This window comes from Coregonus clupeaformis, chromosome 21 (genome assembly GCF_020615455.1).
Source record: "Coregonus clupeaformis isolate EN_2021a chromosome 21, ASM2061545v1, whole genome shotgun sequence".
In the NCBI taxonomy this organism is placed as follows: domain Eukaryota; kingdom Metazoa; phylum Chordata; class Actinopteri; order Salmoniformes; family Salmonidae; genus Coregonus; species Coregonus clupeaformis.
In genome coordinates this window covers 16,185,890-16,324,052 of record NC_059212.1, presented here as the reverse complement: position 1 = coordinate 16,324,052, position 138,163 = coordinate 16,185,890, and the positions used below count along the sequence as shown (strand labels likewise).

At 43.7% G+C, this 138,163-nt stretch overlaps 6 protein-coding genes across 15 annotated transcripts; 3 read left to right on the top strand and 3 right to left on the bottom strand.

Annotated features, from left to right (window-relative positions):
• Positions 1–6,687: 6,687 nt before the first annotated feature.
• Positions 6,688–10,959, bottom strand: LOC121534626. Of its 2 annotated transcripts, none has more exons than XM_041841201.1 (6): positions 10,902–10,959; positions 10,410–10,693; positions 7,909–10,164; positions 7,153–7,260; positions 6,956–7,069; positions 6,688–6,783 (listed from the first exon to the last, which is right to left on the bottom strand). In XM_041841201.1, the coding sequence occupies exons 2-6, from the start codon at positions 10,684–10,686 to the stop codon at positions 6,755–6,757; spliced, it is 2,784 nt and encodes a 927-aa protein (XP_041697135.1). In that variant the 5' UTR covers positions 10,687–10,693; positions 10,902–10,959; the 3' UTR covers positions 6,688–6,754. The 2 variants fall into 2 exon arrangements, with proteins under 2 accessions (XP_041697135.1, XP_041697136.1); XM_041841202.1 differs by having other exon boundaries at positions 10,410–10,688; positions 10,902–10,940.
• Positions 10,960–16,461: 5,502 nt separating this feature from the next.
• Positions 16,462–20,043, bottom strand: buc (bucky ball). The gene is made up of 7 exons (XM_041841199.1): positions 19,975–20,043; positions 19,700–19,756; positions 19,466–19,624; positions 17,670–19,361; positions 17,431–17,541; positions 17,195–17,296; positions 16,462–17,104 (listed from the first exon to the last, which is right to left on the bottom strand). The coding sequence occupies exons 2-7, from the start codon at positions 19,704–19,706 to the stop codon at positions 17,073–17,075; spliced, it is 2,103 nt and encodes a 700-aa protein (XP_041697133.1). The 5' UTR covers positions 19,707–19,756; positions 19,975–20,043; the 3' UTR covers positions 16,462–17,072.
• A 235-nt stretch (positions 20,044–20,278) lies between these two features.
• LOC121535239 (E3 ubiquitin-protein ligase RNF31) lies at positions 20,279–32,334 on the top strand. 5 transcript variants are annotated; one of them, XM_041842108.2, is made up of 23 exons: positions 20,279–20,576; positions 20,911–21,112; positions 21,340–21,486; positions 21,717–21,872; positions 21,959–22,015; positions 22,191–22,359; positions 22,538–22,595; positions 22,730–22,869; positions 24,600–24,769; positions 24,937–25,170; positions 25,575–25,910; positions 26,196–26,381; positions 26,707–26,913; positions 27,040–27,213; positions 27,445–27,543; positions 29,153–29,242; positions 29,371–29,485; positions 30,109–30,221; positions 30,486–30,596; positions 30,785–30,833; positions 30,920–31,016; positions 31,153–31,318; positions 31,405–32,334. In XM_041842108.2, exons 2-23 carry the CDS (start codon positions 20,912–20,914, stop codon positions 31,453–31,455), a joined length of 3,126 nt encoding a protein of 1,041 aa, XP_041698042.2. In that variant the 5' UTR covers positions 20,279–20,576; position 20,911; the 3' UTR covers positions 31,456–32,334. The 5 variants fall into 5 exon arrangements, with proteins under 5 accessions (XP_041698042.2, XP_041698041.2, XP_041698039.2 ...); XM_041842107.2 differs by having other exon boundaries at positions 22,727–22,869; XM_041842105.2 differs by having other exon boundaries at positions 22,436–22,595.
• An 11,119-nt stretch (positions 32,335–43,453) lies between these two features.
• Positions 43,454–123,538, top strand: LOC121535238 (XK-related protein 4). Its single transcript, XM_041842103.2, has 3 exons — positions 43,454–44,257; positions 110,713–110,912; positions 116,831–123,538. The coding sequence occupies exons 1-3, from the start codon at positions 43,572–43,574 to the stop codon at positions 117,787–117,789; spliced, it is 1,845 nt and encodes a 614-aa protein (XP_041698037.1). The 5' UTR covers positions 43,454–43,571; the 3' UTR covers positions 117,790–123,538.
• Positions 123,539–126,789: 3,251 nt separating this feature from the next.
• LOC121535235 (transmembrane protein 68) lies at positions 126,790–130,076 on the bottom strand. Of its 3 annotated transcripts, none has more exons than XM_041842097.1 (7): positions 129,989–130,076; positions 128,832–129,230; positions 128,543–128,710; positions 128,176–128,369; positions 127,879–127,939; positions 127,644–127,783; positions 126,790–127,518 (listed from the first exon to the last, which is right to left on the bottom strand). In XM_041842097.1, exons 2-7 carry the CDS (start codon positions 129,154–129,156, stop codon positions 127,414–127,416), a joined length of 993 nt encoding a protein of 330 aa, XP_041698031.1. In that variant the 5' UTR covers positions 129,157–129,230; positions 129,989–130,076; the 3' UTR covers positions 126,790–127,413. The 3 variants fall into 3 exon arrangements, with proteins under 3 accessions (XP_041698031.1, XP_041698032.1, XP_041698030.1); XM_041842098.2 differs by lacking the exon at positions 129,989–130,076 and adding an exon at positions 129,802–129,978; XM_041842096.2 differs by lacking the exon at positions 129,989–130,076 and having other exon boundaries at positions 128,832–129,795.
• A 316-nt stretch (positions 130,077–130,392) lies between these two features.
• On the top strand, positions 130,393–137,956 carry LOC121535237 (trimethylguanosine synthase-like). 3 transcript variants are annotated; one of them, XM_041842100.1, is made up of 9 exons: positions 130,393–130,481; positions 130,634–130,752; positions 130,881–130,971; positions 131,648–131,734; positions 131,952–132,121; positions 133,585–133,883; positions 134,023–134,170; positions 137,212–137,355; positions 137,591–137,956. In XM_041842100.1, the coding sequence occupies exons 6-9, from the start codon at positions 133,860–133,862 to the stop codon at positions 137,890–137,892; spliced, it is 618 nt and encodes a 205-aa protein (XP_041698034.1). In that variant the 5' UTR covers positions 130,393–130,481; positions 130,634–130,752; positions 130,881–130,971; positions 131,648–131,734; positions 131,952–132,121; positions 133,585–133,859; the 3' UTR covers positions 137,893–137,956. The 3 variants fall into 3 exon arrangements, with proteins under 3 accessions (XP_041698034.1, XP_041698033.1, XP_041698036.1); XM_041842099.1 differs by having other exon boundaries at positions 130,859–130,971; XM_041842102.1 differs by lacking the exon at positions 131,648–131,734 and having other exon boundaries at positions 130,859–130,971.
• The last annotated feature ends 207 nt before the right edge of the window (positions 137,957–138,163 follow it).

Here is a 138,163-nt window from a genome sequence, read left to right as displayed (position 1 = left end):
AGTTCACCATCATATATTTAAATAATCAATTTATCACAATCCAATGTATCTATAGACATATCCCACTATTGCCATTTGTTTAATCTAGCAAAACCTTATTCAATGACTACCACGTACTCTCCTCTCCATACATTAAACATTTTAGCAGATGCTCTTTTTCCAAACGACTCTCCATTCGTGAGCTCATACCTTTCTATACTTATACTACCCCCCCTTGGGAATCGAACACCCAACCCTGGCGTTGCAAGCACCGTGCTCTACCAACTGAGCTACAGCGGACCACAGATGAGCGTATAGTGCCCTTTTCTGATAATGTTATAATTGTAGCCTATTGCATTACTTTTGTTTAAAACATAAGTTTGTTTATTCAACAAATCCACAACCCACTATAACTTGATGCTATTCCCTCAGCATAAAAGCCAAAGCTCCTTGCATCCCCTAGTTCACGTAATGAAAATACATTATCATTCTACAATTCACCAACTATTCGCATACACCACTGGTGACGCAAACCATAGAATAAAATAATAACAATTAGAATTTTGTCAAATAGATGTTTTCCATCCAACTATTCAAACTTTCTTTAAATAACTATTTCAGCTCGATACAGTCAAACAAGTATGACTCTCTTTTTACCGGAAACTAATTCATGCCATTAGTAAAATCTATTCACATCTCAACAATAACTAATAATATATGTATATTCATAATACTAAAATACCTTACTTTCATTCCTGTCTACCTAAACAATTCAAATTATGGCCAAATCTCTTATCCAAATTGCCAGTCCGCTATTCAAATGAAACTGTCCTTTCTGATTTAGACTATAGACACTCCTCCTTTCCCGTTGAATAAGTGAGTCCTTCAGTCTGAAAAGACGCAGGCTACTAGATCTTCCAATCTTATCCTGACTGTTCCTTCAATCTAAACAACCCCCAACTATAGTTAAACTATACGTAGAAAACCTAGACTCTGTTCAGCGATGCAGAACCCATGCTTTATCGAAATGACAAGTTAATCCTCTTTTATTCCAATGATAATAGTCAGTAGTTTTAGTATCTGGCACATACTACACTTTTTCAGAAAATAGTTCTGAAGGACACAGTTCTCACACGCTCAACGTAATCAATTTAGCAGTCAACAAGTCAAACCCCACATTCATTGATTTGGAAACAGATTTAACAACCAACCAATTTAATTATATATCTGCTTCTGAAATAATATATAGTTTATTATTATGCTGAATTCTACCACATGTCCTATGTACTCTCTCCCATTTCCACATCCACCTACGTGTTTGAACAAGTCAACACCTATAATTTTATTATTTTACGTAGTCAATTTATCATAATACTGCATTACCTCTAAAGTTTCTAAATATATCGTCCAAACATACTCTAACAGATGTATCAAAATACAATGCATAGACGTCATATGACCACACCAATAAACGTGACCTGTTCCTCCAACAGGATTTATTCTACCCCTCCTGGTAACGTGAATTTTCTACACTCAGTTGGTCAATGAATATCCACGCACCATTTATTCTTCTCTTTCCTAAGTGAGATTGGGCACCCCCTTTCTCCATCAGACAGAAGCTTCAAACAACCTCAAATAGATTTCCTTTCCTTACAGAAAGGCTATCTACTTGCAGGATTTAATATTATATTCTCACTCACACAGATGAGCAGCCACTTGTGCCCAAATGAATCAGACAGTTGAATGACTCACAGCCGCACAAGCAACCCATTCACCATACGAGATGAGCAGACCTACTCTATATATAACACTTTATCAAAATTTGGAAGCCCTTGTAGCTATTTAACCCGTTCACCTACTCAGGATGACCTAACTTTTTTACCTGATAGACCCTACATAATATTGACATCATCACAACACAGGATGATTCACTACTTACCCGTACAGACCTCTAACAAAGAATTTATCATCAGAGCGGTATCCGTAAGTAATCTTGTCTGTTCAGGCCAATGGAATGCTAATTTATAGCCCCCAAAGCGGTATCCACAAGATTTCTATTTATACTACACTTTCCTAAGTGACCTGTCAATTCTGCCCTAATTTTTTCTGTTACACTTCCTCAACACAGAAAAAGAAGCGGTATTACCCAGGATTTCTGCCTACCTATGCAGTCCTCAAGACGATTAACGTCTAAAGCGGTATCTGCAGGACTTAACATGTTATTGTCTGATCGCTCAACCAGCCGTACAACCACCCGTGTCGAAATGACCCAGACATAGCAATCAGCAAGATGAATCAACTGAATCAAATGAATCAAATGAATCAAATCAATTGAACAGACGGTTCAGACAAACAACAGCGACATGTATTCTTAAATTCAAAAGCTCCTAGTGTCTAACTTTCTGGTTCTTAAATTTGGAGAGACCTACTTGGTATTTCTTTAGATGTTGCCGAGCCCGGATCGGACCACACAAACGTTATACTATTTTAGTAAGAACTTCTTACCTTTTAAAAGCGGCCGCTTTTTGTTTGTATGGTCCGTCCAAGCCGTTTCACAACTGCAAATACATACCGTCACTGATCCCTATCAAGTCCCTTCGTGGTCGCCAATTATGTTGTAGAAACATTTGACTAGATAATTAACTCAAAAATATCTCTCAAGACATCAGAGCCTGTGAATTTAAGAATTTAGACTTTATTAAAAAAACAAAGCCGAGCCTTTTTCCAAAGAGACAAAGACTGTCCCTTTTTCGCCAAGAGCTCAATTTTATAGCCACATGTACAAACATTCCTAACTTTTTTTTAGTTCGTACCACCCTCTCATTCGATCATTCTATTGGCTGCGTGCCTAGGCCCCTTCTCAAAAGCCCCTTCTTAAAAAAACTAATGTAAATGCAAACCAGATGTCTAGAACCCCATGGCCTCAGTTTAAAAACCCCTGTAAAATAACACATCATATACTTAATGTATATATTCATTATTTAAACATATATCTGGATTATAAAATATCAAACATGTTCATTCTGTTTCACCATTATCATTTCATAATACATTATAAAACATTTATCATTCATCACCCTTTCCAGCACTGAGATTATGTGCATGTGGCCATGTGTCAGGTCATAAGGTCATAAGCATAAAGAAATGCAAACACTAGCTCCATTGTTACTTCTATCTCCACAGCCATCACGTCATTGACACTCCCTAAACCAGCTGCAGGAGTTTTCATGAAAAACACATAATTATCTCTGCTCTGAATTCAACTGGCTCTCAATCCATAAACACTCCAAGGCATATAGATTTTCAATTTTACAACATATCCATGCTTATTACTAATATTATTATTTTACCTTTGACCTTTCCCTACACTTGCCTTCATGATACATAAAATAACACCACATGAGGGGAACGGCACCTCCGTACCTTCAGGCTCTGATCAGTCCCTACACCCAAACAAGGGCATTGCGTTCATCCACCTCTGGCCTGCTGGCCCCTCTACCTCTGCGGAAGCACAGTTCCCGCTCAGCCCAGTCAAAACTGTTCGCTGCTCTGGCACCCCAATGGTGGAACAAGCTCCCTCACTACGCCAGGACAGCGGAGTCACTCACCACCTTCCGGAGACACTTGAAACCCCACCTCTTTAAGGAATACCTGGGTTAGGATAAAGTAATCCTTCTACCCCCCCCTTACCCCAACCCCCCAAAAAATTAATACAAATAAATAATACATATTGTAAAGTGGTTATCCCACTGGCTATAAGGTGAATGCACCAATTTGTAAGTCGCTCTGGATAAGAGCGTCTGCTAAACGACGTAAATGTAAATGTTGTTCCCTCAGTATGAACATGCAGATTAGGGAACCATTGCACATCCAGAGGGAGACAGATGTTTCATGCTCTTGGTCTCACCTCTTTTTTAGTTGTGTCACAGTACTTCCACGTCTGGGCTCCATCTACCCTATTAGAGAGAAGACATTTGTCAAGTCAGTGTGTGATTCCGTAATCCTCATTAAAATCACTCCTACTGAAAAAGGAATAAGACTACTTGGTCATGTCCTGCCCACTGAACTCTGTCCAAAACACTGGTGTCAGAAACAGACAAACACATCAGTAGCATTAAGGCTGCCCAATTCTGATATTTTCTTCACCAATTAGCCTTTTGACCAATCACATCAGCTCTGAAAAAGATCTGATGTGAAAAGATCTGATGCAATTAGACCAATTAGTAGAAAACAATAAGAATTGGGCTGCCTGTCTAAATGCAGCTAAAATGTGTGTGTGGCTGTTTAGACAGACAGCCCAATTCTGATATTTTTCCACTAATTGGTCTTTAGACTGATCACATCAGATATTCTTCAGAGCCGATTGGTCAAAAGACTTAGTGAAAAAAAAAAGAATTGGGCTGCCTGTCTAATTTGTGTGCAATTTAAGATAAAGTACAAGAAGCCTGTTTAGTCATTGACAAACAAAAAAAGAAAAATCGAGCTAATGCTCAAACCTGTATTTGATCTGACTGCAAGATCTTTATCACTCAACCTATGGTAAAGTTCCTGAATTACATTGCCTTGACAAGAGATTTGCAGCAATCTTAGTCCAGGTTGAATTTGAGTTAAAGAAGCAGTCGTGAGTTAGACTACAGACTGTTTGCCGGTCAACAAAAAAAAGCCCATGAAGTGTTTAAGTTCTTGCAAGTACTGACATACCAACCAAACCAGTTCAGAAGCTTCTCTAGGACACATAAGCATAGTCAAATTATCCCTCTAAATAGCAGCAATAGAGATAGTTGTGTAACCTGCCTACCACACCACAGTTACTGCAGTAGCCTATCCCAAGTGCTACATTTTGCAAAAATAAAATTTACTTTAATTAGAGCTTTCTAGGACAAAGTCCTTGGCCTTTTCACACAGGATGCTTGCCACTAGATAGGTCTTGATATAAAAGTGGACACTGGCTCAGAAACACCTGGATGGAGCTGTAATGTGAAAGCAAAATATTACATGATGGCACACATTACTAGTACCATATAGCCTTATTCATGATGTTGCAAGTTGAAGTCATGTGTTAAGTTAAGGCTATGTAAACAAGGAATGCCATGAAAAGGTATGTCTTTTTTTCCGTTGATAAAAGCAGTGCAATTCCTGTATTGAACCTTGGCATTCGAGCATGCAGTCAATCTGCTTTGAACTTGGTATTTTATTAGGATCCCCATTAGCTGTTGCAAAAGCAGCAGCTACTCTCAGCAGCTATGTCTCCCGAGTGGCGCAGTGGTCTGTGCCACTAGAGATCCTGGTTCGAATCCAGGCTCTGTCGTAGCCGGCCGTGACCGGGAGACCCATGGGGCGGCGCACCATTGGCCCAGGGTAGGGGAGGGAATGGCCGGCAGTAGTAGAGTAGAGTAGTAGAGCATGGTGTTTGCAACGCCAGGGTTGTGGGTTTGATTCCCACGGGGGGCCAGTATGGAAAAAACAAATGTTGAATAACAATGTATGCACTCACTAACTGTAAGTCGCTCTGGATAAGAGCATCTGCTAAAAATGTAAATGTACTCTTCCTGGGGTCCACACATAATACAGAACATTAATAGACAACAGCTCAAGGTCAGAACAACATACCTTTTTTTTTTTATGCACACGTAGCCTACATATCAATACATACAAACTATCTAGGTCAAATAGGGGAGAGGCGTTGTGCCATGAGGTGTTGATTTATCTTGAACTGAGGCAAGAATACAAGAGCCAACTTTAGCAGTTAGACAGCCTACTGAACAAGGTTTGGAATTTCACACTACCATTCAGCAACTGAAATTCACACTGCCTACCATTCAGCAACTAAAGAACCGACATCCATACCATCTTACCGGACTTTGTGAAGCCAGTATGAGCCAGTCCTAAGGAAACATCTGTTCCTTTTTTTGTCGCGAGATTCTTGTAGCCTGCTTGTTTTTCTCAAGTTACCCACACACCCTCTATCAGTCAAAACATTGAGGGGGTTCGATTAATCTCGCCCGTGTAGGCATGTTATCCACCGGCTGAAAGTTGATTGCATTCGATTTGCAACCGGGCTGACTCCGGGGCGTGAGCTAGGTGCTCCGCTCTTTTCGACGGCTAAATCAGCTCAAAACAAGTAACGTAATTAAGCACGTGTAATAGTTAGGATTCTGTGTTTTCACATGTAAAAGTAATTGCTTTTGATAAAAACGCTTTCTGCCTTCCAAATAAAAAGTAGTTTGAAAATTCAAACATGTATTTTATGTAAAAGATGCATATTTCTAGACCATACTGCCTTGTTGACATGTCCGAGCAGCACAGACTCAGACTTGAGCAGTGCACTCCTCCCTCCACGCTTTCGCCCGATGGTTCAACCCTAGCCAACGTAAAATAACTAATTGTTCGGTATGAAGTTGGCAGCGCCTACCACATGTTGATAAGGCTACCTCACAGCCCGATCAAAAAGCATATTGGTACTTTTTTGATTAGACTGAATTCATCCTTCACTTGGGACTACTAGACAATGAATCTGCTGTATCTTTCGCAATTGATAGTAAATCATTCTTGCTTTTTAAGTGGTGTGTGTATAGAATTCAGCTGTCATCATTAGCAAACTACCGCACTTATAAGCCCCATTTCCATCCACATTTTCAACTTTTCATTTAAAATGCCTCCACTTCAAAAGACCAAAATACAAGCAGTTATTTTAAAAAAAGTTTTATTTTGTTTGAGGTAGGCCTATAAATAGGGTTATTAAAATGTCTTAGTCACTTGGTGACAGTCTGGTCAGTCAGTACCTTGGGTTTTTTCCATTTGCTCCTGTAGAGAAAAATAGCATTATTTCAAAGTTGTTGACAATTTTCATTATCAATTAACCATTTTAATATCTTCTATATAGGATCTGCTTTGTCTTTTCAAAAATGATATTCGATCTCCAGCATAAGTCTTCATCTTGGAATATTCATGAAGGTGGTTAAATAGTTCTACTTGCCTCTTGTTTTTCCAGATCTGCCATAATACCCATTACAGGGTTCTTGGTAGCCATTCCTCTGGGTGTTCCGCTGTCCAAAGGAGTTTGATGGGTTAGTCTGTGCCTGTGTTCCATCTGTAGACGAAACCAATAACACCATCATGTATTCAGCATTGAAAACACCAACACAGTGGAAAATAATGATATGTCGAACATACCCGGTGGTCCATTTTGCCATGGTCTCCGTTTCTTTGAGTTATTGTTTGGGCCATATCCATTTTCACCAGATTCATGACTAGGCCTGGCCTTGTTTGCTCTCCTGGAATCTGCAGGAGAAAGGTAAAATGTACATTAGTGTCATTTTCCAGCATTGTTTCAAATGTGCAAGAATACACAGTGGTGTAAAGTACTTAAGTAAAAATACTTTGAAGTACTACTTGTCGTTTTTTTTCTGTACTTTACTATTTACATTTGACAACTTTTACTTTTTACTCCATTAATTTTCCCTGACATCCAAAAGTACTAGTTACATTTTGAATGCTTAGCAGGACAGGCAAATGGTCCAATTCATACACTTATCAAGAGAACATCCCTGATAATCCCTAGTGCCTCTGATCTGGTGGACTCATTAAACACAAATGCGTCATTTGTAAATGATGTCTGCGTGTTGTAGTGTTCCCCTGGCTAACTGCAAATAATAATAAAAACAATAAAATTGTGCTGTCTGGTTTGCATAATATAAGAAATTATTTACACTTAATTTTGATACTTAAGTATATTTAAAACCAAATACTTTTACTCAAGTAGTATTTTACTGGGTGACTTTCACTTGAGTCATTTTCTAGTAAGGTATCTTTACTTTTACTCAAGTATGACAATTGGGTACTTTTTCCCACCACTGAGAATACATCAAAATCCTACAGTAATTCAGACAAAGTTCAGACATTTTCAAAAAGCAGGCTTTGCCCTCTTACCAATCTGTCGTTTCTGATTCTGTGAAATGTGACACTGCTGCTCCTGAGGCTTGAGGAGATCAGGGGCCACATTTCCCTCATTCAGTCTGCCTGTGGGGCTCTTCCTGAAACTCCCTACGTTTAGCTTTGGCTCCTGACAGGAGCAGTTCCTCTCCTGTAGCTTTGAACACTTCAGACCACACACCTTGAAGTGTCTGTTTGAGGAAGGAGCCGTTAGCATCCTAACATCTGTGATCAGCTGCTCACAGCCCTGTCGACTGGGTACAGCAGGCTCCTTCTCTTCAGTCTCCATTTCCTGGTTGCAGGGACCTGGACAACTGTAAACAGACTCTTTGTCTCCTGCCATACATTTGGAGGCATATGTTTCAGGGTCATCTGGAGAGCAGGGAGGGCTCTGGGCCCTGTGCTCTGTAATTTCCTGAGCCTTCAGATTTGGGCTACATTGAGCCTTGGGTTTCAGTGACCCTTGAGTGCTATTCAATGATCCTTCAAGACTTGGGATCATTGCACTTTTGCTTGAGAGCAGAATAGGTGAACCATCCACATTGGCTATTTCCACAGGCTCCATGTGTAGGTTGCGTCGAAGTTTGCTCTCCCTTTTGCTGCTGGGCAGAGATTCGGAGTTCATGTTTGGCCCCTTTGATGGGGTGAATTTATCCATTGGCGTGCGGATAACGTGCTTATTCTCTTCAGATCCTAGCGGGAGCTTGCTATAGTAGTACACATTTCCCATGTCGGCCAGCCAACAGGAAGAGGGAACATAAGGGGGAAGAGAGTCTACCGATGACAGGGACAACCTTTGACTTCTCCTCCTCTCGGTTATAGCCAACACCTGGGTGGCTGTGAGGCCTTGACTGACATTCACATCAGATTCTTTCTCAGTCTCCTCTTCAGGATCCAGAACCTCATTTTGTATTAGCCACTCTCTGGAGGGGACATACGGCGCCAAAGACTGCACTGACCAAACAGACTCATTAGCCTTTCTCTGTATTTGGCTATAATGGAATGACTCCTGGCATGGAGTAGCATTCTCGTCAGACATTTTCTCAGCCTCTTTCAAGTTTTCTAAAGTCAGCGAAAACCTCCGACTTCTCCTCCTCTCTGTTATAGCCATGACCTGACTGGCTCGGAGGCCTTGACTGACGTTAGCAGGATCAGATTTTTTCTCTACCAGCAATTCTTTGGAGGGGATATACGGGGCCAAAGACTGCACTGACCATACTGACTCATTCAACTTTTCCGGTACCTGCCTATAATGAAATGACATCTGGCTTTGATCATCTGACACTTTCTCAGACGACTCCTGTGCCACATCTTCTGGCTCCATCAGTTCATTCTGTATCAGCCACTCTGTAGAAGGGACATATGGTGCCATTGACTCCATTGACCGCACAGACTCATTCACCTTTGACTCAGTCATCAAGTCATGAAAGATAAAAGGTAGCTTCAGTATTTTGTAGTGACCATTCTCTAAGTTCGGAAAGCCTTCACAGCTTCCTGTCATGACCACGTTGTAGCCCTCTGTGGTATTCTCATGTGTCATTTCTTGGGTGAGAGTCTGACCACATTTGGGTGCCCCCTCCATTTTGGAAGATGGCGACCCTCCACCCATCAACACATCTGGGAAGGAGGAGGACACACGCCTCTCAGCCATGATAACCTCATCCTCCTGGTCAGAGGAGCTACACATCGGGACCATGCCATCGGCAGAGCAGACTGACCACACATGATGCACTAGGTGGCCTCCACCATGGACGGGCTTCCCCAGTTCCTCTATGGAGGTCCTACGTGAGTGGATGGTCTTCGTTCCTGCAGGTGGGTCTGTGCCAGTACCCTGGCCCCTCACCATCCCCTGGAATCCAGTTTTGGAGGCAATGGGGGAATTAGGTTCTTCCTCTGGGCATCTCTGTTTCTCTGCATTGGAGCTTGGCGAGGATGGGGTGGTGGAGTTGGTAGAGTCGGTGCCTCTTCCAGAGTCTGACCCAGCCAGAGGGGCAGCCGAGGGGGCACAGTCTTTCTCCGCTTCAGGTGGTGGTTCAGTCTGTACTTCGGAGTTGACAGTCTCTCTGGGTGTGGTGTTCTGGTAAAACGTTCTCGACCTATTGTTGTGGTTCTGGTAGACCATGGCAGCAGGAGGGAACTGGTATCGTCTGTACTCCGCAGGGTGCAGCTGGGCATGTGGAAGAAAATAACCCGGAGCCTCCATGTATGGGTGGGGAGGGAACGGTGGCATAACCATACCCGGCATACCGTAACCTAAAGACAGAATTAGAAGGGATGAGTATCATTGGATTGTATTGAATCAATTGTTTAAATAAAAATAGACAGCTGAAAAACATGGGGTTCCTCAAATTATGGAGGTGTACATTTGAGTTTGTACAATGTGGTAGATTAATCAGAACAAACATTTTGTTTACTTATCATAAATATTACTTTATACTCCCAGACTGAATATTTCATAACATTTATACTACGGAGTATGAAAAAGGATTAAAGCCTACCCATCCCTGGAAAGCCAGAGTATGGGTTGTAGGGCATTGGCCACTGGTAGTGGTAGAGGGGAGGAGGAGGGGGCTGCATAGGCTGCACGTAGAAGTAGGGTCGAGGCTGGTGCACACGATGGGGCGGATGTTCGGTCAGATGGGGCCCTGGTCCTTGGGGTCCATGCACTGGGTGCCGTGTATCAGGGTTGGGCTGAGGAACTGGCTGGCGTGGCCCAAGGGGCCTTGCTACCGCATGTTGACCATGCGGCCCATTTTCAAACGGCTTTGCTGCCATAACTAAACTAGGCAAAGAAAGAGATGGTAACTATAAGGAAATAGATTGAATCAATGACAAGTCTGACAATGTGATTGAGTGAATTCAGGTTATTAATTAATACCATTGAATAATAATAAGTGCATCTTACAAATGGTGACACTACACCTATTAACTCCAATTACCCTGAATAAGAAAATAACTCCAATACAGAGCACACAAATGTAAGAAATTACCTGATCACCACCAAAACAATAGATCAACTTGCATTGCCTAACAACACACTGATTGAAAGTGGAAGCTAGACACACCTGGCATTAAGTAGATGATTACGAGAGGTGTGGTTTCAGTTTGAAAAACAGTTCCTTATTTGGATTGTCTTACCAAAGCTACCGGTAATTTACCAAAGTTACTGGGATATTCTGTAATTTAGGTAATTAACAGGTAGCCTCCTGTAGCTCAGTTGGTAGAGCATGGCGCTTGCAACGCCAGGGTTGTGGGTTCGATTCCCACGGGGGGCCAGTATGAAAAATGTATGCACTCACTAACTGTAAGTCGCTCTGCATAAGAGCATCTACTAAAATGTAATTTATACTTGAATAACTTTTTACAAAATGTATTCATATAGTATATATATTTTTATATCTGTGTCCATATTGTCCTTGAGTTTCTAGTGGTTAACCAGGGGTATTCCACTCTTACCCTACGAGGTCCGGAGCCTGCTGGTTTTCTGTTCTACCTGATAGTTAATTGCATCCACCTGGTGTCCCAGGTCTAAATCAGTCCCTGATAAGAGGGGAGCAATGAAAAAATGCAGTGGAACTGGCTTCCAGGTCCAGAGTTGAGTTTGAGGGGGATTAGATCATATGGTTCAAGAGAAAATAGCCTAATTAATGAAACAAGCATATAATCAACAATGGCATTATTTTCAATTAACTATGCAACTCTTCTAATTATTGACTTTTTCCCACAACTCCCACCAGTTTGGGGCCAAAACATTTACAACGAACACATATTGACATAGTAAAATAAATAGAAGTGTGTAAAAACAATTCATGCTGAAACACCAGTCTCAAGGTCAACAGTGAAGAGGTGACTCCGGGATGCTGACCTTTTAGGCAGAGTAGCAAAGAAAAAGCCATATCTCAGAATGCCTATCTTAATCTTTCCTTTTTATTGGCCAGTCTGAGATATGGCTTTTTCTTTGCTACTCTGCCTAGAAGGTCAGCATCCCGGAGTCGCCTCTTCACTGTTGACCTTGAGACTGGTGTTTTGCGGTTACTATTTAATGAAGCTGTCAGTTAAGGACCTGTGAGGTGTCGGTTTCTCAAACTAGACACTAATGTATTTGTCCTCTTGCTCAGTTGTGCACCGGGGCTTTCCACTCCTCTTTCTATTCTGGTTAGAGCCAGTTTGCGCTGTTCTGTGAAGGGAGTAGTACACAGCATTGTACGAGACCTTCAGTTTCTTGGCAATTTCTCGCATGGAATAGCCTTAATTTCTCAGAACAAGAATAGACTGATGAGTTTCAGAAGAAAGTTCTTTGTTTCTGGACATTTTGAGCCTGTAATCGAACCCACAATTGCTGATGCTCCAGATACTCAACTAGTCTCAAGAAGGCCAGTTGTATTGCTTCTTTAATCAGCACAACAGTTTTCAGCTGTCCTAACATAATAAGGGTTTTCTAATGATCAATTAGCCTTTTAAAATGATAAACTTGGATTAGCAAACACAATGTGCCATTGGAACACAGGACTGATGGTTGCTGATAATGGGCCTCTGTACGCCTATGTAGATATTCCATAAAAAATCAGCCGTTTTCAGCTACAATAGCCATTTACAACATTAACAATGTCTACACTGTATTTCTGATCAATTTTATGTTCTTTTAATGGACAAAACATTTGCTTTTATTTAGAAAACAAGGACATTTCTAAGTGACCCCAAACTTTTGAACGGTAGTGTACATTTGGTAGTTTACTGGTAAACTTAAAAAGTTTCCAGTATACCCTCCCTTTGCAACCCTAGAGATCACACTACAAAAGGTGCACTTGTTTTGCAAGCTGGGATGTTTCAGTGGGGTCGAGTGTGCATATGACTCTGTCAGCTTTACTTCCATGCTGATTCAGTCATTTGTAGTGCATTGTGACAAAACAAGCTCACATGTTTTATAGGAGTGCCCAGTCTAAAATCAAACCCTATTTCACACATTGCTTATTAATCTAAATCTTACACAGCTATCCGATACCTGAAGTATTGCCCTCACAGTGCGCCCATCCAAACTAAATTGTGTCATGTATTTGAACAGTTCTTGCTCGTGTGCTAAAACATTTGATTAAAGCTGAGTCATTCAATAATAAGCCAGATTTTTATACTGTAGTTTTTAAACCCAACTTTCATTTGCTTTACAAAATACACTGAACAAAAATATAAACGCAACATGCAACAATTTCAAAGATTGTACTGAGTTACAGTTCATATAAGGAAATCAGTCAATTGAAATAAATTCATTTGGGCCTAATTTATGGGTTCCACATGACTGGGAATACAGATATGCATCTGTTGGTCATAGATACCTTTAAAGAAAAAGGTAGGGGCGTGGATCAGAAAACCAGTCAGTATCTGGTGTGACCATTATTTGCCTCATGCAGAGCGACACATCTCCTTCACATAAAGTTGATCAGGCTGTTGATTGTGGTCTGTGGAATGTTGTCCCACTCCTCTTCAATGGTTGTGCAAAGTTGCTGGATATTGACGGGAACTGGAACACGCTGTAGTACACATCGATGCAGAGTATCCCAGACATGCTCAATGGGTGACGTCTGGTGAGTATGCAGGCCATGGAAGAACTGGGACGTTTTCAGCTTCCAGGAATTGTCAAATCAAATCAAATCAAATTGTATTTGTCACATGCGCCAAATACAACATGTGTAAACCTTACAGTGAAATGCTTACTTACAAGCCCTTAACAACAATGTTTTTTAAAGTAACAAATAATTAAAGTGCAGCAGTAAAATAAAAATAGCGAGGCTATATACAGGGGGTACCGGTACCGAGTCAATGTGCGGGGGCACCGGTTAGTCGAGGTAATTGAGGTAATATGCACATGTAGGTAGAGTTATTAAAGTGACTATGCATAGATAGCAGCAGCGTAAAAAGGGCGGGGGAGCAATGCAAATAGTCTGGGTAGCCATTTGATTAGATGTTCAGGAGTCTTATGGCTTGGGGGTAGAAGCTGTTTAGAAGAATTGTGTACAGATCCTTGTGACATGGGGCCGTGCATTATCATGCTGAAATATGAGGTGATGACGGCGGATGCATGGCACGACAATGGGCCTCAGGATCTCGTCACTGTATCTCTGTGCATTCAAATTGCCATCGATAAAATGCAATTGTGTTTGTTGTCCATACCTTATGCCTGCCCATACACTCTAAAAAGTAAAGGTTCCTGGAGGATCCTTTAGGGGTTCTTCAAATTGAAACTGTGGGGGAACCCCTATAAATTCTTCGAATAACTCTTTAAAAGGTTTCTTCAAATAACCCCTTTTAATGGATCCTCAAATAACCTTTTGAATAACCTTTTGGGGTAAATTTTTTGAACTACCCCCCCCCCCTATTATTATTATTATTATTATTATTAATAATAATAATACACTTAACAATAACACAATATTTTAGTTGTCAGTCTTTATTATGATTTTAGTGGCAAAGCAGAATAAAAAAATCAAAATATGAGGAAAAGCTCCAAGCAGAGTCCCAAGTCCAATGAGTATATCCTCTGGCATGTTGATGTTAATGTGTTGATGTTCTCCATATCCATAGCCAGAATGATTTTGCAGTGCATGGTGATCGAACAGGTTTCCTGTTATATTCATCAGAGGTGTAGGGAGGGTGAAGTCTATGAATCCCAAAAATAGTAGTTATACAGACGATTAACAAAACATGCACACAACAGTATTCATACCTTGGTTTTTATGGTAAATGTGAATGAAAAAAACTGTTTTAATAATGGTTTTCATACACACACCTTGTCCATAATGTAGAGGCCTATGTGATATTAATTGAAGAGGTAAGGGAGGAGGATGGTACATCTGATCTGCATAACATACCAATACCAATTGACATACCTTTGTATGCCTCCTCGTCTGTATACCTACAGACACAAAGTGAGCAGTTCAGTAATCTGCACCCAATACAGTTAGCCTTCAACATATTCTTATAGCTTACAGTACATATTCTTACCTCTTTGTTGATTGTTATCCATTGAATTGTCCATTTTCTGTTTTAGAAAGATTTGCACAAATATGAAAAGATGGATAGTGTCATCAGAAAACAATATACATTTAGATCATATAAGGGACAAACCTTACATTAAATCGAGGAGATCTTTACATTTTTCAGTTAAGTGCCTACACCTGCTGTCCTTTCAAATTCAAATCCAAATGTTTCAGTTGGGCAGTTAGGTTCCTGCAAGAACCCCCACCAACTAAGGAGGTTCCTCGATGAACCCCACCTCCTATTGGGTTCTTGGAAGAACCTTTTGTGTGCAATTTTCAGTGCCAAGAATCCTAAGGTTCTTCAAAGAACTTTGAAGATCTTAGAATAACCCTTGTTGAACCCCTAATTTTTAGAGTGTACCATAACCCCACTGCCACCATGGGGCACTCTGTTCACAACATTGACATCAGCAAACCACTCACCCACACAACGCCATACACGCTGTCTGCCATCTGCCCGGTACAGTTGAAACCGGGATTCCACCATTAAGAGCACACTTCTCCAGCGTGCCAGTGGCCATCGTAGATGAGCATTTGCCCAATGAAGTCGGTCACGACGCCAAACTCCAGTCAGGTCAAGAACCTGATAAGGATGACGAGGACACAGTTGAGCTTCCCTGAGACGGTTTCTGGCAGTTTGCGCAGAAATTCTTTGGTAGTTTATTCAGCTGCCCGGGTGGCTGGTCTCAGACGATCCCGCAGGTAAAGAAGTCGGATCTGGAGGTCCTGGGCTGGCATGGTTAGACGTGATCTGCGGAAGTGAGGCCTCTTGGACATACTACCAAATTCTCGAAAACCACGTTGGAGGCTTATGTTCAACAAATTAACATTCAATTCTCTGGCAACAGCTCTGGAGGACACTCCCTCAAAACATCTTTGGCATTGTGTTATGTGACAGAACTGCATATTTTAGTGGGGTTTTGTCCCCAGCACAAGGTGCACCTGTGCAATGATCATGCCGTTTAATCAGGTTCTTTATATGTCACACCTGTCAGGTGGATGGATTATCTTGGCAAAGGAGCTTTTTGTGCACATGAAAAATGTCTGGGATCTTTTATTTCAGCTCATGTAACAGACCAACACTACGTTGCATTTATATTTTTGTTCAGTATAGTTGGGTCTACTGTCTCCATTATCCAATGATCAAGGTGAAACTTCAGGAGGTGTGAGGTTAGTGGTAGTCATCCAACATGTCACCCCTAAAATAGTCAGAATTGAAGGTCAGAATAAAGAACTCCTGTGGCGATCACATAAATCTGTGCTGGCTTCTAGATGACCTTGAACAAGTCATAGACATGCCAATGATAAAGGCTGTTCAAGTAGTACAGATGTGAAGTGTTCTGCTCTTCCATGAAGTCTATAATGCAAGGCTATCCATCAAGAATGACATTTTGGGCCTAACAAATGTCTATTACTGATCCAATTTGTAGAGCACTAACCACAGCTTTTATGAAACTGAGGCATCAAACTATTCTTCATGTTGATGAATGTTGCTCTTAATGTAATAAAAAAAAACAGGTTTTTAAAGTGCAATGCAAGGATTTTAATGACACAACAACACTGTGCAGACAAGTAGATGTCAGTTTGTCAACATTACACTGCGATGTTTAAAATATCTGCACAATAATAAAACCAGACACATTTAGACAAGCTCTTAGAGCCAACCAATTCTTTTTTACATCTCCTCTCCATGCCACTGCATTTCCACTGCTTGATACATCTTATTACCGGAGCTTCATCCTCAGTGAGCGACACTTTGACACTGAAAATAGTTTAAAAGCTGCAGAGTAGACTGAACCTACACCTCCCAGGTCCAGTCTGGTCTGCAGGTCAACATGGGGTTAGTGTCACAGTACAGTCCAGTGAGGCTGCAGCCCAGGCTGTGATTAGGATGAACACACAGCGTCCAACATGGCTACCATCATCGAGCACTGGAAATGCAGGCATCTACTGTGCAGCAAGTTGTTGAACTGCTGCCTTAGATTATTTTTTTAACACTTATACAAACATTACGAGTGTCTATTAATTTATTACAATGTGTTTTGTGTGCATTTCATAGTGCAAGTGAATTTATATATTAGGTAATACATTTAGAAGAAATATATTAGGGCGGTGCAATTCTTAAATAGGCTAATATCTTGTGCCTCTTCTCTTTGTGGTCCCTGAAAAAAAATTGAAAAAAGGTTAATGTGTGATAATTTTGAAATGTGACAAAAAAGTAGCAGCATCTATAATACTGCAAGAACCCTTACCTCTGCCCCTCTGGCAGCGAGAGAACTCTGATTCTTCGTAATCGTCATAGTCAGTCCTTCTGGGCCTCTGCTGAACAAACGGCCTTCTGCGTGGGGGTCTCACTGAAGGATACAGAGAGGGAGGGAAGCACGGGATGGGACGCCAATAATGGCCAGGTCAAACAGTGAATGACTAGTGAAAAGTAGAGAACTGATCAATGTGATGGGTAACTCAGAAGTTTGAAAAGGAAACTCACTTTGTTCTTGTGACCCATTGTACGGTCTCCAAGACTTTGGCTTATATTTGGCACCAGAACTCCCCCAACTATCTTGGTCTGATCCCACAGTGCCCTCTCTCCAAGGTTTCTCTGTGAAACATGACAATTTCACAATCACAAACTAACATTTGTAATGAATGACATCGGAGGATTAAAAGTAAAACACTATTTAGAAAGGGACATTTTCAGACTATGTCAAGAAATTGAAAGAATCTTACCATTATAAGGCCTACATGGGGCATTTCTTGGTCCTCCTTTCCCTTTATGCTTGTCAGCTTTGACAGTAGCTTTGTGGTCCTCACAGCAGTCAAAACTCCAGAGGTAACCGTGCTCCTGCTCTTCATGACAGATTACTTCATGGTGGTCCTCACAGCAGCCCCTCTTTGGTTTACTGTTAGGAAACTGGCGAGCAGAGGGCTGAGGCACTCTGTTAGGGTGATGTGGTTTCTTCACAGGCACCTGACAGGCGCTCAACAGCTCCCCTCCCTCCTCATTGTAGTCATCTTCCTCCGTTTCCTCCCGCTCCACATAATGGCATGGCCCTTGTGATTTGCCTGGCCTCGACTCTTCCGCCAGGCTCAGGCCACAGCTGAGACAGGTCTTAGAACAAGCTGCAAAACTTTCCTCTACTGGGTTGGATTGAGTTGGTACGTTTTCCTTACCAGAGAGATCAGGTGTGTCGCAGGCTGCCTCGGCTAGCTTGCCGCCTCCCATGTACACGTGACCACCAGAGATCAGGTCAACGTCTTCGACATCAGTGGAGAAGAGCTCGTCTCTGGAGGAGAGCTCGTCTATGGATGGGCTGAGGACACTCTGGCGCTCCTGGGCCACTTGTGGGTAGTAGCTATAGTAGTAGGCACTCCCAAGCGTGGACAGATTGCTTTGTGGTGGAGGCACCAGACTGGATGCAGCAGAGTCAACATACCACAGTGGATCGTCCAGCAGCATGCCTGTTACCTGATCACAGGGCAGCCTGAGGATTCTGTAAGGCAAGTCCTCTGCCTTGGAGGCTAGACTTTCTATAGGGTCCTTCAGCTCAGAGGCCAAGTGGGATGGAATCAGAACCTTGTCACAATCTTGTTCTGGAGCCAGACAGTCAAGTGAGTGGTGGTCATGTGAAGCCCCATTCAGTTCAAGGCTCTGTGTCAAGGCCCCAGAGTCATGTTTTACATCCTCTGGAGGATCAGGATGTTCTCTGGACTGTCCCTCTATCCCAGGTTCTTCAGTATTCAGGCAGAGCTTCTCAGAGTGGTATTGCTGCCTAGACTCCTCCAGACTCTCCTCCTCATGGACAGAAGAGCTGTCAATGGGCAGCACCCCAGAGCCCAGGGACCAGCAATCGTGCTTGGCCAGCTCCTCCAGGCAGCTGTGGCTGGACTCTGCATCATAGACCGCCGCTGTAATAGTAGAGTCACTGAATACGCTGCTGGCCAGAGGAGAGTCCCTCTGCCTCCCCTTACCCTGCTGGGGTTGTCTTTGTGTCAGAGGTCTCAACTCCAGTTCCCTACCCTGCCCACAGAAGTCTTCCACATTCCCAGAGGAAGATATGGTCATCCCACAGGAAGAGATGGTTGTCTCAGAGGTTAGGGACCCTAGGTCAGAGTTAGGGTTTAGCTCACTGTCTTCAGGTGGCTTCTCACTGGTTCTGAGCCTGTCCAGGCTGTCGATCAGCTTGTGGACCGCATCGCTCGGATCGGTTTGAACCTCAGAACAAGCGGTCTCTCGCCGAACGCAGGCCTGTTGCTGGTAGTGGTGGCGGAACTGGACGTCGTAGGTCGCAGAGGAGATGTGGGGGTTAAACACCCTACTGTAATCAACAGGCTGCATCGGAGCCTGTGGAACCACATATCCCGGATACTGCATACCGGTATATGGATATGGAGCCATATATGGACGTCCATAAGGAATAACTGGAAATTCAAAGACAATATTATAAGTTGTATAAGAATTATCATTTTAAATAAACAAATGATTTGATATTTTAAAGATTTTAGAAAAATTAGTGCCATTGTACCTGATGGGGGAAGACCATACTGGCCATATGGATTGATATTCCATTGATACATATTATAATAAGGTTGAGTTGGTGGTTGAACATAGAAAAATGGTCTTGTGTGATTAGTTGGATGGTGCGGTTGCCCAACTCCCATTGAGTGTGAAGGGTTATTCATATCTGAAACAAAGAGAAAATAAGTCAGTTGAGATGTTTCAGTTGATCAAAACCAGTAACCTATTAAATAACAATCACCTTCCATTGCTTGGTCAGAGCTGAAAGATACAGCACAGGATATTATACACCGCAATTCTAGTGCAAAGAGGAAACAAAAAGTTAACGTAAACCTACACACATCATTAGATTTCAAATCTGTGTTGAAACTGGTAGTGTGCTGCAGAGGCTATGCCTTCCATTCAAATAAGGCAACGATCTGACTGCATCCATGAACAACAATAAATAAGTATTATGCAATTACATTAGAGTTATACACATGAAAATGATGTGGGCAAAAATGTATAAGGACTTACATGTGACCGTGATGGTCAAAAGAAAACCGTGAGACCGTAGGCGTGCACGAAACGAGCGCAACACAAAACTCTCCCTTTCTTCACCCTCTCCATCAAATTTATCACCTACAGCGCGTGCAACACGCGCGCCCCACACCAATTAGTGTGTAATCAACTGAATATCTTTCAGGTGAGCTGACAGGCAAATTAGGCAATTAGTCATTTTCACCACAAGGTGACACCAAAACCTCACAAATCAATGTACTGCACTGCAGCTTTGCGACGTTTCCTCAGTCCAAGCCATATTGGCTCCCATGATCTCTGTTTGAGAATGAGGTTTTGACACACAATGGCGATGAATCGGGGTTCGTTTCTTTGCGCAAAGCAGAATACGGCATTTTTCTCACGCGGTTGTTTACGTTCATAGCTAGTACTGTAGCTAGATTTTACTACTTGTTTTAGAATTTAAATTGATATAAAAAATAAAAAAATACATGTTTTTATCGGACAAATCTGTATTGAGGTGCGTGACATGGTGTTTTGAAAACACCTGCTTTTGAATTAATTGCCATCTCATCGTGATTCAAAGGCTGTCGCTGCAGACAGTTGAACGAAAACACTGGGTAAGCAGATAGCTTATATGACAGTATTTCAACATAGGTAGAGATAATTTCCACTTCAACTTTTAGTTAACTAGTAATTGTGTTGTTGGAAATATAGAGTACTGCAGATGCAGTAAAAGTATCTGGTGGCTGTGTGTGTCCCTTGATATGACAGCCTTGTGATTGAACAGCCACACACTGTCAGGACTTACAGGTAACCTCTTATGAATGGATGTCAGCAAGGCAAGCATCTTGCCCCTGCTCATCAATGCCTGTGGTGTGGCAGTGCCCTCAATGATTTGCTATCTGATCTGTATGATGATGATGATGATGATGACTGATGTCTCTTTTCCAGGATGGCTAGTACCCTTTCAGACCAGCTAGAGGACATACGATGCCATGCGGAAGCCTGTCTGTATTCCACTGGCTCAGTGCTGGAGGTCCGTGCAGGAATATCAGCCATGGCCAACATACCCTTACCACCGTCAGTCAAATACTGCTACATTGCTGCTGAGACCATGATAATTGAAAACGGCGTCAATAACAACAGGCAAGAAGTGAGTTAGTTTGCGTGTGCTTGAAACAGTAAACAATGTCCATATCACAATCACATAATCACCTTCACTTAGTCTGCATCTTGGAATACAGAACTCCTTTTTCCTCTCTCTCTCTCTCTCTCTCTCTCTCTCTCTCTATGCATTGTGCTCATATTTCTGTTCACTGTCTATTCTTTTCTCAACCTTTCTGTATCAACCCTTTTTGTCTTTGTCCTCTCTCCTGCCAGACCATAGGTTCTCTGCAGAGATTGTCCACAGCACTGAACATTCTGGAGAAGTATGGCTGTAACCTCACCAGCTCCAGTAGGCCCAAGTACTGGCGCACTGTCAAGCACAACAACCCTGTCTTCAGAGCAACAGTAGATGCAATTCAGGTGAGGCTCTTCAATACAGGCAGGTGAGATTCTGGGTGATTATATGTAGTCTACTGTCTTGTCACTATAAAATTATTGGCATTATGTTGATATAGGCCTAGTTCAATATGAGTCTATAGCGTACTACCTTGTTGATCAAGTTAATTGTGGACACACCACAACACTAACGTTATGCCAACAGTATTGCATAAAACCCTCTATCTCCTTTCCTCTCCTCTGTTCTACCCCAGGGAGGAAGGGCAGTGCTCGGTCTCTATGGTTACTCCAATCAGCAGCCAGACGGCCTGAGTTTCCCTGATGAGGTCGTGGAGCCTGACATTGAGAAGGTCGCAGCGGTCACCTTGGAGGTCATGAGTCTACGCATGGAACTGGACATGCTCATCAAGGTCTGGACCAATGGCAGGTATTCTGAAATATTTCAGAGGTTTCTAAAATCAGTTGTACTACTGAGTCGTTGTTGATGTTTTCACAGGAGGCTCACCCCCACCCAGAGTTCTTTGAGAGAATTATCCCATCACTGAACCAAAAGGTATTTTTCCTTTCTCCCATAACCTGTCCTCTTCCTCTCTGCCTTCTCCATGTGTTTTTGTTGTTGTTCACCCTAATTGCCTTTCTCTACTTCAGGCAGTTTTTATATTTGTGTGGTTTTGTGCCTGGTAGTGCCCACCACCATCAGATGACGGAATTCTCAATTATGATTCCAGGATGACTTCGGACCCATTTCTGATGCGGTAGCTATTCCCTCCAGCCTGAGAGAGAGCCAGCCCCTATACATGTCTCTGGCCTCCCTGTCTCAGTCTTCCACTAGTGCCTTTCTTCCAGTACGGACCGCTAACGCCTCAACTTCCACCTCCATCTCTACCAGACACACAGGTTAGGTGTGTGTGTGTGTATTTCTTACATCTGAAACTTGCATTTCAACTTTCCTTGTTTCTCTTCCCCTTTGCAGACAACTGCACTATCTGTGCTATATTTCCAGTGGCTGCCCACTGTAACTCTTGTGTCCAATGGCTGTGTACGGAATGTGATAGACTGTACCACTTTTCTGCAGAACGAGCCAATCACCACAGGACTGTCGTGACATCCTCTAAAATGCGAAAGAACCACAGGTAAGACATGACAAAATAGAAACTGACAGTAAAGGGAGAGAATCTATACATTTTCAAAGGTGGTGATTATTGCTGAAATGCAACTCCCTGTGTGTTGGGCACTAGATTCACTTCCTCTCTCTCTCTCCCAGCAGCTCCCTCCCGTCATGGCACTGTACCTATTGCAACAGGGTCAACTCCAACCAGGACATACTGTGTGAAACGTGTGAGAGACCACGCCTGGCCTCCTCTGGTTCTGCTAAGGATGAGTTCCCACAGCCCTCCACCATCACTGGTCAGTATACACACACACCCAACCAACAATGTTTGTTTTAATAGTGGTGGTTTGCCTTTTTTGCAGTCCATCAGTCTCACTCCTCTGTATTTCTTTGTTTACTTGGTATACTTGTTTATTGTCTGAAAATGGAAAGACACTCTTGATATATATAAGCTGTTGTTGAGTTAATATTCACCTCTTCCATAGCCCTGTGTTGAGTGTATTTTCACTATGTACAGTACCAGTCAAAAGTTTTAGAACACCTACTCATTCAAGGGTTATTTTCTAAATTGTAGAATAATAGTGAATAATGGAATCATGTAGTAACCAAAAAAGTGTTAAACAAATCAAAATATATTTTATTGATTCTTCAAAGTAGCCACCCTTTGCCTTGATGACAGCTTTGCACACTCTTGGCATTCTCTCAACCAGCTTCATGAGGAATGCTTTTCCAACAGTCTTTAAGGAGTTCCCACATATGCTGAGCACTTGTTGGCTACTTTTCCTTCACTCTGTGGTCCAACTCATCCTAAACCATCTCAATTGGGTTAAGGTTGGGTGATTGTGGAGGCCAGGTCATCTGATGCAGCACTCCATCACTATCCTTCTTGGTCAAATAGCCCTTACACAGCCTGGAGGTGTGTTGGGTCTTTGTCCTGTTGAAAAACAAATGATAGTCCCACTAAGCGCAAACCAGATGGGATGGCGTATCGCTGCAGAATGCTGTGGTAGCCATGCTGGATAAGTGTGCCTTGAATTCTAAATAAATCACAGACAATGTCACCAGCAAAGCATCCCCACACCATCACACCTCCTCCTCCATGCTTTACGGTGGGAACTACACATGCGGAGATCATCCATTCACCTACTCTGCGTCTCACAAAGACACAGCGGTTTGGACTCATCAGACCAAAGGACACATTTCCACTGGTCTAATGTCCATTGCTCGTGTTTCTTGGCCCAAGCAAGTCTCCTCTTCTTATTGGTGTCCTTTAGTTGTGGTTTCTTTGCAGCAATTCGACCATGAAGGCCTGACTCACACAGTCCCCTCTGAACAATTGATGTTGAGATGTGTCTGTTACTTGAACTCTGTGACGCATTTATTTGGGCTGCTATCTGAGGTGCAGTTAACTCTAATGAACTTATGCTCTGCAGCAGAGGTAACTCTGGGTCTTACATTCCTGTGGCGGTCCTCATGAGAGCCAGTTTCATCATAGCGCTTAACGTTTTTTGCGACTGCACTTGAAGAAACTTTCAAAGTTTTAGAAATTTTCCGGATTGACTGACCTTCATGTCTTAAAGTAATGATGGACTGTCGTTTCTCTTTGCTTATTTGAGCTGTTCTTGCCATAATATGGACTTGGTCTTTTACCAAATAGGGCTATCTTCTGTATACCACCCCTACCTTGTCACAAACACAACTGACTGGCTCAAATTCCACAAATTAACTTTTAACAAGGCACACCTGTTAATTGAAATCCATTCCAGGTGACTATCTCCTGAAGCTGGTTGAGAGAATGCCAAGAGTGTGCAAAGCTGTCATCAAGGCAAAGGGTGGCTACTTTGAAGAATCTCAAATATCAAATATGTTTTGATTTGTTTAACACTTTTTTGGTTACCACATGATTCCATATGTGTTATTTCATAGTTTTGATTTCTTCACTATTATTATACAATGTAGAAAATAGTAAAAATAAAGAAAATGAGTAGGTGTGCCCAAACCTTTGACTGGTACTGTATGTCATCAGAGTGGCAGTGTAAAAGCTGTACAGTGGTGAATGCAGGCAGTAGTATCCTGTGTGAGGTGTGTGAGCGCCCCCGCCTGGCCACCAAGCCTCCTGCAACCCCCACACGCCCCCCTACACCCAACCGGCCTTCTGCTCCAGTACTGGGTATGCCAGGAGACCCAGACAGCCAGGTAAACTAAAGTCAATGCAGAAGCAGCACATTTGAGTTGAAATGAAAGTTTCAGATTGTGCCTTTATCACCATGTATTACAGTTGATGTTGTTCCTCTATTCCTCTGAGTCTCTAAGCTCATGCCAATGATCTCTTCTTTTCCTATCCTCTATTGTTTTTTTTGCAGTGGGTGTGTCAGTTCTGTACTTACGTCAATTACACTCCAGCGTCAGTGTGTGAGATGTGTGACCTCCCCCGCCCCGAGCCCGCCAAAATGCGAGTCAAGCTCCACCCTCCGTCCCAGGTCAGAAGGGTCCCTGTGCTGTCCGTCAAACCCAAAGACCCGCCCATGGAGGACCCTGATTTGAGGAGACAGAAACGGATTAGGGAGGAGGGCCTAAAGCTTATCCAGCTTATTAGAGTGAGTGAAGGATTTCTGTTTTATCTATAATATGGTGTGTAATCACATTACCCCACTACTTGTAATATTACAAGCTATTAGCAAATTTTTAGATTTTGATTCAGAAAAGTCTTTATTTGTACCATTGCTGGGCAATTTGGTTGCAGTACTATTAAAACAACAGTCTACAGATTTCAGAAAACAAACGATGTGTGAAAATAAGCTAGCATCCTCTTACTTATTCATACAGTGTGGTGAGTAGCAGCAGCTGAGGCCTAGTGAATATGTATGACAGATTGTTTTCTTTATTTCTCTCTCTTTTCCTGTCTCTGTTAACTCTTTCTCTATCTTCCCCTCTGTCTTTCCACCTCCCTCTTTCTCCCTGTCTCTCTCTCTCTCTCTCTCTCTCTCTCTCTCTCTGTCAGGATGGAGAGAAGAAAGGAGTGAGTCCAGAGGAGGTGTACACAGGCATGCGCGTCTCTGGATATGGAAACATCCTCCCCTGTGATTGGCTCAAAGCGGAGCTACCTCACCTGCTCGATCAGATCTGTGCCACGGCCACTTCGTCTCGAGCAGCACTCCTGAAGGCAGGACAGAACCAGAATGGTAGTGGTACTGCAGAGGATACAGGTGTGGAGGAGGAGCAGCCCAGAGGGGGGGGAGTGACCCTGTCCAGGGCTGAGGCCAAGCTGGCCTGGCTGTCTGCAGGGGGAGACACTGAGAGAGCAGCGAGACAGGCTCTCAGAGACAGACACGCTAAGGTGAGAGACAGGTCAGAAAGTCCATTGCCCACTAAGAACTGATCTAAGGTCAGTTGTACAGTCACTTTTGTCCCCTTTGGTGACAGCTATGTGCCGGTTTCCCAGACCTAGATTAAGTCTTGATAAAACACACTTTCAATTAAGATTCTCTATTATGATTCTCTATTATATTATTATTATATTTTGAGTCCCGAATTAGGCTTAATCTTGGTCTGGGAAATTGGTCCTATATGTAGGAGATTAGCCTTTGAACACTCAAAGAAGGGTTTGGTCTCTCATATGCAGGTAAAGGAGCTGTGTTCTCTGGGGTTCACTGACGAGGCGCGGTGTCAGGAGGTTCTGAGGCAGAGCGAGGGAGAGGTGCGGGGGGCTCTGTCTCTGCTGCAGCGACCCCTCATGGAGCCCTTCCACCAACGCATGTGGAGCGACCAACCCGAGCCACCTATCGACATCAACCACCCCGACAAACAGGTGGGACACTGGGGCTCTGAACTGTATTATGTGCTTTATTCTGCCCATACATTTAGCTGAACATAGAATAGCTATATTGATGATAATGTGCTTACAACTACCACCATTAGTAAGGTCCACAGATCACACATGTACTTCAATCATCTGACAATTGCTTGATGTCTCATGTACATTGATGTTTTGCAGGGATAAGCGTTACTTTTGTGTGTGGCATATCTCTCCTTTCCTCATTCCTCTGTATCAGTTTGTCCACTAAACTGGTCTGATCTCTCTCTCCTCTCACTCTAACCCCCCTCCACTCCCTCCCTCTTCCCCCTGGGGCCAGCATGTGTGCCGGAGGCTGCTGGCGGTCTATGACCTACCCAGCTGGGGCCGCTGTGAACTGGCCCTGTCCCTGCTCCAGGAGCGCACCGCCCCCTACTCCCTGGACGACGTGGTACAGGCCGTACGCGAGTCACATGACCGAGACTTCATCCGCCGGGTGCTAGCCAAAGAGTGCCCCATCTGCCTGTCAGACTTTCCCCACAGCAAGGTACTCTCAAGTCAAGTGTGTGTGCGTCTGTGTGCATGTCACAGCACAAGCTTATCTTTGATTTTGCCGTATCTAACCCCCAACTCTCCTACTCCTTTCTCTCTTCTCTCTCCTTCCCTGTTTCAGATGCAGTCTCTGACCTCCTGTCAGTGCTCGGTGTGCTGTGGCTGTTTCCAGCAGCACTTCACTATCGCAGTGAGAGACAAGCACATCAGAGACATGGTGTGTCCCGTCTGCTGGGAGCCTGACATCAACGACCCCGAACACCTCAACAGCTACTTCTCCACCCTGGACATCCAGGTAGTACATCACACAGAGAACAACCTCACACAAAATCTCCCTCAGATTCTCTCTTTGAAGAGAGAAGAAACGGAGAGAAAAGACACTATTCCAGAGGCTTCTCTCCCTTCAAAAAGCAGGTGTTGGTGGTGGTGTCAGAGTAGTCTCACGAGACCATAGATTGGTTTTCTCTGTGTGTGTGATATTGTGTATGATGGTAACACCTGTAATCATATTTTCCTGTGCGTGCAGCTGCGGGAGTGTCTGGAGCCGGAGGTGTATGAACTGTTTCATAAGAAATTGACTGAACAAGCCCTCATCAAGGACCCCAAGTTCCTCTGGTGTAGTCATGTGAGTTCTAATCACATAATATCCTTGAGCGGGTTTTGTAGTTTATATTTCCTATGTGTACACATACAGTGGGGAGAACAAGTATTTGATACACTGCCGATTTTGCAGGTTTTCCTACTTACAAAGCATGTAGAGGTCTGTAATTTTTTTTTTGCAGTTAATACAGGTAATGAGTGGAGAACAGCAGGGCTTCTTAAAGATAAACTAACAGGTCTGTGAGAGCTGGAATTCTTACTGGTTGGTAGGTGATCAAATACTTATGTCATGCAATAAAATGCAAATTAATTACTTAAAAATCATACAATGTGATTTTCTGGATTTTTGTTTTAGATTCCGTCTCTCACAGTTGAAGTGTACCTATGATAAAAATTACAGACCTCTACATGCTTTGTAAGTAGGAAAACCTGCAAAATCGGCAGTGTATCAAATACTTGTTCTCCCCACTGTATGTTATAATATGTTTGTTTCCAGACATAATTTGATAATCCCCATTTGAAGCTGTCATAAAAAAATCACAGTAATCACACTTCACTAGCTAAGAAATGGCAGTATACAGTGCATTCGGAAAGTATTCAGACCCCTTCACTTTTTCCACATTTTGTTACGTTACAGCCTTATTGTAAAATGGATTAAATTGTTTTTCCCCTCATCAATCTACACAATACCCCACAATGACAAAGCAAAAACCATTTTTATAAACGTTTGCAAATTTTTTTATAAATAAAAAACGGAAATATTACATTTACATTACTCAGTACTTTCTTGAAGCACCTTTTGGCAGCGATTACAGCCTCAAGTCTTCTTGGGTATGACGCTACAAGCTTGGCACACCTGTATTTGGGGAGTTCCTCCCATTCTTCTCTGCAGATCCTCTCAAGCTCTCTCAGGTTGGATGGGGAGCGTCACTGCACAGCTATTTTCAGGTCTCTCCAGAGATGTTCGATCGGGTTCAAGTCCGGGCTCTGGCTGGGCCACTCGAAGACACTCAGAGACTTGTCCCGAAGCCACTCCTGCGTTGTCTTGGCTGTGTGCTTAGGGTCGGTGACCTGTTGGAACGTGAACCTGTGTTGTTGGAGACCTCCAATGCTGCAGTAATTTTTTGGTACCCTTCCCCAGATCTGTGCTTCGACACAATCCTGTCTCGGAGCTCTACGTACAATTCCTTCGACCTCATGGCTTGGTTTTTGCTCTGACATGCACTGTCAACTGTGGGACCTTATATAGACAGGTATGTGCCTTTCCAAATCATGTCCAATCAATTGAATTTACCACAGGTGGACTCCAATCAAGTTGTAGAAACATCTCAAGGATGATCAATGGAAACAGGATGCACCTGAGCTCAATTTCGATTCTGATAGCAAAGGGTCTGAATATTTACGTAAGTAAGGTATTTCTGTTTTTATTTTTAATAAATTTGCCAAAACCTGTTTTTGCTTTGTCATTATGTGGTGTTGTGTGTAGATTGATGAGGATATTTTTTTATTAAATACATTTTAGAATAAGGCTGTAACGTAACAAAATGTGGAAAAAGTGAAGGGTACTTTCCGAATGCACTGTATAATCTAAAACAGTTCATGAACTATTCCTCCCCTCCCCTTCCTACTGTCAGTGCTCCTATGGGTTCATCTATGATGGAGACCAACTGAAGGTCACCTGTTTCCAGTGCAGGAACAGCTTCTGTGCACAATGCAAGAAACCTGTAAGTAACAAACATCCACTCTGTTCATGTGTGAGAGAGGGTGACAGAAGAGCATTTGGGTTTGGAGTGAAGCTGGAGCCTAATCTGTCTATTGTCCTCTCTTGTCTCTGTCGCCGTGTGTTCTCTAGTGGGAGTCTCAGCACGGTGGTGTGTCGTGTGAACGGTACCAGTCCTGGAAGAGACAGAATGACCCAGAGTACCAGAGGCAAGGCCTGGCCGGATACCTGCGTGACAACGGCATCAGTGAGTCACACACACACCTTCTTAAACACCTCCTCCATTGAGAGCTACTGTAGCGTTTAACCAGGAAAGACAGGTACTTGCAGAGGTGTGAACGGCCAGACACTTTACTAGGTGTTGGGCTGAGAGAGATCAAATTGGTCTTACTCATAGTACCTCTTCCAAACCAGCACAGTTCATTAGCATCATGAACAGCACTCCCAAAGAGGTACTGTAGGCCTTCTGCATGAACTAAGCCAGAAGAATAAGGACAAACCGGACTGTGCCGATGAACAGTTAAAAGCAGCAGGTGGTCCTCCTATCGCCTCTGACCGCACAGAACATTGTCCGTCATTTTCTGTTCATTTCTCGACAATTCATGTTGAATTGCCACCGTTCATCGACACTCAGCAGGTGTTCTACTGCACACGTCCCAATTTCATTATGGTGTGTATTTTCCTTTAGACCCTGTTTTACCAAGTCAGAGCAAGTTAGACCCTTTACATTAAGTATTTACAGTCTCTTCCATGACCTTCATTTGTGGAAATTATTAAAACTTGTTTAGCTTCTTTCCCTGATGCATTCTCATGTGTACTCTCCCAATACCCGGGATTCATTTCCCTGAATGTACTTACTCTTTCCCTCAGCATGTCCAAACTGCAGGTTCCAGTATGCCCTGTCCAAAGGAGGCTGTATGCACTTCAGCTGCTCCCAGTGCAGGTACCAGTTCTGCAGCGGATGCAACAACCCCTTCCACACTGTAAGTCCCTTCTTAAATGGCTTGGTGTGTTTGTGTTGTTCATTTGTACGTCATCGATTGTGCTAGTTCCTGGCAAGGTTTTTCTTATGGGAATTGGCTTGAATGTCGCTTTAATGTAGGTGTTTGTTTTTCCTTCTCTCTGCCACTCTCTCCCTCTCCTCCTCTCCCACCATTTCTCTCTTTCTTTTCTCGGTCTCACTCACTCTTTCTCTCTCTGTCTCTCCTTCCTTTTTTCCCTCTCCTCTCTCCCTCCCTCTTCTGTAGACTTGTGCAGTGATCCATTGTAGTGTGACAGGCCTGCATGCCCATCACCCTCGAGACTGTCTGTTCTACCTGAGGGACTGGGAGCCTGGCAGACTGCAAGCCCTGCTGCAGGTAGAGACGCACACCACACACACACACACACACACACACACACACACGGATGCTCACACACCATTACAATCACCATAACCACGTTATAGCACCCTGACTCACATTCACAGTTATAACTGATTTTATTGTACGAATATCTGTAGCTGGATCGCATTAAATGATTGTTTATTGTTATTGTCTGTTTGCAGAACAAGAGTGTTGAGTTCAATACTGACACCCCTCCAGGAACTCAAGCAGGTAAGATTCTATCTGTTCTTTCCTTTTTACTTAGAAAAACTGAAAACGGAGAAATACTAAGATATTATTTTCTCTCTCTCTCTCAGGGCTGTGCGGAGTGATAGAGCAGAAGGATGAGGGTGGGCAGCAGATGGACTCGGCCTGTGGGGCTCAAACTCAGCCTGGCCATGCAGGACTCTGCGAGTATGTCACCTCTCACTGCCACCACCAGCGTTTTTCAAGGACTCAAAGGCGCTTTAGAGAACAACAGAGTGCTCCCATGATAAACATGAAAACATGCATAGGTGTAACTAACTGGTTTTTGCCTAATCTATTCCAGGAAACACTACAGAGAGTACTTGGTGAGCCTCATCAACGGCCATTCCATCGACCCGGCCCCTCTCTTCAATGCCAACGAGCTGGTTCTGGCCTGTCGGAGATACCAAGTGGATGACGCCCGGGGGGAGATGGAGGACGACATGACGTACTATACTCGAATACTGGAGGTAAGCTTTGATGGTCCTTGTGGAGGGATTTGTGGCTTTTTCCAAATATTTAGTCACATGGTTTATCATTTCTAATCTTATTTCAGAAACTTATTGATGAAGTACCACTTGGAGACAAGGTTCCACGGAAGAAATGAAAACTGCTTGTTTGTTCGTTTAAGTGTTTTTAGTATTGGGTGTTGGGATTTTGACTCAAAAGGCCATCAAATGTGTTTGCGTCAATGTGACTTACACCACACAGCAGAAAGCTATGCTTATATCCCCATTGATGTGCTACAGTTATTTATGAATCTATATTTGGGCTAAATGCTCAGTTGCACATTAATTTAAAACAGAGAAGTATGAGAGTGGGTGTGTGGCTCTGTGGGTGGGCGCATAACATTTCAAGACTGTGATAACAGGGTTCCAGCTTCTATTTAGGCATCACTTCATTGCACACAGTCTGTAGGTGCATGCTCTTAACTGTATCCTTTTGACTGACGAAAAAGACTTTAAACAGTCAATAAACCAGTAGGTTTTCACACCAACCCTAGTCTAGCACACCTGATTCTAATAATTAGCTAAAACCTACAGGAGGGTAGCTCTCCAGGAACGGGGTTGAAGAGCCCTGCAATAACCCAATCAAAAGGTCAATCATCCACCTTGGTTCTCAGTCATGCTCTTTATCCTAAATGTTCCTGGTATGCTTGCTGTAAGGGAGGTAGTTGTGTCCTCAGAGTAACTGCAGGGTTGACATAGTTACTGGAATGTTGGGGGGGATTAGATCAGCACAGCCCCTGGAGATAGGATTCCGCTTCAAGGCGGGACATTTCGAAACTGGAGATTGTTTCCCCTCCAAGTATCATTGTGAAGTATTTCTACAGTAAATGAATCATACACAATCATTAACAATAAACTTCAGATTTTACTTGAGATATTAATTGTTTTCCCTTAATTGCTGTTTATTATGACTGAATATCTCTTTGTGTTAATTGGCTATGACTAATGTGGGATAATAAAGGATGTGGCCCACTGTGTGTTGCAGCCCCAAGCTTAATGATTAGCAGCCACCGTTGTTCACTGTTCAGACTATAAAAAACACACAGAGCAAGAACTTTACAGTGTAACTCAGACCTTTGAAATTGCATTTATTCTACACCAGGTTTCAATGCGCTTATTGATTGACTTAAATGTTCTCACTATATTGTTTGCATAAAAGCATGTTTATTAAAAAAGGAGCAGCCTTGACATTTTATGGTCAGAGTATTTCAAAACATCTGAGCTTGAGTAAGCCTATTTGTTGACAGCTCAAATATAAATAATCATACATGTATTGCTGTTTTCACTCCTCCCATACTAAGTCAGATCTGTCAGCTGCTGACATGGCTGCTAATGTCTTGTGACAGATTAACTCTCTTGTCTCTGGGATGTTTTGGGAAGCAAAGCAGCCCTTCTCTGAGATAGATATGGGTACAGGGTCAGAGACGAGTGGGGAGGGGGCAGGGAGAGCCGGCAGGTTTATGGGTACTGCTGTGATGGTGTCCCCATGCCACAGGGAAGGTGTTGGAACAGAGCAAGGCACACTGCCAAAAGACAAAACTCGTATTTGTACCCCCTGCTTAGGCCAACCATCCAGTGAGTGCCCTGAAGATACGGGTGTTCCTGATGAAATGAAACACACTATACGGCAACACGTTTTCCTGACATATAACACACACCCTCAGGTCGTGGTATTTAGGTTAACCTAAGCCAGAATTGTTGTCATGACATAGAATGTTTATTTCAAGCTCAGCCAAGCTAGATACATTTTTGCATTGCTCTATCTACTCTGGAATTGACCTCTGGGGCAGTTTGACTGGGGTTGGCATCTCGGTTGATGGTGAGGAAGGGAACAGCTTTTTAACATGCACCACAACACTTGTTTGACCTTCATTATCCACAGCCAGATACATTTGCTTTGCAGGGCTGCTATCTGTGGAATGTTTATCAGCCAGCTGTGTCAAACTAAATTGGCTCCATCAGATAAATTAAAATGAGAACATTCAGTGTGTCAAGGGGCAAAAACTGAAGGATGACAAGTGAACTTGAAAAACACCAATATCATCAAGGGGGGGAAATTGTAAACATTAAGCGCTTGAGACCATTGAATACACGTAGTGGTAGGTTATGTTTGTTTACCACAACACTATTGATCACACTGATGCAGGTTGTGATAGCGTTAGAAGCCATCATTTTTTGCTGCATAATAGGCCTACAGTACAAGTCAAATGGACTATCAAGTGCTTCATACTGGATGGATTTTTGATTGGCATGGACTGACATATAAAACAAGTTTTCTGTTTCTGTTATTTTCTGAGTCTGACAAAATGGTTTGCGATTTTACATTTTCATACCATCACTATTAACAGTCAAGTCTTGTCCTCAGGCTTGCTGAAATGGAATCTACCAATCAGGTTGTAAGATTGGGGGAAGCTACAGTAAAAACGAAGTGCTATATGTCTAGATTGGTTAAAACCATGAGCAGCTGAAGGGACATCCTTATGAAATCAGTAGGTTTATGTACCATTGATAAACTATGCATATTTGTTGTACTTTACTGTCAACACTGAATGACTTAAAAGCAAAAATATTGACTGTTGTTTAATTTAATGTATCAAGCAGGTTAGGTGTCATCAGTACTTACTCGCCAATCTTACCATTGTAAGAGATAGCTAACTTGTTCAAGTGAGAGATTCAAGTACAAACTGGAGAGCGAGGGAGTAGTCTATGTTGTGATGTGGCTGATGCGTGATTGTCCACAGAAATAGCCTATCTACAGCATTGAGGGAGGCAGCGAGGCCAGCTTGACTCCTCCCTTCTCTTCGCCTGAACTCTGGTTTTACCCTGAGGGTCTGGGCACCGCCACCCAGGCATGTCACTCCCTCTTTCTCACTCCTCTACAGATCATCCTGCTGGATAGAGACAGGGCCAAGGCAGGGGACGGGGTCAGCATCCCTCTCCAAATAGACCTTTAGATTAGAACACTCATGGGCTCCATGCAATGTCAACACAGAGCTTTTGCTGTTGAATTTTATTTAATTGAAGCAGCGCTTGAGTTATTGCATTTCTTTCTTGGTCGTTTTCATGGTGAAGTATGAAAAATGTATGCACTCACTAACTGTAAGTCGCTCTGGATGAGAGCGTCTGCTAAATGACTCAAATGTAAATGTTTCTACGAAATGAGTGCCTTTTGCGTCCCTTTGATATTTTAAGTAGAAATTGTGCACAAATATTGAATTAGAAAAATCTGTTATTAAATTAGGTGCCCTTTTAATATAGACCACATGGAAAATGCAATATGCAAACATGTCCCTCTGTGCATCCTATGTCTTTATAGTCAAATCATAGTGTAAAAGCATGTAGGTGAGCTGGTTCTACTCTTTTTGGACAATTTCTGGTGTTTTGTGGTGGAAAACTGAGCGGGTCGAGCATAATAAGTCAACTCTGTTACCTATAGATATACAGGCTAGAACTGTTATGCACACAACAAGCTTCCATTCCGCCTGTCACAAGGGATTTTTGGCTGATTTAAGATGAAATCGTCAACACTGTTACCATCAACCCTGTTACTTTATTTGGCAATTAATAGGCACTTACTATAGTCATTTTATTTATTTAACCTTGAGATGGGAAAATGTTTGTGCAATTACACTACTCAAAAGGCACCTAATTAGTGAAACGACACATCTGTATTACCAAGATATTGCCAAAAGCCCTCTGTTGGCTACTCTGAGGACAACATATTATGCTGTGGTTGTTATTACTTTGGCCCTGTTTCTATACAGCACAATCTAGCACAAGTCAGCGCGTAAGTAGCTGCTTTTTCATAAATGTCAGCGATACATGCATCATTTTGTGTTGTTTACCAATGAAAACATCTCATTTGAAATGTCATGGCAATTAAGTCTGAGCTAATTAATTCTGTTGCCCTCCTGTTTCCTCTAGCCGAGCCAGCCCCCCTAGTAGACTGTGGATCACAAGCACCCTCCCACTGAGCACACACTGGCTGAATCAACGTTGTTTCCACGTTATTTCAACGAAATGATGTGGAACCAACATGGAATAGACGTTGAATTGACATCTGTGTCCAGTTAGCTGGTCTCATACCCGGGGGCCAGAAAGACAGTACCCAGACAAGATCTCTCAGAAGGGCTAGGTCAGACAGGCACAGTGTTCCCCTGCCAGTGGGATTTACACAGTGGAACGAGTGACAGATTGACAGAGAAATAATTAGAATATTGAACTCAGCCCATTGGCTGAGTTGACAGGTGACAGCAGGTCTTTGATTTTGTTGTTGTTGTCTGCTGCTTCTCTCTCCCTCACTCTCTCGCTCAGAATGACAAATAAAAGGAGAAATCAAAGAATTAAGCAAATGAAAATGAACCTTTATTGGTTGGTTAGTGACTTGTTACACTCCAAAAGTTTGGGTATTTCAAACCCATTTCCACTGACTATTTTGTCAACATTAACTGTACCATAGCTTATTCATGTTTTGACATTTGCCATTTTCTATTCTAGTACAGTGCCTTCTGAAAGTATTCACACCCATTGACTTTTTCCACTTTTTGTTGTGTTACAGCCTGAATTTAAAATGAATTAAATTGAGATTCTGTGTCACTGACCTACACACAATACCCCATAATGTCAAAGTGGAATTATGTTTTTAGAAATGTTTGCAAATTCATTAAAAATGAAAAGCTGAAATGTTGTGAAACCCATTTCTTATGGCAAGCCTAAATAGGAGTAAAAATGTGTTTAACAAGTCATAAGTTGCATGGACTCACTCTGTGTGCACTAATAGTGTTTAACATGATTGTGTAATGACTACCTCATCTCTGTACCTCACACATACAATTATCTGTAAGGTCCCTCAGTCGAGCAGTGAATTTCAAACACAGATTCAACCACAAAGACCAGGGAAGTTTTCGATTGCCTCACAAAGAAGGGCACATATCGGTAGATAGGTGTAAAATAAAAAAAAGCAGACATTGAATATCCCTTTGAGCATGGTGAAGTTATTAATTACACTTTTGATGGTGTATATATACACCCAATCACTACAAAGATACAGGCGTCCTTCCTAACTCAGTTGCCGGAGAGGAAGGAAACCGCTCAGGGATTTCACCATGAGGCCAATGGTGACCTTAAAACAGTTACAGAGTTTAATGGCTGTGATAAGAGAAAATTGAGGATGGATCAACAACATTGTAGTTATTTCACAATAATAACCTAAATGACAGAGTGAAAAGAAGGAAGCCTGTACAGAATGAAAATATTCCAAAACATGCATCCTGTTTGCAATAAGGCGCTAAAGGAAAACTGCAAAAAATGTGGCAAAGAAATGAACTCCATGTCCTGAATACAAAGTGTTATGTTTGGGGAAAATCTAACAAAAACATCACTGAGTACCACTATTCATATTTTCAAGCATGGTGGTGGCTGCTTCATGTTATGGGTATGCTTGTCATCGGTAACGACTAGGGAGATTTTTGGGATAAAAATTAATAGAATAGAGCTAAACACAGTCAAAATCCTAGAGGAAAACCTGGTTCAGTCTGCTTTCCAACAGACACTGGGAGACAAATTCATCTTTCAGCAGGACAATAACCTAAAACACAACGCCAAATATACTCTGGAGTTGCTTATCAAGGCGACATTGAATATTCCTGAGTGGCCTTAAATTGGCTTGAACATCTATGGCAAGACTTGAAAATGGCTGTCTAGCAATGATCAATAACCAACTTGACAGCTTGAAGAATTTAAAAAAGAATAATGTGCAAATATTTTACAATCCAGGTGTGCAAAGCTCTTAGAGACTTACCCAAAAAGACCCACAGCTGGAATCACTGCCAAAGAAGATTCTAACATGAATTGACTCAGGAATGTGAATACTTATGTAAATGAGATATGTATTTTATTTTCAATACATTTGAAAACATTTCTAAAAACATGTTTTCACTTTGTCATTATGGGGTATTGTGTGTAGATGAGTGAAAGAAAAAAATCAACTTAATCAATTTTGAATTCAGGCTATAACAATGTGGAATAAGTCAAGGGGTATGAATAATTTCTGAAGGCACTGTAAATCCAAGACGTCTAACCCAGTTTGATAAAGTTTCAGACGAAGCCTCTTCTCATGACAAGCCTTGTTTGGTTCAGTGGACAAGCCTCCCTGTGTCACCATCTTTACAGATAGATGCCAGTCTGAGAGAGAGTGGCTCTAGATAGCAAAGGCTACTGTCCCACTTTTAGCATGGCAGCTCTCTTACTATTCACACCGAACTGTCACAATGGCATGTTGTCTCACCGCAGGTCCTCACTCAATCTGTTTGAAATGTTGGGGTTTGTTGCTCAGCAACTACGGCTGTCATTAATAACAAAGGAAGAAGATTATTCGCTTGACAAACAGATCACATTTCATTCAAATTCAGAATGATGAGCATGTTTTCAACCAGACCTGCTGATCGATATATATTTTTTTCAATATTCATCACTGAATTCTGCATCCGTGTATGTCTTACATATCCAGGCTCTGTCGTAGCCGGCCGCGACCGGGAGACTCATGGGGCGGCGCACAATTGGCCCAGCGTCGTCCAGGGTAGGGGAGGGAATGGCCGACAGGGATGTAGCTCAGTTGGTAGAGCATGGCGTTTGCAACGCCAGGGTTGTGGGTTCGATTCCCACAGGGGGCCAGTATGAAAAAAATATAAAAAATAAAAAAATTATGTATGCACTCACTAACTGTAAGTCGTTCTGGATAAGAGCGTCTGCTAAATGACTATAAAAAAAAGAAGAAAAATATATCTAATCATTGCAGATAGCAAGCATGAAATGAACCCAAACCCTTCTGACAGAAAGGTCAGACTGATCTGAAACTCAGTTTATGTATATGTTTGTTACAGGATGGTATATTCTAGAATAGGATATGTCTGTAGAATATACACTACCAGTCAAAAGTTTGGACACACCTACTCATTCAAGGGTTTTTCTTTATTTTTACTATTTTTTACATTGTAGAATAATAGTGAAGTCAACAAAACTATGAAATAACACATATGGAATCATGTAGTAACCAAAAAAGTGTTAAACAAATCAAATTATATTTTATATTTGAGATTGTTCAAATAACCACCCTTTGCCTTAATGACATCTTTGCACACTCTTGGCATTCTCTCAACCAGCTTCATGAGGTAGTTACCTGGAATGCATTTCAATTAACAGGTGTGCCTTCTTAACAGTTCATTTGTGGAATTTCTTTCCTTCTTAATGCGTTTGAGCCAATCAGTTGTGTTGTGTCAAGGTAGGGGGGATATACAGAAGATGGCCCTATTTGGTAAAAGAGCAAGTCCATATTATGGCAAGAACAGCTCAAATAAGCAAAGAGAAACGACAGTCCATCATTACTTTAAGACATGAAGGTCAGTCAATACAGAACATTTCAAGAACTTTGAAAGTTTCTTCAAGTGCAGTCGCAAAAACCAAAAAGCGCTATGATGAAACTGGCTCTCATGAGGACCACCACAGGAATGGAAGACCCAGAGTTACCTCTGCTGCAGAGTATGTTCATTAGAGTTACCAGCCTCAGATTGCAGCCCAAATAAATGCTTCACAGAGTTCAAGTCACAGACACATCTCAACATCAACTGTTCAGAGGGGACTGTGTGAATCAGGCCTTCATGGTCGAATTGCTGCAAAGAAACCACTACTAAAGGACACCAATAAGAAGAAGAGACCTGCTTGGGCCAAGAAACACGAGCAATGGACATTAGACCGGTGGAAATGTGTCCTTTGGTCTGGAGTCCAAATTTGCGATTTTTGGTTCCAACCGCCGTGTCTTTGTGAGACTTGGTGTGGGTGAACGGATGATCTCCGCATGTGTAGTTACCATAAAGCATGGAGGAGGAGGTGTTATGGTGTGGGGGTGCTTTGCTGGTGACACTGTCTGTGATTTATTTAGAATTCAAGGCACTCTTAACCAGCATGGCTACCACAGCATTCTGCAGCGATACACCATCCCATCCTGTTTGGGCTTAGTGGGAATATCATTTGTTTTTCAACAGGACAATGACCCGATACACCTCCAGGCTGTGTAAGGGCTATTTTACCAAGAAGGAGAGTGATGGAGTGCGGCATCAGATGATCTGGCCTCCACAATCCCCCGACCTCAACCCAATTGAGATGGTTTGGGATGAGTCGGACGGCAGAGTGAAGGAAAAGCAGCCAACAAGTGCTAAGCATATGTGGGAACTTCTTCAAGACTGTTGGAAAAGCATTCCAGCTGAAGCTGGTTGAGAGAATGCCAAGAGTGCAAAGCTGTCATCAAGGCAAAGGGTGGCTATTTGAAGAATCTCAAATTTGAAATATATTTTGATTACTAAATGATTCCATGTGTTATTTCATAGTTTTGATGTCTTCACTATTAAATAAAAAAAGAAAAAAGAAAGAAAGAAAAACCCTTGAATGAGTAGGTGTGTCCAAACCTTTGACTGGTAGTGTACGTATAGTAATTCTAGTATAGTATGTGAATCCATTACAGTAAATAGACTGTATCCATTGAATTATCATGTGTTTTAGGAGAGGATCACAGCAGCCTGCCTGGTTCTGATTACGTATGATGCTGAGGGCTGCTCTATTAATATTTCAGACTGTAGATATGGCCCAGATAGTTGATGCAACACTGGGCTTTGAATAGACAATGTCATCTGTATCTTTTAAAATACAGTACAAATGTATATTTAGCGACTGCTTTCTTTTATGATAAAGAAATGATCTACGTTTTAAACATCTTTTCAATAAAAAAGACTAGTGAGTTTGTATTGTGTCCAGTACTTAACAGTAAGGGACAATACATTCAGATGAGTATTTGCTGGTTGTCACTGATACAACTGATTCAAGAGGACAGTGGAGTTGTATGATTGCTCCTGTCATAAAAAATGAACCTTGTAAATCATTAGGAGGAATTCATTATGGGATTCAGAGCTAGGCATAGCTATCCCTTTGACAGAGTGCCTGTTCAAATCAATAAGAGTAGACAGCAGTAATTAAATTGTGGTTGCATAGGGAGGGATGTCTCCTCCACAGAGCAGTGGTCTCTCTTGAATAACTAATATGCTTACTGCTGAAATATTTTAACAGGGATCTATGGTGGAGTAATTGAAAGTGAGAATTCCACATGATAAACATGAATATGTGTGAGACATCATTGCTGCAGACAGTTATGAATAATGTACCTATTCAGTTACTTCAAATCAAGAGCTGAGGGGTAAAGGTAGGAAGCGCAGCTATAAAACATGGGTGAGATAATGTGGGTGCTGTGCCTGGTGCTGTGAGGGAGCCCTTATTTCAACCAGGCAAAACCTAAACAGCTAACAGCAGCCCTGCTCTTTAATGAGTTCCATCTAATGAGAATAAATAGATTTTTGAGGTTCTCCACTACAGTAGCGTTGGTACCAGGGACCAGAAATCGGCCCGGGCATTGCAAACACACCGGCCCATTTTTTTCCTCGAGGCCACCACACAGGCCATTTTTTTCTTGAGGCCCCCGTTGTTATCCAAAGAATCATTATGCGCAAAAACCTGCAATTCAGACAGGCCCACTGGGCAAAAGATGGACCATCTGACATTTGCCCAAACTGCCTTTAGGACATTCTGTTTCTGGTTGGTACGGAGTGAGCCATTCCTCCACAGTGTGTTGTGTTTATGATGTGACAGGTGAGCTAGGAGAAGATCCAGCACCAGGTGACAGCTAGCCTGACAACTCACACTAAATTATTCCGCTACTTTGTCGTTCGTTACATACTTTAGTCTGAGACTGCCATCATTGAAGTTGTTTGTGGTGGCGAGGGGCATTGTCAGCGATTGGATCGTCTTTAACCAATCAGAGTATCAAAGCCAATGACACATTTTCTAACCCAATGTAGCAGGCTTGAAAATAAACACCTAAAACTAGTTTCCCTACATACTGGTCTTGACAAAAAAAACTGCCAGGGGAGGTTCTCTTCTGCACTGTTCAACCAATCCAGTAAATGTGGAGGAGGAGTTAAGATGGAGTGTTGCCTTCTTAATGTCCAAAAGTGTAAGCCACACCACAGGCTCTCTTTCTATTTCCCCTGAAAACCGGAACATCCAGTTGTTGTGTACTTGGCAGAGGCTACTAATTTTCAAACCGCTGCTTTACCCTCTTGTGTTCTGGCTCTGGCCCAACCCATCGGTTTCTGGACCAATCAGACGATCCCGAATGTGTTCACATTCGGTGAAGGGTGGGGGAGGTACTCAGATCCAGACTCATTGCAGAGAAGAAACTAACGTCCGTGGGCGTGGCGTAGCGTTTGGCCAGAGCAAGGAGTCTGGGTAGCCAGGCAAGATGACAGCACCATCATTCTGCCTACTCACACATAGATGGTGTGGCAGTCAGAGAGAGACAGAGAGATGGCCACAGGTAGAGCAGCACAGCACAGCACTGGCCAGTGGTGGAAGAAGATGTGTGACACCCATCTTCACGTCAGTGGGGCTTGAAATGGGATCTGCCAAACACTGGCAGTGCAAGTCACGCCAAGGGATTTACCTCCCCTGCACCACTAATGACAGATGGTCACATCTTCGAAGCTTTACCATGCGTCGCAGATTATATAGTGGCACTGCTGCCTGGGAGGGAGGCTAAGGTTGTCAGGCATGGCCCCTAGGGGCCGCAGTGCCACTATATAAGCCATGATTGGTGTGTTATAGTGTTTAGGAATATAGAGCTATAGAGTTGTCCTCATTCTCGTGCCTCTGTAGCATCACCTGTCTGTCAATCAGTCATGGGGCATGGATTTATTTTTCTTTGTGACATCCATTTTTAGATCTGGATGCTCTCTATCGCTCACACATGCATACACACAATTCATTACTAACTATTTTCCTCATTTTGGACAGTTAATACAAGCAATCTCTCAGTTTTAAATCTCAAATAATCACATTTTAGTATCAGTGTTCAGCATTTCAACGAAATACCATTGAAGCAAGGCTGTGGTCATGTTTTGTGGTTGTGCAGTTATATAGCGTGGTCGTCCTCCGGCCATGCGTGCAGCCAGGCTGCGAGGAGGGCGTGTCAAAATCACAGCGGTTGTGCGGCTGTGCTTCAAATAGCCTATGGTGCGGTCAAGGCATAGCCTATTATAACTGCGGAGATCATTCAATACAATCGCAGTCAATGACTGTGTCGGGACCCTCTAGTGATAACCGAGGGGACTTGATTACTTACCGGCTCATTCTTTATGAGGGTAGCAGTAGGCTACAGTATGAAAGAGAGTTGACGCGGGAGCTGTCCATGGTGCTGAACCGTTGTACGCACTTTACCAGGATACTCAGATGAGAAATAGGCTATATATGTGAATAGTGGGATAATTTACTACTTAACCACAAATCAACATGTGCTAGTGGGTGCGTGCGTCACCGCTCCAGTTATTTATAGCGATTGTATTATTTCATTGTGGCAGCACGAGAGCCCTATTCCCTCCCCACTGGGCATAGACGTCAGTTCAACGTCTAGTTTTGATTTACATTTGGTTGAGTTGTCAACTAACGTGAATTCAACGTGATTTAGGTTAAAAGTTGGATGAAAAAAAGACAATTCCCTTACGTTGATGACTTTTTGCTAACCCAATCAGTTTTCCACGTTGATTCAATGTCATCACATTGCATATTTGGGTTGAAATGATGTGGAAACAACGTTGATTCAACCAGTTTTTGCCCAGTGGGTCTGGATTAGGCTAATAGCCTCATGTATTTTGCTCATCGTTGGTTAAGTATAACCTACCTGAAATATTGGCCAGGCCTTCGATTCATTTTATTGCAGTCCTTTGGAAGAATTTTTTTTCCTGAACCTTTTTACAATAGGTCAGTAAAAAGGTTGATTTTTGTTATTTTTTATTAAATTAGCCTATACATCTGGTTTAATTAGGCCTATCAGGGTGAATTGCAATATGCTGTAGCTCTATTGTGGCTATTGAGGAGAACTGTGAGGTGAGGAGCGACTGAGGAAGAGTTGCAAAGCAATGATGTCATAGTTTCAAGTATGTGCCATGGGAGAGCATATGGTTCGTACCCGCTGCCGAGCGGCAGTGTTGCTTTGTTATGAACAGGCGGCGCTGTAGCTGGCGGAAGAGGAGGTCGCCCAGCCCAGTATCTCTTCGCCTGGAACACAGAAGCCGAGGGGGAGACGAGAAAACGGGAGGAGAAAGAAAAAGCTAAGATAATGGCCGCTAAATCGGATGGGGTATTGAAAATGAAAAAGAGCGATGTAGCGTTCACGCCTTTGCAGAATTCGGACCACTCGGGCTCAGTACAAGGACTGGTTCCAGGATCGCAGCCGGATTCGGGAACCGGGGATGGGGAATTCGTGAATGGGGAATCGCGGTGCTGTGGTTCTAATTCGAAATGTCTTCGCCTTGGCAGAGAGCAACACACAAAATACACGATATGGGACTGTCTATGGATTATCGCTGCAGTGGCGGTGTATTTCGCCGATGTAGGCACCGACATTTGGCTTTCTGTCGACTATTACCTCCGTCGCGACTACTGGTGGTTCGGGCTCACGCTATTTTTTGTGGTGCTAGGGTCGTTCTCCGTCCAAGTCTTCAGTTTCCGATGGTTCGTCCACGATTTCAGCAGCGACGAGAGCTCCAATGCCGCCGGTGCGGCAAACTGCTCATCCCACATGGACGGGAAGCTGCTGAGCGGTTCTGCTTCACATGGAGATGTGGGCGCCCACCCGTCCACACCTCAAAGACAGGCATCCACCGCGAGCAAGAGCAACACCACAACCAACAGTAACAGCAGCACGGCAACCCGGACTAATAAGAAAAGGTCGGCGTCCTGTTCAGTCTTCATCTGGTCCGCGCAATCCGTCACCCATATCTTGCAGCTTGGACAGATTTGGAGGTAAGCATTTGATATGCTCTTTCGAATGAATAGAGTAGCAGCACATTAGCCTACGTGTGTTAACTTCTGACTGCACGCCCCACATAGCCTACACTTACATTTACATTTTACATTTTAGTCATTTAGCAGACGCTCTTATCCAGAGCGACTTACAGTTAGTGAGTGCATACATTTTCATACACTAAGCTCCCATCATGTCCAAGAGAGTCTACTGTTATTAATGATTAGGCACCAACTGCCATAGAACGTATAGCATTTCAGGTTTTACGCGCACTGCAAAGCATTTTGAGTAACATACCCCGAGTAGCCTCTTGGTGGGTGATAGGTGTTATGTCTTGAATAAACAATAATTGGGAGAGAAAATAGTCTGTCGTAAAACAAAATGGTATCATGTTTCATGATGTGATATCCTTGTGAATGTGTTTGGTCCAATGGCGAGCTCAAAGTTGTGCATGTTCAATTTAATTCCTCACACCATACAGTATAGGGCTAGATGTGTGTAGCCCAGCTTAGTATACAAATGGGGTACTCATTACAACTAGGCCTGTTATTTACAAACAGGTACATTGTGTGTGAGGAAAGAAACAGTAATCAAGCACATCTCCCAAAATTTAGAATATATCAAATATGTATTTGAGACATTTGGTTCTGAACATTGAGGGTGAGGGTATGTTGTGTGTTTATAGTGTGTGTGTGGACCACAGCACATGAGGATAGGACATCAATACACACTCTTTTGCAAAAAGCACATAATGTCAGAAGAAATTGATTGTAAATTCACCCACATCAAGTTCAAAATCTATTGATAGAAACAGATATTGAGGTGTGATATTGAATACATCCACATTGTAAATCCATTATTAATGAGATTGAGCTTTAACTTGAAGAATTTCCTTAATTAAATACAGGGGGCGTAACAAGCTATTAGTGGATATTACTTCCATTCTCAATTCAATTTTTCTCTTGTGGCATCCTATTTTGTGTATCCATTCTGTTCCAGTCACACACAGCCTAGAGTAGGCCACATGTTATCTGTGATTGGGCTAATCTTGTGTGTGTGTGTGTTCGCATATGCGTTATTATGTGCATGTGATATTATGTTGTATTAATTTTGTGCCATAGCCTGCATAATAAGGGCATCACATCCTCTACAATAATGTACATTTTATGGGGGCTTGCACACTTGACTCCTTTTGTGACTCCTTGCACCCTTGATTCCTTTTGTGACTCCTTGCACCCTTGACTCCTGCACTTTCCTGCTCACCTCCATACTTTAGCACTGTAGATTGAGCACACTTTTGTATTTAGTTTCATCATTCTCATGTCACATTGTCTGGTGCATTGAGAATACTGTAGATCTGACTCCACCAGGGTGTGTGTATCCTCAGAGAGTAGACATGGTATTGTTGAGACACGGCAGTGAGCACAGTAGTCTGGGGAAATCAGGCAAAGTTGAAGGTTGCATCCCAAATGGCACCCTATTCTTTATGTAGTGCATCCCAAATAGCACCCTATTCTTTATGTAGTGCACTACTTTTGACCAGAAGCCCTGGTCAAAAGTAGTGCAGTATATAGTGAATAGGGTGCCATTTGAGACACAGCCAAGGTTTTATAAATAGCTGTGTGTTAATGAAGTTCATCAGACCCAGCGTGAGCCACGTTGGTTCCTGACAACGGTTATGACATGACATCATCACCATGTGTATTATTAGCATGATGACTCTGCCATTGTTTGTCCAAACAGGTTTCCATCAGATATTTCTCCAAACACTCCCGTTGGAAATTATTTATGGTTTTAATAATTCAGTTATTTCTGAATTATGAGTAACCTTTTTTCAAATGCATTTTCTGTAGTAGTTTACTCTTGTTTCACACATATAATGTAATATTGCTTTTCAGTAAGGTTTGCCCTTTTCAATTGCAGCTGTGTGGTTAATAATATGGTTGTCAAAACCTCCTCATACAGTAGTCCAGATGTGTGTTGTATACGTCACATCTTTGGATTGACACTTATCTCACAATGGTATTCACACGATTGCATTTCAAATGAGCAGCCAGCAGCCTCAGTGTATACAGTATATACCTTGCAATCTACACCAGGTGTTGCATACATGCCTGCATATGGGTTTAAATAAAGTCTGAAGTATTTGCACAACCGCAGCTGGGAATGCACAGCAGCTGGGCAAATAATTGTAATTCATACTGCTGACAAACACTGTCTAAGAGTGTGCACTCAGTGAACTGTAGATACCTCAGACACACATTCAGTGTGATTATGGTTAGTCATGAATGCCATAGTGCATTAGTTATATGAATGGTACTAATGGTTCTCAGATATGACAAACACTGAGTGAACAAAACATTAGGAACACCTTTCCTAATATTAAGTTGCACCCCCTTTTGCCCTCAGAACAGCCTCAATTCGTCTGGACATGAACTCTACAAGGTGTTGAAAGCGTTCCACACGGATGCCAATGACTCCAATGCTTCCCACAGTTGTGTCAAGTTGGCTGGTAGTGGATCTGAAAGCTCATTCCATCTCATCCCACAGATGCTGAATTGGATTGAGATCTGGTGACTGGGCAGGCCACTGCATTAAGCTGAATTTACCGTCATGTTCATGGAACCATTCATGGACAGTCCTAGCCTTATGGCATGGGGCATTATCCTGCTGAAAAAATATATTTGCAGATGGATACACTGCTGCCATGAAGGGATGCACCTGATTGGCAATGATGTTCAGATATCCTGTGGCATTCAAACGTTGCTCACCTTATCAAGGGGCCCAATGTGTGCCATGAAAACACACCCCACACCATCACACCACCACCACCAGCCTGCAATGTTGACACGCAGCATGCTGGATGCATGTACTCGTGGTTTTCTCCATAATCTAGTTCTCCCATCAGTGTGAAACAGCAGGAACTGGGATTCGGTTTTCAGTGTCCAGTGTTTTCGTTTCTTAGCCCACTGCAATCGCACTTTCTTGTTTTTTGCTGAAAGAAGTGGAACTCTGTAAGGTCGTCGGCTGCCATACCCCATTCGTGTCAAGGTATGATGAGTTGTGCATTTTTTTATGGGTCTTTGGGCACCAATGTTGTGCTGGACTGTCAGTTGACTAACTGCAGTCCGTCTGTTGCTCTGCACAATTTGTGTCAGCGTCCTTTGTCCTCTTTCATCAATGACCCGTTTTCGACCACTCCTCAGACAAAATGAGAATTTTTTTTCCAGAAAATCACATTGTAGGATTTTTTATGAATTTATTTGCAAATTATGGTGGAAAATAAGTATTTGGTCAATAACAAGAGTTTCTCAATACTTTGTTATATACCCTTTGTTGGCAATGACACAGGTCAAACGTTTTCTGTAAGTCTTCACAAGGTTTTCACACACTGTTGCTGGTATTTTGGCCCATTCCTCCATGCAGATCTCCTCTAGAGCAGTGATGTTTTGGGGCTGTCTCTGGGCAACACAGACTTTCAACTCCCTCCAAATATTTTCTATGGGGTTGAGATCTGGAGACTGGCTAGGCCACTCCAGGACCTTGAAATGCTTCTTACGAAGCCACTCCTTCGTTGCCCGGGCGGTGTGTTTGGGATCATTGTCATGCTGAAAGACCCAGCCACGTTTCATCTTCAATGCCCTTGCTGATGGAAGGAGGTTTTCACTCAAAATCTCACGATACATGGCCCCATTCATTCTTTCCTTTACACGGATCAGTCGTCCTGGTCCCTTTGCAGAAAAAACAGCCCCAAAGCATGATGTTTCCACCCCCATGCTTCACAGTAGGTATGGTGTTCTTTGGATGCAACTCAGCATTCTTTGTCCTCCAAACACGACTGAGTTGAGTTTTTACCAAAAAGTTATATTTTGGTTTCATCTGACCATATGACATTCTCCCAATCCTCTTCTGGATCATCCAAATGCACTCTATCAAACTTCAGACGGGCCTGGACATGTACTGGCTTAAGCAGGGGGGACACGTCTGGCACTGCAGGATTTGAGTCCCTGGCGGCGTAGTGTGTTACTGATGGTAGGCTTTGTTACTTTGGTCCCAGCTCTCTGCAGGTCATTCACTAGGTCCCCCCGTGTGGTTCTGGGATTTTTGCTCACCGTTCTTGTGATCATTTTGACCCCACAGGGTGAGATCTTGCGTGGAGCCCCAGATCGAGGGAGATTATCAGTGGTCTTGTATGTCTTCCATTTCCTAATAATTGCTCCCACAGTTGATTTCTTCAAACCAAGCTGCTTACCTATTGCAGATTCAGTCTTCCCAGCCTGGTGCAGGTCTACAATTTTGTTTCTGGTGTCCTTTGACAGCTCTTTGGTCTTGGCCATTGTGGAGTTTGGAGTGTGACTGTTTGAGGTTGTGGACAGGTGTCTTTTATACTGATAGCAAGTTCAAACAGGTGCCATTAATACAGGTAACGAGTGGAGGACAGAGGAGCCTCTTAAAGAAGAAGTTACAGGTCTGTGAGAGCCAGAAATCTTGCTTGTTTGTAGGTGATCAAATACTTATTTTTCACCATAATTTGCAAATCAATTCATAAAAAATCCTACAATGTGATTTTCTGGATATTAACTTTTCTCAATTTGTCTGTCATAGTTGACGTGTACCTATGATGAACATTACAGGCCTCTCTCATCTTTTTAAGTGGGAGAACTTGCACAATTGGTGGCTGACTAAATACTTTTTTCCCCCACTGTATGTCACGGAAAGAGCAATTCCTAATGTTTTGTACACTCAGTGTATATGCCACAGTCTATATACAACATCATTAGTAATTACTATATATGTATAATGTAATTTACTAAGTAATGATCTGTTTATTGGATGAAAGTAAACCGATAACTGTAAATGGATCAACCAAATAGGACAACAGTGTTGATATATATATATATATATATATATATATATATATATATATCAATAGATAGAACATAACAATGCATTCAGTATTGTTTTGAAACAGTGAATCACCACCAGATATGTTTTCCATGTTGATCTAGTCCAGTGAGTGCAATTTATGCATCATGGTGATGTGAATACAGTCTACCAGCAGTGGTGTAAAGTACTTAAGTAAAAATACTTGAAAGTACCACATACAGTGCATTTGGAAAGTATTCAGACCCCTTGACTTTTTCCACATCTTATTACGTTATAGCATTATTCTAAATTAATGTTTTTCCTCATCAATCTACACACAATACCCCATAATGACAAAGCAAAAACAACTGATTGGACATGATTTGGAAAGGCACATACCTGTCTATATAAGGTCCCACAGGTGACAATGCATGTCAGAGCAAAAACCAAGTCATGAGGTCGAAGGAATTGTCCATGGAGCTCTGAGACAGGATTGTGTCGAGGCACATATCTGGGGAAGGGTACCAAAACATTTCTGCAGCTTTAAAGGTCCCCAAGAACACAGTGGCCTCCATCATTCTTAAATGGAAGAAGTTTGGAACCACCAAGACTCTTCCTAGAGCTGGCGGCCCGGCCAAACTGAGCAATCGGGGGAGAAGGGCCTTGGTCAGGGAGGTGACCAAGAACCCGATGGTCACTCTGACAGAGCTCCAGAGTTCCTCTGTGGAGATGGGAGAATCTTCCAGAAGGACAACCATTTCTGCAGCACTCCACCAATCAGGCCTTTATGGTAGAGTGGCCAGACGGAAGCCACTCCTCAGTAAAAGGCACATGACAGCCCGCTTGGAGTATGCCAAAAGTCCCCTAAAGACTCTCAGAGCATGAGAAAAAATATGATCTGGTCTGATGAAACCAAGAAACCAACTCTTTGGCCTGAATGGCAAGCGTCACATCTGGAGGAAACCTGTCACCATCCCTACGGTGAAGCACGGTTGTGGCAGCATCATGCTGTGGGGATGTTTTTCAACGGCAGGGACTGGGAGACAAGTCAGGATCGAGGGAAAGATGAACTGAGCAAAGTACAGCGAGATACTTGATGAAAACCTGCTCCAGAGCGCTCAGGACCTCAGACTAGGGTGAAGGTTCCCCTTCCAACAGTACAACGACCCTAAGCGCACAGCCAAGACAACGCAGGAATGGCTTCGGGACAAGTCTCTGAATGTCCTTGAGTGGCCCAGCCAGAGCCCGGAATTAAACTCGATCGAACATCTCTAGAGAGACCTGAAAATAGCTGTGCAGCGACGCTCCCCATCTAACCTGACAGAGCTTGAGAAAATCTGCAGAGAAGAATGGGAGAAACTCTCCAAATACAGGTGTGCCAAGCTTGTAGCGTCATATCCAAGAAGACTCGAGGCTGTAATTGCTACCAAAGGTGCTTCAACAAAGTACTGAGAAAAGGGTCTGAATACTTATGTAAATATGATATTTCAGTTTTTTATTTTGTATTAATTATCAAACATTTCTAAAAACCTGTTTTTGCTTTGTCATTATGGGGTATTGTGTGTAGATTGATATGGAATAAAAACAATTGAATCCATTTTAGAATAAGGCTGTAACGTAACAAAATGTGGAAAAGTGAAGGGGTCTGAATACTTTACAAATGCAATGTAAGTCGTTTTTTAGGATATCTGTACTTTACTCTACTATTTATATTTTTGACGACTTTTACTTTTACTCCACTACATTCCTATTGAAAATAATGTACTTTTTACGCCATACATTTTCCCTGACACCCAAAAGTACTCGTTACATTTCGAATGCTTAGCAGGACAGGAAAATAGTCCAATTCATACACATGTCAAGAGAACATCCCTGGTCATCTCTACTGCCTCTGATCTGGTGAACTCACTAAACACAAATGCTTCTTTTGTAAATTATTTTCTAAGTGTTGGAGTGTGCCCCCTGCTATCCGTAAATCAAAACAACAAGAAGATCGTGGCGTCTGGTTTGCTTATTATAAGGAATGTGAAATTATTTATACTTTTACTTTTACTTTTGATACTGAAGTATATTTTAGCAATTATATTTACTTTTGATACTTAAGTATATTTAAAACCAAATACTTTTGACTTTTACTCAAGTAGCATTTTATTGGGTGACTTTTACTTTAGTCATTTTCTGTTAAGGTATCTTTACTTTTACTCAAGTATGACAATTGGGTAATTTTTCCACCACTGTCCACCAGCTGGACCAAACTGTTGAGTTTTTGCTCCAGATCCTCTTGTGCCACCACTCACATTTTCTACAATAGCTCACTGGCAATTGGATTTGGAACACAGAATTAAGCCCATAATTCACTGGCGTTGGAAGAAAACATCTAGAGTTCTGCTTTCTGGTCACGCCCAGTGTCCATGTTATCTCTCACTACTGTAGAAATACACTATCTCTGAAAGATTGATCATCATCAGAGTGAGGATATGACAGAGCCGAGTGACTTGGTGGAAAGAGAAAAAAGGAGAGGACCTAGAATCGAGCCCTGGGGGACACCAGTAGTGACAGCACATGATGCAGACTCAGATCCTCTCCACGCCACCTGGTAGGAGCGACCTGCCAGGTAGGATGCAATCCAGGAGTGAGCAGAGCCTGAGACACTCAACCCTGAGAAGGTGGAGAGGAGGATCTGATCGTTCACGGTGTTGAAGGCAGTAGATAGATCTAGGAGGATGAGAACAGAGGAGCGAGAGTCAGCTTTGGCAGAACGGAGAGCCTCTGTGACACAGAGGAGAGCGGTCTCAGTTGAGTGAGCCGCCTTGAAACCTGACTGGTTAGGGTCAAGAAGATCATTTTGAGAGCGATAACGAGACAGTTGTTCAGCGACAGCAGGCTCAAGTGTTTTGGAAAGGCAATAAATAAGGGATACCGGTCTGTAGTTTATTTTGGTGTATTTTACCCCCTTTTTCTCCCCAATTTCGATCTTGTCTCATTGCTGCAACTTCCCAATGGGCTCGGGAGACGAAGGTCAAGTCATGCGTCCTCCAAACATGACCCGCCAAACCGCGCTTCTTAACACCCGCCCGCTTAACCCAGAAGCCAGCCGCACCAATGTGTCAGAGGAAACACTGTTCACCTGACGACTGAGGTCATTCTGCAGGCTCCTAGCCTAACACAAGGAGTCGGTAGAGCGCGATGAGCCAAGTAAAGCCCCTCCTAACCCGGACAATGCTGGGCCAATTGTGTGCTGCCCTATGGGACTCCCGATCATGTCCGGTTGTGACACAGCCCGGGATCGAACCCGGGTCTGTAGTGACGCCTCTAGCACTGCGATGCAGTGACTTAGACCGCTGCGCCACTCGGGAGGCCCCCGGTCTGTAGTTTTTGACTTCAGAGGGGTCAAGTGTTGGTTTCTTGAGGAGGGGAGCGACTCTGGCCATCTTGAAGTCAGAGGGGACGCAGCCTGTGGTCAGGGATGAGTTGATGAGGGAAGTGAGGAATGGGAGAAGGTCTCCAGAGATTGTTTGGAGATGGAAGGAGAGGATGGGGTCAAGTGGGTAGGTTGTTGGGCAGCCGGACATCACTAGTCGCAGGATTTAATCTGTCGAGAAAGGGGAGAAAGAGGTAAAGGCGTAGGGTAGTTCTGTGTGAGTGGGATCAGTGGGCTCAGTAGGCTGAGTGAATGAGGAGAGGATGCCAACAACCTTTTTTTCAAATCAAATCAAATTTTATTTGCCACATGCGCTGAATACAACAGGTGTAGACATTACAGTGAAATGCTTACTTACCAACAATGCAGTTTAAGATTTAAAAAAAAAGTAAATAATTAAAGAGCAGCAGTAAAATAAAATAACAGTAGGGAGGTTATATACAAGGGGGTACCGGTACAGAGTCAATGTGCGGGGGCACCGGTTAGTCAAGGTAATTGAGGTAATATGTACATGTGGGTAGAGTTAGTGACTATGCATAAATAATAAACAGAGTAGCAGCAGCGTAAAATAGGGGGTTGGTGTGGGGTGGGGTGGGGGAGCAATGCAAATAGTCTGGGTAGCCATGATTAGCTGTTCAGGAGTCTTATGGCTTGGGGGTAGAAGCTGTTAAGAAGCCTTTTGGACCTAGACTTGGCGCTCCGGTACCGCTTGCCGTGCGGTAGCAGAGAGAACAGTCTATGGCTAGGGTGGCTGGAGTCTTTGATCATTTTTAGGGCCTTCCTCTGACACCGCCTGGAATAGAGGTCCTGGATGGCAGGAAGCTTGGCCCCAGTGATGTACTGTGCCGTACGCACTACCCTCTGTAGTGCCTTGCAGTCGGAGGCCGAGCAGTTGCCATAGAAGGCGGTGATGCAACCAGTCAGGATGCTCTCGATGGTGCAGCTGTATAACATTTTGAGGATCTGAGGACCCATGCCAAATCTTTTCAGTCTCCTGAGGGGGAATAGGCTTTGTCGTGTCCTCTTCACGACAGTCTTGGTGTGTTTGGACCATGATAGTTTGTTGGTGATGTGGACACCAAGGAACTTGAAGCTCTCAACCTATTCCACTACAGCCCCGTCGATGAGAATGGGGGCATGCTCAGTCCTCTTTTTTTTCCTGTAGTCCACAATCATCTCCTTTGTCTTGATCACGTTGAGGGAGAGGTTGTTATCCTGGCACCACACGGCCAGGTCTCTGACCTCCTCCCTATAGGCTGTCTCATCGTTGTCAGTGATCAGGCCTACCACTGTTGTGTCGTCGGCAAACTTAATGATGGTGTTGGAATCATGCCTGGCCATGCAGTCATGGGTGAATAGGGAGTACAGGAGGGGACTGAGCACGCACCCCTGAGGGGCCCCAGTGTTGAGGATCAGCATGGTAGATGTGTTGTTACCTACCCTTACCACCTGGGGGCGGCCCGTCAGGAAATCCAGGATCCAGTTGCAGAGGGAGGTGTTTAGTCCCAGGGTCCTTAGCTTGGTGATGAGCTTTGAGGGCACTATGGTGTTGAACGCTGAACTGTAGTCAATGAATAGCATTCTCACGTAGGTGTTCTTCTTGTCCAGGTGGGAAAGGGCAGTGTGGAGTGCAATAGAGATTGCATCATCTGTGGATCTGTTGGGGCGGTATGCAAATTGGAGTGGGTCTAGGGTTTCTGGGATAATGGTGTTGATGTGAGCCATGACCAGCCTTTCAAAGCACTTCATGGCTACAGATGTGAGTGCTACGGGTCGGTAGTCATTTAGGCAGGTTATCTTAGTGTTCTTGGGCACAGGGAATATGGTGGTCTGCTTGAAACATGTTGGTATTACAGACTCAGTCAGGGACATGTTAAAAATGTCAGTGAAGACACTTGCCAGTTGGTCAGCGCATTCTCGGAGTACACGTCCTGGTAATCCGTCTGGCCCTGCGGCCTTGTGAATGTTGACCAGCTTAAGTCTTACTCACATCAGCTATAGAGAGCTTGATCACATAGTCATCCGGAACAGCTAATGCTCTCATGCATGCTTCAGTGTTGCTTGCCTCGAAGTGAGCATAGAAGTGAATTAGCTGGTCTGGTAGGCTTGTGTCACTGTGCAGCTCGCGGCTGTGCTTCCCTTTGTAGTCTGTAATAGTTTTCAAGCACTGCCACATCCGACGAGCGTCAGAACTGGTGTAGTACGATTCAATCTTAGTCCTGTATTGACTCTTTGCCTGTTTGATGGTTCGTCGGAGGGCATAGCGGAATTTCTTATAAGCGTCCGGGTTAGATTCCTGCTCCTTGCCAGCGGCAGCTCTACCCTTTAGCTCAGTGCAGATGTTGCCTGTAATCCATGGCTTCTGGTTGGGGTATGTACGTACAGTCACTGTGGGGACGACGTCATCGATGCACTTATTGATGAAGCCAGTGACTGATGTGGTGTACCAAAGTGGTTGACAAAGTCGTCCGCAGACAGTGAGGAGGGAGGGGGAGGAGGTAGAGGATTAAGGAGGGAGGAGAAAGTGGAGAAGAGTTTCCCAGGGAAATTTAGAGTGATAGAAAGTGGCTTTAGCAGCGGATATAGAGAAGGAGAAGGTAGAGGGAAGGTAGGAGGGATTGGAAGGATGATAGGTCTTCCAGAAATTTAGTTGTCTGCAAAGCTGCCAGCATCGCTGTTCTGTTAGCATGCAGTGAGTCACTTGGCCACAGAGCGGGAGGGGAAGGTTGAGCCGGCCAGGAGGAAAGGGGACAGTGAGATGCGGAAAGGGAGGAGAGTAGGGTCAAAGAGGCAGAGTCAGGAGACAGGAGGGAGAAGGATTTATCAGAGAGAGGATAGAATAGAAGAGGAGAGAGTAGTGGGAGAGAGAAAGCGAAGATTGCAGCGGCGCATGACCATCTGGGTAGGGGCTGAGTGGGTAGAGTTAGAGGAGAGATGGAGAGAAAAGGAAACAAAAGTAGTGATCAGAGACATGGAGGGGGGTTGCAGTGAGATTAGTAGGCGAACAGCCTCTAGTGAAGATGAGGTCAAGCGTATTGCCTGCCTTGTGAGTGTGAGGTGACTGGGAAAGAGTGAGGTCAAATGCCGAAAGGAGTGGAAAGAAAGAGGTGGAAAGAAACTAATTTAAGTCAGGCATTGTTAGGTTAAAGTCGCCTAGTACGATGAGCAGTGAGCCATCGTTGGGAAATGAGCTTATCAAGGTGTCAAGCTCATTGAGAAAATCTCCAAGGGCACCTGGTGGGCGATAGATGACAACAATGTTAGGCTTGAGTGACAGTGACAGCATGAAATTCAAATGAGGAGAGAAAATATCCACTTAGCAGAAATAAGTAGCCCGGTGCCACCACCGCGATGACCAGATGCTCTCGGACTATGAGAGAACACATCGTCAGATGACGAGATAGCAGCTGGAGTAGCAGTGTTCTCTGGGGTGATCCATGTCTCCGTCAGGGCCAAAAGGTGTAGGGTCTGAAGGGCAATATAGGCTGAGATGAACTCCACTTTATTGAACGCAGATTGGCAGTTCCAAATGCTGTCGGAGATTAGGAAATCCACATGGGTTGTGCACACAGGGTCGTGAGCATCTGTAAAACCTACAGGGAGAGGAGCGAACTGGGATAGAAATCACACACATACTTGCCAAAGCTACAAAAGAGCTAAATGAGATCATCAGAAAATAACTAGGTAAGATACTCAAGTGAGAGAGTGGTGTGGAGCCTTCTTCTCTTTACTTCCTCAAACAACTCGGCAGAACAACTCGGAAGAACGTCTTTGTTTCGGCGACAACACTGCCGCTTGACAATACCGCTGTTTACAGCTGCCGCTGAAAAAACAGGGGAGACTGAAGTACTAACACTAATTGCCTAGCAGAGGTGAAAGACATACCTCCCAGCACTGATGCTGATTGCCTGGTAGAGGTGAAGAAAACACCCCCTAACTTACAACGCACCCAAAAATTAGCAAGACTGTTAGACAAATAGGCCTGAAACTAGTCCACAACACAGTCACAAGTACTGAGCAATCAGATAATTCAAACAGCAATGATTAAGTAGACTACTAGGTAAAAGACAGCAATTAAATGTAATTGCCCTAGCAAAACAATACCAACAGCTACTTATTGAATCATATGATGCTACTTAAGCTACTTATTTAATCATATGGTCATATGATGCCCTCCCACATACTGAAGTATACCTAAAGGTGCACAAACAGTTTTTTGTGTAAAATACAGTGTTGTCATGACTTGCCCTCATGGTTTGAGGATCAAACATGCCGGCTAGGCAAAGGTTTGAACTCCCCCTTTCCTGGGGGCCAGTTTTATGACCTGTCGTAAATACCGTGCAGACTTTCTCTTCCTTGCCATGAAGTATTGGGAGAAAGGACCCCTTTGTTAACAAAGGAAGTCTTTCCGCCAAGACTCCAACATCAAAAGATTGGACATTGGAACATTATTCCTGACCTCCAAGTGTTTGGAATGGTCAGTGGGGATCTAAAGAATAATCATGTTATATTGTTTATTATTTTGTGATGTCATTAAGGATGGTATCAAGTAATAACTGTAACTCGGAAAGTGTACATATTCTATCTATGAAGTTTACATCTAAATGTTGTATATGTTGGGCCCCATGTAGCTCAGTTGGTAGAGCATGGCGCTTGCAACGCCAGGGTTGTGGGTTCGTTTCCCACGCGGGGCCAGTATGAAAATGTATGCTCTCACTAACTGTAAGTCGCTCTGGATAAGAGCGTCTGCTAAATGACTAAAATGTAAATGTATAAAATATATGATTAAGTATGAGATTATTTTGGTGAAGATAGGAATGTGATTTTAGTATTCTAATGAGATAATAGTTTTTCATATAAAGTATGCACAGTGACTAGCCATGCCCCGAGTGACATAAGAGTTTGTGTCATCACGATGTAACGCCCCTTTTACCCAGAGGGCATAAAAAGCCTTGAAAAACAAATCAACCTTTAGACCAGCAGACGTGAAGCATGAGCTAAACGTTGCAAATGGTTGAATTTCTACCAGACCAGGAAGACCAGAAAACGTGAGACGTTAGTCCACACGTTTGAAATGGAGAAACTCTCAACCTCTACACGAGGTGAAGAAGAAGACAATGCATTAGACCTTATCATTTCAGTCTGCAGCTGGCATGTATAGTCGTCTAGAGAACTTTCACTAAAGACACGAAGTGGGAAGGACAATCCCTCTCCGACAACCGCTGGTACATCTGAAGTATCCATTCTAACCACTACTACGGCCAGAAACTCTACCAAGGACATTGGGATCTACATCATCATCTCAACCAACAAGGATAGCTACAAGTAAATACATGTTGCATTTCTAATCCGAATGAGCGTTTAGTGGGGTTTTAAGCATTTGTATTTCCGTGAGCATAGTTTCCAAAGTAACCACGATAGTTTGAATCTCTGTCTCTCCCTTCCACTCTGACCCTCCTTCTACCCAAGCAGTCATGTTATTGTTAGTCCAATCCGCTATGGACCTGTTTTCATTGTATTACGTTAGTAATCAATAACCTGTGTGTGTGTGTGTGTGTGTGTGTGTGTTTGTATTGTGTTATTATTTAGTTAGTTAGTAAATAAATAATTAAGCCAATTTGTGTGTTGCTGATTCATCAATAAGGTTAGGGTTCTTGCAGGTTCAAGGATTATGCGACGTTCAGAATGAGACTGATAAGAGGTAATTATTTAATAAGTGACTGTTATCGATATACAGTTGAAGTCGGAAGTTTACATACACCTTAGCCAAATACATTTAAACTCAGTTTTTCACAATTCCTGACATTTAATCCTAGTACAAATTCCCTGTCTGAAGTCAGTTAGGAATACCACTTTATTTTAAGAATGTGAAATGTCAGAATAATAGTAGAGAGAATGATCTATTTCAGCTTTTATTTCTTTCATCACATTCCCAGTGGGTCAGAACTTGACAGAGCTGGTGTAAATGAGTCAGGTTTGTAGGCCCCCTTGCTCGCACACGCTTTTTCTGTTCTGCCAACACATTTTCTATAGGATTGAGGTCAGGGCTTTGTGATGGCCACTCCAATACCTTGACTTTGTTGTCCTTAAGCCATTTTGCCACAACTTTGGAAGTATGCTTGGGGTCATTGTCCATTTGGAAGACCCATTTGCAACCAAGCTTTAATTTCCTGACTGATGTCTTGAGATGTTACTTCAATATATCCACATAATTTTCCTTCCTCATGATGCCATCTATTTTTTGAAGTGCACCAGGCCCTCCTGCAGCAAAGCACCCCACAGCATGATGCTGCCACCCCTGTGCTTCACGGTTGGGATGGTGTTCTTCGGCTTGCAAGCCTTCCCCTTTTTCCTCCAAACATAACGATGGTCATTAAGGCCAAACAGTTCTATTTTTGTTTCATCAGACCAGAGGACATTTCTCCAAAAAGTACGATCTTTGTCCCCATGTGCAGTTGCAAACCGTAGTCTGGCTTTTTTATGGCGGTTTTGGAGCAGTGGCTTCTTCCATGCTGAGCGGCCTTTCAGGTTATGTCTATATACGACGTGTTTTACTGTGGATATAGATAGTTTTGTACGTGTTTCCTCTAGCATCTTCACAAGGTCCTTTGCTGTTGTTCCGGGATTGATTTGCACTTTTCGCACCAAAGTACGTTCATCTCTAGGAGACAGAACGCGTCTCCTTCCTGAGTGGTATGACAGCTGCGTGGTCCCATGGTGTTTATACTTGCGTACGATTGTTTGTACAGATGAACGTGGTACCTTCAGGCATTTGGAAATTGCTCCCAAGGATGAACCAGACTTGTGGAGGTCTACAATTCTTTTTCTGAGGTCTTGGCTGATTTCTTTTGATTTTCCCATGATGTCAAGCAAAGAGGCACTGAGTTTGAAGGTAGGCCTTGAAATACATCCACAGGTACACCTCCAATTGACTCAAATGATGTCAATTAGCCTATCAGAAGCTTCTAAAGCCATGACATCATTTTCTGGAATTTTCCAAGCTGTTTAAAGGCACAGTCAACTTAGTGAATGTAAACTTCTGACCCACTGGAATTGTGATACAGTGAATTATAAGTGAAATAATCTGTCTATAAACAATTGTTGGAAAAATTACTTGTGTCATGCACAAAGTAGATGTCCTAACCGACTTGCCAAAACTATAGTTTGTTACCAAGAAATTTGTGGAGTGGTTGAAAAACGAGTTTTAATGACTCCAAACTAAGTGTATGTAAACTTCCGACTTCAATTGTATATATAACATATATCTTCTAAGAGTTTAATTCGGGAGATGGTATCTCGTTAAACAACTTATTCCATGGCCCTCCAAATTCCTAATGAGTTAATTGTTACATTATTAATTTAATCGAGTGACAATTAAACATAGGTGATTCGATAAATAACAGTCATACATTAAAGTAAGTCACGTCATGACAGTGTGTACTCTGTCAAACCTACTTCCTCTCACTTACACATTGCAGTATATCAGTACATTCCCACTCAATCCCAGTAGACCATGTATTTATTTACCTAGTGTGGGACAAGCTGTAGCTATAACATCATAACACCATTCTAGTGGATAACTTGCTGTTGAGGCAGCTGAAAATAAACCACAGCAATTAGTCTTTCAATTAGTAGTTTTCCGATTAGGCCATACTATGCTTACACCTGTCAAATGCTTACCTGTCGACACCTGCTGGCTAGTTAGTCTGGATGAGTAGACTGCCTACCTGTATTGTGGTGTGATGTTGGATGATGCTGGGAGGAGAGAGAGGGGGGAGAGAGGGAGAGAGAGACCGCACACACCAGATGGGCTCATAGTGCCCACCCAGAATCAGGAAACAAAAACCCAAACAACTGGTGTCGCTCTCTCCTAATTGCCCCATAGTGAATCAGATTGTTTCCGCTCCCTTCCAGCACTGCAGTTTGAGTGCCTTTCTTTTAATTAATGTTGCAACATACAATTATAGATGGAGATCATGCCTCATTTAACAAACAAACAAACATCTTCAAAGTTAATCAGTGCTGTGATGGTGCGCTGTGTACATAATAATGTGTATTTATTCACTGCATCCTTCCAAAAGGAAGTCTTACCAGGAAACATTTTTTTTTTTACAGTTTCCTGCATGTACAGTGGGGGAAAAAAGTATTTAGTCAGCCACCAATTGTGCAAGTTCTCCCACTTAAAAATATGAGAGAGGCCTGTAATTTTCATCATAGGTACACGTCAACTATGACAGACAAAATGAGAAAAAGAAATCCAGAAAATCACATTGTAGGATTTTTAATGAATTTATTTGCAAATTATGGTGAAAAATAAGTATTTGGTCAATAACAAAAGTTTCTCAATACTTTGTTAAATACCCTTTGTTGGCAATGACACAGGTCAAACGTTTTCTGTAAGTCTTCACAAGGTTTTCACACACTGTTGCTGGTATTTTGGCCCATTCCTCCATGCAGATCTCCTCTAGAGCAGTGATGTTTTGGGGCTGTCGCTGGGCAACACAGACTTTCAACTCCCTCCAAAGATTTTCTATGGGGTTGAGATCTGGAGACTGGCTAGGCCACTCCAGGACCTTGAAATGCTTCTTACGAAGCCACTCCTTCGTTGCCCGGGAGGTGTGTTTGGGATCATTGTCATGCTGAAAGACCCAGCCACGTTTCATCTTCAATGCCCTTGCTGATGGAAGGAGGTTTTCACTCAAAATCTCACGATACATGGCCCCATTCATTCTTTCCTTTACACGGATCAGTCGTCCTGGTCCCTTTGCAGAAAAACAGCCCCAAAGCATGATGTTTCCACCCCCATGCTTCACAGTAGGTATGGTGTTCTTTGGATGCAACTCAGCATTCTTTGTCCTCCAAACACGACGAGTTGAGTTTTTACCAAAAAGTTATATTTTGGTTTCATCTGACCATATGACATTCTCCCAATCCTCTTCTGGATCATCCAAATGCACTCTAGCAAACTTCAGACGGGCCTGGACATGTACTGGCTTAAGCAGGGGGACACGTCGGGCACTGCAGGATTTGAGTCCCTGGCGGCGTAGTGTGTTACTGATGGTAGGCTTTGTTACTTTGGTCCCAGCTCTCTGCAGGTCATTCACTAGGTCCCCCCGTGTGGATCTGGGATTTTTGCTCACCGTTCTTGTGATCATTTTAACCCCACGGGGTGAGATCTTGCGTGGAGCCCCAGATCGAGGGAGATTATCAGTGGTCTTGTATGTCTTCCATTTCCTAATAATTGCTCCCACAGTTGATTTCTTCAAACCAAGCTGCTTACCTATTGCAGATTCAGTCTTCCCAGCCTGGTGCAGGTCTACAATTTTGTTTCTGGTGTCCTTTGACAGCTCTTTGGTCTTGGCCATAGTGGAGTTTGGAGTGTGACTGTTTTGAGGTTGTGGACAGGTGTCTTTTATACTGATAGCAAGTTCAAACAGGTGCCATTAATACAGGTAACGAGTGGAGGACAGAGGAGCCTCTTAAAGAAGAAGTTACAGGTCTGTGAGAGCCAGAAATCTTGCTTGTTTGTAGGTGACCAAATACTTATTTTCCACCATAATTTGCAAATAAATTCATAAAAAATCCTACAATGTGATTTTCTGGATTTTCTTTTCTCAATTTGTCTGTCATAGTTGACCTATGATGAAAATTACAGGCCTCTCTCATCTTTTTAAGTGGGAGAACTTGCACAATTGGTGGCTGACTAAATACTTTTTTTCCCCACTGTATGTCCTGTCTGCTTTGGGATGGTCAGCCTTTGGACAAAACAATGATGACAAATCTACTTAGCTACCACTTGTTTATTGTATTCAGTTATATCCCTGTCTCTGCTCCACACTGTGAGGTTAATACATTTAAAGACCTAGTGGGGGCAACATAATAACACAGCAGGCTAACCCTGTGCATTCCATATTGATCTTCATTAAGAATCTCTACTTAAAAAGCAACTTGGTCCTGAATGTTTGTGATGCATTACAGCCCTCTTTAGTGGGTCCTGATACTCCTGATGGTTTATTGGCAGTTTAATATTTCATTTCAGTATGGCTTGATTGCGCCTGACATGTGTACAAGGTGGACTATAAGGTATGATTGCTCGATTGACCGTTACTTCCCCTGTGAGAGTCGTCAAACCTTAGATGGTGTAGAAATTGAGCAGATAATGGTTATTTTGTATAATGCAGTTGTAAGTGAACTGTGGGAAATAGTGAAAACAATATTACCTCTCCGACTCAATTTCCAAAATAAGGTAGTAATGAGGTGTGACAAATTAAACCTCTCTGTTTTTAACCATATTTGTTTGAATATGGTGTATTGAATATTAACTTGTGGAATTACAAAGCAAATGGAAGCGCTACATACATCACAGAGGAAAGCTGTTTCCTTAAACAGCCATATTTCAGAGAGACTGCTTCTTATACCAGTGAATGGCCCAACAAGTAAGCCTCCTAAATGTATTGCTGTTGTCATGAGTGGAGCAGCTTGCTTCCATTGAGCTCCTCCATTATGGAGAAGGCATTCTTTAGGCTTTAGCAGCATGGGGGACTTAAAGCTGATACATACTCCCAATTCAAGGAGTAGAAGGATTGTATAGGATTGGAACCCACTGCTCCAGTCAATAAAGAGCGGTAGCAGGCAGCACACTCCAAGTCCCATGATGCACAAGGCTCCCAGTGGGATACCTGACTGGAGTGTGCCATCAACAACACTTCTTCTCCAATACCTCCTCTGCCACTTTCATCCATGTCAGCTTTTTAAATAATCTCCCCAGCAGCCAATGACACACAGGGTTACATAAAGACTATGACCTGTCTGCTTCTTTTCCCTCTATTTCCTATAATCAGAACACACATGACTGAGTCAAAGGGAGAATGGAGGATGGAGGAAGCATTTATTTGGTCATGCTCTTCCACTAATGACATAACACACCACTTCTTGTTCCTGAAGGAGTCACAGAGAGAGTAGTGGAGAGGAGTGTCTCCATCAGGGAGGGACGTCCACCTTGGATGAACATTTAACCAGATAGCGTGCTGCTGTGTCTGTGCTGCCAGAGACCTGCCTTCCTCCTCCTTTATTATTCAGTGATCTGCGTGTGTGTGTGTGTGTGTGTGTGTGTGTGTGTGTGTGTGTGTGTGTGTGTGTGTGTGTGTGTGTGTGTGTGTGTGTGTGTGTGTGTGTGTGTGTGTGTGTGTGTGTGTGTGTGTGTGTGTGTGTGTGTGTGTGTGTGTGTGCATGCGAGGGTCTTCAATGGCTATCATGTTCACACCGTACACCATCTGACAACACCAGGAACAATGGTCTGGATGGAGGATCTTCTGCTCAGGCTTTTCACTCCTTAAACTAGAGGGTTTCTGGGGTAATCTTATTGGCTTGGCTGCTAAAGCAGGTAGCCCCACACTGCTAACGCCAGGCAGGGTCCATAATGCTGTGGGAGTGGAGTGGAGATGCACTTCTTGCTCATCCTATCGAGCAGGAGTTTATTTTTTCTCTCTCTCCGTCTCTCTTTCTCTCTTAGTTTTCCCCCTCAAACCACCCCTTCAGTTCTGGATGGACCTGTCACTGTCCATTTTTGTATTCTGGATTAAAATGAAGACCCTTACTCCATAAAGTACTCCCCCCCAGTGGAGGCGCTGCGCAGTGAGGCCCATCCGTGCTGCTAGCTAAGTGCTAACGCTGGACATCTGGAGGTCTATGAAGCCCAGAGGGGGCTGCTTCTGCTCCAGGCGGCTCCAACGCTGTCTAGCTTCCAGACCCTCCATTTACCATCCCCATTATATACAGAAACTACTACAGCTACTTCTCCGAAATGGCCTCCCAGAGTAGAGCCAATAATAGAGCAGTCATGGTGTCAAAAAGCTCTTCAGGTTGGCCAGCAGGTTGCACCTCTCCCATTTGAAAACATCTGGCTCACCTGTGTGTGTGTGTGATAGAATTATAGGATCTCTATGGTGTGTGAGGCCTTGGCATCGGCCAGCATGCCAGGCAGTCCTGGGTCCATGCCTCTACAATCTGCCCACCATGTGGGGGGACGTTAGGATCTTTCTCCACCACCTGGATGTTGAATACACCCCAGGCTTAAAGCTGACACAAGATAGTCAGGATGACGTGTTTCAGGAGCTTCATTATCTATAAATAAATGCAGTAACTTCTGATAATGGGCCTATACAGAATACATCCACTACATATTACATTAACCCTTGCATTATACTCACAGTTTACGAATGTAGTGATGATACAGTGTGCTTTACAAAAAATCTGACTGACTTAAATATGTCAAACACATGAATGACTTCAGAATCATATCACATTACGATGAACTGCCTGCATTAAGACTTCAGATCTCTATATAAAAGAGGAATTTTTATTACAAGAACTGAGGTGCTCATATGTGCGGTTGGCAGGCTTCGCTTCTGCGCATCTCAGATTATGGTCTTTAACATAGGCTCCTGCCGAGTTGATTGGTTTCCATGGCAATGGAGGTAGAGAATAATGCCTATGCCTTTTCTTTGTCCTTCTTTCATTTATGATGTTTTTGAGAAATGAACCTGGCAGTGAACAGCAACCTGTCTGTCTGTCTGTCTGTCTGTCTGTCTGTCTGTCTGTCTGTCTGTCTGTGTCTCTGTCTGCCTGCCTGTGTCTATCTGTCTGCCTGTCTGTCTGTCTGTGTCTCTGTCTGCCTGTCTGTCTGTCTGTGTCTCTGTCTGCCTGCCTGTCTGCCTGCCTGTCTGTCTGTGTCTCTGTCTGTGTCTCTGTCTGTCTGTCTGTCTGTCTATCTATCTATCTGCCTGCCTGTCTGTCTGTCTGTCTGTCTGTCTGTCTGTCTGTCTGTCTGTCTGTCTGTCTGTCTGTCTGTCTGTCTGTCTGTCTGTCTGTCTGTCTGTCTGTCTGTCTGTGTCTCTGTCTGCCTGCCTGCCTGTCTGTCTGTCTGTGTCTCTGTCTGCCTGCCTGTCTGTCTGTGTCTCTGTCTGCCTGCCTGTCTGTCTCTGTCTGTCTGTCTGTCTGTCTGTCTGTCTGTCTGTCTGTCTGTCTGTCTGTCTGTCTGTCTGTCTGTCTGTCTGTCTGTCTGTGTCTCAGTCTGCCTGTCTGTCTGTCTGTCTGTCTGTCTGTCTGTATGTCTGTCTGTCTGTCTGCCTGTGTCTCTGTCTGTGTCTCTGTCTGTGTCTCTGTCTGCCTGCCTGTCTGTCTGTCTGTCTGTCTGTCTGTCTGTCTGTCTGTCTGTCTGTCTGTCTGTCTGTCTGTCTGTCTGTCTGTCTGCCTGCCTGCCTGTCTGCCTGTGTCTCTCTGATGCAAAAATGTACTTTCTATGCCTGTGATATGTGGTTGTCCCACCTAGCTATCTTAAGATGAATGCACTAACTGTAAGTCGCTCTGGTAAGAGCGTCTGCTAAATGACTAAAATGTAAAAATGATGGCCAATATGTAAGCATGTGCTTCATTAACAGTATTTTGTTGGCGATAGAATTACATCAGCAGTGATTGTCGTCACACACTGTCTGCTGTTTGATGGTGACTGGCAGAAATTGGAGGAAAATGGTTTTCACAGAAGTATACATATTGTTATCAGATGGCCACACTCCTTTCAAGCTCACAATATTAATAAGGCTCTTCCTCTGATATATGAATCGGCCTAAAGCGAAGCAGTTGTTGTATTGCATGTTTTACATATTCAATTTTGTATTAAAAATAGATACTAGATTTTATATGGCCACTTCATAAGCAGACACGCTTTCTGTCATTCCATCCTTTAGCTGTACTAATGTATGAGGTGTTTGTGCATGTGCATATGTGCATGTTTGCATGTGCCATGTTTCTGTATGTGTGACAGAGATGCTCTCTAAAAGAGGCCCTGTGCTATATGCGTTTTGAAGATTGTCACTCCCTGACTCCTCAGTCAGAGCAAGGCTGCTGTGTGTGTGACTATGGCTGTGTGCTGGCAAGGCCAGGGAACAGTGCATTGTCAGCAGGACAGCAGCAGCATGAGCCATAATGGGCAAGCAGTCAGTTCTCTCCTCAGATCCAGGATACTGCTGCCTGCTGCTGTCCAATCACAGGGCCTGGGGGGCCATTGTAGTGTCAGGGGTCCCGGCCCCTTAGGCTCACTGGACAACCCTACACTCACAGGACACCATCCCCCGGACCTTGTGTTGTGTTGTGTGTGTGACCTTGGATGCACATTTTTCAAATATATCAACCTGTTAAATACAAAATAGTTCACATTTCTAAAAATAGAAATGTAAGATTGGACCAGTGTAAAGAAAGAAACTAGCACACCACACTTATTCTATTATCAACCAATAGCAGGCGAGTGACAGGGGCTCTATCACTGCTGCAGTAGTCTAGTTTGCTGCTGTCACTTCTCGTTGATTGTGTTCTCTGAGTTTGTCTCCAGGCGGTGTAGAGGCATGCCAAATCTCACTATGACAGTTCTACAGAGGTAACTCTGGGTTTGATTATTCAGGCCAAGGCTCTGATGTTGATACATTCACTTCCCGCTAATCCTACTGCTGCAGTCCCCACTGTCAAGTCAAACCATTCTGACCTCATCATGCCTGCCTTAAAACCACTCACCCCTACTCTCACAGTAAATATTACTAAGAACATGCGCATGAAGTAAATCGAAAGGCCCTTGTGTTTATTTGATGGATGACGAAGATTTCTCATTGTGAACATGGTGCTACACACACCCAAAAAAATTTTATTTGGCTTGTAACCATAGCGGATCCCATAGCGGATCCCTTTTTGGTGCTATATACAGTATATATTCAGACCCCTTCCCTTTTTCCTCATTTTGTTACGTTACAGCCTTATTCTAAAATGGATTAAATTAAATAAAATCCTCATCAATCTACACACAACATCACATAATTTTTAGATATATTTGCACAAGAAAATAAATAAACACCTTATTTACGTAAGTATTCAGACCCTTTGCTATGAGACTCGAAATTGAGCTGAGGTCCATCCTGTTTCCATTGATCATCCTTGAGATGTTTCTACAACTTGATTGAAGTCCACCTGTGGTAAATTCAATTGATTGGACATGATTTGGAAAGGCACACACCTGTCTATATAAGGTCCCACAGTTGACAGTGCATGTCGGAGCAAAAACTAAGCCATGAGGTTGAAGGAATTGTCCGTAGAGCTCAGAGACAGGATTGTGTCGAGGCAAATGTCTGCAGCATTGAAGGTCCCCAACAACACAGTGGCCTCCATCATTCTTAAATGGAAGAAGTTTGGAACCACCAAGACTCTTCCTAGAGCTGGCCGCCCGGCCAAACTGAGCAATCAGGGAAGAAGGGCCTTGGTCAGGGAGGTGACGAAGAACCCGATGGTCACTCTGACAGAGCTCCAGAGTTCATCTGTGGAGATGGGAGAACCTTCCAGAAGGACAACCATCTCTGCAGCACTCCACCAATCAGGCCTTTATGGTAGAGCGGCCAGACGGAAGCCACTCCTCAGTAAAAGGCACATGACAGCCCGCTTGGAGTTTGCCAAAAGGCACCTAAAGGACTCTCAGACTATGAGAAACAAGATTCTCTGATCTGATGAAACCAAGATTGAACTCTTTGGCCTGAATGCCAAGTGTTACGTCTGGAGGAAACCTGGCACCATCCCTGTGGTGGCAGCATCATGCTGTGGGGATGCTTCTCAGTGGCAGGGACTGGGAGACTAATCAGGATCGAGGGAAAGATGAACGGAGCAAAGTACAGAGAGATCCTTGATGAAAACCTGCTCCAGAGCGCTCAGGACCTCAGACTGAGCGAAGGTTCACCTTCCAACAGGACAACGACCCTAAGTGCACAGCCATGACAACGCAGGAGTGGCTTTGGGACAAGTCTCTGAATGTCCTTGAGTGGCCCAGCCAGAGCCCGGACTTGAACCCGATCTAACATCTCTGGAGAGACCTGAAAATAGCTGTGCAGCGACGCTCCTCATCCAACCTGACAGAGCTTGAGAGGATCTGCAGAGAAGAATGGGAGAAACTCCCCAAATACGGTTACATGGTTACAAACCTTTTTCTTTATATAACCTTTATGGGGAATGGTTCTATAAAGAACCTTTCTCAATCTCAAAGGTTCAACAAAGAACCTTTTGAAGAACCATACAGGGATTTTTACTCTGGTTAGCCATATTATATTGTTGAAATTACATAGGTGTTATTATTGTGTTAAAGTAACTGCCCAGTGTTTCCAGATTTCTATGAAATGCGACCTATAATTACTTACAATATGAGTGAAATAGTTTTCCTTCCAAAAAATGGTAATTAACTATGTTAAAAAGCAGCTTTTCTGTGTTGGAATGGTGTGCACGTACCCCAACAACAGAATGGTGTGGGTGTGTACCGGTCATTAAAAATATTCATGCAAGTAGACCGTTGATTGGCCAGCTCATCCTCCTCTAGAACGCTGATTGGCCAGCTCCTCAGGGAGATGACATCATGTTCTATAAGGAAATAGCAAGCATTTTTTAAACGGTCTGTTTGAGATACAAGTTTGACATGGGGTTTTTGAAGTGTTTTTACTCCAATTTATGCTTTGGCCACATACAAGTATAAGACAAGTCAATAACATCATTTGGATATGAGTTGAAGGGAATCTCCTGTACTTTTGTATACTTTTTAGCCAGTAGTTCTGAAAGTAACATTCACTAGCCAAAAGTAGTCCCCGGAAATTGCGTACTACATCACATATGTGCAGATATGTGCACCACGTAATAGCTCTCTCAAATCAAATCAATCAAATCAAATGTTATTTGTCACATACACGTGTTTAGCAGATGTTATAGCGGGTGTAGCGAAATGCTTGCGCTTCTAGCTCCTACAGTGCAGTAATATCTAACAAGTAATATCTAACCATTTCACAACATATACCCAATACACACAAAATTAGTAAGGAATGGGATTTAAGAATATATACATATATGGACAAGCAATGACCGAGCGGCATGGACTAAATTACAGTAGAATATTATAGAATAGAATGCAGTATATACATATGAGATGAGTAGTGCAAGATATGTAAACATTATTAAAGTGACTAGTGTTCCATTTCTTAAAGTGGCCAGTGATTTCAATAGGCAGCAGCAGCCTCTAATGTGCTAGTGATGGCTATTTAACAGTCTGATGGCCTTGAGATAGAAGCTGTTTTTCATTCTCTCAGTACCAGCTTTGATGCACATGTACTGACCTCGCCTTCTGGATGATAGCGGGGGGAACAGGCAGTGACTCGGGTGGTTGATGTCCTTGATTATCTTTTTGGCCTTCCTGTGACATCAGGTGCTGTGTGTGTCTTGGAGGGCGGGTAGTTTGCCCCCGGTAATGCGTTCGGCAGACCGCACCACACTCTGGAGAGCCCTGCGGTTGCGAGCGGTGCAGTTGCCATACCAGGCAGTGATACAGCCCGACAGGATGCTCTCAATTGTGCATCTGCTAAGCCGAATTTCTTCAGCGTCCTGAGGTTGAAGAGGCTCTGTTGCGCCTTCTTCACCACACTGTCTGCGTGTATGCCAAGGAACTTGAAGCTTTCCACCTTCTCCACTGCGGTCCCATCAATGTGGATAGGGGGATGCACCCTCTGCTGTTTCCTGAAGTCCACGATCATCTCCTTTGTTTTGTTGATGTTGAGTGAGAGGTTATTTTCCTGGCACCACACTCCCAGAGCCCTCACCTCCTCCCTGTAGGCGGTCTCGTCATTGTTGGTAATCAAGCCTACTACTGTTGTGTCGTCTGCAAACTTGATGATTGAGTTGAAGGCATGCTTGGCCACACAGTCATGGGTGAACAGGGAGTACAGGAAGGGGCTGAGCACGCACACTTGTGGGGCCCCAGTGTTGAGGATCAGCGAAGGGGAAATGTTGTTTCCTACCTTCACCACCTGGGGGCAGCCCGGGGTTCAGACCCAGGGCCTCGAGCTTAATGATGAGCTTGGAGGGTACTATGGTGTTGAATGCTGAGCTATAGTCAATGAACAGCATTCTTACATAGGTATTCCTCTTGTCCAGATGGGATAGGGCAGTGTACAGTGTGATGGCGATTGCATCGTCTGTGGATCTATTGGGGCGGTAAGCAAATTGAAGTGGGTCTAGGGTGACAGGTAAGGTAGAGATGATATGGGGCGGCAGGTAGCTTAGTGGTTAAGAGCGTTGTGCCAGTAACCGAAAGGTCGCTGGTTCTAATCGCCGACTAGGTCTGTCGATGTGCCCTTGAGCAAGGCACTTAACCCTAATTGCTCCTGTAAGTCGCTCTGGATAAGAGCGTCTGCTAAATGACTCAAATGTAAAATGTAATGATATGATCCTTGACTAGTCTCTCAAAGCACTTCATGATGACAGAGGTGAGTGCTACAGGGCAATAGTGATTTAGTTCAGTTGCCTTTGCTTTCTTGGGTACAGGAACAATGGTGGCCATCTTGAAGCATGTGGGAACAGCAGTCTGGGAAAGGGAGAGATTGAATATGTCCATAAACACACCAGCTAGCTGGTCTGCGCATGCTCCGAGGACGCGGCTAGGGATGCCGTCTGGGCCGGCAGCCTTGCGGGGGTTAACATGCTTAAATGTCTTAATCACGTCGGCCATGGAGAAGGAGAGGGCACAGTCCTTGGTAGTGGGCCTCGTCAGTGGCACTGTGTTAACCTCAATGCGGGCGAAGAAGGTGTTTAGCTCTCTCTCTTGCTTCTGTGTGTGAATGATGTGCATCTTGCTAACTGTCACTCGTATGGTGAGGTGCTGAAGCTCATTGGTTGAACTCAAATTGCTATGGGGCTGGACCACGTGGGGGAAAATGTAAGGAAAAGGGCGCAGCACATTTTCCAGAAAAATCTTTGCTTTCAAACTAGTGATTTCATGGCTAATTGAGGTAAGACAGTAATTCTGCTCATAGATGATGCATGTATGAACTACACATTGACACATCCAGCCCAAAGTGAGAGGTTTAAAAAAATACTTAGTAGTCGCCAAAGTTCCGGAGCATGTCTTTCACAGAATATATATATATATATATATATATATATATACACAGTGGGGAGAACAAGTATTTGATACACTGCCGATTTTGCAGGTTTTCCTACTTACAAAGCATGTAGAGGTTTGTAATTTTTATCATAGGTACACTTCAACTGTGAGAGACGGAATCTAAAACAAAAATCCAGAAAATCACATTGTATGATTTTTAAGTAATTAATTTGCATTTTATTGCATGACATAAGTATTTGATACATCAGAAAAGCAGAACTTAATATTTGGTACAGAAACCTTTGTTTGCAATTACAGAGATCATACGTTTCCTGTAGGTCTTGACCAGGTTTGCACACACTGCAGCAGGGATTTTGGCACACTCCTCCCTACAGACCTTCTCCAGATCCTTCAGGTTTCGGGGCTGTCGCTGGGCAATACAGACTTTCAGCTCCTTCCAAAGATTTTCTATTGGGTTCAGGTCTGGAGACTGGCTAGGCCACTCCAGGACCTTGAGATGCTTCTTACGGAGCCACTCCTTAGTTGCCCTGGCTGTGTGTTTCGGGTCGTTGTCATGCTGGAAGACCCAGCCACGACCCATCTTCAATGCTCTTACTGAGGGAAGGAGGTTGTTGGCCAAGATCTCGCGATACATGGCCCCATCCATCCTCCCCTCAATACGGTGCAGTCGTCCTGTCCCCTTTGCAGAAAAGCATCCCCAAAGAATGATGTTTCCACCTCCATGCTTCACGGTTGGGATGGTGTTCTTGTGGTTGTACTCATCCTTCTTCTTCCTCCAAACACGGCGAGTGGAGTTTAGACCAAAAAGCTCTATTTTTGGATCATCCAGATGGTCATTGGCAAACTTCAGACGGGCCTGGACATGCGCTGGCTTGAGCAGGGGGACCTTGCGTGCGCTGCAGGATTTTAATCCATGACGGCGTAGTGTGTTACTAATGGTTTTCTTTGAGACTGTGGTCCCAGCTCTCTTCAGGTCATTGACCAGGTCCTGCCGTGTAGTTCTGGGCTGATCCCTCACCTTCCTCATGATCATTGATGCCCCACGAGGTGAGATCTTGCATGGAGCCCCAGACCGAGGGTGATTGACCGTCATCTTGAACTTCTTCCATTTTCTAATAATTGCGCCAACAGTTGTTGCCTTCTCACCAAGCTGCTTGCCGATTGCAGTTAATACAGGTAATGAGTGGAGAACAGGAGGGCTTCTTAAAGAAAAACTAACAGGTCTGTGAGAGCCGAAATACTTACTGGTTGGTAGGTGATCAAATACTTATGTCATGCAATAAAATGCAAATAAATTCATTAAAAATCATACAATGTGATTTTCTGGATTTTTGTTTTCGATTCCATCTCTCACAGTTGAAGCGTACCTATGATAAAAATTACAGACCTCTACATGCTTTGTAAGTAGGAAAACCTGCAAAATCGGCAGTGTATCAAATACTTGTTTTCCCCACTGTATGTATATATATATATATATATATATATATATATATATATATACATACAATGGGGAAAAAAGTATTTAGTCAGCCACCAATTGTGCAAGTTCTCCCACTTAAAAAGATGAGAGAGGCCTGTAATTTTCATCATAGGTACACGTCAACTATGACAGACAAAATGAGAAAGAAAAATCCAGAAAATCACATTGTAGGATTTTTAATGAATTTATTTGCAAATTATGGTGGAAAATAAGTATTTGGTCAAAAACAAAAGTTTCTCAATACTTTGTTGTATACCCTTTGTTGGCAATGACACAGGTCAAACGTTTTCTGTAAGTCTTCACAAGGTTTTCACACACTGTTGCTGGTATTTTGGCCCATTCCTCCATGCTGATCTCCTCTAGAGCAGTGATGTTTTGGGGCTGTTGCTGGGCAACACGGACTTTCAACTCCCTCCAAAGATTTTCTATGGGGTTGAGATCTGGAGACTGGCTAGGCCACTCCAGGACCTTGAAATGCTTCTACTGAAGCCACTCCTTCGCGCCGGGCGGTGTGTTTGGGATCATTGTCATGCTGAAAGACCCAGCCACGTTTCATCTTCAATGCCCTTGCTGATGGAAGGAGGTTTTCACTCAAAATCTCACGATACATGGCCCCATTCATTCTTTCCTTTACACGGATCAGTCGTCCTGGTCCCTTTGCAGAAAAACAGCCCCAAAGCATGATGTTTCCACCCCCATGCTTCACAGTAGGTATGGTGTTCTTTGGATGCAACTCAGCATTCTTTGTCCTCCAAACACAACGAGTTGAGTTTTTACCAAAAAGTTATATTTTGGTTTCATCTGACCATATGACATTCTCCCAATCCTCTTCTGGATCATCCAAATGCACTCTAGCAAACTTCAGACGGGCCTGGACATGTACTGTCTTAAGCAGGTTGACACGTCTGTCACTGCAGGATTTGAGTCCCTGGCGGCGTAGTGTGTTACTGATGGTAGGCTTTGTTACTTTGGTCCCAGCTCTCTGCAGGTCATTCACTAGGTCCCCCCGTGTGGTTCTGGGATTTTTGCTCACCGTTCTTGTGATCATTTTGACCCCACGGGGTGAGATCTTGCGTGGAGCCCCAGATCGAGGGAGATTATCAGTGGTCTTGTATGTCTTCCATTTCCTAATAATTGCTCCCACAGTTGATTTCTTCAAACCAAGCTGCTTACCTATTGCAGATTCAGTCTTCCCAGCAAACAGGTGCCATTAATACAGGAAACGAGTGGAGGACAGAGGAGCCTCTTAAAGAAGAAGTTACAGGTCTGTGAGAGCCAGAAATCTTGCTTGTTTGTAGGTGACCAAATACTTATTTTCCACCATAATTTGCAAATAAATTCATAAAAAATCCGACAATGTGATTTGTCTGTCATAGTTGACGTGTACCTATGATGAATTACAGGCCTCTCTCATCTTTTTAAGTGGGAGAACTTGCACAATTGGTGGCTGACTAAATACTTTTTTCCCCCACTGTACATATACAGTGAGGGAAAAAAGTATTTGATCCCCTGCTGATTTTGTACGTTTGCCCACTGACAAAGAAATGATCAGTCTATAATTCTAATGGTAGGTTTATTTGAACAGTGAGAGACAGAATAACAACAAAAAAATCCAGATAAACGCATGTCAAAAATGTTATAAATTGATTTGCATTTTAATGAGGGAAATAAGTATTTGACCCTCTCTCAATCAGAAAGATTTCTGGGTCCCAGGTGTCTTTTATACAGTTAACGAGCTAAGAGTAGGAGCACACTCTTAAAGGGAGGATCACACGGGAGGATCTTGTTAATTGATCTCAAGGCAGCTGGGACCATAATCACCAAGAAAACAATTGGTAACACATTACGCCGTGAAGGACTGAAATCCTGCAGCGCCCGCAAGGTCCCCCTGCTCAAAAAAGCACATATACAGGGCCGTCTGAAGTTTACCAATGAAACATCTGAATGATTCAGAGGAGAACTGGGTGAAAGTGTTGTGGTCAGATGAGACCAAAATCGAGCTCTTTGGCATCAACTCAACTCGCCGTGTTTGGAGGAGGAGGAATGCTGCCTATGACCCCAAGAACACCATCCCCACCGTCAAACATGGAGGTGGAAACATTATGCTTTGGGGGTGTTTTTATGCTAAGGAAAAAGGACAACTTCACCGCATCAAAGGGACGATGGACGGGGCCATGTACTGTCAAATCTTGGGTGAGAACCTCCTTCCCTCAGCCAGGGAATTGAAAATGGGTCGTGGATGGGTATTCCAGCATGACAATGACCCAAAACACACGGCCAAGGCAACAAAGGAGTGGCTCAAGAAGAAGCACATTAAGGTCCTGGAGTGGCCTAGCCAGTCTCCAGACTTTAATCCCATAGAACATCTGTGGAGGGAGCTGAAGGTTCCAGTTGCCAAACGTCAGCCTCGAAACCTTGATGACTTGGAGAAGATCTGCAAAGAGGAGTGGAACAAAATCCCTCCTGAGATGTGTTCAAACCTGGTGGCCAACTACAAGAAACGTCTGACCTCTGTGATTGCCAACAAGGGTTTTGCCACCAAGTACTAAGTCATGTTTTGCAGAGGAATCAAATACTTATTTCCCTCATTAAAATGCAAATCAATTCATAACATTTTTGACATGTGTTTTTCTGGATTTTTTTGTTGTTATTCTGTCTCTCACTGTTCAAATAAACCTACCGTTCAAATTATAGACTGATCATGTCTTTGTCAGTGGGCAAACGTACAAAATCAGCAGGGGATCAAATACTTTTTTCCCTCACTGTGTATATATATATATATATATATATATATACAGTCGTGGTCAAAAGTTTTGAGAATGACACAAGTATTGGTCTTCACAAAGTTTGCTGCTTAAGTGTTTTTAAATATTTTTGTCAGATGTTACTATGGTATACTGAAGTATATTTACAAGCATTCCATAAGTGTCAAAGGCTTTTATTGACAATTACATTAAGTTTATGCAAAGAGTCAATATTTGCAATGTTGACCCTTCTTTTTCAAGACCTCTGCAACCCGCCCTGGCATGCTGTCAATTAACTTCTGGTCCACATCCTGACTGATGGCAGCCCATTCTTGCATAATCAATGCTTGGAGTTTGTCAGAATTTGTGGTTTTTTGTTTGTCCACCCGCCTCTTGAGGATTGACCACAAGTTCTCAATGGGATTAAGGTCTGGGGAGTTTCCTGGCCATGGACCCAAAATGTCGATGTTTTGTTCCCCGAGCCACTTAGTTATCACTTTTGCCTTATGGCAAGGTGCTCCATCATGCTGGAAAAGGCATTGTTCGTCACCAAACTGTTCTTGGATGGTTGGGAGAAGTTGCTTTCAGAGGATGTGTTGGTACCATTCTTTATTCATGGCTGTGTTCTTAGGCAAAATTGTGAGTGAGCCCACTCCCTTGGCTGAGAAGCAACCCCACACATGAATGGTCTCAGGATCCTTTACTGTTGGCATGACACAGGACTGATGGTAGCGCTCACCTTGTCTTCTCCGGACAAGCTTTTTTCCAGATGCCCCAAACAATCAGAAAGGGGATTCATCAGAGAAAATGACTTTACCCCAGTCCTCAGCAGTCCAATCCCTGTACCTTTTGCAGAATGTCAGTCTGTCCCTGATGTTTTTCCTGGATAGAAGTGGCTTCCTCTCTGCCCTTCTTGACACCAGGCCATCCTCCAAAAGTCTTCGCCTCACTGTGCGTGCAGATGCACTCACACCTGCCTGCTGCCATTCCTGAGCAAGCTCTGCACTGGTGGTGCCCTGATCCCACAGCTGAATCAAGTTTAGGAGACAGTCCTGGCACTTGCTGGACTTTCTTGGGCGCCCTGAAGCCTTCTTCACAACAATTGAACCTCTCTCCTTGAAGTTCTTGATGATCCGATAAATGGTTGATTTAGGTGCAATCTTACTAGCAGCAATATCCTTGCCTGTGAAGCCCTTTTTGTGCAAAGCAATGATGATGGCATGTGTTTAATTTACATTACATTTACATTTTAGTCATTTAGCAGACGCTCTTATCCAGGGCGACTTACAGTTAGTGGCCCCCCGTGGGAAACGAACCCACATCCCTGCCGGCAAAACCCTCCCCTACCTTGGACGACGCTGGACCAATTGTGCGCCGCCCATGGGTCTCCCAGTTGCGGCCGGCTGCGACAGAGCCTGGACTCAAACCAGGATCTCTAGTGGCACAGCTAGCACTGCGATGCAGTGCCTTAGACCACTGCGCCACTCTGGAGTTCCTTGCAGGTAACCATGGTTAACAGAGGAAGAACAATGATTTAAATCACCACCCTCCTTTTAAAGCTTCCAGTCTGTTATTTTAACTCAATCAGCATGACAGAGTGATCTCCAGCCTTGTCCTCGTCAACACTCTCACCTGTGTTAACAAGCGAATCACTGACATGATGTCAGCTGGTCCTTTTGTGGCAGGGCTGAAATGCAGTGGAAATGTTTTTGGGGGATTAAATTCATTTTCATGGCAAAGAGGGACTTTGCAATTCATTGCTATTCATCTGATCACTCTTCATAACATATGCAAATTGACATCATAAAAACTGAGGCAGCAGACTTTGTGAAAATTAATATTTGTGTCATTCTCAAAACTTTTGACCACAACTGTATATATATATACAGTTGAAGTCGGAGGTTTACATACACCTTAGCCAAATACATTTAAACTCAGTTGTTCATAATTCCTGACATTTAATCCTAGTAAAAATCCCCTGTCTTAGGTCAGTTAGGATCACCACTTTATTTTAAGAGTGTGAAATGTCAGAATAATAGAAAAGATAATTATTTATTTCAGCTTTTATTTCTTTCATCACATTCACAGTGGGTCAGAAGTTTACATACACTCAATTAGTATTTGGTAGCATTGCCTTTAAATTGTTTAACTTGGGTCAAACGTTTCGGGTAGCCTTCCACAAGCTTCCCACAATAAGTTGGGTGACTTTTGGCCCATTCCACCTGACAGAGCTGGTGTAACTGAGTCAGGTTTGTAGGCCTCCTTGCTCACACACGCTTTTTCAGTTCTGCCAACAAATGTTCTATAGGATTGAGGTCAGGGCTTTGTGATGGCCACTCCAATACCTTGACTTTGTTGTCCTTAAGCCATTTTGCCACAACTTTGGAAGTATGCTTGGGGTCATTGTCCATTTGGAAGACCCATTTGCGACCAAGCTTTAACTTCCTGACTGATGTCTTGAGATGTTGCTTCAATATATCCACATAATTTTCCTTCCTCATGATGCCATTTACTTTGAGAAGTGCACCAGTCCCTCCTGCAGCAAAGCACCCCCACAGCATGATGCTGCCACCCCTGTGCTTCATGGTTGGGATGGTATTCTTCGGCTTGCAAGCCTTCCTCTTTTCCTCCAAACATAATGGTAATTATGGCCAAACAGTTCTATTTTTGTTTCATCAGACCAAATGACATTTCTGCAAAAAGTACAATCTTTGTCCCCACGTGCAGATGCAAACCGTAGTCTGTCTTTTTTATGGCGGTTTTGGAAAAGTGGCTTCTTCCTTGCTGAGCAGCCTTTCAGGTGATGTTGATATAGGACTTGTTTTACTGTGGATATAGATACATTTGTACCTGTTTCCTCCAGCATCTTCACAAGGTCCTTTGCTGTTGTTCCGGGATTGATTTGCACTTTTCACACCAAAGTACATTAATCTCTAGGAGACAGAACGAGTCTCCTTCCTGAGCGGTATTACGGCTGCGGGGTCCCAAGGTGTTTGTACTTGCGTACTATTGTTTTTACAGATGGACGTGGTAACTTCAAGCATTTGGAAATTGCTCCCTAGGATGTACCAGACTTGTGGAGGTCTACAATTCTTTTTCTGAGGTCTTGGCTGATTTTATTTTTATTTTCCCATGATGTCAAGCAAAGAGGCACATAGTTTGAAGGTAGGCTTTGAAATACATCCACAGGTACACCTCCAATTGACTGAAATTATGTCAATTAGCCTATCAGAAAGCCATGACATTATTTTCTGGAATTTTCCAAGCTGTTTAAAGGCACAGTCAACTTAGTGTATTTAAACTTCTAACCCACTGGAATTGTGATACAGTCAATTACAGTGGGGGAAAAAAGTATTTAGTCAGCCACCAATTGTGCATGTTCTCCCACTTAAAAAGATGAGAGAGGCCTGTAATTTTCATCATAGGTACACGTCAACTATGACAGACAAATTGAGAAAAAAAAATCCAGAAAATCACATTGTAGGATTTTTAATGAATTGATTTGCAAATTATGGTGGAAAATAAGTATTTGGTCACCTACAAACAAGCAAGATTTCTGGCTCTCACAGACCTGTAACTTCTTCTTTAAGAGGCTCCTCTGTCCTCCACTCGTTACCTGTATTAATGTCACATTTTTGAACTTGTTATCAGTATGAAAGACACCTGTCCACAACCTCAAACAGTCACACTCCAAACTCCACTATGGCCAAGACCAAAGAGCTGTCAAAGGACACCAGAAACAAAATTGTAGACCTGCACCAGGCTGGGAAGACTGAATCTGCAATAGGTAAGCAGCTTGGTTTGAAGAAATCAACTGTGGGAGCAATTATTAGGAAATGGAAGACATACAAGACCACTGATAATCTCCCTCGAACAAGATCTCATACAAGATCTCACCCCGTGGGGTCAAAATGATCACAAGAACGGTGAGCAAAAATCCCAGAACCACACGGGGGGACCTAGTGAATGACCTGCAGACAGCTGGGACCAATGTAACAAAGCCTACCATCAGTAACACACTACGCCGCCAGGGACTCAAATCCTGCAGTGCCAGACGTGTCCCCCTGCTTAAGCCAGTACATGTCCAGGCCTGTCTGAAGTTTGCTAGAGTGCATTTGGATGATCCAGAAGAGGATTGGGAGAATGTCATATGGTCAGATGAAACCAAAATATAACTTTTTGGTAGAAACTTTACTCGTTGTGTTTGGAGGACAAAGAATGCTGAGTTGCATCCAAAGAACACCATACCTACTGTGAAGCATGGGGGTGGAAACATCATGCTTTGGGGCTGTTTTTCTGCAAAGGGACCAGGACGACTGATCCGTGTAAAGGAAAGAATGAATGGGGCCATGTATCGTGAGATTTTGAGTGAAAACCTCCTTCCATCAGCAAGGACATTGAAGATGAAACGTGGCTGGGTCTTTCAGCATGACAATGATCCCAAACACACCGCCCGGGCAACGAAGGAGTGGCTTCGTAAGAAGCATTTCAAGGTCCTGGAGTGGCCTAGCCAGTCTCCAGATCTCAACCCCATAGAAAATCTTTGGAGGGAGTTGAAAGTCTGTGTTGCCCAGCGACAGCCCCAAAACATCACTGCTCTAGAGGAGATCTGCATGGAGGAATGGGCCAAAATACCAGCAACAGTGTGTGAAAACCTTGTGAAGACTTACACAGAACGTTTGACCTGTGTCATTGCCAACAAAGGGTATATAACAAAGTATTGAGAAACTCTTGTTATTGACCAAATACTTATTTTCCACCATAATTTGCAAATAAATTCATTAAAAATCCTACAATGTGATTTTCTGGATTTTTTTCCCTCATTTTGTCTGTCATAGTTGACGTGTACCTATGATGAAAATTACAGGCCTCTCTCATCTTTTTAAGTGGGAGAACATGCACAATTGGTGGCTGACTAAATACTTTTTTCCCCCACTGTATAAGTGAAATAATCTGTCTGTAAACAATTGTTGGAAAAATTACTTGTGTCATGCACAAAGTAGATGTCTTAACCGACTTGCCAAAACAATAGTTTGTTAACAAGACATTTGTGGAGTGGTTGAAAAACGAGTTTTAATGACTCCAACCTAAGTGCATGTAAACTTCTGATTTCAACTGTATGCTTGAACTGCACTGACTACCGGTCAAACGTTTTAGAACACCTACTCATTCAAGGTTTTTTTTTTATTTGTACTTTTCTACATTGTAGAATAATAATGAAGACATCAAAACTATGAAATAACACATGGAATAATGTAGTAACCAAAGAAGTGTTAAACAAATCAAAATAGATTTTATATTTGAGATTTTTCAAGTAGCCACCTTTTGCCTTGCTGACAGCTTTGCACACTCTTGGCATTCTCTCAACCAGCTTCATGAGGAATGCTTTTCCAACAGTCTTGAAGGAGTTCCCACATATGCTGAGCACTTGTTGGCTGCTTTTCCTTCACTCTGCGGTCCGACTCATCCCAAACCCTCTCAATTTGGTTGAGGTCGGGGGATTGTGGAGGCCAGGTCAGCTGATGCAGCACTCCATCACTCTCCTTCTTGGTAAAAAAGCCCTTGCACAGCCTGGAGGTGTGTTGTGTCATTGTCCTGTTGAAAAACAAATGATAGTCCCATTAAGCCCAAACCAGATGGGATGGTGTTTCGCTGCAGAATGCTGTGGTAGCCATGCTGGTTAAGTGTGCCTTGAATTCTAAATAAATCACAGACAGTGTCACCAGCAAAGCACCCCCACACCATAATACCTCCTCCTCCATGCTTTATGGTGGGAAATACACATGCTGAGATCATCCATTCATCCACACTGCGTCTCACAAAGACACGGCGGTTGGAAGAAGTGGTTTCTTTGCAGTAATTCAACCATGAAGGTCTGATTCACACAGTCTCCTCTGAACAGTTGATGTTGAGATGTGTCTGTTACTTGAACTCTGTGAAGCATTTATTTGGGCTGCAATTTCTGAGGCTGGTAACTCTAATGAACATCCTCTGCAGCAGAGGTAACTCTGGGTCTTCCATTCCTGTGGCGGTCCTCATGAGTGCCAGTTTCATCATAGCGCTTGATGGTTTTTGCGACTGCACTTGAAGAAACTTTCAAAGTTCTTGAATTGTTCTGTATTGACTGACCTTCATGTCTTAAAGTAATGATGGACTGTCGTTTCTCTTTGGTTATTTGAGCTGTTCTTGCCATAATATGGAGTGTGCAAAGCTGTCATCAAGGCAAACGGTGGCTATTTGAAGATTCTCAAATATAAAATATACTTTGATTTGTTTAACACTTTTTTGTTTAATACATGATTCTATATGTGTTATTTCATAGTTTTGATGTCTTCACTATTATCCTACAATGTAAAAAATTGTAAAAAGAAAGAAAAACCCTTGAATGAGCATGTGTGTCCAAACTTTTGAACTAGGCAGTTACTTTAATTCACAAGTTGAATCCAGTGTACTAGAGCTGGAACGGCTGAGGGTCCCTGAGGAGAGACTTGAGAACAACTGATTTAGTCAACGTTTCTCAATTTACACAAGGCCTTACGTGAGTCTTTTACAAAATACCATTACTGTCCATAGTCACATTTAACATGTAATAATATTACACAACAGGTTAGGTCAACTGTAATTACATTCTCACTCACGGTTGCACAAAAAGAGCTGTGAGCAGACCACGCCCCAGAATATTCTAATGTTTTAATTTTAACTACGTTTTAATTATCACTAAAAGATTAAAGAAAGTCTTTCTGAACTGCAAAGAACTGTTGAAGGGCTCGAAGGGTTATTTGAGTCATTATGGTTCCACATAGAACCGTTACCCTTACCAAATAACCAAATAGGGGACAATGCTCTTTATCTAACAATGAAACAGCTGTAGCAAATTACTCAGACAGAGTGCTGAGTCAGTGAAGAGAGGCTTATTCCTTAAATAGCTGAAAAATACTTAATGACAAGACATGATGACTAGACTTACATTAGGGTGAGGTTGCCAGAAATAGTACTTTTATTCAACTTTTGAAGTAGAATAAAGTTGTTTACTACCCTCCTTCCTGTGGATAAAATGAAAAAAAATTTTTTTTAATTAAAAACAGTGGTTCTATGTGATCATGAGGGGCAAATGGCTGTCAGCAAACAATGCAAAGTTTCTCTCACATCTATTTTCTGCCATGCGCCTTATGGTTTAGGGGGCATGCAGTATTTATTAGCCGGTGTGCGGCGAGGCGGTGACAAACTTTGAGGGATATGAATGCATCTTAAATCAGGGATTAGACTGGGTCTGGGAGGAATCCCAAACACCAGATTTCCTTTTGTTGTCATAGAGAGCTATTTATGTTGCCTTTAATGATATGTAAACGTCCTTGCATTTGACAATGGATATCAAAGGGTTTTAGTCAAGGGGCCTGTTGGACGTGTGTAAATGACAGACGGTGTTTTATACATTGCTTGGAGAAATATGAGGGATAGCTGAGGTATGTGGAATGTATTTTGTGAATAAGTTTGTAAGGATACAATACATTTCTCTTACACCAATTCTATACATGTCTCTTATGCCTCAAATGTTCAGTGGTTTATTGAAAACATTGCACATTACTGTATATGACGAACATCTATTGAAATGTTTACTCTCTCTATTATGCAGTTCATGGAATTGTGAACGGCTTGCCTTGAACATCCTTACCTATCCCTATAGCTACAGCTACAGAAACCTCAGATAACCTTCAGTAATATTCTGAATAGAACTGAATCCTGAATAGAAGTGGTTGTAAGGTTGCAAGCTTGCTTTTTGTTGTAGAGTATTCTCCAAATATAACATGCAGGTTTAAGGCCAAAATAACTTAATCAATGTTTAGAATTTTTTCTTCACCTTATAAAAACCACTATTTTCTATGTGTTGGTAGCACCATTGATCATCTCAGGTCTGGGTGTGTAGTAAGCGTTGGTTAGAGAGGTGGTGAATGTTCCCTAACAATCCAGGGCTATAAACAGATATTGAGTGATGCCCTCACAGTGTTACAGCCAAGTTATTGGGAAATCTGTTCTTCAACTTGATCTGTAGCTGGAGACAAGCTGCATTTCATGGCAACCGGAGGGCACCATTATATTTATTCCTGTCAGGATGGGGCTCAGCTGACTGTAGCTGTGGCCCTCTATCTGGGTCTGTAGGACTCCTAATCACTGTATACTGTTTACCTAACCGCAAGCAACGGTCCACCACTGATCTCAGATCATCTGACGCACATCTATTCACCTTGATCCAGAAAGTGTCGCTGCTCGCCACATATGTGTGTATCTTTGTTCCAAAGCAAACACCAAACACATCACCTCTCTCTGTCATACGGCTTTAACCCACACTCATATATCATGCACATGCTGTATATCTGTAAGCTGTTTGGCGAAACTGGCAGCCAACTGCAAGTGTTTGTAGTGTTGTAACAGTGCCAAGCCTGCCCACGGAAATGATCCCATGGTGATAGCCCATTTTTATCAATGCGCTGCTGAAGGGCACTTAGTGTTAGGCTGGGCAAAATCAACCTAGGGAAAGGGCTTACAACAAGGACATATACCAAGTGCCTTATGTTCATCTAAAGGCCATCTCCTACATTTTCACCGATTTTACATTTCAAATACTTTATCGACAAGGGAACTTAATTTCATGGCCCATTAGGTTTATATTTAATGAGAATGAAGTGGAGTATTGATGATATTTCGGAGCATAACCTTACATTGCTTTTGAAACTGAAAGGGCTCTGCTGCAAGGGGATGTCTGGGAGAAAAAGTTGGTAGTTAAAGGCCCAGTGAAGTCTCAACATGATTTTCCTGTGTTTTTATATACACTGCTCAAAAAAATAAAGGGAACACTTAAACAACACATCCTAGATCTGAATGAATGAAATGATCTTATTAAATACTTTTTTCTTTACATAGTTGAATGTGCTGACAACAAAATCACACAAAAATTATCAATGGAAATCAAATTTATCAACCCATGGAGGTCTGGATTTGGAGTCACACTCAAAATTAAAGTGGAAAACCACACTACAGGCTGATCCAACTTTGATGTAATGTCCTTTAAACAAGTCAAAATGAGGCTCAGTAGTGTGTGTGGCCTCTACGTGCCTGTATGACCTCCCTACAACGCCTGGGCATGCTCCTGAAGAGGTGGCGGATGGTCTCCTGAGGGATCTCCTACCAGACCTGGACTAAAGCATCCGCCAACTCCTGGACAGTCTGTGGTGCAACGTGGCGTTGGTGGATGGAGCGAGACATGATGTCCCAGATGTGCTCAATTGGATTCAGGTCTGGGGAACGGGCGGGCCAGTCCATAGCATCAATGCCTTCCTCTTGCAGGAACTGCTGACACACTCCAGCCACATGAGGTCTAGCATTGTCTTGCATTAGGAGGAACCCAGGGCCAACCGCACCAGCATATGGTCTCACAAGGGGTCTGAGGTATCTAATGGCAGTCAGGCTACCTCTGGCGAGCACACGGAGGGCTGTGCGGCCCCCCAAAGAAATGCCACCCCACACCATGACTGACCCACCGCCAAACCGGTCATGCTGGAGGATGTTGCAGGCAGCAGAACGTTCTCCACGGCGTCTCCAGACTCTGTCACGTCTGTCACATGTGATCAGTGTGAACCTGCTTTCATCTGTGAAGAGCACAGGGCGCCAGTGGCGAATTTGCCAATCTTGGTGTTCTCTGGCAAATGCCAAACGTCCTGCACGGTGTTGGGCTGTAAGCACAACCCCCCACCTGTGGACGTCGGGCCCTCATACCACCCTCATGGAGTCTGTTTCTGACCGTTTGAGCAGACACATGCACATTTGTGGCCTGCTGGAGGTCATTTTGCAGGGCTCTGGCAGTGCTCCTCCTACTCCTCCTTGCACAAAGGCGGAGGTAGCGGTCCTGCTGCTGGGTTGTTGCCCTCCTACGGCCTCCTCCACATCTCCTGATGTACTGGCCTGTCTCCTGGTAGCGCCTCCATGCTCTGGACACTACGCTGACAGACACAGCAAACCTTCTTGCCACAGCTCGCATTGATGTGCCATCCTGGATGAGCTGTACTACCTGAGCCACTTGTGTGGGTTGTAGACTCCGTCTCATGCTACCACTAGAGTGAAAGCACCGCCAGCATTCAAAAGTGACCAAAACATCAGCCAGGAAGCATAGGAACTGAGAAGTGGTCTGTGGTCACCACCTGCAGAACCACTTCTTTATTGGGGGTGTCTTGCTAATTGCCTATATTTTCCACCTGTTGTCTATTCCATTTGCACAACAGCATGTGAAATGTATTGTCAATCAGTGTTTCTTCCTAAGTGGACAGTTTGATTTCACAGAAGTGTGATTGACTTGGAGTTACATTGTGTTGTTTAAGTGTTCCCTTTATTTTTTTTGAGCAGTGTATATTTCAACACTATGAGGTTGGAATAATACTGTGAAATTGTGAAAATTATGGTAATGTCCTTTAAGTGTAAAAGCTGTTTGAAAAGACCGCCTGAAATTTCGTTTTGGCCTACCTGGTGACATCATTACATTAGCTAATAGACCATAAAGAAAGAGAGTTCCAAACCTTTCTGCCAATAACAGCTAGTTTTCAGTTTTCCCCTCCCCACTTCCAGACAGTCCTAGCAAAATTCTTGCTTGAGAAATTGCTCTTTGCTAAGAAGCTTTAGCTGTGCCACTAGAGATCCTGGTTCGAATCCAGGCTCTGTCGTAGCCGGCCGCGACCGGGGGACCCATGGGGCGGCGCACAATTGGCCCAGCGTTGTCCAGGGTAGGGGAGGGAATGGCCGGCAGGGATGTAGCTCAGTTTGTAGAGCATGGCGTTTGCAACGCCAGGGTTGTGGGTTTGATTCCCACGTGGGGCCAGTATGAAAAAATAAAATAATGTATGCACTCACTAACTGTAAGTCGCTCTGGATAAGAGCGTCTGCTAAATTACTAAAATGAAAAAAATGAAAATTAAGCTATTTTTGTTTCTTTTTACCATTTTAATAGAAAACAATCACAGTAAGATACTTAAAATGGCACTCCAGTCTCCTTTTCATTTATCACCTGATTTACTTAACAAAAGGCACATCTCAATAGGTCAGGGGTGTCAAACGTACGGCCCGCGGGCCGGATCAGGCCCGCAAACGGGTTTAATCCGGCCCGCGAGATGATTTAAAAAAAAAATAAAAAATTTGGGAAAGTATAAAAATGCGCTGCAATTTTTCTATAAAATAAACTGCTGTTCCAATTGCGTCCACTGGATGGCGCAATAGCAATTGTGTTAAGCAAGCAAACTGTTTATACCGGGGCAGAGCAAGTAGGTCAAGCACGTGCAGCCAATGAGCTACTTTGTTTTGCCCGCGATATTTATTACGGCTTCTACTTTTAACATTATGTGCTTTGGCACCCTCATTGCCCCAATATGTCTCTGTCAAAAAAGAGAAAAGTGGACGCAGAGTGCAGAGTGTTCCAAGAAAAATGGTCATCCTATTTAATCACGGAATTGAATGGGAAAGCTGTATGTTTGGTGTGTTCAGAGCATGTTGCAGTGCTGAAAGAATATAACCTTCGTCGCCACTATGTGAGTCTTCATGCCAACAAATATGACAACTTTCAAGGACAGCGGAGATGAGAGAAGGTGAATGAACTGTTGGCGGGTCTGAAGAAACAGCAGTCTGTGTTTACTCACAGCAGAGACATCAGTGACGCTGCAGTGAACGCTAGCTACCTCATTGCTAATGAAATCGCAGTGGCTTCAAAACCATTTAGTGAGGGTGAATTTGTAAAAACATGCATGATGAAGGCAGCGGAGATTGTGTGCCCTGAAAAGCGGCAGGCTTTTGCAAATATCAGCCTGACAAGAAACACAGTTGCAGACAGGATTTCCGATCTTTCAGTGGATTCTAGTCATTTCAAGTCATTTATTGCGTTTTCGGTTGCAATTGATGAAAGCACGGACATTACAGATGTTGCACAACTGGCCATTTTCATCCGCGGAATTGATGACACATTGACCGTCACCGAGGAGTTCGTGGAGTTGGTGCCGATGACAGATACAACGACAGCAGCTGATATTTTTACCACACTCGTCGGCGCGCTGGACAGGGTCGGAGTGGACTCGTCCCGCGCTGTCAGCCTGGCTACAGATGGTGCGCCCTCAATGATCGGGAAAAAAGCAGGCGTTGTGACAAAGTTCAGAGAGAAAGTGCAATCTGCAATTGGAGGACGTGATTTTTGACTTTTCACTGTATTTTGCACCAGGAGGCTTTGTGTTGCAAGTCATTAAAGATGGATAACGTCATGAAGGTGGTCATCCAAACTGTTAATTTCATCCGATCCAGAAGCCTGAATCACCGTCAGTTTGACAGCCTTCTCAGAGAGAAAGACCACATCTATGGCCTGCCATACCACACTGAGGTAAAATGGTTAAGCCGAGGTGCTGTGCTGAGGCGTTTCTTTGATTTACGAGAAGAAATTGAACAGTTCATGGAAGAAAAGGGCAAACCAGTGTTAGAATTTCATTCCGCAGAATGGATGCAGGACCTTGCATTTATGGTGGATGTTACAGAGCACCTGAATAACTTGAACAAACAGCTGCAAGGGCGCAACAAAGTTGTCACGCAGTATTATGACAGCATACGTTCTTTCAAGTTGAAGCTGTCATTGTGGGAGATGCAACTTGCCGGTGGTGATGCAGCTCATTTCCCCTATCTGAAAAATGTGTGCGCGACCCAACATGTGGCAGACATGAAGCGGTTCAAAGATAAAATAACGGGACTGTTACGGGAGTTTGAGCAACGCTTTCAGATTTATGTTTATATGTTTTTATGTTGATGTGCTATTGTTTTTAATTGATTTTATTTTATTTGTATATTTAACCTATTCTTGACTCTGTGGTTCTTGCACTTGTTTGGGGAACAGGATTTCATTATTTTTATCTACATTTCTGCCTGAGAAATGACACCCTGATATAGTTCTGTGATCTGTGATATACTTCTGTGAATCACTGAGGCATTGTGTGTTTGTGTGTTCTTTGTCCTCAGAACTTTCAAATAACTTGAGGTGTTTTATGATTAATAGTGATGTTGTGCTTTTGGACACTGTCCTCAGGCTCCAGCTTTATGTTTATATGTTTTTATGTTGATGTGCTATTGTTTTTAATTGATTTTATTGTATTTGTATATTTAACCTATTCTTGACTCTGTGGTTCTTGCACTTGTTTGGGGAACAGGATTTCATTATTTTTATCTACATTTCTGCCTGAGAAATGACACTCTGATATAGTTCTGTGATCTGTGAAACAGTTCTGTTAATCACTGAGGCATTGTGTGTTTGGGTGTTCTTTTTCTTTAGAATTTTCAAATAAACTTGACGTGTTTTATGATTAATAGTGATGTTGTGCTTGTACTATTTTGGACACACTGTCCTCAGGCTCCAGCTTTATGTTGTATGTTGATCGTATTAAAACCAAGAAAACAATCTGAAGTTGTTGTTTTTAAGTTATATATACCATGATTTTTCCGGTCCGGCCCACTTGGGAATAGATTTTCCTCCATGTGGCCCCTGAGCTAAAATGAGTTTGACACCCCTGCAATAGGTGGTCCAGATATGTCATGGCATAGCACAAGCCTTTCCACTTTTGTTCTCTATTGCTCCTCTGTTGTTCCTCGAAAGGGGGAGGCCGATGACATCAGACCAACTCCTTGAATGCCCAACTCCTTCAACTTTGCAGTTGTGTGTAAAAAACACTATTTTGCTCAAAACATATTTTTTTACCCTTAAGTGGGATATCGCTGTCACGATCGTCTGAGGAAACGGACCAATACGCAGCGCGTGGAGTGAACATGATGACTTTATTTATAAAAGCAACCACGAAAACAAATAAACGAATGACGATAGTGAAGTCCTACAGTGACTATGACTGAACCTGGAACAAAAACCCACAAACACACAGTGAAACACAACAGTTTAAATATGGCTCCCAATCAGAGATAACGAGCCGACAGCTGACACTCGTTACCTCCGATTGGGAGTCAATGACCAAACATAGAAACCAACCCAACAGAAAAGCAAACATAGAAATACACCCAACAGAAAAATAACAACCCTGGCTCAAAATAAAAGTCCATAGAGCCAGAGTGTCACAGTACCCCCCCCTAAAGGTGCGAACTCCGGGCGCACCAGCATACAGTCTAGGGGAGGGTCTGGGTGGGCGTCTGTCCATGGTGGCGGCTCTGGCACTGGTCGTGGTCCCCACCCCACCATAGTCACTACCTGCTTACGTAGCCTCCTCCAAATGACCACCCCCCAACTAAACCCCACAGGATTAAGGGGCAGCACTGGACTAAGAGGCAGCACCGGACTCAGGGGCAGCACCCGGACTAAGGGGCAGCACCGGGCTAAGGGGCAGTACCGGACTCAGGGGCAGCACCGGACTAAGGGGCAGCATCGGACTAAGGGGCAGCACCGGACTAAGGGGCAGCACCAGGATAAGGGACAGCACCAGGATAAGGGGCAGCACCAGGATAAGGGACAGCACCGGGCTAAGGGGCAGTACCGGACTAAATGGCGGATCCTGGCTGGCTGGCTCTGGCGGATCCTGGCTGGCTGGCGGATCCCGGCTGGACGGCTCTGGCGGATCCCTGGCTGGCGGAAGGCTCTGGCTGATCCTGTCTGGCGGAAGGCTCTGGCTGATCCTGTCTGGCGGAAGGCTCTGGCTGATCCTGTCTGGCGGACGGCTCTGGCTCCTGTCTGGCGGAAGGCTCTGGCTGATCCTGTCTGGCGGAAGGCTCTGGCTGATCCTGTCTGGCGGAAGGCTCTGGCTGATCCTGTCCGGCGGAGAGCTCTAGCGGCTCCGGTCTGGCGGACGGCTCTGAAGGCTCATGGCAGACGGGCGGCTTTGCAGGCTCAGTACAGACGGGCAGTTCAGACGGCGTTGGGCAGACGGACAGTTCAGACGGCGTTGGGCAGACGGGCAGTTCAGGCGCCGTTGGGCAGACGGGCAGTTCAGACGGCGTTGGGCAGACGGACAGTTCAGGCGCCGTTGGGCAGACGGGCAGTTCAGACGGCGTTGGGCAGACGGACAGTTCAGGCGCCGTTGGGCAGACGGCAGACTCTGGCCGTCTGAGGCGCACCGTAGGCCTGGTGCGTGGTGCCGGAACTGGAGGTACCGGGCTGAGGACACGCATCTCAGGGCTAGTGCGGGGAGAAGCAACAGGGCATGCTTGGCCCTGGGGACGCACCGTAGGCCTGATGCGTGGTGCCGGAACTGGAGGTACCGGGCTGAGGACACGCATCTCAGGGCTAGTGCGGGAAGCAGCAACAGGGCATGCTGGACCCTGGGGACGCACATAAGGCCTAGTGCGGAGAGCAGGAACAGGCCGGGCTGGGCTGGCGACGCGCACCGTCTCCCTGGTGCGGGTGGCCGGAACAGGCCGGGCTGGGCTGGCGACGCGCACCGTATCCCTGGTGCGTGGAGCAGGAACAGGCCGGGCTGGGCTGGCGACGCGCACCGCATCCCTGGTGCGAGTGGCCGGAACAGGCCGGGCCGGGCTGGCGGCGCACCGTATCCCTGGTGCGTGGAGTAGGAACAGGCCGGGCTGGGCTGGCGACGCGCACCGTATCCCTGGTGCGAGTGGCCGGAACAGGCCGGGCCGGGCTGGCGAAGCGCACCGTATCCCTGGTGCGTGGAGTAGGAACAGGCCGGGCTGAGCTGGCGACGCGCACCGTATCCCTGGTGCGAGTGGCCGGAACAGGCCGGGCCGGGCTGGCGAAGCGCACCCTATCCCTGGTGCGTGGAGCAGGAACAGGCCGGGCCGGGCTGGCGTAGCACACCGTGGACCTGGTGCTTGAGTAGGAACAGGCCGGTCCGTACCGGGAACACACACCACTGGCCTCAACCGAGGATCAGGAACGGGCCGGACCGGACTGGCAACACACATCAGTCTTTCACGCCGTGCCACAAACACTTCCCTCCTCTACTCGCCAATGGCTCCCGTACTCCGTTAGCCTTCTCTCCTTTTTCTCCTGTGGCAGCCTCCTGCTGCCCAGCCCAAGCCATGTGCCCCCCAAATTTTTTTGGGGTTGCCTCCCGTCCTTCCGACGATGGCCCTGCCGATGCCGTTGCTCCTCTCGCCGTCGCCTCTCCACCGTCTCGCTCCATGGTCGGCGATCCATACCATCCAGGATCTCCTCCCAAGTCCAGGACCCTTTACCGTCCAACAGTTCCTCCCATGTCCAGACCCTTTGCTCCTGGACGCGCTGCTTGGTCCTTTTGTGGTGGGTTTTTCTGTCACGATCGTCTGAGGAAACGGACCAATACGCAGCGCGTGGAGTGAACATGATGACTTTATTTATAAAAGCAACCACGAAAACAAATAAACGAATGACGATAGTGAAGTCCTACAGTGACTATGACTGAACCTGGAACAAAAACCCACAAACACACAGTGAAACACAACAGTTTAAATATGGCTCCCAATCAGAGATAACGAGCCGACAGCTGACACTCGTTACCTCCGATTGGGAGTCAATGACCAAACATAGAAACCAACCCAACAGAAAAGCAAACATAGAAATACACCCAACAGAAAAATAACAACCCTGGCTCAAAATAAAAGTCCATAGAGCCAGAGTGTCACAATCGCTTTTCAACAGTAAAAGTTAAAAAATCGCAGGAGGATGTATTTAATTGTTACCCAGAAATGATTTGATATGAGATAAAAAATAATAATAATGTGATGACCTGACTAGATCATAAAAGAACAACTGTCCAGACAGAGGATTGAGTTTACGAATGGACGGTTTATTAAACCAACTTTACACAGGCTACTGTTTGGCCGTAGCCCACGCCAAATAAATGAAAGATAACCCACAAGCCAATCGTGACCTTCTCTTGTGAAGCCCAGACGTAAAAAGAGGGAGAACAAAGGCTAAACCTGGTCTTAACTTCCAATGCTCCATCCCCCTGCCCAACCCCCCTCCACGCCACTCCGCCAACCGCCAGGATGCCCGGCATCAGAACATTCCAGGCATTCCCGTGATTGGCAGATAGCAGGTTGATTGACATGTCGGACCCCGCGAACACTGGGTACTGGTAGGTACAACACAACCATCTACTAGCCTAACACATAACACACAGCTGTCTGTGTGGGTCGCTACAATAATAACAATATGCCATTTAGCAGACGCTTTTATCCAAAGCGACTTACAGTCATGTGTGCATACATTTTTTTAACGTATGGGTGGTCCCGGGGATCGAACCCACTACCCTGGCGTTACAAGCGCCATGCTCTACCAATTGAGCTACAGAGGACCAAAATGGCTGCATTGGATCTTTTTAAAGCAGAATCTTTTACAAATTACAAATGTTTCATTCCCTTTGACTTTGTCTAAACAAAACGTCAGTAGCCTTTACCTATCATTTGTATTTTGACTATCAGTCATGTAGACAAATTCGGCGTTTGAACAACAGGCATATTGAATAGAAAGGGACCAATTTGGAAAATTCTTAATACAGTAATTTGTCACTCAGTATCAGAATTTTTCACCCTGATAACGTTTTTCATCTAAATTCTTATAAGAAGGACCTAGTTGGCATGCTATATGCTTATGTAAATGAGGTATCAATCAAAACATAGTTTCATTGATCAAACGAGACTAAGCTGCATCCAATGTCACTTTGTGATGGATGGACCTTGTGGAGTAGCACTGGGCATGGCAGTGATGGGCCTCCTGTGCCCAGACTGGGACATCATCGTCTGGGATCGATGGTTGCAGACAGCTGCTGTAATGTCCCCCTGAGGAGGGCCTCAGCCCAGCCTGTGTGCCGGGAGGTGAGACAGATGGGGGAAGAGGGGAGGGGAAGGGTGGATGAGGGAACAATAGTGTGCACCTGCAGCCTGCAATTCAGGGCGTTTCTGCATGTGGGCATTCCTGCATCTGCTGGAACAACCCCCCCCATTGGTTCCTTCATGAACACCCTCCCTCGACCATCCCATTGGTTCCTGCATGAACGCTTCCCCGTTCGAGCATGACATCTTCATGCTTCTGACACTTTTGAATGTGGGTCAAAAGGGAAATAAGTATTATCTGAGTGTCCTTCGCTCCCTAAGTATTATCTGAGTTTCCTTCGCTCCCGCCTGCCGAACACTTGCCCTCACCATCGTTAACAGAACTGCGGGAAAGCATTGCCCGACAGGCGGGGGCGAAGGACTGCAGTTGGGAGGCTGGGGCGATACCGTGTGCTAGCTAACTAGCTAGCTTGCTATTTAGCTAGCACATGGTGTCGCCCCCGCCTTCCACCTGCTGTGTTCCGGAGAAAACCGTGCCCGACAGGTGGGCGCGAAGGACACTGTCTACCGGTCGCCCCCGCCTCCTGCCAGCACACCAAAAAAAAAAACTAGCTTGCTAGTTAGGGACACCGTGTGCTAGCAAGCATGCTAGTTAGCTAGCTAGCACACGGTGTCGCCCCCGCCTCCTGTTTACCGGAATAGCTGGCTAAGCTAGCAGAGAGTGTCCTTCGCTCCCGCCTGCCATTGTATGGCTGGCTAGCTAGCTAACAATGTAGGCCCCGCCCCTTCTTCTGTGGGGTTTATCGACAGCTGGCATCCAACGTTATTGTGCATTAACGCCATCTACTGTACTGGAGCGTCCCTGCCTCCCGCCTGTCATAGCTTTAAAAATGTACCAATAGAAGTATAAAGAGGGGTTACTGCAGGTGCAGGAATGCCCACATGCAGGAACGGCCCGAATTGCAGGCCGCAATTGTACCCTTCTCAGAGGGAAGGGGGGATGGGTGTGTGGGGGGGGAGGGGCAGTGAAATTACCAAATGGGTCAGATGGACCAGCATCCTCCAGGGGACCACTCCCTCCCATCCTCCTGAGTCAGCCACTCCAACACACACACACACATTATGACCACAGTAATGTAATGACAATGACGTTCAGATGAGATCAGCCCTCGTGGGTGACCCTACCCAGTCACATCTTCTGTCACAGCTGATGGATGGACATACACCACACCCTGATGTATGCAAATACACTCTATTGTTGGTTTCAAGGTGTCATTGTCACTGACTGTGTCACTGGTTGAAAACACGCAGGCAGTATTGCATTTGTGTCGACCTTTATTGTGCCAGGACAGGAGAAGTCAGGGAAATAATACATTGTATTAGAAATGTTTTATCTTTCAACAATGAATGGAATTTCTTTGTCTCTGGATAGATGATTTAGTAGATTAGCCACACAGTAAGTAAATAATATAATATGCCATTTAGCAGACGCTTTTATCCAAAGTGACTTACAGTCATGTGTGCATACATTTTTTTAACGTATGGGTGGTCCCGGGGATCGAACCCACTACCCTGGCGTTACAAGCGCCATGCTCTACCAATTGAGCTACAGAGGACCAGTATGTACTTTAGCTTGTTCTTTGGCTATGGTTGCATTTCTTTAGCCCTTTTTAAGATTAATTATACTTAACAATACATATTTCAATTATGATTTCTGCACTTTATCACTTTATCACTGCACGACGTCTATGAAGACCAGTATTCCTTCCCAAGATATATTGTACATGAATACTTAATGTTTGGAGGGCAGCACTGCATCTTGTGTTATTACAGTACTGGTTCAATGATAGATTGATTGTATTGTTTTATTACAATATATGTCCTCCTCAGCCAGCCAAAGCAGCGCACGCACCAAAAGGTGTTCTCAATCCCTTTAATCTCTATCAATACCCCCCTGAGGAAATGAATTGGCCTGATATCTCATATCTGGGATTATAAAGAGAGTTAAGGCAGATTTGGAGAGGAATCCAGTCCTTTCATCTGGGTTTAATAAGTGTTTTTTATTCAGTTGACCAGACATAAGTACGCACACAAATCCCCCTGTGTCCATATTCATACATCATTAAATGTTAAAATGCAGCATACCAAGCATTAAGATATTATACAGTAGGCCCTATGTGGTTTGTATTTCTAAACACTGGCGTTATATGCATAATTATTATGATGTTAATGTGATGAATTTGGATAAGTAAGGGTCAGATTTTTTGAATATATGTACTGCGGCACGAAATGGATGCTCTCAGTGATTATCAACATTAAACTCTTGAGTCCAGTAGCTACTCATAAGCCACATGGGATACAGAGGAATTAGTCTATGCGATAGTGTTTAATGTAGTACCATTGGAAGCTATTCAAATTAACTTTAAGCAATAGTTATTAAGTTAGTGGCAAAGGGGAGGAAGATGGAAGAAACAAGGTTATTTCTTTTGTTTTCAAACAAAGATTCTGCAGGTTGCACCAAAAGATCTCAATACCCTCGCTATTTGTCATAGAGCCAATACCACAGTTACGAATGTGGTCCATCTGTTACATTGCTTTTGTGATAAATTGCCCTCAGGTCTTAGGAATCATTGCTTGCACAGCAAAAAAGTGCTTTTCAGGGAGGGCTGTTTGCCATAAATGCTTCTAATGGAAACTGTGTGTGTCTATGCTTAATCCTGTGTACTGTACCTACTATATGTGTTGTTATACTTAATAGCTGAACAGTACAGGACCACAGGCATTATACACCTCTATTTGCTAGCCTCAGTATAGATTCCATCTCTGCATGAATTTCAACTGGGAATTTTTGTTTATCTTCACCAGTCTTATAATCCTTACTGGTGATAAAATGGTCTCAAATCTACTCCGCTATAACCAAGAAAATATGAACAAGACCAAACGGTAACCTTGCGTAGTGCAGCCATGCAGGTCTGAACAGAACGGCCATAGTGAGAACATCTTTGGCACCTTGAGGGTGAATCTCAGATGAACCACAGGAGAGAGAGGGGTTTATGGCTGCTGGACATGCCTGGATGTCACTACTGGCTGAATGTAATCTTCTAGGTTACTCATGTGTACACTGCTCTGGGTGCATATGTCATGTGCACGCTGCACCTCACACACTCAGCCATTTTGTTTCAGGGATTTTAATTGGGATGATAACATGGAGGGAGAGGAGAGGGTATTGGAGGGACATTTGCATTGTGTAAGATTACAGTGTCTGTACAGTCTGGTAATGTGGCCCATACAGTATGACGATTGTGCTGAAGCACACATAGTTAACACTCAGCACTATGAGCAGTCTGACCTGAGGGGACAGGCTCTCCATGGGACTAATGAGGGACACATTAACTGGAGAGGAGGATGCCTTATACAGCAGCCAGTGTGTGTGTGTGTGTGTGTGTGTGTGTGTGTGTGTATGTGTATGTGTGTGTGGTGTGTGTGTGTGTGTGTGCCTGTGTTGACTCAATGTGTCCAGGAGGCAAAGCACTGACAGCAGAGCTCCTCTATGCCGGCTGATTCACAGGCTAGGAGGGGCTGTACTAGGCTGTGTTGAGCTAGGCTGGGCTTCCATCTGCCTCACTGGAGTGTCACAGTTACATGCCGCTCGCTCTGAAAAGGGCTCAGTGTAGACTGAAGTTTACGCACTGTGACATAGCAGTGACATCCGTGGGTCCTGGCATGCAGAGCAGTCTGATAGAGACCCAGGCAGCCCAGGCAGCTCTTTGACTGACAACATGGCTCTCTGTGGCTTCATGGTTACTTCCTTCTCCTCCTCCTCATCCTCCTTGTCCTCGTCCTCGTCCTCGTCCTCCTCCTCGTCCTCGTCCTCCTCCTCGTCCTCCTCAACACAGACTGAGATGGCTGTCCTTCTGTCTATAGATGAGACACATTTTGACAAAACATGAAAACGCTACAGACTATCGATCTGGAATACTGGTGGGAATAGTGTTGAGGACTATGAGGTCCAGTCCACATAACTGCTGGATTTATTTATCTTATATGGATTGCATTTAAAGACTGCAGTGACAAGCCATCTGGATCCACCCTCCAGTTTATGCTTCAGATACATCCAGGTACAGCTTCCAACTATGCAAACCTGTATGTGGGACAAGTTGAGGAAGCACTCATTTACAAAACAGAGACACACCCCCTACTTTCTAAAATCCCCCTATGGAAGAGATACATAGATTATGTCTTTGTGCTCTGGGAAGAAAGTCAGCAGGAACTAAATTAATTCCAAACTCTGTTAAACGAGAGCTCTGAATATCTCAAATTCACCATGCAGACTGATGAGAAGAAAATAAATTACCTGGACTTATGGATCCTCAAAGAGAATGATGCATTACATACAGACGTATACACAAAGCCCACAGAGCACAATACCCTGCTACATGCGGATAGTATGCATCCCCTTCCCCTCAAGAATGGTCTACCATATTGCCAGTTATGCAGGGTTAAACTAATCTGTGGCGACCAGTCAGACTTTGACAGCAACGCTAAGAAAATGACAGATACAATCAAAATGAGAGGCTACAAGAACAAAACCCTTGATGCTGCAATGATGAAAATATCTCAAAAACCAAGAGAGGAATTGCAAAAAAAACTTAACCAAAGAAGAAAAACACTGTTTTGTCTACATAACCTGGTTCAAGCATTCATGACATTACCCTGAAGAAGGCACAGTGATGCCGAAACGTTGGTGGTTTACCCAATACATTACTGGGAGGTTATACATAGAGTGTGCGTCTCTCTTTGTTTTTATAGCTTACAGTTTATTCCCTGTTAGTCAGCACCTCTACACTAAATAATGTTCTCTGGGTGTGCGCCAGCTCATGCTTTTTATCAGGTACATCCTTAACATCAAGTGTGGCTGTCAATCGCTCAAGGTTTTCTGTGGCATTCTACCCCCAGACCATCAGTGGCTATAAGCCTGGAACTTGTGTCTGCTGTGACTGGTAAATGCAAGAAAGATGGCTGTGTCAATAATTTAGTGCACAATAATATCCCGGTGAGAGATTTTATTTATGACGGTGAATACCATTGACCTTCTTCATTGGGCATCATGCAGAAAAAGCGGTCCTTTGGTAATTGCTGAATAACATGGTTCAATTGATTGGGTTCCTCTTGGCAGTGGTACAGGAGGCATTCATCATGTATGGGAAGGAGGCAGGACTGAGCTGGGATGGGCTGCAGGCTGGGGAGGCGCTGGCTCCGGCTCCATGAGGCATTGATTGAGCCATATGGGACACATGTGCACACACACACACACATAAAACACCACTTAAAGCTATAATCCTTAATTCAAACAATAACAAAGCATTGTCCCTGCCCCGGTTTCACTAAAAAGCTAAGGGATGGAGCTGGAGAAATGTAACCACTCTCAAATTCATAGACAGAGCTATGGATGCAAGGACTGACCATCCATGATATCAAATAGTTTTAACCATATTTTGAGTTTATACACTGTCTGTTTGTATTTATGTTGTTTACAAACGTTGGAGTAAAACAAACTTATATTTTGGGTTCTGATGGGGTACGACAGTTAAACTAAGCTCATTAGGCATTTATAAGTTATATTCTTCAAGAATCAACCAAAAATGGATGTAGCAACTAAGGATTTTAGCTTTAAAGGATTAGTAGTATTAGAGGTGCAGTTTTTCTGTGTTGTGATCTCACCCTGGTCTTCTGACTGCAGCGAGCACAGTCCCTTTGTACTGTCTCTCTGATGTTCTCTGATTGACAATGAGAAGCAGGTAAAGGCAGTAATTAGCAGACTTAGTTGGTCAACAATAGTGTGGCGGTGAAGCTATGATTTACTGCTAGAGATGGAAATTCCCTCCACACTTCTCCTCCTGGCTGTATCGAAATCCTCATGAATACGACAGTAGAGGTGAAGTGGTTGCTGTGGTTACCAATCAAAATGGCATTCAGATAGATATGGAAATACTCCTCGCAAACCATTTGACTCAAGCCCATGTTGGTATTTACGATGCGTGTTTGCTGTCTCCTCTGCGTTCCCCCGAGGGTCCTGAGTGGATGCATGAAATCGTGCCACTATACAGTATAATCCACTATAGAAACACAGACATCTAGAGAGGATTGCATACATGTAGCTGATGGTGATGGTGATGCTTAGCAACGGAGGGAGCGCTTAAAGAACAGGTGTGTTCCGGCACTGCAGCCTCAACCTGTGTCTGTGTCCCAAATGGAACCCTAGTCCCTTTATAGTGCACTACTTTTGACCAGGGCCCATAGGGATCTGGTCAAAAGTACTGCACTATATAGTGAATAGGGTGCCATTTGGGACACAGCCTGTTCTGTTCCTTTCTTCCATGGTGTGTCTGTCTCCCAGGGCTTGTAGCCTGTCTCTGCCAGTCAACCTCAGAGCCCGGCTCTTTCCACCTCAGTCCCCCCATAAAAGCAAAGGCTTGTTCCACTGACCAGTCACCATTCTCCAGCAACCATTAGCAGGTCAAGTGCTCTCCAACTGTGAAAGATGAGTGTCACTCAATACTTGAGACTGTCTGAACTAGATATTCGACTATACAGTGCTGTATAGATCGGATCACCAGTTGAAATGTCTGAGTGGCTTGATTTCACACACCAAACACACGCACACACCAAACACACACACCAAACACAGGCAGTATAAAGTTTTAAAAGATAGTGTAGTCTGGTCTGGGTCTTTTTGGAGGTGATTGACAGGACCCAGAGCTTGGGGAATAGATGAGGCTTTGGCAGCTTTGGCAGCAGAGAGATATATTGGTGGGAAGAAAGTGTTTGTGCGTGTGTGTGTTTCTGGAGCTGTCAGTAGCAGTGGGAGTGTGTATGTGCGGGGGTGATAACCACACTGGGCCACTGATGGCTGGGGAGGGAGGGAGAGATGGAGGGAGGAAAATGAGACAGTGATGAAGGGGACGAGGCTGGACCCTACAGTATGATGCCAGAACCAGTGAGACATGAAGGATAGAGCCATCGGGAGAACAGCTCTGTCACACAGAGACAGAACAGAAGAGCCACTGCCACCGGCCCTAGAACCCACAGAGAAACAGCACACAGAACAGAGCCAGAGGGCCAGGCCAGCAGCATGAGAAGTAACAAACAGGACGCACTAACCTGGGTCGTGTTCATTAGGCACGAGACAGCAGGAAACCTCTTGAAAATGAAGATGAGCTTTCTTGTTGGACAAGTTCAAGTAGCACCTCCTCGGTTTAGAAATGTTTCCTCCTGTGTCGTGCCTAATGAGCATGATCATGGTTTAAAGTCGATGAGAGACATGGAAAGACTAGACAAGTATTTGATTATGCATTTGTGCTATTATGATTGAGAGAATCATGTCTGACATTGTTTAGTTTGTGTTTCAGGGACTGATAGAAACATTGAACAGAAAATAACTTGATTGTTTTGTATTGTGTCAGCAATTAACCATCTCTAAGACCTATATACAGTATCTAGAAATTAATCAAACAAATAACCGCCTCTTTTGCATTGGCCAGACACTGTGACAATGAGTCTTAAAAGAAGCTGGAGAGATTGAGTCTTAAGAGGAGCTAACAGACGTTTTTAGGAGAGTCTTAGGAATCCCTACTGATTTGAACTACAGTGATTAAAGGTCTGAGCTGGTAGAGCTATCAGAGCTCGGTCTCCACTGATCCTGTGAGTTGGCATGCATGGTCTCTGAGGATGCTACCCTGTCCTGCACGCCTCACACAGTCAGTCAGTCACACAGCCCTGTGCGGAGCCTGTCATCATCACGTTTCTCAGGCTGGTGCAATTTGGACAATGTCAGTGTTTTAGATCAATGTGGAGCATGATCCCTGTCTGTGCTCTAGCTCAGCCCGTCTCGCAAACATAGACGCAGGCCTGCATTGTGTGTATTATTTGAATGAGTGGGTATATTATGAGTGTCTACACAGGCAGGCGTGTTGTGTGTACAGTGTACAGTAAGCTATGGTTCCATCCACAGGCATTGTTGCTCTATGCACATCTCTTGAGCCACTCTTCAGACTGGCATTGGCTGAGTGGTAGAAATAATCCCATTTCAGGGAAGGATGCACAACAACATTTGGCTAATCCCATTTAGAATGGCGATTATCATCACACCATGCAAAGCCCCGGCACTCCACTGCAGTATTAACATCATCCAGAGGCCAGTTATCCATCCAGTTATCCAGCCACAACCAGTGTTTCGCATACTGGGGGGCTTGATGCTGGGGATGATATGAAATAGGTAGTTAGTTACCATGAGAGGGAGATGTTTTCAAAGGAAATGGGTCGTAAGCAAACAAATTGTCCTACTGATGTCCACTAATTCAGTACTGCAGTACTATTGGCTTCTATGGTATTGCACAGTATTTCATCATGGTAGTATCCTGGATCAACCTGGAAGATTAGCTTTGTTTGTCATCAAGAGAGAACATGTGAGACGTAATTTGTCGAGATTATCTCTGATTTAGCCTTGACAATGTGGAGGAGCAGTGATTGAGCGAGGAGGGCTAGTGACCTTTCTGTCTTCATGGCAGTGTTAAGGGGATGGGATGGGGTGGGGTGCATCATTATGCTGTTCAGGGCCTGGAGCCCATTCAGTGAGAAGGTCAGGTAGGAAGATCCCAATGAGACTCTCTAATGCAGACCTGGACCTTGACTAGCACACACACCAGTAAGAGATTTGAAGTAATCCTGTTTTGATTGATCAATCATGAATAGGTCATTGGATCATTGACAGGGCAGGAGGGAAGAATTCTTGTAGTTTGCATAATACTTTACCACTATCATGCATGCATATAGATTTTGTAGAGCTTCCATGCCAGACATTGTTCTACTAAAGTCTAATGTATCTGCAGAGGACTAATATATAGCTAATCATTTCAATTAATGTACATCATAGGCTCCTATTTAACATTTCCTCATCATATCGTCTCTCTCTGAGTCTAATTAGTTAACCATTACTGTCACGACTTCCTCTGAAGCTGCCTTCCCTCCTTGTTCGGGGCAGGCTTCGGCGTTCGTCGTCACGGGCCTTCTAGCCACTGCCGCTCCATATCTCATCATTCCATTTGTCTTGTCTTGTCAATTACACACACCTGGTTCATATTCCCATCATTAGTACGTGTTTAAGTGTTCCCTCTGCCCCCTTGTTCTTGTGGGTGATTGTTTATTGTGAGGATTAGTAGCTTGGTTGAGCTCAGTATTTTGTATTGCCGGGGTATTTTTCCCAGAGTGCATGTTTGTTCCAGTGCGCCTGTTTTGCGCACTGGACTGGTTACGCTGGATTACGGAATAAACTCTGTATACTGTGATTTACCCTCCTGCGCCTGACTCCTTCAAATCACGCATCACAGAATGTAAAAATGTAAAAACAGAATCACCCACCACAAATGGAGTCAGCGGGAGAGGAGCGCATGCCTGGAGTCGTGGCACGGGAAGGAGGAGCCGCATTGGACAACTACGGGGAGTTCGCTCACCTCTTTCGGGCTGTCTTCGATAACCCGCCCGAAGGTCGAGAGGCGGGCGAGCGGCTGGTTCACCTGAGGCAGGGGACGAGGACTGCGCAGGACTTCGCCTTGGAGTTTCGGACTCTAACAGCTGGGTCCGGGTGGAACGAGCGGGCCCTTATCGACCACTTCCGGTGCCATCTGCGGGAGGACGTCCGAAGGGAGCTAGCCTGCCGGGACACCATCCTTCACTCAACGGGTGGACATGGCCATCCATTTGGACAACCTGCTGGCGGCCAGAGGACATCCTGGAGGGGGTCTGCCCGTTCCAACCCCGGCCGACTCGGATCACGAGCTGATGGAGCTGGGTGGAGACGCGATCCAAGAGAGTGGAGGACAACAGCGCCAGTGTCACTCTGGTGGCACGAAGGGACATTACACCGCACGATGTCGTCAGCGTTCTTTTGGGTCTGGAGGCGGCAGGCAGGGCACTCGCATCACCCCAGGTATCGAACACCCACACTTGTTCAGAGCCCTCTGCTGCGCACTGTACCCTACCCATCCACTTTCCTGATCACATTGTAGTTCCCCAGTGTAGGGCGCTAGTCGATTCAGGCGCAGCTGGGAATTTTATGGACAGGGCATTCTCACACAGTCTAGGAATTTCATTGGTTCCCCTATCCATTCCACTCCCCATCAGAGCACTTGACAGTCGACCATTAGGGTCCGGGTTTGTTAGGGAAGTTACTGCACCAATCACCATTGTTACCTACAAGACTCATTGCGAGCAAGTCACGTTTTTTATTATTGAGTCTCCTGCTTTCCCTGTGGTACTAGGTATCCCTTGGTTAGCACTCTCATGGCCGAAGAGGGTTCTCACGGGGTGGTCATGAGAGTGTCAGGGTAGGTGTCTCTGTGTTTCCGTTGGTGCAACCACGGTGGAAAGTCCAGACAGTACCTCCACCGTGCGCATTCCCCCCCTAATACCTCGATTTGGCACACGCGTTTTCCAAAACGCAGGCGACCAAGTTACCACCTCATCGGGCGGGGGATTGCGCGATAAACCTCCGGGTAGATGCTGTGCCTCCCAGGAGTCATATGTATCCCCTGTCACAGGCTGAAACGAAGGCTATGGAAACATACGTCACCGAGTCCCTGCGCCAGGGGTTCATACGTCCCTCCACTTCACCCGCCTCCTCAAGTTTATTTTTTGTGAAGAAGAAAGACGGTGGTCTGCGCCCTTGCATTGTTTCTCGATCACTGAACAAGGAGAAGATACGATTTAGTTATCCTCTCCCCCTCATTCCTTCAGTGATCGAGTCAATGCATGGGGCGCGCTTCTTCACCAAATTAGATCTCCGGAGTGCGGACAACCTGGTGCGTGTCCGGGAGGGGGATGAGTGGAAGACAGCTTTCAGCACAACCACAGGGCATTATGAATACCTGGTGATGCACTACGGTTTGATGAATGCTCCATCCGTCTTCCAGACCTTTGTGAACGAGGTGTTTCGGGACATGCTTGGTCGCGGTGCAGTGGTCTACATCGATGACATTCTGGTGTATTCCACTACACGCGCCGAGCATGTGTCCCTGGTTCGCAAAGTGCTGGCCCGACTGTTGGAAAATGCCAAGGCAGAAAAGTGTCTGTTTTTCCAGCAGTCCGTCTCCTTCCTCGGATACCGCATTACCACCTCAGGTGTGGAGATGGAGGTAGATCGCATTTCAGCCGTGCGTAATTGGCCGACTCCAACAACGGTTAAGGAGGTGCAGCGCTTTATTGGCTTCGCCAACTACTATCTGAGGTTTATCCGGGGCTTTGGCAAGGTCGCAGCTCCCATTACATCTCTGTTGAAGGGTGGGCCGTCCCGGCTCCGCTGGTCTGCTGAGGCTGACAGGGCCTTCAGTAACCTGAGGGGTCTGTTCACCTCAGCCCCGGTACTGACCCACCCCGATCCATCACTACCGTTCGTAGTGGAGGTGGATGTGTCCGAGGTAGGGATAGGTGTTGTCCTATATCAACGCTCGGGCATGCCACCCAAGCTCCGCCCCTGTGCCTTCTTCTCTAAGAAGCTAAGCCCGGCGGAGCAGAACTACAACGTTGGTGATCGGGAGCTGTTGGCTGTTGTCCGAGCCCTGACCTTGTGGAGGCATTGGCTCGAAGGGGTGAAACACCCTTTCCTCGTCTGGACAGACCACCGTAACCTGGAGTACATCCGGGCAGCGAGGAGGCTGAATCCTCACCAGGCCAGGTGGGCCATATTCTTCACCCGGTTTGATTTCACACTGTCATACATCCCGGGTACGAAGAATGTGAAGGCAGACGCATTGTCACGGCTGTATGACACAGAGGAGAGGCCCAGAGACAACACCCCCATACTCCCGGCCTCCTGCATTGTGGCGCCGGTAGTATGGACGTGGATATAGAGCAGGATTTACGCACAGAGCCATCTCCACCTCAGTGTCCAGCTGGGCTGCAGTACGTGCCTGCTCTTATCCATGACCGTCTGATCTACTGGGCACACACGTCACCCAGGTATCGGTCGTACAGTGCGCTGTCTGACCGGAAAGTACTGGTGGCCTACCTTGGATAAGGACGTGAGGGTGTATGTCTCCTCCTGCTCTGTGTGCACCCAGAGTAAGGCACCTAGGCACCTCCCAGCGGGTAAGTTACAACCTTTAGCAGTTCCACAACAACCATGGTCTCACCTGAGTGTTGATTTCCTTACCGATCTTCCCCTCTCCCAAGGTAACACCACCATCCTTGTCGTTGTGGACCGCTTTTCCAAGGCCTGCCGCCTCCTTCCTCTGCCCGGTCTCCCCACGGCCCTGCAAACTGTGGAGGCCCTGTTTACACACGTCTTCCGGCACTACGGGGTACCAGAGGATATAGTGTCTGACCGGGGTCCCCAGTTCACATCCAAGGTCTGGAAGGTGTTCATGGAACGTCTGGGGGTCTCGGTCAGCCTGACCTCTGGTTTCCAACCCGAGTCTAATGGGCAGGTGGAACGAGTAAATCAGGATGTGGGTAGGTTCCTGCGGTCCTACTGCCAGGACCGGCCGGGGGAGTGGTCGGTGTTCTTGCCATGGGCCGAATATGCCCAGAACTCTCTCTGTGACTCCTCCACTAACCTAATACCATTCCAATGTGTTTTAGGTTACCAAACGGTTCTGGCACCGTGGCACCAGAGCCAGACCGAGGCTCCTGCGGTGGATAACTGGTTTCGGTGTGCAGAGGAGATGTGGGACGCTGTCCACCTCCAACGCGCCGTGCGTCATCAGAAGGTCAATGCTGACCGCCACCGCAGTGAGGCCCCGTTTTCCGTACCGGGTGATCGGGTCTGGCTCTCGACCCGGAATCTGCCCCTCCGCCTGCCCGGCCGGAAGCTGAGCCCGCGGTTTGTGGGGCCGTTCAAAGTCCTGAGGAGAATCAACGAGGTTACCTATAGGTTATTACTCCCCCATGATTACCGTATGAACCCCTCGTTCCATGTGTCTCTCCTCAGGCCGGTGGTGGCTGGTCCGCTCCAGGAGTCTGTGGTGCGGGAGGTCCCTCCGCCTCCTCTGGACATCGAGGGGGCCCCAGCATACTCTGTTCGTTCCATCCTGGATTCGAGGCGTCGGGCAGGCTTCGGCGTTCGTCGTCACCGGCCTTCTAGACACTGCCGCTCCATATCTCATCATTCCATTTGTCTTGTCTTGTCAATTACACACACCTGGTTCATATTCCCCTCATTAGTACGTGTTTAAGTGTTCCCTCTGCCCCCTTGTCCTTGTGGGTGATTGTTTATTGTGAGGATTAGTAGCTCGGTTGAGCTCAGTATTTTGTATTGCCGGGGTATTTTTCCCTGTGTGCATGTTTGTTCCAGTGCGCCTGTTTTGCGCACTGGACTGGTTACGGAATAAACTCTGTATATTGTGATTTACCCTCCTGCGCCTGACTCCTTCAAATCACGTATCACAATTACCATATCAGAAGCCGCTTCGTTTGACCCAAATATACTATTCAGTAAATTACTCTGTAAAATATATCTATATTTCCGTGCAAGATTCGACTCATCTAAAAATAGATCAGGATTCCAAATGAACATTTATCCTGGCACTTCTAGAACACACTTAATGCAAATTAGAGGCATAAATGCAAGAGTAACGGAGGGTTGTAATAATTCTGTATGACACAGTTCTCTTCGCCATACATCTCTGTAATAAGAACGTTTGTGGAAGAAGCTTTTTAGTTATTCTATAAAATATTTGTCTAAAGGACAAAGGAAGTTAGATGCTTGGCTTGTACCTAAAGCAATGGTTGGACCACTTGTATTATAGCTTATTTATAACACAACACTATATATTTTGATGGGGTGCTTCAATTAGAGAGAACCCAAAGCAAGTACTGATTCCATCATCATAATTTTACTGTCCTTACTGTACAGTAGTACAGGCCAGGGGTTATGATGAGTGGCTTCCTAAAAGGAGACCTTCCTCATTCTCAAATCAATGGAGGAAATGACTAGCATGATGTCACTAAGAGGAGTGATGCATTTTCCCAGATTCAGAAGATGTTTCGCCTCAGCATATTGAGAAAGACAAAGCAGCACTCAATATGCATATGTCTGGGTTTGATGATAACTCATCATGGGTACGCTTGGTGTCATGAGTTTAGATATTATAAAATACTGTAGTTTCGTTGTGAAGAATGATGTGACGCTTAGTAGTGAAATATAATCATTTAACTTACATCATTGTAGTTAGAATACCTCATGATATGCTGCAGACCATATTATTTATTTTTCGTAGCTGTCTATTTAACCACAAACCGATGCTGGCACTAAAACCGCACTCAACGAGCTGTATAGGGCCATAAGCAAACTAGAAAATCTTCATCTCGAGGCGACGCTCCTAGTGGCCGGTGATTTTAATGTCTTGCCTAATTTCAACCAGCATGTCACCAGGCGAAAAAACTTTACGTCACACGGAAATGCATATAAAGCTCTCCCTCGCCCTCCATTTGTCAAATCTGACCATAACTCTATCCTCCTGATTCCTGCTTACAAGCAAAAACTCAAACACCATACATGGGAATATTTTGACTCAGTACTACAACCGTTAAAAACAAAGATTTATGGTAGCTGAAGACTGAGACTAAGCATTTGGGTTTGAAGTGCATTCATGTCATAATACAAGGGGCTGACATGGATTGCTTGGCCCATTAAGTGCAGGTCATTGTTGGTTCACCTCTCTGTTGCCTGTGAGCGTGAGTATGTTGGCTGGGTGCCTGGGTGGGTCAGGGGGATAATCTGTCTGTGTGAGGCCCCCAGACACACCCTGGGAATGGGGCATCTGGCATCGCGGCGGCAGGGCTGGTGCTGGGGCAGGGCTGGTGCTGGTGGAGGACTGGTGCTGGGGAATAACTGGTGCTGGGGCAGGGCTGGCAGGGTGCACCGTAGCAAAACATTTAAAAGCGTTTATCAATTGAAACAGAAAACAAGCGGTTCTTATTGGACAAGTTCAGGAAGTTGCTCCCTGTTCCAGTCCTTTTCTTTCTTCGTTTGGTGCCAAATTAATACAACTCAGGTGCCAGTAGGCAGGGCCTCTGTTGGAGACTAATTCAGGGCCCTACAGTAGCTGCATCCTGGAAAAACAGGAGTTGGATCAGTCTGTGTATCAATTCACAGTCTGGTAACGTTTCATTAGGGCCATATTCAGTCATTAGACCTTTAGCAATGACAGTAACCAAAGTCAGAATTTCATAAGCATCATGTCTACTGTGTTCTGTTTTAAAGCAGAAATGGGATTCTTAGAAACCTCTGAAGTGCAGTTACCATAGTAATCACTAGCTGACTCTGGGGACTTGAAGGCATGCACAGAGTCATAGAAAGTTTAACTAATCTCAAGAAACTTGAATTCATATCACTTAAATATGCAACACTGACTGTTCAGATTTAGTAATATTTCTGCTAGGGAAATATAAATGTGGTACAATCACAGATGAGATGCTGTGATCAGTACAAATTTATAAACAAAATATAAGTGTTCAACCTCCGTCCATTCAAAATGGTGTTGCATATAATCCACATTTAATGAGGCACTTACGGAAAGTATTAACGGTCAAAGCTTACACCTACACTAAGCTTGAAAGCAGCAGTTTTGTGAAAACATCCAACTGCAGTTTGATCATTTCCACATTAACTTTACAGATGCGGCACTTGTATGTGGTTATTTGTGACAAAATTAGTTTAATATCAGTGCTCTTAATGTAGAGAGCTACAAAAATTATAGAGGCACCAAAACACAGACACTAATTGGTCACCAAGTTGGCCTCCGCTGAACATGTTCTCATGTAATGGAATAGTAGAAGCAGTGTACAGTGCTGTAGTCAAATAGCCCCGGGGTGAGCCGGTAGATTCTGGGGGGTTATGTTTGGACGGTTGCCCAGACTACCAGTAGAGCATATAATTTTTGTGTGTGTGAGGATTTAATAGATTGGTGGAGCTGTAGTCAATAGCTAGCCTCATCTTAATTCTGAGCATCTCTCTCTCTGGCAGTAAAAGTGTATGTTCGAGAAACAAGCTCTTTCAAGCCTTTATGTTTAAATGGTTAGATTAGCATTGTAAATATAGATGTAGGTAATTAGCTGGAAATAGCTAGCAGCTTAAAAGTGATGTTCCATCCACTCTAAGGTTCTGCGTCCCAAATGGCACCATATTCCTTATATAGTGCACTACATTTGACCAGAGCCCTATGGGTAGTAGTGGACTATAAAAGGAATAGGGTGCCATTTGGAACTCTGCCTAGAACAAGCAAGTGTATAGCTGTTTCTGCCAATGCTAAGGTTAACTCAACTTTAGTGTCACTTGAGACATTCTCACTGTGTAACAATTAACTCCACTTTTAGAAAACAATTGGTCTTTATTTATTAATTAATTTGCAATGACAGGTTAAATGTACTTATAAACTGGGTGGTTCGAGCCCTGAATGCTGATTGGCTGACAGCCGTGGTATATCACGGGTATGACAAAACATGTATTTGTTACTGCTCTAATTACGTTGATAACCAGTTTATAATAGCAATAAGGCACCTCCGGGGTTTATGGTATATGGCCAATATACCACTGCTAATGACTTTGTCCAGGTACTCCGCGTTGCTTAGTGCCTAAGAACAGCCCTTAGCTGTGGTATATTGGCCATATACCACACCCCCTCGGGCCTTATTTCTTAAATGTATCATAATCATTATTCTAGCTACAATACCAAGCTGAAGTTATGTAACCTTGACATCACTTTCTCTGTGTTTATTGTTTCTAACCACACTATGTCTGTATTCACAGAATCAACTGCAATAGCACTACATAATTCACATCAAATCCATGTGCATCCTTAGGCATACCTAACACAGGATAACACAACACAACATCAGAAACTCTCTTACTGCTGAATGCAGTCTGTTGGATAGGAGCTGTAAGACCCACTTTTAGAAGTTAGACTTGGTGAAATTCATTCTAGATAGGATTATAATATGAAAATGGATGGAAAGCATTTGAGTGGCACATATAAACACAAATATGATATGACTCTCTATATGCATGCATGACCAAAGGGGGTCATACTGTGGGGAAGTCAAGGGGTAGCACATTAGCTGATACGCCAAGAGATCCAAACTTCTTGACAAGGTCGCTAGGTGTCCTGTAATTTGACTTATGGATGTATTGTTTCCTTTTGTTCCAGGTATTTCCACGCCATCTACCTGGGCATCCGGAGCCGGCGCAGTGGGGACCATGACCGCTGGAGGTTCTACTGGAGGATGGTGTATGAGTTTGCTGACGTCAGCATGCTGCACCTCCTGGCCACCTTCCTGGAGAGCGCTCCTCAGCTGGTCCTGCAGCTCTGCATCATCATCCAGACCCACAAACTGCAGGCTGTCCAAGGTACTGGTATTACAACTCTCCCTCTCATCCCATCTGTCTGCCACTATACACATACTGTAAATACACAGGCCATCCAACGTACTTTCTGAAACCACACTTTCACATACTCTCTCCATCCCCCACTATTCCCATTCATTGTCTCTGTCTGTTGTAAATCAGTCACATTGCACTGTTAAGGTTTTCCTGGTAGGGATACCACGGTTTAAAAGAACACCACCACCCAAGTGTTCTATTGTAGGCCAGGCCTGTGTGGAACACTTATTTGTTAGTGTAAACAAAAGCACATCAATGTAAAGTCTGCTCTTGGAAATGCAGGCTTAATGTCATGTTGAGCTCAGAAAGAGTGTGGTCCTCTCTCCGGGGCAATGAATCATGTTTAATTATGCTTTCACACGCACACCTCGCACACCTCGCATGCCTCGCACTTGTAAACGCACACACACACACCCAAGCAAACGCACGCACAGGGGCAGGAAGGCTGGCCACATGTAGGCCAGTGGAGGGCTTCCAGGCCTGCTGTGGGCTTAAACACTACCACAAGTCTTCCCCTTGTCCATAGTCCCCACAACTCCACAGGCTTGCTTTGCTCTACCTTCTCTTCTTCTGTGCTGAGCCGCGGGAAGGAGAGTCTTTACTGCACTTAAGAGGCACTAATGCTCTTTCTGCTGTGCTAAAGAAAATTGGCCCTCTGACGTTAGAGGAGGGGAGAGGAGGGGAGAGGGGTTTGGAAAAATCTGTGATGAGCTTGAGAGGGAGAGAAAACAATAGATCCCTGAGGTTAAGAAAGGTGTTATTTTGATCATGCGGCCATGGCCACAGACATTCACATCTCTCTCTCTCTCTCTCACTCACTCACTCAAAGTATCACTGAGAGAGTTATCCAGAGAGTTAGTTATCCAGCTCTGTTGCTTGCAGTGAGAAAACCATATAGTGCCTTTTTATAAAAGCAGTGACGAACCAGTGAGAGAAACTGTCAGTAACACAGTGACAATGCCAAAGGCATGAGTCTATGAGGAGAAAACCACTCATACACTGAAAAAGCTTAGCTGTACAGTGTACCAGGAAGCAGACACTCATGAACGTTTTATTTCCACAATATCCATTTCTCAGTGCTGTCAACAGTAATGACCCTGCTGCTGCTGCTGAAGCAGGTATTTCCACACAGGCTATGTCTGAAATTAAAACCAATTCCCTATATAGTGCTTATACTATATAGTATCCTGTATAGTACTTTTGGCCATAACCTTTGTTGTCCAAAATGTCCCCCAATTCCCTATAACATAGTGCACTAGTCTGGTTAAAGGTAGTGCACTACATAGGGAATAGGGTACCATTTGGGACATTGCAGCCCCAGTGCTGCAGTGATGCTGCTGTGGTTTACATAACCCTGCCCCTCCTTGGTCCCCAGCCCGCCCCCTTTCCCAAATTACTAAGGCTTCTGTGAGCAGGAGGAGAGTAAGGAGCATTACATAACCAGTCAAATCACACTGCCCAGTAGCCAGGCAGCACGCTGCTGGACTGTGGCAGCCCGGCAGGTTCCTCTGGCTCTGGCTTCCCTCTCCTCCTCCTCCTCCTCCTCCTCCTCCTCGAGATGTGCTGCACGTGTGTGTGTGTGTGTGTGTGAGGGCAGAGGAAGGGCAGAGGAAGGGCTTTGCTTCCTTCCGCAGGCACACACCCACACACATGCACTAAACTAAACGCGCACAAACACACGCACGCAGGGCCTAGCTCCAGAATAAGAATCGCATCCCCCTCCCAGTCCCCTGCCACTCCTGGCCTCAGCCTGTTAATCATCCCACTCCACACAGTAGTCATTAAACCCTTTCATCACGTCCCAACACCTAATGGCCTGGCCTGCATCTAACTGGGTTAAAGACTGTCATTAATCAATGACAAACAAATACACACATATAAATAGATAGGCCTATCAATATAGTAGATAGATACAGTTGATAAAAAAGCATCTGCTTAAAGGCATAGCTATATTATTGATAGACATACAAACAGGAGACAGACAGACAGACACAGACAGACAGTTGTCTACTTTAGAAAAAAGTAGGAACATGACAGAAAATCATTGTGTTCTTCCATTTCTGTCTACACAAAAACGTGTTATCTAGAACCTAAAAGGGTTCTTCAGCTGTCCCCATAGGATAGCCCTTTGAAAAACTAGTTTTGGTTCCAGGTAGAACCCTTTTTGGTTTCAAGTAGAAGCCTTTTGGTTGTGGAAAGGGTTTTACCTGGAACCAAAACTAGTTTTTCAAAGGGCTCTCCTATGGGAACAACTGAAGAACCCTTTTAAGTTCTAGATAGCACGTTTTAGTGTAGACAGAAGTGGAAGAATGCAATGATTTTCTGTCATGTTCCTACTTTATACATCACACCATTCAGTTCTGACATCCTGAAAAAGAGAGAGCGGACATCTCTCTTAACAAACTGACTCGGTTTGACTTTGAAGTGAAATTAATTAGAAAGCACAGGAGTCAGCCATATGTTAATGTCTGATAACAAAATGCAATTGACTGTAATGGTCCTGGGTGTTAAAGGCCAGGAACAGGGAGATAAGTAATGCATATACTGTAGTTACACTTAAGCCCATAGTGACTATTTGGGAGACATTACACAAAGGGTATCTACAGAAAGGGTAATTGGGTAACACTTTGCTGTACTGTAAGGCTCCTTGAGTGAGGTGACAGGATTGACATTGGCTCTATATACATATCCATCCACAAGGAGGCAAAGAGTTTTGAGCGAGGCTGTAAATAAAATATTGATTCTTTGATATGTATGTACATTGAAGCTGTCCTATATTTGCTCTATCATCTAAACTCTTCATTTACATTTGAAAGGGTGTTTGGATGGCTTTCATTTTAAACTTTTGAAGCTGGATTTATTTATCCAGTTCCAGGATAATTAATTGATTATGTATGAGGTTGTTGCTACATGGACAAAAATGTCCATAGCAGCCAGTCACATCATAATCCAGGATCTAGATTAGACAGACAAGTCTCTTCCCACAGCAGTCTGCAGTCTAGAAGGATGGATTTCGTTTTGTGCCCCATCATCATGTTTTCTCTTACTTTCTGGAGTAAAACCAAAGCCATCTCTGGTAAAACTGAAATGGAGATATCCAGGACAGCTCTACCACCAGACAGAGCACAGCTTGTTGCCAGATCTCTCTGTGTAACTCTTTATTGTAAGAGGAGCCAAGGGAGCTGCGTTGAAATAAATAGCAATCATCTCCATTTAAATGTGATCTGATCTATTATAACCTTTAAAGTCACAATATGCTCACAGGTTGATCAAGAACTAGTCCACACAGCCAGGCCGCTAGACTATTGGATAAACTGGGGTGTCACGGATTCCGCCGAGGCTGCTCCTCCTCCTTGTTCGGGCAGGCTTCGGCGTTCGTCGTCCCCGGAGTACTAGCTGCCACCGTTGAATGTTTCTATGTTTGATTGCTTTTGTCTGTCTATTGCACCTGTGTCCGTTTGTGTCTGATTATGTGTTCTATAAGTTGCCTGTTTTGTATTGGTTAGGTTGTGTGTTGTTTTTCGCATGTCAGTTAGTGCTGCGTGTTTGCTCTGTTTGTTGTTTTGGAGTTTACGCACAGTTTGCGTAATCGCTCGCCTCTGTGTGTTTTTGAGGCCGTTTATTGTATTTTTGCCTAGTGGTTTACTAGTAAACTTTGTTGGACTAAGCTTCGGTGTCCTGCGCCTGACTTCCACACCACACTTACATCAGCCCTTGACATGGGGTCATGCGGCACAGCTCAACCAGTATTCATTTCCCAGTTTGCTTCACTCTCTCTTTGCTCTTGAGGATGTAATAAAGCAATGAAGCAAGTGTGTTTACTGAGCGGACTAGCTGGCTCACTTTATAGGAAAGAGTAAGTAGCTGTCATGCCCCGTAATAACGACTGTTCCTCACTTCTTATTTGAACAATGATTGAATAGCATGGTTTATTATTAAGCTTCCCAAAGAAAATAGAGAGTGGACTGGATGGGGACATCCCATTCTGAACAGGCTGATGGAAAACAAGCCTTAGTTTTTAATTGGATACAAACCTGTTGCAATTAAGTTTTCATTGTGTTAATAGGAAGCTGTCTTCATTATGCATGGACCAACAGCACCATTGTATAATCGCCAGAGAGAGAGAGATCAATGATCACAAATGGCACACTATTCCCTATATAGTGGGCGGCTCTATAGGGCTCTGGTCAAAAGTAGTGCACTACATAATGCAGGTGTATTCAACTCTTAACCTACGAGGTCCGGAGCCTGCTGGTTTTCTGTTCTACCTGATAATTAATTGCACACACCTGGTGTCCCAGGTCAAAATCAGTCCCTGATTAGAGGGGAACAATGAAAAAATGCAGTGGAACTGGCTTCGAGTTCCAGAGTTGAGTTTGAAGGATATAGGGAATAGGGTAACATTTTGGATGTATCCCAGGATATTTATGTGGTCCTCCTCCATGTGATTTAAAGGGTCGCATGAACTTGAATGGTGCCAATTAGCCTCCTATTGCTCCTACTTTCAGTGTTTGCAGTCAGATTGTAGTCTAAAGAGTTTCCCTTGAATCCCTAGGGCAGGGGTAGGCAACCCTGAACCAGGTGTGTTGAATTTAGGCAATCACAGAACTGATCAATTAGGTCAGGTGTGGTGCCTATATTTGAAACAGAATCCTGCAGTACCTGTGGCACTCCAGGAACAGGGTTGCCGACCCCTGCCCTAGGGGGTTACGGTTACGGAGGAATAATAAACAGTAGATGTATTCAATAGGATTTAACAAAAAGCTAGTAAAATGCAGTAATTTCAGTCCGTCCACTTGTGCTCTTTGCCTCTTGCACTTAGTCAGACCAAAGGATTGTGTGTGTGTGTGTAAAGACGTCTCGGGGCGGTCGTCTGTGTGTACATGCATGTGTAGGCTGTTTTCTCCCTCTGGTATGGAGTTCTCCTCTCACGCTTCATAGAGGACGATCACTCCAGCACCATGAGCACTTGGCACTTGAACCATGGCACCCAGCTCCTCAGAGAAACCCAGTGTCATACAGCCAGGGATCACTAGACCTCTGCCAACACCACAGCCATCTTTACTGGATTTTACTGAGTACAAAGCAACAATAAAGTCCCTCAGTTCAGATATTTCAGAGCTAAACACCACCAGTGGGCCCTGTATTTTACAGGCAGCTTGGAAAAGAATGGGTTTCATATTGAGCTAATTGCGCTGCGGAGAGTCACTGAGTGGAGGAATATATAATGTTATGCAGTTCCTCCTGAAGGGTTGTTTGTCTCCAAATGTGCTTGGGTGCAAAAAACTTTGTTTGGCCCCCGGTTCTGTTTGGTGTTGCCTTGCTCTGTGACGAGTACTGAGGATACGAAGAGGCAGGACGCAGACGCAGGAATCAACAATGTAAAGGTTTACTTAACATTGAGCAAGAGAACAATAAAGAGCGAGGACATGACACTAACAATCACACACAACACAACACTGAACAGTCCAGGGCTATATAGGGGTGGTGATGAGGTGCAGGTGCGCTGGAGGTGATTAGGGTGCGTTGGGTTTCCATTCCGGTGTTGCCGAGGTGGTGCGCTCAGACCGGTGGCTCAGTAGACCGGCGAATCAGAGCGCCGGAGGGGAGCAACGGGAGGAGACGTGACATGCTTTTTGAAAAGTGTTCTCGTTTAAATACTTCCTGGAAATGTATTTTTTCTTCACACATTTCTTGTGACTCACTTATACGTACCCGTACAGTATCTATTAAAGAGTCGTCACATCATGGCAGACTTACAGGAAGGAAAAACTCCACACATTACTCCCATGTAGGCTACCACACTCTTTGATTATGTTATACCTGTGAATGTGATCATGACTGTGAGTCTCATTAGTTTTTTTGTCCTTTCTGTGTCTCCATAGGAATGACAGCGGCTGCCTCCCTGGTGTCTCTTGCCTGGGCCTTGGCATCCTATCAGAAAGCCCTGCGAGACTCCCGGGATGATAAGAAGCCAATCAGCTACCTGGCCGTCATCATCCAGTTCTGCTGGCACTTCTTCACCATCGCCGCCCGGGTCATCACCTTCGCCCTGTTTGCCTCCGTGTTCCAGCTCTACTTTGGTATCTTCATTGTCCTCCACTGGTGCATTATGACCTTCTGGATAGTCCACTGTGAGACCGAGTTCTGTATCACCAAGTGGGAGGAGATTGTCTTTGACATGGTTGTGGGGATCATCTACATCTTCAGCTGGTTTAATGTGAAGGAGGGTCGTACTCGGTGTAGGCTCTTCATCTACTACTTTGTGATCCTGCTGGAGAACACTGCTCTGAGTGTCCTGTGGTACCTGTACCGCGTCCCTCAGACCACTGACGCCTTCGCCGTCCCCGCCCTCTGTGTCATCTTCAGCAGCTTCCTCACCGGCATCGTCTTCATGCTCATGTACTACACCTTCTTTCACCCCAACGGGCCCCGCTTCGGACGCTCGCCCAGCCTCGTGCTGGACGACCCCACCGCTGCCTTCACACTGCCCGCCGAGGGGGCCACCAACTCGCTGAGGTCCAACCGTGGTGCGCCCCTGATCTCAGGGGACGGCACCATTGGCAGGGACGGCAAATACACTGAGAGGGACGGCTGCATGCCCGTGTTTCAGGTGAGACCCACCGCCCCCTCCACGCCGTCCTCCCGCGCCCCGCGCATCGAGGAGACGGTCATCAAAATAGACCTGTGTCGGAACCGCTATCCGGCCTGGGAGAGGCACGTACTGGACAGGAGTATACGCAAGGCCATCCTGGCTATCGACTGCTCCCCCACGCCGCCCAGACTCCAGTACAAAGATGACACTACAGTTCAGGAGCGCCTGGAGTACGAGACCACGTTGTAGCCCTGCACTGCTGCCTGGACGCCTGGATGTTGGATCCTTAGAAATGCAAAACCATAATAAAGGATGACCATCAACTCGGATTTACAGCAGGACTGTGGCAATAATAAGTTATTAGCTCTCTCTCTCTCTCCTTCAATACATACTAGCGTTGAACCATGATGTTGATTGTCATGGGTAAGAATAGACACAACTTATTAGTTGATATGACGGAGGGATATATTCATGTTTTCTAAACGGAGTTCCTCTTTTTGGGTTTATTTGGTTGATGTTGTCGTTATTGTATTGTTTAATTATTTTTAATTTTATGTCCGTCAGGGATTCTCTTATTTGATAAAAGGCCATTGCACACACACATAAAAATTTGTCCCAATAGTCTACCATAATAAAAGCAGTGTTCTAATGAATGACATCATGCCCCTTCATAACAGATCCTTATGAAGGTTCGTAACAGGTTATAACAGGTCGTTATGAATGTCTTCTGAGCTCTGCCACCCAGGTGGAACCAAGCAGAGGACCATACACATTCTCCTGATGTAACCAATGTACCTGATGACTCAATGTAGGGTCATTGCTGGTTCTTAATGTTTACCTTTGGTATCTCATATCTACAGTAATTTCTATTACCACCATCTTAGATCTGCAAATATGTACTTTACATTTACAGTATACAAGTAATATCCCCTGATATACATAGAGTGGACGTGGTGATTAACAAAAATAAATAAAAAATAGTCAGCTAATGGTCCTGATTCACATTTAGGATGGTTCTAGTTATTTCTAATTCAAAGAAAACAGGTGACAAAGTAGTACACACGGTCCATGATGTAATTAGCGACATGAGTAGGGAGTTGTGTCTTTCATACTTTACACGTGTACTGGTCCATGAGTTCTGATCTGATTTCATCAGCCATGTTGTCCTAGTGCCAAAAGGTCTGAAACTACTGGATTTTGTGGACTAAGTGTGCGGGTGGCTGTGACTGCCAGTAACTGGATATTAGTAGATTCAGGCAGGGCAGAACTGCTATTTACTTTGAAGAAGCTTAGTACTGTACCTGGTAATCATGCTGTTTATATGCCACATAAAACCGGAATGTTCCTGTATTGTGGAGAGACTGAAGGACAAACCTCATCTTTTTTCTCGCCTGGATAAAAGGCGGCATGCCAAGAATAACTTCCTGGCAGCTCCTATTTACAGTCCAGCCTTGTGCAGCTCTGGTCTGGGCTGCCATGCGTCCATACGGCTGATAAGGATCAGTCTTGCTTGGCCACACAGTCCTGTTCTGTACGGAGAGGAGGATAGGACACAAACGAGAAGCCACTTCAGCCAAACTACTCTCATAACTGAAGCACCTGCAGGATGTACTGTCATCATAGATGCCCCATTCTTTTTTATGTTTTACCTAACTCATGTAAAAGTGTATTGCCATCCGTGTGTGTGTGTGTGTGTGTGTGTGTGTGTGTGTGTGTGTGTGTGTGTAAGAGAGATAAAGCATGGCGTAGGAGGGTATGTGTAGATGCTACAATCAGTGGTCATTTTGTCTGCAGCTATATATTGTAGTGTAATGAACTAGAGACGTGCACTTCTGCACTATGGTGCGACAGGCTGCTGTAGCCTATACTCAACACAAGATCAGTACCAATTCTAGGGTGTATACCACTGATATCATTGTAGCTGTCAACACCAAACATCAATGGTGTCAAGATGGTCTTTTGAGCAGGAAACAACAAGTATTTCACCTTTTATGCTCTGACTTAAGCCCCAGGCACTATGACTGTGGATGTGATATCTAAAAATATCTTCAAATATCTTGAAAAGGTGTCTTCACAAAATGTATGTAGCTTGTCTTTCAGTTCTAGGTCACAAGCGCTTCTTTTTTATGTCTTGTTCGTTTGAACTATGGAGAGAAGAGGGTGACAAGGAGGAGAGAAAAAAACAAGCACAAAACTTCAGTGGAATTAATCAGAGCACATTGAGGGAAGGAAACCATGATATTCAATGTGAGAGTGAGAAAAGGCTATTGATCAGTCCAGAAAGATGTGCCTGTTGTTTTCGATTAGAGCTAGATTTTAAATCTCTACTGAATGGTTCAGATTTATTTTTGGTGAACTGTTTTTGTTGAAATGTCTTATTATTTGAATTATAAATATCCGTTAGTATGTGGGAAATTCTTGGTTTAATTTGCTTTCACATCATTTGCCTTGTTGTTGCAACATCACAAAAATGGTCTTAGTTATGTCTGTTCCCTTCTGTTCTGTGGTATGTTTTACTCAACTCCATTAAATATTCAGAAGTGAATGCTGCTACACATTCAAGAGACTCTCTAAAAAGGTTTTTTTGGTAATACATGCAGAAGCACTGGGTAAAATGATGTCCACAGCTCTGTTTACTTTGAGTTGAATTCAGTGTGGAGCAGCATTAATGTTTTTTTTTATTAGAACAACTTATTTTTTCAGTTTCTCTCATTAATCCAGGGGTGTCAAACTTACAGATCTGGCCCGCGAGCCCATTTAATCCGGCCTGCAAGATAGTTTGAGTGTATATGTTAAAAATTAAAGTAAAAAAAAAAATGTTCTGGGGAAAACGATCTCAATCGAAATGGCAACAACAAAAAATACAAAACTGTAGAAATTATAATGGACCTACATTTATAGTCTCTTTATGCTGCTCCACACTGAATTCAACTCCAAGTAAAAAGAGCTGTGGACGTGATTTTACCCAGTGCTTCTGCATGTATTACCCCCCACAAAAACTTTTTTAGAGAGTCTCTTGAACGTGTAGCGGCATTCACTTCTGAATATTTAATAGAGTTGAGTAAAACATACCACAGAACAGTCACCGAAACAAAAAGCTAGACAGTCAGGGAGCATCCAAAATTCCAAAAGCGATGGATAGAGGACCATTTTCAGCAAACTTTGACGGCGAGGAAATATAACCAATTTTAAGGGTGGCTCTCCGGACCTTGGTGAAGACCAAATGCAGCCTGTGGGGCAAAATGAGTTTAACACGCCTGCATTAACCTGTCTGTGTTTTGTGTTTAATTTAAAATAAGCAGATTTTATTTATTTACAATGAAGACAGAAACCAAACAACAGGGGTGAAAAAGAGGAAAGCACAGGCTTAGAAATGAGCAAATTATCATGAATGGCACAACACTGGTGCTTTTGTCCTATTTTATCTTGGGATCTCTTATTTAGGTCTGCTATTGATGATACACTTATAGAGGTCAAATGAATTGCTCATCATCAACTAGTGAATCATTGAAGGTCACTTGGCCTAGTTCCATCTCCTCATCAATAAAACATTTAGTATATTATTCTCTCAATGTCACCCTGCACATGTCTTTCTTTAGCTTGCGTTGATTTCCTTTAGTCAATCTGATCCATGTTGATATGAGATTTTATCATGTTTTGTTCATATCACATTGTTTGCTTTCAACTGCTATTTTCATTTTCAGTGGGAGTCCCAGTGTTGATGATTTATTGGGGTCACGGCCACAAATAGACAACGCAAGTCTTGTTTTTCAGAATAGTGGTGTGTCTGACTGTGTCCTCATACATTGATATACACATAGGCTTCCGCAGTATTCATGTATATTGCGAAAAATTAACACCCACTGGACTCACCCAGTACACCACCCCTAAAAAGGCGAGACCTACAATCTAGCCAATATTCTACTATTTCTAAGTGTCGTTCTATCTTTAGAAAAAAGTAGTGTTGAGCTTAGAGTCAAACACAAATATGTGTCAGTCACTTTTTTATAGGGCAGAGGGTCAGGAAAGGTCAAAAGAGTCATTATTAGTACATCGAAAATACATTCCCTGTTGTCACAACTGAGTGGGAAAATCTCCTTTGGTCTTGTGGGTGATAATGATGAAATTATTATTACACCATCTGTAAAACCCATCTATACAGAAACACTTCGAAACATTTCAGGAAGGTGTCTAATTCTTTAATAAAATATAATAAAATGTGTTAGCACATCCACGGTTGAATCTCAGACTACCATTGTTCATCATCACCTCTGAAAAAGTGTGTAAATTGTACATATACCTACCTCAACATGGTTTCTGAACAGAATACCCTCCTCTGACATCATTGATACATGATACTGTACTGATCTTCTTACCAAGAGCATGAATCCAAATGTGAAACAAATGATAAGGTGTTCAGTGTTTTGATGGTGGATGGTATTCTGTTTACTACTGTAAGTGCATCAGCAAGCAGACTGAGACAACAGGAAAATGCACTTGTCAACAAACCCGCTTCATTGTTTAAGAGGAATTCATGGTTGTGACTATTTAAGCTGCTTAGGCCTATATCTGTTTCGTTTGCCTTAAGAAAGTATTTATATGCTTTTGTTTAATTTCTTTCAATCTCATAAGGATTTGTTTTTGTCCTCTGGTTTTGTGGTTATGATGATCAAAGTGGTGTGAGGTCTCTAGGTTGATCAAAGTTCTCTGTTCACAGCCCAATAGCATTGTGTTTCTATACAGTTACTGTGCTTATACTATTATATTAATATCCACAATGCAAGATAGACCTATTAAGCTCACAGTTTAAATGAGCACACTTTTTACCCAATAAATTGACCTGTCCTTGTAGCAGGTAATACTGAAGACTTCTAACAAAAGGAACTACTATTATTATTTATTGATTTGGATCCATTATTGGTGGTTGAGTTTTGTTCTGAGGTATTCATCAACATTAGTTACTAGTAATGTAGACGAATAGCAGTGATGTACTGTATGATACTACTCCACCCCTACTGTAGCCTATAGAACATTAGTACAAGCACAGTAACGAATGAACATAGGAATGTCATTCCATTTTGTTTGACTTCTGAAGCATACTGTATAGATGTCCTTAGTGTCTCAGTTGCAAATGGAGGATCACAATAGTAATTGAAAAACAAAACTATATAACTGTAAATAAATGTATGCAAATGTACATGTTAAAAGAACATTCCTCTCAGAGTCCTGATTGTGAAGGGTTTCTGTTGACTGGAGGTCGCCGCCACAAAATGGCAGTTACATATGATGTAATACAGATTAAAATAGTGTGGTGTATGTGATGTATTAAATGACAAAAATGCAAAAAAACAAAAAAACGGTTAATTATTGTCTTTTAAGTAAGTTGCATTGTGTAATGAAAGTCTGAAGTGCTTAAACTGCATTAAATCGGATTAAAACACATTTTATTGTAAATTGAAGAGTAAAAACAGAACATGACATTTTTGTATATATTGGATTTTTGTAAATTTTTATTTGATTCTAATGCAACACAAAGTACCAAAATTAATTTAATAAAGTACACTGTGGCCATTTTTTCAGCTTCCACTTAGTTAATTTGTGTTTTGTTAACACAGGTTGTCACATTATGTGCATGCAACTCTAAAGATATGAGTATAATGGTAATGTATTATAATATGATTCATATATTTTCACTAGAGCCACTGGTTATACAGCATTCCAACAGCATTGTTATTGATATAATGCAGTGTTTGCAGAATGGGCAGTGACTGAACAAAAGAACAGCACATATACACACTGGTACATTTAAGTGCATTGAGTTCTTTGCTTTGAATACTGTGTGTATACAGTATGCAAATAGGTAGGTGTGGGTAAAATTTACATTCTGCATGATGATACTAAATAATAGGTGCAATTTACCTCTTCATTCATTATTGAAGAGGCTGTATCCACAGACAATGGATGCGTCCCAAATGGCACCTTATTCCCTATATAGTGCACTACTTTTGACCAGAGCCTATAACCCTATGGGCACTGGTCAAAAGTACTGCACTATATGGATTAGGGTGCCATTTGGGACACACCCAGTGGCTACTGCAGCCCACCAGAGGCTAATAGGTGAACAGGATATCACACAGGACAGGCAGGGAGCGCTGTACAGGTGTCAAAGCCTCAGAACTAGATAGTACTGGACTGATATAAGCTGTACAATATGTCATGTGGATGCCAACAATGTTCCATATCTCAGATCTCTGCAGGCCTGAGTTTGAGCTCTAAGCATCTCTGCAGATAAACCAAAGCAGTTTCGCTTTGTTGTTAAGAGTAGTAACAGTGTAATATACAGTGGGGAAAAAAAGTATTTAGTCAGCCACCAATTGTGCAAGTTCTCCCACTTAAAAAGATGAGAGAGGCCTGTAATTTTCATCATAGGTACACGTCAACTATGACAGACAAAATGAGAAAAAAAAATCCAGAAAATCACATTGTAGGATTTTAATGAATTTATTTGCAAATTATGGTGGAAAATAAGTATTTGGTCAATAACAAAAGTTTCGCAATACTTTGTTATATACCCTTTGTTGGCAATGACACAGGTCAAACGTTTTCTGTAAGTCTTCACAAGGTTTTCACACACTGTTGCTGGTATTTTGGCCCATTCCTCCATGCAGATCTCCTCTAGAGCAGTGATGTTTTGGGGCTGTCGCTGGGCAACACAGACTTTCAACTCCCTCCAAAGATTTTCTATGGGGTTGAGATCTGGAGACTGGCTAGGCCACTCCAGGACCTTGAAATGCTTCTTAGGAAGCCACTCCTTCGTTGCCCGGGCGGTGTGTTTGGGATCATTGTCATGCTGAAAGACCCAGCCACGTTTCATCTTCAATGCCCTTGCTGATGGAAGGTTTTCACTCAAAATCTCACGATACATGGCCCCATTCATTCTTTCCTTTACACGGATTAGTCGTCCTGGTCCCTTTGCAGAAAAACAGCCCCAAAGCATGATGTTTCCACCCACATGCTTCACAGTAGGTATGGTGTTCTTTGGATGCAACTCAGCATTCTTTGTCCTCCAAACACGACGAGTTGAGTTTTTACCAAAAAGTTCTATTTTGGTTTCATCTGACCATATGACATTCTCCCAATCCTCTTCTGGATCATCCAAATGCACTCTAGCAAACTTCAGACTGGCCTGGACATGTACTGGCTTAAGCAGGGGGACACGTCTGGCACTGCAGGATTTGAGTCCCTGGCGGCGTAGTGTGTTACTGATGGTAGGCTTTGTTACTTTGGTCCCAGCTCTCTGCAGGTCATTCACTAGGTCCCCCCGTGTGGTTTTGGGATTTCTGCTCACCGTTCTTGTGATCACTTTGACCCCACGGGGTGAGATCTTGCGTGGAGCCCCAGATCGAGGGAGATTATCAGTTGTCTTGTATGTCTTCCATTTCCTAATAATTGCTCCCACAGTTGATTTCTTCAAACCAAGCTGCTTACCTATTGCAGATTCAGTCTTCCCAGCCTGGTGCAGGTCTACAATTTTGTTTCTGGTGTCCCTTGACAGCTCTTTGGTCTTGGCCATAGTGGAGTTTGGAGTGTGACTGTTTGAGGTTGTGGACAGGTGTCTTTTATACTGATAACAAGTTCAAACAGGTGCAATTAATACAGGTAACGAGTGGAGGACAGAGGAGCCTCTTAAAGAAGAAGTTACAGGTCTGTGAGAGCCAGAAATCTTGCTTGTTTGTAGGTGACCAAATACTTATTTTCCACCCTAATTTGCAAATAAATTCATAAAAAATCCTACAATGTGATTTCCTGGAATTTGTTTTCTCATTTTGTCTGTCATAGTTGACGTGTACCTATGATGAAAATTACAGGCCTCTCTCTTCTTTTTAAGTGGGAGAACTTGCACAATTGGTGGCTGACTAAATACTTTTTTCCCCCACTGTATAACACTCTGAGTTTGTGGTGTTGCTCATCACTGTGAGATGTGTGTGAGTAAGTGTGATGGAGTTTGTCTGTGCTGAGAAATATCCTCAAAAAGCCATTGAAGAAATCCCATCATTCTTTATCAAAGATATTATGTAATTCTCACTTTTGGATTGCCTTAAGTGGGCAGTGTTTTTAGTTAGTACAGAGAAATACAGAGAAATAGTACAGAGAAGTTAGTACAGAGAAATACACTAAATGGGTTTTAGTATAGGCTACACATTACAGTGAACTTACACATTAGTTACATTTGACTTATAGGTCAGAAATAATTACTTGATCAAAGTCTTATTGAAACATTACAACCCGGAAAAATACTAGTGCAGAAAAGTTACCCAGAGGTTTTATTAAAGAAAAAATTATATTTTGTTTCAAACCACTTCCCAAATACTGTATCTTGGAATGGCTGTCTGTGGCACCATTTGCATGTTTTAAGTATACTGAACAAAAATATAAACGCAACATGCAACAATTTCAAAGATTTTACTGAGTTACAGGAATTCAGTCAATTGAAATAAATTAATTAGGCCCTAATCTATGGATTTCACATGACTGGGAATACAGATATGCATCTGTTGGTCACAGACGCCTTTAAAAAAAAATGGGCCTCACAATGGGCCTCAGGATCTCGTCACGGTATTTCTGTGCATTCAAATTGCCATCGATAGAATGCAATTGTGTTCGTTGTCCGTAGCTTATGCCTGCCCATACCATAACTCCACCACCACAATGGGGCACTCTGTTCACAAGGTTGACATCAGCAAACCGCTCACCCACACAACACCATATACGTGGTCTGCGGTCTGGTTGGATGTACTGCCAAATTCTCACTAACTTGTGGTAGAGAAATTAACATTAAATTATCTGGCAACAGCTCTGGTGGACATTCCTGCAGTCAGCATGCCAATTGCACACTCCCTCAAAACTTGAGACACCTGTGGCATTGTGTTGTGTGACAAAACTGCACATTTTAGAGTAGCCTTTTATTGTCTCCAGCACAAGGTGCATCTGTTATGATCATGCTTTTTAATCAGCTTATTGATATGCCACACCTGTCAGGTGGATGGATTGCCTAGCAAAGAAGAAATGCTCACTAACAGGGATGTAATTTTATTTTGTTGAAATAAGCTTTTTGTGCGTATGGAACATTTCTGGGTTATTTTATTGCAGTTCATGTAACATGGGACCAACACTTTACATGTTGCGTTTATATTTTTGTTCAGTGTATAAAATAGTATTTTTACAGGAATTACTTGTAACACGCAAAACTCATAATTAAAATATTTATTGTAACATTACAAATAATTTCTGACTTGAATCACACTGACAATGGACCTCAATAGGTTTAAAAAGTGCATAGGCTACAGTAAATATCTACATAATACAACAATGTACAAAATCCCCAAATTAATGAAATTATACAATTATTTCAATCAAAAGGCAAACATTGTACACAGATGAAAGACAAGAAAACTGCCCAGTCTCCATACCTATATTGCTCCCTGTATAGCAATTGCTATATTGTTCCATTATTTGCAGTTCTTAAGCAAAAGAAAGGCCTCTTAAATAGAAATTGTTGCCAGTGGTACTTTGAACAATGTGTGCAAATCAATTGTGGAATCATACAACAATGCACAAATGTCTTCAATTTGTACATTTGACATTAACCATTATAATTACAGTTGTATGTTATATGACACCTTTACAATTTACCTTCTCTTCTGTACTTGTTGGTTTGTGACAAACAGAGGAAAAAGTACTAATATAGTTCAATAACAGAAACCAGGTATCAGTTAAACATTCAATTGATCACATGATAATACTCTGTAACGGTTTGTCTTAAAAACAAGTAACTGCTTCATTTAACTAACAAAAAGCTATTCAAAAGGTTATTTATTTTTCTTTATGCCTGCTGTGGAATCGTTCTAGTAATGCTCGAAGGACATTCCCAGGAATTATTTGGTGTCTGTCAATGAGTGCTTGAACTGCTTGCTGTGTCTGCAAATCAGAAAGAAAGGTTAAGGAAAATTATCTGACCCTGTCTTTCCCAATCATTTGACTTTTGTGTGCTCTACATGCCAGACAGTAAGTAACCATTAAATTACAGTTGCATAATGACTTACCTTTTCAGCTAATTCTGCTGCACTAATGTTAGGGTCGTATGGGATGGGGTTGCCTAGGTATGTACGAAACTTCACAGGAAAACCCCCATAGACAGGGGCCATCGGCACGCGGAACTTTTCATACGACCATCTGAAAAAGCCTGAGAAATATTACATTTTCAAGTTAATTTACTATTATGAAGTTAAAATAAAATAAGTTACACTGCAATTAAAATGTATAGTTAAGCATACTTACTTAACCCTCCGAGAGATCGGAATCCTTCCCTGACGTTTTGAGTAAACATCGGAATTATTGGCTGAAAATGTTTAAGAGATTAAATATCTAACAGGATTTCAGATAAAGTTATGTTCCTGTGTGAGAGTAAGAAGTGACATGTACTGTGTCTGTCCCCAAATGGCACCCTATTCCCTATAGGGCTCCAGACCGCCATGGGGCTCTCGTCAAAAGTAGTGCACTATATAGGGAATAGGGTGCCATTTGGGACGCATCCTGTGAGAACAAAGACAGAAGGAGACTAAAACCAATATGTACCACTTTGGAATCGATAGCCACTTGTGCAAAGCCTTTTCTCTTCCCCCAGAGCAGTGGATAGGTCTCGTCACTGAGGAGGGCCTCCCTCACGCCTCCAGGTGAGATGCCCAGGAGGTGGCCACTTTTCAGAGCCTTCACACACTCCTCCTGGGGCCCGTGGATCACACTGAACACCTCCAACAGCAGCTTGAACCCTACAGAGAAGAAAAAAGGTCATGCTTTTAGGGTCTATGCATCTCATGTAGTAAGAATGGACTACGGTAGCTGTAGGCTATTCACTTTACTGACCCAACTAGATACAGAGGGCTGAAGGTAACATCTCACTTTTATATTTAGATATTGGGAAATGGATCTGTGAAGATCTTACCTGGAACTTTGAACAGAAAGTAATCAGCGACTGAGTGAACAATCCGTCCCTTTTGAATGACGACATTTGCCAGAAAGTAATAATAGTCAATGGGAATAGCCCCATGATAATAGACTATAAGAGCTGCTCCTTCATCTGGAATCTTCTCCATACCATGGATTTCATATCCTGTTAAGAAAAATACAAATGTATATTAGCATTGGCAATAGTCATTTTCATGGTAAAATGGAAGTAAACAAAACCATAAACAAACACCCTGCAACATCCCCTTACACACACACATAAATACCGTGCCATATGAACCCGTGGCCATCCCATAACGTAGCCAGCGTTTTTATAGCACCATCCCAAAGGTTGTTGGAGTAGGCCTCCCTGAGCTGGTTCTTGTGTTTGTATACATGGAGGAAGAGGATGGAAAGGTAGAGGAAGATCACAATGAGGAAGGGCAGGATGAAAACGACGACCAGAGGGGTGAACACCCAGGCCAAGTACTCCAGATAGCTCAGATAGTCTTCCAGGGGTCCTAGTCCTGACCATTCCTCAAATGTGTGAAAGATGCAGGCTAGAAAATCGGGTACATCACCAAACATGCAGGACTTGTTCCCATTTGACATACTGCCTGCCACACAGTTAGCCTCTCCCAAAGGAAGCCAAGTCGAATGAGGATACCATCTGCCAATGGGCAGGCCTGGAGTATAGAATGGAGAGAAGAGGGCTAACGTACAACTGCAATACATTACAGTAAATCAAATTACAATGAGAGCATGTTTTACACATGCTGGTTAATATACAAATAATCAAATCAGCATGCATCAATTAACAATTAGCTTGATGAATAGCAAGTAATCAAATGGTTGCATTTGCAGTATCTAGCTAGAACTTCTTCAAAGGTAATACTTCACAAATATTTTTTTCTTCCAGCGTAAATAATACTGGGGACAGATCATACCAGGGCCAGGCTCTAAAGCCAAATGAAAGTAAAGGGCCATTCATTCACCCCCTGTGACAGCTGAGTTAGCTAGCTACGTTAGCTGGCTACTGTCTTGACAACTGAGTGACACCACTCGTTACCGAGCTACAATAACTAGCTACTAGCATACTAGCTAGCAAGATACAACTTTAAAATCGAATTTAAAACTAGACACCTTAGCAAACTAGACACAATAATGAAAAAGCTACTCATTATGAATCGGCATTTCCCTCGATTACCTAGCTAGCTTTTAATTTACACAGAAGCTACAAAGATATTTATAACTTACCCCTTCTGTCTGTGGTAGCTAGTTAGCATGCTAGCTAGCTAGTTCTTGAGACTGAATGACCTCAACTACGTTAGCATTGACATCAATGCATCAAGCAAACGCTAACGTTAGTACAGCTACTGCATTGACATCTATACTAGTTATTGCATAAATAACAATACCATATTTTTATGAAATAATTACATACATTTTTAGCACTGGTTTGATCCCCTTGGAAAGTCGATAGCAGGAAAATTCCTAATTATTTTATTCTTTGTTCAACCGGTTCCTTATTCATGTGACACAAGCAGGAACTAATCTCATCGAGGCAAAACAACGTGTGTGGAATGAACTGCAGTAGAAAGGCTTTCGGTTTGCTAGCTTGCATATTTTATGTCTGAATTTGATCAGATAGTGTGAACCACATGATGATTGATAATGGAAGATGGAATGTGGTTGTTGACATTATTTTTAGGCAAAGGAGCTTGGCTGGAGATGATCATGGGTCGATGCACTGCTTGTGCTCAAGAGCTTTTGTACAGTAAGTAAGTTAGCTCACTACAAGTACAACACACAATGTCAACTGTGTTGCACTGTTTTCACTTTTCACTGTCTTCTTTTTCTCCCGGTGTGTGGGGATCGTGAGTTGTACAGATCTGACCGTAAAGCCATCACTGACCTGACTGAAGGTGGGCTGCAAGGTAGGACATACCCATTGATGTATGTTTGTATACATCATTGGACATACCTCACACCTTTTAATGATTGACATTGACATGCATTTTGATTACTTCACAAGCTTTGAAACCTGAAGGTTCTGTCTGTAACTCTGCTTATTGTTGCTTTGGAGAAGAGCTGTCAGAAGATGAAGAGACTGTAGAGGAGGATGGACCGATCCATGAAGAAGCCAAACTTATGGCCAGCATGGGACTGCCTGTGGAGTTCATAAGTTCCTCTGCACAGAGGAGAGCTGTAAGTAGTAGCAAGTAAACATTGCCTATGTCTGTCCGTCACCATAGAGTCCACCTAAAAGCAAGAAAAAATATAATGTTGCTCCGATGCTCTCTCTCTCACCCAGTGTCTTTGTGTCTCTCTTGAAGTGGAGAAAGTTGAGAGAAGAGCATCTAATAGTGAAGATGACGATGATGATGATGAACCACCAGATAGAAGAATTGCAAAAGTTAAGCGCCGGTAAGCTACGTGACATAATTTATCTATGTATCCATGTCTTGCAGTATTTTACAGTATTGTCCTCTATTGCTCAACCAATATAGTATTACTGAATATCACTGTTTCAAGTGGCTGCCATATGCTGACAGTGACTGACATATTTTTTTATATGGGTTTGATTTGAGCTATGGTTTAAGCTGTGAAGGTTTAAAATCTTGGCTATGATGCATTGAATGTAAAAGTGTCAGCCTGGGGAAGGAATGAAAGTGCTTATCCTCTGTCTTTTCAATGTCCAAGACATAGATTTCGATGCTTATATGATAAACACTCCATCATGTTTCAATAACCAAGGATTCTGTAAATAGATTCTGTAGAATCTGTATAAATGAAAATCAGTTCAAATCACATGGTCCATTCCAACCCAAAGGCTGGAATTGGGGACTGATATGTGATTAAGCCTACACTATGCTTTGTGAGAATTTAACAATATTGTTCTGCATTTTCCTTTTTTATTTTTAAGTTGTCTATTGCATCTCATCAACGTTCTACTGTTGGCTACACTTGTTCTGCCTCCCGAATGGCACCCCATAGGGAATAGGGTGCCATTTGGGACACAGACTTGTTCAATCATTGTGATTGTTTGTTAGGCTAACGATGTCTATTGATCTATCGTTTACTGATCTATTGATTGACACAGTCATGAACTGGATGTGGAGGAGAACCCTCAGATATCTGTGGATGAAGCCTGGGATAAACTGGGATTAAAGTGCAGCCACGACCCCATGTATGTGAGCATTACTACATCAGACTTGGGCTACGTCCCAAATGGCACCCTATTCTCTATATAGTGCACAACTTTTGACCAGCCTGGTCAAACAGTAGTGCACTTTTACAGTATGTAGGGAATAGATTGTCATTTCGAACAGAGACCAGTTATATGTACGCTTATGTGAGATTGTCCTCTTAGAATATCAATCTCTCTTCATGTTTTGATGTATTAGGTTTGAGACTGTGCTGAAGTTTAAGCCCCAGTAACCATCATGGTAGTAAGGCTGGGAGGAATAGGAAGCAACATGGAGGTAGAAAAGCAGCCTGCCACATCAACAAGCACACCCTCTTCACTGAAGAGGGAGATACCACAGAGCCCAAGCTGACCAAGACCTTTCAAAAAGTAAGCCTTGTAAACATTTGACCAATTATTATGAAATTATTATTGATAGCAATACAAATTGTCACCCTCATTTTAAATCAAATCAAATGTTATAGGTCACATACACATATTTAGCAGATGTTATTACGGGTGTAGTGAAATGCTTGTGTTCCTAGCTCCAACAGTGCAGTAGTATCTAACAATTCACAACAATACACACAAATCTAAAGTAAAATAATGGAATTAAGAAATATATAAATATTAGGACGAGCAATGTGGCATTGACTAAAATACAGTAGAATAGAATACAGTATATACATATGAAAGGAGTAAAGCAGTATGTAAACATTATTAAAGTTACTAGAGTTCCATTATTAAAGTGACCAGTGATTCCATGTCTATGCTAATAAGGCAGAAGCCTCTAAGGTACAGGGTTGAGTAACCGGGTGGTAGCCGACTAGTGATAGCACACACCCACATTTCATAGCAGCTTCTGACTAGCAAGTGGATGAGTGTGGTGAGGAGGAGGATGTGCTGTGGTTGACACCGGGGGAAGCCTTGTCAGAGAGGTCTGCATCATGTCTAACTCAGCTGTCTGTAGACTCAGCCTCAGTGCTCACTCAGTGTCCACTGGCAGAGGAGAGAATGGGAGAGCAGCCAAGACTCCACAGGAGCCCCTCCTCCCCTCCCTGTCAGTGCTGCCCTCCTCTGACACACCGCATCTCTTTAAACATGCAACCACTGTTTTCAGCCAACTGAATTTATTTACAATGCGCCGCCACACTGCACGGCACTGGTTCGAGGGTAGCCGCACTGTTTAAAGTTCATGTATCATCCGCTTATTTGAGTCAGTCACATTTCATTGGTAAGAATATCTTTGGACGGCTGATGTAGGAAGTTCACATCACTGGCTGACCTTGAGAAATAAAGGGAGAGGGTTCAGTTGGTCGCTATAAACTCAAAGATGCTTATTCACAACATAATAGAGAGGCTAGGAAATGCTGACTGCCGGATTGTCTTATCGCAAAGAAACTGAAACTTGTCAAAGTACTTGAGTGTGCACAAACTGCACTTCAAATAAGGAGAAACTTAATGACTTGCTGTACCTACAGTTATAGTTTCCCCCACCATTGAAATAGATATCAGTGTGTTTCTACTGAGTTAGCACTGAGTTGAGACATTATAAAGTAGTGTCGCACTGTGGGAGGACTGTAACCAGTTAAATGCAGTGCTTTTCCATTAATCTCTCTGTAGGAACTCACTGAATCCATCTTCTGGGCAAGACTTGCTGTTTTTACTGTCTGCAGCAAATGGCTCCACCATCTAGCATACACAGTAGAAATGAATTGAGCACTGATTAGGCCTACTTTAAAGTATTGTTTTGTTGTCTAACTTGTCATGCTTCTCTGTTCATTTAGTGTTTATTGCTCATGCTTGTGTCTTGTACTTGCAGATCACTCACTCATGTCCTTCTCTGTCTTTAGGTTCAGAAAGAGAACGACAGCTGTCCCAGACACACCAGTTCACCAGGCAGACAGGGGGAGCCCTGCTTGTCCATTCGCAGAGGGAAAGGAAGAGAGACTGGAGGAAGAGGAGCAGGAAGAAGAGGTGAAAGAAGATACCCCTCTGGAGTTGGACAGTACTGATCAACCCTCGTATCAGAACCTCTTCACCAGAACAGAGGATGAGGAAGAGGATGATGAGATTAATTTCAGAAGAGAGGTGTACTCACTGGACATACCAGACTACTTAGTTCCTGATGCACCTGAACACAGTAACACAGGTGAGTTTGCGTCAACAGCCGGTTTAAACCTTTTTCTAACCCAGGGTTTCTATATAAAGAATCAATGTCAGATTTACATTAGTGTATTGCATGTTTGATTGTTGAAGTCTTGTATAACTTTTTCACTGCCTATTTCCAGAGGCTACTGAAGAACAAGAACACAAAGAAAAGAGGGAAATGTGGAGTAATGCCAGCTGAGATTGCAGCGGAGCCCGAGCTGGCTAAGTACTGGGCCCAGCGCTACCGCCTCTTCTCCAGGTTCAATGAGGGCATCAAACTGGACCACGGTGAGTCACAGAGCAAACAGAACACACACTTCAGGAAACACAACCAATTTCTTCATACAGGCTCAAGCAGAAAGGGTTAGTCATATGGAGGAACGGATTTACCTTATTATTGTTGTTAATATTCCTCTAGTTTGAGAACAACTATTCTCCTATTGTAGTCTCCCAACCACTTCTAATCATGCAGCCCAAACGGAGTGTTGTCAAATGTGATTCAGGAATACACTTTATTCTAAAAAGAAAAGGATTTGCCTGAAGGTGACTGAACATTAAGTCTTTCTCTCCAGTTGAGAAACGGATGGCTGTTATGTCCAAGGTAAAAGCTACAGTTTTGCTGCTCTTGAAGTCTAACATCATGTTGTTTTCAGAGAAGCAGAGGGAAAGAGAGGCAGTGATGTTGAGATGGTGGTGTAGCGGGTGCATGGATTTGCTGGCTGGCAGGCAGGGCTCTCCTCTTCCTGTCTGTGAGAGAAGTGCTGACGCCAGTGAAGCACACCTCACACTTCTCCCTGTGTCACATGACATGACAGCATCAGGCTCTCTCCCTGTCTCCCAGCAGAGCAACTCTTTCATGACTCTCAAGTCTCTCCTGTCCTGTCCTGTCCTGTCCTGTCCTGTCCTCTCCTCTCCTCTCCTCTCCTCTCCTCTCCTCTCCTCTCCTCTCCTCTCCTCTCCTCTCCTCTCCTCTCCTCTCCTCTCCTGTCCTTTACACTCTCTCTCTCTCTCTCTCTCTCTCTCCCTCTCTCTCTCCCAACAAAAAGAGCAGATACTGTAGCAGAAGTAGAAGCAACCTTAGTTAGGGTTGGGTGGAATCCAGATGTGTTATACCATTTCTGTACCATACCAGGGAATACGGCATTACCGGAAGTGCACACAAGGGGCACTATTAAAAAAACAACAACAAAAAAACAATTATGTCTCTACTGTAACCAAGAAGCTTGATCTTGACATCTAGCTACTTAGCTAGAAAGTTAGCAAACCAAATGCATAGCTGGAGCCCTGAGCTGGATATAATTTATTTGACACATCTTAGATTTCTTATAGTTATACTTAACTTATATTTATAAGCAGAGGCGTAGCACGCACCCCCAAACATTTTAATATTGGGAATCATACCATCGGTATTGTATAAACGGTATATCGCCCAAGCCTACTGTTGGTGTTCAGTTATAAAAGCTCAGCTTGTACCTCACTGACGTCCTTCTCCAACCTATTTCTGGGAAAGAGCTTATCTGTTATCAGAGGGCCAATCTCATCCTTCCGAATCTCTCCCTATTCTCCAAAGTATTATGACTAATATGCTCGCTCAAATCAGAAGTCTTCCACAGAGCATTCTGAATTCTATTTGAAAACTAGATCAGAGCCTTCATAACTACTCACTTATTCATGTCAACAGAGAAGAGCCTGGATACATACCGTAGCATGGCTGAAACCCACTGCAGATTACACCTACTCCTATCAGATTCCTATGTTGTCTATCACTCAATTAGACATAGGAGTAAAGTCTGAGAAAGTGCCTGTACAGATTCATCATGTGTAGCAGTGCCTGGCTAATGATAGATAGCAGATTGTGAAGAGGGGTAGTCTAGTCTTCTGGGACTGAAGTGATGTAGCTCGGTTTTAAAACTTCAGACATGATGTTGGCTTCCCTTCAAGATCTGTTTGAGAATACAACGCTAACTAGTCGCCCATAAACATAGTTGCCAATAGACATTTGGGGAATGCATAAACTCAATATTTTGTTTTGACTCTCCCTTGAGCCCCAGTAAAGTTAGTACTGGAAAGTCTGTCTTCTCCTCAGCTACTTTTCTCAGAAGGGAGGCATAATGAAAGAGCGTGAGAGATGTGAAGCGCTAAAAGAGAAGAGGCCACTCCCATCAGTGTTTGCCTTAGCAGGTGTTTATTCTCTGAGGAGGCTGTGAAAACAAGCAGCGGAACAGAAAACAGAGATTGCTGCTAGACTCAGTTAGAGAATGATGGCAGATGGTCTAGGTCTCCGAGGGGAGACAGGAGGACGTGGTCTATGAAGAATCCCAGTCTCTCCACATAGTCTAATACAGCATTTCCCAAACTCGGTCCTGGGGACCCCAAGAGGTGCACGTTTTGGTTTTTGCCCTAGCACTACACAGCTGATTCAAATAATCAACTCATCATCAAGCTTTGATTATTTTAATCAGCTGTGTAGTGCTAGGGCAAAAAACAAAATGTCCCCCCCTTGGGGTCCCCAGGACTGAGTTTGGGAAACCCTGGTCTAATATATCTCAATATCCAATATCTTCAATACTTTTTGTGTTGTCTTGTATAGTATAATCATAACTAGGCTTTTCCCGGTGTGATGGCAAACCCACATCTACTTTATATTTCAGCAGGCCTAATATTTGTCTTTTGCCTGCAGGAAAATGTTGTGAGTGACGGCTGTTTTGAAATGTAACTGTCACTGATAGTGTTTTGGTTCTTTTGGTGAAGGTGCGCATGGCACTAGGATGACTTCATGAGCCCAAAAAATGAATCAATTACATGATATATGATATTTCTGGACTTTTGTCAAAATTGATAAATTCATAATGACACAAAAGATTTGGCTTGAATATCAGAATGGCATTGTTTGAACAAAACCATGTGACACTTGTTTGACCCCTGGTGGCTATGCTTTGCATTGGGGACACCTACAGTACTTCTCTTTGCAAAAACCCCAAATCAGATAAATTATGATGTATACATTTTACATTTACGTTTTAGTCATTTTGCAGACACTCTTATCCAGAGCGACTTACAGGAGCAATTAGGTTTAAGTGCCTTGCTCAAGGGCACATCGACAGATTTTTCACCTAGTCGGCTCGGGGATTAGAACCAGCGACCTTTCGGTTACTGGCACAACGCTCTTAACCACTAAGCTACTTATAGAAATATGAGTTATGAAATATTTTTCCACAATGCATCTTGTCTTTTAATATAGTAAAATTAGAGAAATTAGACTATGTATTAATTGCATCTTTGTATTCAGTTTGTTAAAGCCTCTTACTCCTGTCTGTCTGTCTGTACAGAGGGCTGGTTCTTCGTCACCCCAGAGAAGATAGCCGAGCACATTGCCCTGAGGGTCCACGACAGTTTCCACTCTGAACTCATCATAGACACCTTCTGTGGAGTGGGAGGCAATGCCATCCAGTTTGCCCTCACTGGGAAGAGAGGTACAGTACAGTAGCATCATGTTTTATCCAATCTTTTATAAACTTTTTAGATATTTTTGGTTATACTGTATCTGCATTTGCCTTTATAAATAGGGCGAGAGTTTTTCCTGACCCTGTGACTTGACCAGAAAAACCTCTGGGCCCTTGTTATATCCTATAGGTTAACAGTTATTGTCCTGAGTGGTACTCCCTGTGTGTCTGACTCTCTGTCCTCCCTGTCCCTTCCCCCATGCAGTGCTAGCTATTGACATCGACCCGGTGCGTCTGGCCCTGGCCCAGCACAACGCCCAGGTCTACGAGGTGGCCGAGCGCATCGACTTTGTGCAGCGAGACTTCCTACAGCTGGCACCCCGTCTGCGGGGGGATGTGGTGTTCCTCAGCCCCCCCTCGGGCGGCCCAGACTACCTCAGCGCAGATGTCTTCGATATCAAGACCATGATGGCTCCAGATGGATATCCGTTATTCCTCTCAGTGAAGCTGCTCTCAGGCTTTTATAGTCAGGCAACGGGCCAGACTCCAGCACTCAGGGCAAGGTAGAGGCAGAGCGGTAGAGAGGCAGAGCGGTAGAGAGGCAGAGCGGCAGAGCGGTAGAGAGGCAGAGCGGTAGAGAGGCAGAGCGGCAGAGCGGTAGAGAGGCAGAGCGGTAGAGAGGCAGAGCGGTAGAGAGGCAGAGCGGTAGAGAGGCAGAGCGGTAGAGAGGCAGCGAGGCAGAGCGGTAGAGAGGCAGAGCGGTAGAGAGGCAGAGCGGTAGAGAGGCAGAGCGGTAGAGAGGCAGCGAGGCAGAGCGGTAGAGAGGCAGAGCGGTAGA

What these genes read in the sequence shown, in the direction of transcription:
- LOC121534626 (XM_041841201.1), bottom strand. Translation starts at nt 10,686, where the DNA reads ATGGCAGCAAAGCCGTTTGAAAATGGGCCGCATGGTCAACATGCGGTA. An exon ending in GAATCAGAAACGACAGATTG is followed by an intron (nt 7,261 to 7,908) that starts GTAAGAGGGCAA and finishes TTTCTCCTGCAG; the next exon opens with ATTCCAGGAGAGCAAACAAG. An exon ending in CAGATCTGGAAAAACAAGAG is followed by an intron (nt 6,784 to 6,955) that starts GCAAGTAGAACT and finishes TTTTCTCTACAG; the next exon opens with GAGCAAATGGAAAAAACCCA.
- buc (XM_041841199.1), bottom strand. An exon ending in GTATGGTCTTCCCCCATCAG is followed by an intron (nt 19,362 to 19,465) that starts GTACAATGGCAC and finishes TTGAATTTCCAG; the next exon opens with TTATTCCTTATGGACGTCCA. An exon ending in CCCATGTAGGCCTTATAATG is followed by an intron (nt 17,542 to 17,669) that starts GTAAGATTCTTT and finishes CATGTTTCACAG; the next exon opens with AGAAACCTTGGAGAGAGGGC.
- LOC121535239 (XM_041842104.2), top strand. Translation starts at nt 20,912, where the DNA reads ATGGCTAGTACCCTTTCAGACCAGCTAGAGGACATACGATGCCATGCG. An exon ending in CAGGAGACCCAGACAGCCAG is followed by an intron (nt 24,770 to 24,936) that starts GTAAACTAAAGT and finishes TTTTTTTTGCAG; the next exon opens with TGGGTGTGTCAGTTCTGTAC. An exon ending in CCTGCGTGACAACGGCATCA is followed by an intron (nt 29,486 to 30,108) that starts GTGAGTCACACA and finishes TCTTTCCCTCAG; the next exon opens with CATGTCCAAACTGCAGGTTC.
- LOC121535238 (XM_041842103.2), top strand. Translation starts at nt 43,572, where the DNA reads ATGGCCGCTAAATCGGATGGGGTATTGAAAATGAAAAAGAGCGATGTA. An exon ending in CAGCTTGGACAGATTTGGAG is followed by an intron (nt 44,258 to 110,712) that starts GTAAGCATTTGA and finishes CTTTTGTTCCAG; the next exon opens with GTATTTCCACGCCATCTACC. An exon ending in CAAACTGCAGGCTGTCCAAG is followed by an intron (nt 110,913 to 116,830) that starts GTACTGGTATTA and finishes GTGTCTCCATAG; the next exon opens with GAATGACAGCGGCTGCCTCC.
- LOC121535235 (XM_041842096.2), bottom strand. Translation starts at nt 129,279, where the DNA reads ATGTATTGCAGTTGTACGTTAGCCCTCTTCTCTCCATTCTATACTCCA. An exon ending in CTTTCTGTTCAAAGTTCCAG is followed by an intron (nt 128,370 to 128,542) that starts GTAAGATCTTCA and finishes TCTTCTCTGTAG; the next exon opens with GGTTCAAGCTGCTGTTGGAG. An exon ending in CCGATCTCTCGGAGGGTTAA is followed by an intron (nt 127,784 to 127,878) that starts GTAAGTATGCTT and finishes AATATTTCTCAG; the next exon opens with GCTTTTTCAGATGGTCGTAT.
- LOC121535237 (XM_041842100.1), top strand. Translation starts at nt 133,860, where the DNA reads ATGCACCTGAACACAGTAACACAG. An exon ending in ACCTGAACACAGTAACACAG is followed by an intron (nt 133,884 to 134,022) that starts GTGAGTTTGCGT and finishes GCCTATTTCCAG; the next exon opens with AGGCTACTGAAGAACAAGAA. An exon ending in GGGCATCAAACTGGACCACG is followed by an intron (nt 134,171 to 137,211) that starts GTGAGTCACAGA and finishes CTGTCTGTACAG; the next exon opens with AGGGCTGGTTCTTCGTCACC.